Source organism: Plecotus auritus (assembly GCF_963455305.1).
Source record: "Plecotus auritus genome assembly, chromosome: 7".
Classification (NCBI taxonomy): Eukaryota; Metazoa; Chordata; class Mammalia; order Chiroptera; family Vespertilionidae; genus Plecotus; species Plecotus auritus.
This window is the reverse complement of record NC_137774.1, coordinates 121,144,579-121,271,496: the sequence shown is the minus strand read 5'-3', so window position 1 is coordinate 121,271,496 and position 126,918 is coordinate 121,144,579. Positions and strand designations below refer to the sequence as shown.

At 42.8% G+C, this 126,918-nt stretch overlaps 2 protein-coding genes and 1 long non-coding RNA gene across 5 annotated transcripts; 1 reads left to right on the top strand and 2 right to left on the bottom strand.

The window, feature by feature from the left end:
• Positions 1–10,904: 10,904 nt before the first annotated feature.
• LOC308254977 lies at positions 10,905–25,546 on the bottom strand. The gene is made up of 3 exons (XR_013961281.1): positions 25,295–25,546; positions 12,023–12,168; positions 10,905–11,802 (listed from the first exon to the last, which is right to left on the bottom strand). It is a non-coding gene; the product is annotated as an uncharacterized lncRNA (long non-coding RNA).
• Positions 24,885–83,648, top strand: RHOBTB3 (Rho related BTB domain containing 3). 2 transcript variants are annotated; one of them, XM_080681662.1, is made up of 12 exons: positions 24,885–25,286; positions 25,457–25,682; positions 30,454–30,640; positions 37,780–37,934; positions 40,939–41,050; positions 43,860–44,225; positions 51,634–51,746; positions 59,031–59,151; positions 66,149–66,322; positions 67,921–68,087; positions 73,940–74,036; positions 80,738–83,648. In XM_080681662.1, coding segments are annotated over exons 1-12 (1,836 nt in total). In that variant the 5' UTR covers positions 24,885–25,284; the 3' UTR covers positions 80,854–83,648. The 2 variants fall into 2 exon arrangements, with proteins under 2 accessions (XP_080537788.1, XP_080537789.1); XM_080681663.1 differs by having other exon boundaries at positions 25,153–25,286; positions 37,783–37,934.
• Positions 83,649–98,261: 14,613 nt separating this feature from the next.
• Positions 98,262–109,308, bottom strand: GLRX (glutaredoxin). 2 transcript variants are annotated; one of them, XM_080679612.1, is made up of 3 exons: positions 108,625–109,130; positions 102,211–102,333; positions 98,262–100,593 (listed from the first exon to the last, which is right to left on the bottom strand). In XM_080679612.1, the coding sequence occupies exons 1-2, from the start codon at positions 108,844–108,846 to the stop codon at positions 102,217–102,219; spliced, it is 339 nt and encodes a 112-aa protein (XP_080535738.1). In that variant the 5' UTR covers positions 108,847–109,130; the 3' UTR covers positions 98,262–100,593; positions 102,211–102,216. The 2 variants fall into 2 exon arrangements, with proteins under 2 accessions (XP_080535738.1, XP_080535739.1); XM_080679613.1 differs by having other exon boundaries at positions 99,391–100,588; positions 108,625–109,308.
• Between the last annotated feature and the right edge of the window lie 17,610 nt (positions 109,309–126,918).

Below are 126,918 nucleotides of genomic sequence, written 5' to 3'. Positions count from 1 at the left end.
GATCACCCCCAACTGCCCTCTCTTGCTGGCCATCTTTTGGTGGCCATCTTGTGTCCACATAAGGGAAGCCATCTTGTGTGTTGGAGTGGTCAATTTGCATATTACTCTTTTATTAGATAGGATAGAGGCCTGGTGCACGGGTGGGGGCCAGCTGGTTTTCCCTGAAGGGTGTCCCAGATCAGGGTGGGGCTTCCCTTGGGGCATGGGGCAGCCTGGGCGAAGGGCCTGTGGTGGTTTTCAGGCCGGCCATGCCCCCCGGTGACCCAAGCGGAGGCCCTGGTATCTGGGATTTATTTATCTTCTATAATTGAAACTTTGTAGCCTTGAGCGGAGCCAAGACTCCTGCTTGCTCCGTGGCCGCAGCCATTTTTGTTGGGATTTATTTATCTTCTGTAATTGAAACTTTGTAGCCTTGAGTAGAGACCTGGGCTGGCCAGAGTGTGCGGAACGCTTGGCTTCCTCCATCGCCAGGGGCAACCCAAGTCTCCTGTTCGCTCCATGGCCGCAGCCATCTTGGTTGGGTTAATTTGCATACATGCTCCTGATTGGCTGGTGGGCGTGGCTTGTGAGTGTAGTGGAATGGTGGTTAATTTGCATATTACTCTTTTATTAGATAGGATTGTTATGTTCACTCAACAGTGCTACAAATGAAAACACTAAAGGATGCATTCCACTCTTTTCATCCAACACTTTGACAGCAAGTTGATGACACTTCTTTAAAGCTCAGTCCATATGCCAATGTATCTAAACTCACCATGAGAGTACATTTATTTTTATCCAGTACCAACCAATCTTCTTAGGTATTTCTAAATTACTCTGTACAAAAACAATTCTTACATGTTTAAAATGTGATAAATTGCTCACAGTCCTAAATTGTGAAGACAACATATAATATTTATATTAATAACAATGTCGTTTATTTTAAAATAAAGTCTACCTGGTCAATAATTTAAACTGTATCTACCTGATCTGTGGGTATTTTTAAAAATTTTTACATGGAAAAGCCAGTAAAACTCAAAACTAATTATGTCTAATATGTGTTATCTTGGCAGTTAGAGGATTGGAAAAGCAAAGAACTCTTTGTTTTTTTCTCTTAAAAGGATGTAGTAAAGGCAGATTTCCTCCTAGACTTTATGTAAAGACTAGAGGCCCAGTGCAGGGATTCATGCACCAGTGGGGTCCTTCAGCCTGGCCTGTGGGGATCGGGCCAAAAGCAGCTCTCCAACATCCCCCAAGGGATCCCAGATTGTGAGAGAGCAGTTCTTGGGTGATGCACCCCGGAATCGAGCTCCCTCCTCTCTGGTTCTGGGTGCGTCACCCGAGAACCACAGCTGCCAAGTCACCACAGCTCAGTAGTTCCTGCATTGAGCATCTGCCCCCTGGTGGTCAGTGTGCATAATAGTTACTGGCCAGTTGCTTAGGCTTTTATACCAGTATCTATAGATAGGAAACAGAATGATTATGCAGACCATACTTAAGTATTACTATCTATACAAATGACAAATCATCATAAACCATTCTGTTCTGGCAACATGCAACATATTAGCATTGAGCTTCATTCCTACTAAATTAAATCAAAATTTGTAATACTCTGACGTGGGCTAGACAAGAAGGAAGCTTTTATTTAGGAAGAAAATAGTATTAGGTCAATTGCCAAGAAAATTAATATTTATAAACTAGATCCCCCTAAAGATCTGCAATTAAAATTTCATGAAAATAATAAAAACTTTCGTGCTTGGACTAAAATGTTAGTAGAAGATCCATGTAAGTAAGATCAGTGCTAAAGTAAATATTTGTAGGCTGACTAAACACCATTTTATAAAAGTGGCCATGAGATGTAGACTTTGTACAACAGTCACCTTAGAAAGCTTGACAGCCTTCCTACACTTCACGTATTGATGGTAACACACTGCAATAGTAAGGTTAGATTTCTAATTCAGTAATGTTCTAGAAAATAATAACAGTGGACTAAAGCATTTCATGGTGTTACTTTTACTGAACTAAAGTTAATGGAGTATATTTAAATTCTTAAAGGATTGTTTAGTAGCTTGTTCCATTTAAAACTATACCAGTAGTTTCATTTCATGATACCAAGGATTCTTTCAGGGGACAACTTAAGAACACAAAGTACTTGGCTTTTGGTCAACAAAGTTGGTAGAGAAAATAAATTTCTCTCTAAGAAGTAGGAAACATGACACAGCAAAGCCCAGGTATTTAAAAACAATAATGGCAGAAAATATTTTTTATGTTGTCTTCAAATTTGGAGCAGAGAATCTTAGCCTGATCTGGGGATCTACATCTAGTTTGTTCTCGTATTTAAGAATAAGTGTTGCCCTGGCTGGTTTGGCTCAGTGGTTAGAGTGTTGGCCTGTGGACTGAAAGGTCCCAGATTTGATTCTGGTCAGGGACACATGCCCGGGTTATGGGCTCAATCCCCAGTGAGGGGTGTGCAGGAGGCAGCCGATCGATGATTCTCTCATCATTGATATTTCTATCTCTCTCTCCCTCTCCCTTTCTCTCTGAAATCAATAAAAATGTATTTTTAAAAAAGAATAAGTATCTATTTTGGAAATACCTATCAAGGAATATAATGTCACAGACAGACCATTTGTTGGGTGCTAATTTGGGGAGGGAAGCCTGGATATCCCCAATTTACAGATGTTGAGAAACATTAAGTGATTTTCTGCTATCATACAGCTGCTGAGGGGCAGAAGTGGGATAAGAACCAAGTCTGTTGGGCTCAAATCCACTGCTCTCTGGCATATTCTATGTATCTATACATCGTTCCTACATATTTAAATAGAGCAGAGTCTCTACCGAGGAGCATTCAGCATTTTGCTCCTATATAACACATTTATTTCTTTAAAAGTCACAATAAAGCACCATTTCTATTAAATCAGATGCCTTTATTCAATTAAATTATGTGTTCAAATAGTTTTTTTCTCTTTTGGAAAAGGCAAGTTAAAATCCTATATAATAAAGAGGTAATATGCAAATTGACCATTATACCCTCACAAGATGGCTGCCTACGACCAGGCTGGCAGGGGGGTTAGTGAGGGACAACCAAATGACTGAACAGCAGGCTGTGTGGGGCAACCAGGCAGTGGGGAGGCCATGAGGGGCGACCAGGCTGGCGGGGGGGGGCAGTTAGGGGCAACCAGGCCAGCAGAGGGGGGCTTTGGGGGTGATCACGCTGGCAGGGGGGCAGGAAGAGGCAACCAGGCTGGCGGGGGGAGGCAGTTAGGAGCGACCAGGCAGGCAGATGAGCGATTAGGAGCCAGCAGTCCCGGATTGGAGAGGGTGCAGGCTGGGCTGAGGGACCCCCCCACACACCACCATGCATGAATTTCGTGCATTGGGCCTCTAGTTAAATATAAATAGGAAAAAACAGCAATTGTAATTAATATATATATAAACTAGAGGCCCAGTGCACGAAATTCATGCATAAATATATATACCTCTAGTTAAATATAAATATATATACCTCTAGTTAAATATAAATAGGGAAAAACAGCAATTGTAATTAATATATACATTACAATATATATATTATTGTATCTATATATTGTATATATAATTAACTACAATTGCTGTTTTTCCCTATTTATATTTAACTAGAGGTATATATATATATATATATATATATATATATATATATATATATATATATATACCAAAGGGCCAAAATCTTCACTTTCTATGAAATTCATAAATAATATATAAACATGTCAAAGGGAAAAGACTGACAAAAACAAAGGATTCCTCCATTTATTTAATGAGTATTTTTGGAATGCCTTCTACATACCCTGTACTGTACTGTATGTTAGGGATAGAATGAACGAGTATTCATTGCTTTCATTCCAATTGCTAAAAAATGGCTTATTTAGGATAATTCCATTTTACAGAAATATGTGTATACACATACACACCAAACATATAAGGAAAGACATTATCAAGTGGTTATCAATGGGTGGTCAGATTTGTTTATTTGAAACATAAAATAATGAACAAGCATTTCTTTTGAAATAAAGTTTTAAATGTTTAGACCAGGGGTTCTCAAACTATGGCCCGCGGGCCACATGCGGCCCGCCAAGGACATTTATCCAGCCCGCCGGTGCCGCTGCCTGTCCTGCTTAGCAGCCCACTCGTCCCGGGCCCACAGTGCGCATAGGAATTTGTTCATAGTTTTTTTTTAAAGCTATAGTCCGGCTCTCCAACGGTCTGAGGGATAGTGAACTGGCCCCCTGTTTAAAAAGTTTGAGGACCCCTGGTTTAGACATTAAACTGTTCAGTTATTTCACCTATTGTTGGGGGGTGGGGGTGGGTTGTAATAAAAATACATATCTCTTTTTCTCTTTTCTTATCTGATGGAGGATGGATTCCAGCAGAAATGGATTCAATCCTTTCTTTTATTAAAATACTAGAGACCCAGTGCACGAAATTCATGCACGGGGGGTGTGTCCCTCAGCCTAGCCTGCACCCTCTCCAATCTGGGACCCTTTGACTGCTGGCTCCAAACTGCTCACCTGCCTGCCTGCCTGCCTGATTGCCCCTAACCGCTTCTGCCTGCCAACCTGATCATCCCCTAACCACGCCCCTGCCAGCCTGATCGATGCCTAACTGCTCCCCTGCTGGCCCGATTGCCCCTAACTGCCCTCCCCTGCAGGCCTGGTCGCCCCCAACTGCCCTCCCCTGCAGGCCTGGTCCCCCCCCCCAACTGCCCTCCCCTGCAGGTCTGGTCCCCCCCAACTGCCCTCCCCTGCAGGTCTGGTCCCCCCCCCCCCAACTGCCCTCCCCTGCAGGTCTGGTCCCCCCCAACTGCCCTCCCCTGCAGGTCTGGTCCCCCCCAACTGCCCTCCCCTGCAGGCCTGGTCCCCCCCACAACTGCCCTCCCCTGCAGGTCTGGTCCCCCCCAACTGCCCTCCCCTGCAGGTCTGGTCCCCCCCAACTGCCCTCCCCTGCAGGCCTGGTCCCCCCCACAACTGCCCTCCCCTGCAGGGCTGATCCCCCCCCAACTGCCCTCCCCTGAAGGTCTGGTCCCCACCAACTGCCCTCCCCTGCAGGTCTGGTCCCCCCCAACTGCCCTCTTCTGCAGGCCTGGTCCCCCCCCCCCCCAACTGCCCTATCCTGCAGGCCTGGGTCCCCCCCCCTCAACTGCCCTCCCCTGCCGGCCATCTTGTGGCAGCCATCTTGTGTCCACATGGGGGCAACCATCTTTGACCACATGGGGCAGCCATCTTGTGTGTTGGAGTGATGGTCAGTTAGCATATTACTATTTTATTAAATAGGATACTTGTATTGATTTCAGAGAGGAGGGAGAGGAAGATAGAAACATTAATAACGAGAGAGAATCATTGATTTTTTTTTAATAATTCAAATCATTTTATTTTCTAAATCCAACTTTAGTACAAAAGCAGAACAGAAGTATACAGACTCACACTTACATTACAACCAAATTATGAGTTATTTGCACAGAAAAAGTTATATCTAACTGATCAGAAAAACATGCTAATATTCTTCTTTTTAAAGAAGACTGACAAGTTAATAATTTACTTGTCAGGTTCCATTAACACTGTCCTATCCTTGACTTTCATTTATGTATGTATCTTCAGATGAGCAGATGGCAATTTAATTAATTAATTAATTAATTAATTAATTTTTATTGTTTAAGGTATTACATATAGTAGAAACATCAATAACGAGAATCACTGATTGGCTGCCTCCTGCATGCCCCACACTGAGGATCAAGCATGCAACCCAGACATGTGCCATGACCGAGAATTGAACGGTGACCTCCTAGTTCACAGGTTGATGCTTAACCACTGAGCCACACCGACCAGGCCAATCCTTTCTTTTGTACTACTATATTCCTACCTCTGGATCCTGCCCCCAGGATACAATAGATACACAAATATTGACCGACAGATGTGCACAGAGAGACACAAATACATGGTCAAAAGACAGTCTTCCACACGATAGAAACACCCACGCACAGAGAAAGACACAGAGAAACAGTCTCATTAAACTTATTTTGGTGTAAGTGAAAGAGTGTGGCAGAGATTTGATGGTTCTAATCTTGGAAATAGCTTTTATTATTCTCTAATTTTTTTTTCATTTGCAACACTTGAATGCAATATTGTTTATGCTTGCATATTATACAATGTATAAATTCTCTTGGTGGAAGATAAATCTCTAACTGATCACTTCTTGGGTTTCTGTTTTTGTGGCTAATCATTTGTTCCATCTATTTGTCCTTGTACTCGACTATCTTTGAACATGTGACAGATGCATGGCTGTCACAGTTGCTAGTCTAAAATGATAACAAATAGATTTGGGGAATCAAAACAGAAACAGACTAATATGAAATAGCTGACAGAAGATAATAATTTTTTTACTTAAATTAAAAATTATTTTGGTTAGACTCATATGTATAGGATTATGTTGTTAATCTATAAGAAATAGTTTTAAATAAAATATGGGTATCCATTCATTAATAAAAAGGCAGTAGAGAGATAAAACTAGCCTTCATAAAACAGTCCATATAAATATATATTATTAAATATTTCATTCATGAATTCCATAACTCCATATAGTAGCATGTCAATGACCATTTTATAAATATATTAATGGTTTAGTCAGAATAAACAGTTTGCTGATTCTCAACTTTTTCAGTTTTACAACTATGTCCAGAGCTAACACTTAACATTTTCTTCAAAAGTCAAATAAAGGTCAGCTGGCGCCAAAACCGGTTTGGCTCAGTGGATAGAGCGTCGGCCTGCGGACTCAAGGGTCCCAGGTTAGATTCCGGTCAAGGGCATGTACCTTGGTTGCGGGCACATCCCCAGTAGGGGGCGTGCAAGAGGCAGCTGATCGATGTTTCTCTCTCATCGATGTTTCTAACTATCCCTCCTCTCCCTTCCGCTCTGTAAAAAATCAATAAAATATATTTAAAAAAAATAAAAAAATAAAGGTCAGCTGGTAATAATGTATATGAAGTCTGTTTCCCTAATACAATTTTGTAAAAAGAAAATTAATTGAGTATTTATGGAGAGCCTGCTTTGAACCCAACACTATACATGTATTTGAATGACGATAGACAAGATTGAATTTCACTGTAATCTAATAGTTATCCAATTTTTTGCCACAGTGTAAGAAGCCTTTTCATTTTAAATAATTTTTTACAGCTAATAACTGTCAAGAAAAACACAAACATTAATTGAAATCTGAAACAACACAAGAGTTAGTGAAAACCTATTTCCAGAGTACTGTATTTCTAGTGTTTGTCCATGGTTTCTATTCAAACATAATCTAAGGTTCCGATTACTCAGAAACCTTTGCAGATTTATTTTTAATATACTGAAAAATTTATCTATTTCCTTACTATTATATTTCTGTAAGGAAAATAAGGAAGGCACGGAAGGAGGAAAGGCAAATGTTTTCTGTAATGTTTGGGGGTTCACTGATTCCTGAAGCCCCTCCATTTGATTTATCCCCCTCATGGAAAAAATCCATTCCTCAGAACTCTTTTAGGTTGATTAGTACCAAATTCTTCAATGGCCCATTTGATTCCTTTAGGCTATGATGTTTTCCAACCAAGAGAGGATTCCATCCTTCCTACAGGAACTGCTCCATAGGTCAGTCTCAGAGAGGCCTCAGGCAGATCCTCTGCTTTACATTGTAAAGGTAAATTAAGTCTTCCCCCTCCCTGCTCGTTCCTTTAATCACTTAACAGATTTTCAAAACTCTAATATTCCTTTCAATAAATTTCTCCCTTTCTCAAACTTACCTAACCAGAAACTCTGAGTTTATCATAAAAACTTTCAACAATGCTTATTTTGTTTGATATCTATATCATCTAAAATACACAATATAAGATTTTGTATGTAAAGTCTATCTTCATCTATATATGAGAGGCCCAGTGCATAAATTCGTGCACCAGTGGGGTCCCTTGGCCTGGCCTGCGGGATTGGGCTGAAACCGGCTCTCCGATATCCCCCAAGGGGTCCTGGATTGTGAGAGGGCACAGGCCAGGCCTAGGGACCCCACCGGTGCACGATCGAGGTTGGGGAGGGATGCGACAGGTTGGCCAGCCTGGAGGGACTATGGGAGGACTCCAGGGCATGTCCAGCCCATCTCGCTCTGTCCCGATCAGCCGGACTCCAGCAGCAAGCTAACCTACCAGTCAGAGCATCTGCCCCCTGGTGATCAGTGCACGTCATAGTGAGCAGTTGAGAGGCCTTAGCATATCATTAGCATACTATGCTTTGATTGGTTGAACGGCCAATTGAATGACTGGACACTTAGCATATTAGGCTTTTATTATATAGGATATAAAAGCCTAAGCGACCATTCAACTGTTCGACTGGTCGCTATGACATGCACTGACCACTAGGGGGCAGACGCTCAATGCAGGAGCTTCCCCCTGGTGGTCAGTGCACTCCCACAGCGGGAGCACTGCTCAGCTGACCGACAGGTGCCAGACACCAGGCTCATGGCCCATGGACACTCCCCTTGTGCGCCCTCCCCCATCCGGACCTGTACCAGGATTGGGACCGGCATCAGGACCAACTGGGCATGAGCCTGCGGCCGCTTATCAGTCATAGGCGCGCTGGTATTGCCCTAGGAAGGGCTCACAGAGACCGCAGCGGAGCGGCAGTGAGCCTACCAAGTGGTGGCGGCAGCAGGCGCAGCGGGGCCGGGATGAGCAGGAGCGACGCGCTGCCTGGCCCAGGCTTTGGCTCCTCCCCAGCTGCCTGCCACTTCGCGCACTACTACATCCTTCAGGGGATGTTGGACTGCCAGTTTTGGCCTGATCCCCGCAGGCCATGCTGAGGGACCCCACCAGTGCACGAATCTGTGCACCGGGCCTCTAGTATTCAATAATAATAAAGTATATTGTTCACTTTTTGTTTAATATTTCTGCTTTAAAGCTAAAGAGACAACAAGCTCCTTGCTTGCAGGAACATGCCTTATCAAGTCAGTTGTACTAGTATAATATAATGGGGCAATGGAGGGTTTGGGTTTGCCATTTTGACCCTACTGTATTTGAACCCGAGGGTGTTTTGATACAAAACATTTTTAATAAAAATATTTAATATCAAAAGCAAACATAAACGAAACTTAGAATTCCACAGTTAGCTAAATTATCATTCAATAATAATAATAAAATAAAGGGTTTTTTTCAGACAAGAATCAGAAGAATTTACCAAACCTAGAGCCTATTCACTTTTATTCTTGAATGACAATTTAGCTGAAGGAAGGATGGGGGTATGATAAAGTTAATAAAAGAGATTTATTAGCACATGCATAAATCTAACCAAACATGGAACTTTAAACTTATAACAAGGACTAAGTTTAACAGTAAAAACAGAAAGCTAAAATACTGGGCACAAGAAGAGGACATGTGTGAGCAATCTGGTTGTCCCCCAGCTGAAATGTTGGCCAAATGAAAGCATTATCTGTCAGACATGGGAGTGAAAGAGGTCTCCAGATGATTCCAGCCCCAAGTCATTGGGCCACTCAACGCTGTTGCTTCACTGTGAGCCATTAGAATCTACTCTCTCTCATCTATATATATAAAAGCCTAAGTGACCTTTACAATCGAACGACCAGAACGACCAAATGACCAGAACGACTGGTCGACCAGTCACTATGACGCACACTGACCACCAGGGGGCAGACGCTCAACACAGGAGCTGCCCCCTGGTGGTCAGTGAGCTCCCACAGCCAACCTCCCATGGCCGGCCAACCTCTCCCATTCCCTCCCCCGGCCGGTCCCTCCCCCCTGGTTCCTTTCCCCGGCTGGCCAGCCTCCTGCGGTCCCTCTCCCCCACCCCTCCTCCTGGCCAGCAGGCCCCGATCGGCCCGGCCCTGATAGATCCGACCCCAACTGGGACTGGGCGAGATGGCTCCGATCGGCCCTGATCACTGGCCAGGCCTAGGGACCCCACCCTTGCACAAATTTGTGCACTGGGCCTCTAGTATTTATATATTCACCAGGGTTAGCCAGAGAAACGCTATGGTTCTGTTTCTGTGACTTACCCTGACGAATACAGTTGGTGACAAATCCAGCCCCGCTAGCCCTTGGAGAGACTTGGTAGGGATGACACCAGGAGAGGGCAATATCCTATCTTATTTTGCTCCCTCTGGCCTCCCTGTTGACAAAATACAACCAAAAGCCAGCAAGGGGAAGGAGCCTGTTGATATACAAGGTGTCCCAAAGAAATGTATACACAGTTTGAATGATTATAAAGTCAATGTTCAATAACTTACAGTTGATTTTCAAAATTTAAAAGAATCTACAGAAATGAATAATTTTTTTGTCAATGCCTGTTTTCAAACTGATGACTGCTCTGGTCCAGGCACTGCTGATAACACAAAGCAATGGAATTGCAAACATCAAGAATCATTTCATTCGGTATTGTGCACCCTCAATTTGTCAATTGTTGCTGGTTTTGTGCTGTAAACTTTATCTTTTATGTATCCCCATTAAAAAAAGTCTAGTAGCACTTCAGGATAAGTTTTCTTTGTTCAAAGCTTAGTCTGGCTTCACCCATTGTTTCAAATTAGTTAAACCTGAAAAGGAGTGAAAAATGAGTTAAAGTATGTATATATTTTTGGGGACACCCTATGGTTCATACAGCCTAGCTTCCCAGTATACTAAGCAGGGTGGAGAAGAGAAAAGAATGGGCCTGGATGGGCAAAGAAAAAGTTAAACTCATAAAGAAAAGCTGTGTAATTATTATCATAAATTCAGAATGATGGTCACCTCTAGAAGGGTGAGTAGATAATGATCCAAAAGGGACACATGGGTGAGGTGTGGGTGGGAGTAGTTTCTTAGTGGTTAAATGGGTATTTCTCTTATAAGTATTCATTAAACTATACATGTAGGTTTTGTACTTTTTGTATATTTCATAATTTAAAAGTTTAAAGAAAAAACAATGCTGAACAATAAGAACTTGTATATTTGGATTCTAAAAGTCATAATAAATTTTCAGAGGTGCATGGCTGCAGCACTTAAAACAAGTCCGTTTAAAACAAGAAAATTTGTTACAGAGAAGCATACAAGTCCTGACAAGTGAAGGAATTAAATAACTCATAACTAAAAGATCTTTTCTTTAAAAAAAAAAAAAAAGTTTGCTTCAAGCCAGATGGAGAAGAAAGAATAGTAGCCAGAGTCTTGGACATGTTTAAATGCTGACAGTAAAAACAGTAGAGAGGCCAATGCTGAAGACACAGGAGAAGGGAAGGGAGATAGATGGAGTGCAGTCCCTCCAATGTCAACAGGGATACACAGAGCACCGTCAGGGGAATTAGTCAGAGGGAAGATGAGGAACATTTATTGCACTGTGGCCGAAGGAAAGAAAAGCATGCATGTGGCTGCATATACATTTGTTGGCTTAGTAGTGGGAAACAGGGGAGTTCCCTATTTGATGCTTCCTTTTTCTGTGACAGAAAACATAAGGAAGGAGATGTCAAAGTCAGAGATGGGAAACAGTGAGGAGGCTTATACCATGCTGACATCATGGAGGACCGTGGACGTATTGGGGTAGAGAGAAAAACTGAACAGTTTATGGGGGACCATAAAGGGGTTAACGGTGAAGTTGCTAACTGACAGCAACGGATGAGGAAGGGGGCAGTACAGTCTCTCTTGGATCTCAGAACAGAAGTTCTTCAGGAGGATGGAGTGATGGTCTGGCTCTCATCCTTCGCTCCAATTGGAAGTAGAAGATGAAGTACAAAGTTTGGGCAAGGAGCAAAGCCTGGGCCAACCTAGAGGACCAGGATAAGGTAGAGCTGGGCCTGTAGTGAGAAAATCAGGAAATGGGACATGTTAGGTTAAACCAGCTATAAGGTTTTAAGGAAGAAGTTGGCCTAGAAATGTCCGGATATTGAGTAGTGGGTGGTATTGTAGCCTCGATGCCCAGGTTGGCTCTGGAAGACTCCAAGTTGTAGATCACTCCCTGATAGGAGAATCTAGTGGTAAAGAACACATGCTCACTATGCACAACTGTTTGCATACCTGTTCATCAGGTTATCAGATTCCTCTGAAGCTCTGGCTTAAGACCATATTTAGAAAGTGGCTTTGTGTTGAATGTGCCTATTGGGTGATCTTCATGGCTAATTCCTCATTGCAGGTAGGTATTAGTCTCTCCTAAAAGGCTGGACCTGCCAATCAGAAGAGAAAACTTTTAGAAAGTTGATCAAAGCATACATTGGCTTAATGAAGTTTCATTCGGAAAATAATGTCTCTATGACAATTCAGTGTTCTCATAATTCTAATTAAAGTGTTCATTATGCAAAAACATCCTTGGGATCAAAATGACTTCTACCTCAGGTGCTTAATAAATGTCTGTTGAACTGAAAAGATAATGGGCTTCCCATGTAGGCTTTCCTGCAGAGAAAAGAAAATGTAGGCCACATATCATATGTTTCTAGGCCCTTTGATAGTTCCCTTTCTCAATATCAATGAGCAAATTAGTATTCTACTTTACACACTGGCCTCTTGTGCACTGGGTTAGCACAAGCTTTGTCCCTTGAGTAAGATCAACTCTGGGCACCCAGACAAAATAAAGTTTCTGGACTTGCAAAACCAAGAAATGAGCCCTGGAAAATGTGACTTGAGTGAGGCAATGTTACCCTGAGGCCAGCCTGAGCAGCCCAGCTGGCCTCTCCCTAGGACATTTCTAGCTTGGTTGTTTAGAACAGTGACTCTATTTAAATCAATCTGACCTCCTGCAATAAAAATCTTTGAGACCATGATGAAGTTGCTACCAAACATTATTGTAATCATAGTTAACGCAAGAGGGCTGAGCAATTTCTTAGACATCACAGTGAACTAATAAAACACTGTCTGAAAATGCCTCCTAATTCTCGAGTCTAGCATGGGAGTTGCTAATAGTGTACACTGTGTGACTATTCATGGGTAGCAACCTAGGAAGGGACTGCTCCATTTTAAGGGTACAGCTAGTGAGTTCTAACCTGCTTGTAGCAAAACAACAAGGCGCTGTACACCCTGCTGTTGGGTCTGTTTTGTTTTGTTTGTATTCTATTACGCTTCATAGCTTCTTGTGGTATGCCAGGGCTGCACATTTCTGGGTGTCTCATTCTTTTTGTTTATAGAAATCATAGACGCGTCCCCCAATTCTGAAGAGGTAGACATAATGACCAGTAAAAACAGGATTTTTTTCCCCCAACTCGACAAACATTCCAATAACAATTATTGATTATTCTTTTGTTCCCGTTCACCTACAAAAAGGTAGATTACAACTAGCCAGATCTACAAAGTGTCATTTCTTGCCAGATTTCACGAGAAGAGTTTTTTCCTCCATCAGAATTTCATAAATTCTCTTTAAGTTTGCTGATTTCCATAGTAGTAAACCAAGGTATGTGAAAGAAAAGTCACAGTATAAACAAGGCCCATCATTTAATTTTACCTGTTGTCAAGCAATTTAATTCTTATCTTTATACTAAGTCAATAAGGATATACTGTGGCATAAAGGTAAAATCTGGGAAGACTTAAACAAAAAGTCCAGAGTGTCCAGTGGGCAGCTTATGCCAGCCCGGGGCGGGGGGGAGGGAAGGAGATTAGGGATGCAACATTGGGGGTTTTGCTCAAGTGTCTTTCTTTTGCAGGCTGTTTCAGAGGAGAGTTTGAGAAGCTCTGTTTGTGCTGAGATTAGTCCAGAAGCGTCTTTGCTTTGTTTCCCCTTCTTATCACTTCACTGAGAAAGCTATAAATGCTTTTTAGTGTGGACTGAATTGCCCTTGTCCTAACCCTGAAAGGAGGCTGTACCACTAGAACCGTGGTCGGCAAACTGCGGCTCATGAGCCACATGCGGCTCTTTGGCCCCTTGAGTGTGGCTCTTCCACAAAATACCACGGCCTGGGCGAGTCTATTTTGAAGACGTGGCGTTAGAAGAAGTGTAAGTTTAAAACATTTGGCTCTCAAAAGAAATTTCAATCGTTGTACTGTTGATATTTGGCTCTGTTGACTAATGAGTTTGCCGACCACTGACAGGGGTCCTCAAACTTTTTAAACAGGGGGCCAGTTCACTGTACCTCAGACCGGTGGAGGGCCAGACTATAGTTTAAAAACAAAAAGTATGAACAAATTCCTATGCGCACTGCGGGCCCGGGATGAGTCGGCTGCTAAGCAGGACAGGCAGCGGCACCCGGCGGGCGGGATAAATGTCCTCGGCAGGCCGCATGTGGCCCGCGGGCCGTAGTTTGAGGACCCCTGCCTAGAATATCTTGAGAAGCACCTGGAACAAGCCCCATTGGTTAGCAGAAACTATCAGCCATGTAGGAGGGGGGCAATCGTTGGCTGAGAAAGGGGTTTGGATCTCACTATAGTACAGAAAGAAAATGGGAGTATAGCTGAAGCGATGATAATAATTACAGAAGCCCAGGTGTTTTAATTTAAAAGTGAGGGAATATAATAAAAAATGATACTCAAGTCCCAGATTAAGATGTTAAAAAAGAATGGATTCTAAAGAGGAGGATGGATATCAGTGTCAGTAGGAATGTGACCAAGGAGACCTCTGGGGAAAGTGAGAAGCAGGGAATGAGAGAAAAAAATGTCCTTCAGATAAGCCAACATATTGAAATGCTTCAGCGAGGTGATTTGTTAGAATGCCAAAAGTACTGTTCACCAAGAAACTAACCTGCAAACCTCATATTTAATGGTATCAGTTGGGCTTTCCTCAGGCGGGGGAAAAAATACCTATAAGAAAATTTCAATTGCTATTCACTGTAAAATAGAGATTTAAACTGCAGTCAGGATTATAGACTCAGAAGTATAAAGTAAAAAGCAAGTCGAGAAAAAGAAGGATCAGAAGTACTGCGTGAGGGCAGAAGTCGGGTTAAGTGGCTTAAGACAGCTGTGGAATGAAAAAGTAGAACAGTGCAAAGCATGCTTATGAAATGCCCCAGTGGGGATGATATCCAATAGTTGGCCATGGCAGAGACACATGAACAGGACAAGTTAAAGAGTGCAAAGGATGATGGGGAAGACTTCAGAAAGATTTACCATTGTAAATGGCACAAGTTTTAGTTCGGTTAAAACTAGAGCCAGGTTATAGTAATATTTTTAAAAATCTATTTTAAAAATATATATATTTATTGATTTCAGAGAGGAAGGGGGAGGGGAGGAGAGAGAGAGAGAGAGAGAGAAACATCAATGATGAGAGAGAATCACTGATTGGCTGCCTCCTGCACATCCCACACTGGGGATCAAGCCCACAACCTGGGCATGTGCCCTGACTGGGAATCGAACCAAGACCTCCTGATTCATCGGTCAGTGCTCAACCACTGAGCCATGCCAGCTGGGCTATTTTTTAAATGTATCTGAATTCTTAAAAAAGAAGGTTTATAGGCAAGGAATTCAAATCTAATATCCTGTATTTCTGTTTGGCTACAAATGGACAACTTCACAAAATATTGTGTATAAATAAATTATATAATCAATAGTGCTTGATTAGATACTTGTATACATATTTTTCAGGGGCTAAATAACACAAAAGACATATTAAAGTCCATACAACCAGACTTCTTTGAAGTTCAACCTTTTGAGAAATGCTGGTAGAAATAGGCAGTCCTATTTCAAAGGAACATATATGTATTGGTATTTTAAGTAACATTTTAACTGAAAACAAAACAAAACAAAATGAAACAGCAGAACAGTTGTTTTAAAAACACGATTGGGCACAATGATAGAGGTGGATTGGTAACATAAATCCAATCAAACAAACATAATGAACATTTTAGACCTTTTCTGAAAGAGCGTAGGATTGCATATAAATAACATTCTGGATTCCCACTTTAGCTTCTCCAAACAGAATTGAGGATATTGCAGCCTCGTGCCTTAGAAGAAATCGACAATTTAGAAAAAAAAACTGTTGGTTACTTATCTGAGAAAAATTACCCAGGTAATAAAATGAGTAAAGTCAACTTTTCTTATGACTAACTGTATGGTTACCAACCCTGGTATATGACTTTGCTTAGGTTACTCTATATGAAGTATGTGCAAGCTCGTGTAAAAAATCATGCTAATCTTGATTTTGATGATTTTTGTGTAAATTTGCAAACATTATCACTCATAAGATTAGTTAATACAATACAAATACAGTTTTCACTTGGCTGATTTCTAGGCAAGTAGACCTGCAGTCTATCTGTTTTGCCTTCTCCTACTTCCTTTCTCACAGCCTCCCTGGCCCCCAGCAGCCAGTCCAGATACTCTGTTCTGCTTCCTGGTGGCTCAGGACTCCGCCACGGTGTCCTTTCTTCTCGGCTTGCTCTCTAGAGCACAGCCCTAGGCACCAGACCAGTAAGTCTGGAAATTAATTATTTATTTATTTTTCAATTACAGTTGACATTCAATATATTAGTTTCAGGTGTTCAGCATAGTAGTTAGACATTTATATAACCTACAAAGTGATCTGCAAACTTTTTTGACTCAGCACCCTATCAGAAATAATTTTGAGTATACCCCCAATCCTATATAATAAAAGGCTAATATGCAAATTGACCAAACAGTTGAGTGACCTGACGTGCATTGACCACCAGGGGGCAGATGCTCAACACAGGAGCTGCCCCTGGTGGTCAGTGTGCTCCCACAGGGGGAGGTGCTCAGCCAGAAGCCAGGCTCACGGCTGGCGAGCACGGAGGCTGTGGCAGGAGCCTCTCCTACCTCTGCGGCAGCGCTAAGGATGTCCAACTGAGGGCTTAGGCCGTCCCATAGGGAGTGGGCCTAAGCCGTTGGTCAGACATCCCCCAATGGTCCCGGACTGTGAGAGGGCGCAGGCCGGGCTGAGGGACCTCCCCACCGGAGTGCACGAGTTTCGTGCACTGGGCCTCTAGTATCTTTATAAATTATATGCATATGACTGCCAATATATTATGATTACAACAAAATATGCTGAAATAGAAAATTTTCAATAGTTGAGATAAAGATTAGATAAATCATTGCTTTGAAACATTTAAAAATGTATTAATAATACAAAATACATTTTTCTCTGAAATGTTATTGTTAATAAAGCTTTTAAGGAGAACAATTGAATATGCCTCATTATTTTTAAAATCTTGGTTTAACATTTTTGTGATACAGCAATGCCGATTTCTGCTTTTATGTTAGGTTTATTTAAAGGCTCTCTGAGAAGAGCTCACAAAGATATGCGGATTTATTTATTTATTTATAATATACTAGAGGCCTGGTGCATGGATTCATGCACTGGTGGGGTCCCTTGGCCTGGCCTGCAAGGATTGGGCCAAAACCGGCTCTCTGACATCTCCCAAGTGGTCCTGGATTGCGAGAGAGCGGTTCTTGGGTGATGCACCCCAGAACCGGGCACCCTCCTGTCTGGCTCTGGGTGCGTCACCCGAGAACCACAACAGCTGCCAAGTCACCACAGCTCGGCAGCTCCTGAATTGAGTGTCTGCCCCCTGTTGGTCAGTGCACATCATAGCTACCAGTCGGACGGTCTAATGGTTGCTTAGGCATATATATATATATATATATATATATATATATATATATATATATATGTATATATATATATATATATATATATATATATATATATATGTATGTATTTTTTTTTTTAGTTGATTTCAGAGAGGGAGGGAGAGGGAGAGAGACAGAAACATCAATGAGGAGAGAGAATCATTGATCAGCTGCCGCCTGCACACCCCACACTGGGGATCGAGCCAGCAACCTGGCACACGCCCTGACCTCCTGCTTCATAGGTTGATGCTCAATCACTGAGCCATGCCGACTGAGCAAGGTATGTGGATTTAAATGGTAGAACTGCTTCCTTAGCTGTTTTACTAAATCATGACATTTATTTTTCAGTCTCATCACTCATTATGCAAAGATTTCGGCTGAAATCTGATGAATACATTTCCATCTTGCCTACTATCACTCATTTGTTGCAGCAAACTAATTAGGTGTCATACATTTTTATATTGTTCACAAAGAACTTCAAATTCTATAGCAATTTTATTTGAAAAATATTTAGGTTGGTTTTAAAAATCCTATAAGATATAAGAGTTTTTATAGGCTATATTCATTATTTTCAATCACAAAAGAGGCCACATGCATTATTTTCAATAAAAGTTACGTAACAAAGGAAACAGCAATCAACATAGCATAGTGGGTATGGGCACAGATCCTGGATCCAGTTGTTTAAACTGGAATCCCAACTCCTCTACTCACTACTTGTGTAGCTGTGGGCAAGTTACTTAGCATCCTATGCCTCAATTTTCTCTCCTCTAAATTAGGATTCTAATAGAGCCTAATTCAATAGGGTCATTATGAGAATAAAATAAGCCAATATTTGTAAAGCACTTACTGTAATATCTGGCATATAGTAAGTATATTTAAGTGTATGAAGGATTATGGGAAGATTTCTTGTGCCCTATTAGAAGTGTCATAATTCAAATCACATTTGAAATCAGTTCGGTATTATTTACCAAAGTAGGACATACACCTACCCTGTGACAACATACCCGCCAAGAAACTATGTTTTAAAACAAGAGTAGTCCTAGCAGCTGTGTTTGTAATAGGCAAAACCCAGAAATAACTCACATGTCCATCTACAAGGAAATGGATAAATATTCACATCGAAGGCTATTCAGCAACAAATCACAACTACAGCAACATGGAAAAATCCTACAAATGATGATAAGCATAAGAACCCAGACACAAAAAGGGTATATCCATTGTGATGCCTCCTTTATAAAGTTCAGTGAGAAGGATAACCAAAACATTAGTTTAGTAATGCACATATAGGTACTAAGACTATAAGAAAAAATAAAGAATCAGCACAAAAGTCAGGCTTGTGATTATCGCTGAGAAAAGGAAGATAACTGAGGAAGGGCAACCAGATAAGGTGTGTGTGTGTGTGTGTGTGTGTGTGTGTGTGTGTGTGTGTGTGTGTGGTGTAGACCTTGCATGAGTGCTGATAACGCTCTATTCTCCTGACCTGGAGGATGTTTAGAAATGTTTATTTTATAATTATTTATTAACTTATGTGCATAGATATTATGCACCTTTCTTTATGTGTGTGATATTTCACAATGAGGAAATGTTTAAAACAAAAACAAAAACAAAAACCCAGCTATACAAATCTTGCTTTCACAAAACTAACCACATTGATAATATCATATATTATATGTGTTCTGGCTCCAGATTCTTTGCTAAAATAACAGTCTATGAGATATATCGTGAATGAATTTAATGTAGTTGCTCTCACTGTAACCTTAGTTTGGACTCCTTCCATTATGTAAAAATATTTTTTTAGTCTAAACAACTAATCCATCAGTGGTTACACTTATACATGTCTTGCATACAACAGTTTTTTTTGTTTTTTTTTTTAAGTCAATTGTTTTTTAAAATATCATTGAAAGATGTACTAGAGAAAGAATATCCTCTCAATATCCCTTTCCTTTAATGGCTCACCAAAAAAATGTTATTTTAAAATGTATTTTGTTATTAAAACACAATCTAATAAGTACCACTCTGAAACAGAATCTATTAAAACCATAACATGAGATATATATATTGAAACCGCCTGCACCTGCACTTTAACCTTATCATAAATTTCCCACATTGTGTAACTTGTTCCAATACCTGTGTCTTTGGGTCTTGAGCAATATTTTATATCTATAATCTTAAGGTATTTGCTGCCAAAGGAATGCAGTTGTTGTTTTTTCCATTTGTGTCCCATGTATAGTTCAGCCATTTGTATCTTCTCAAGAAGAAAACTATTTTCCCAATTGTGTGCTGCTCTTTGACTTTCCTTTTTTAAAGAAAGTTTAGAAGAGGCTTTATAGCATTTATAATTGGTGAGTTTTCTTTAAAGTATCAGCTTGAATAGTAATTTACTTTAATATCCTGTAAATATTGTTGAGTTTTATCTTCATGTCTGATGCCTAGTTTTTAAATGGTTACCTAATTGTGATCAGTTCAGCATATCGTTATCTACTAACTATACTACACACTTAGAGTGAAGTTGATGTTAGCAAAAGTAAGATACAAATTCATACCTGAACCAATGTTCTTTATAATCTCAATTATTATGGCCAACTTATTGTCAGATCTGATTAGTCATTAGTTTTTCACCTCCCAATATGGATCCCAAAGAGTCAGAAATGTCAGCTTAGCCAATTGTGTTTGCCTATTATTGCATTATTAATACTATCTCCATTGGTCCATGCTGTAACAGTTAGTTTACTTAAATATCCATAAATCCGCTTAGATACAAAAGCTGCAACATGTGGCAATATGTTTGCCCACTTACAGATCAAGTGGCGGTGCTGGCGCAAAGCCTCATCCTATCTAATAAAAGAGTAATATGCAAGTTGACCGTACCTCCGCTACACCCACAAGCCACGCCCACCAGCCATTCAGGAGCGAGTATGCAAATTAACCCAACAAATATGGCTGCGGCCACGGAGCAAGCAGGAGGCTTAGGTTTCCCAGGCAATGGAGGAAACCAAGCTTCCTGCACACCCTGGCTGGCCCAGGCCTCCGCTCAAGGCTACAAAGTTTCAATTGTAGAAGATAAATAAATCCCAACAAAAATGGCTGCAGCCACAGAGTGAGCAGGAGGCTTGGATTTCCCTGGCAATGGAGGAAGCCAAACTTCCTGGCTGGCCTTGGCCTCCGCTTAAGGCTACAAAGTTTCAATTATAGAAGATAAATAAATCCCAGATACCAGGGCCTCCGTTTGGGTCGCCGGGGGGCGTGGCTGGCCTGCAAACCAACACAGGCCCCTTGCCCATGCCCCAAGGGAACCCCCACTCTGATCCAGGACACCCTTCAGGGCAAACCAGCTGGCCCCCACCCATGCATCAGGCCTCTATCCTATCTAATAAAAGAGTAATATGCAAATTGACCATCACTGCAACACACAAGATGGCTGCCCCCATGTGGACACAAGATGGCTGCCACAAGATGGCCAGCAGGGTAGGACAGTTGGGACGGATGAGGCCTGCAGGGGAGGGCAGTTATGGGCGATCAGGCCAGCAGGGGAGGGCAGTTGGGAGGGACCAGGCCTGCAGGGGAGGGCAGTTAGGGGTGATCAGGCCTGCAGGGGAGGGCAGTTAGGCATCAGTCAGGCTGGCAGGGGAGTGGTTAGGCATCAATCAGACTGGCAGGGGAGTGGTTAGGGGGTGATCAGGCTGGCAGGCAGAAGCAGTTAGGGGCAATTAGGAAGGCAGGCAGGCGAGCAGTTGGGAGCCTGCAGTCCTGGATTGTGAGAGGGATGTTCGGCTGCCCATTTAGGCCCGATCCCGATCCCAATCGGGCCTAAACGGGCAGTCGGACATTCCTCAAGGGGTCCCAGATTGGAAAGGGTGCAGGCTGGGCTGAGGGACACATCCCTCCCCCGTGCACAAATTTCATGCACTGGGCCTCTAGTATTAAATATTAATTAGTAAAGTTTAGTTTCTTTCTCTCTTTTTGGTTTAAAACAGACACACAAACACACACATACACACACACACACGCTTGTAAATAGAAGTTCAAATACTCAATTCTGGAATTTCAGGGTCATCTTCTGCACCCCATTTTGGAGACCCTTGCTCTAGATAAGTAGTCTTCAAATTTTTAACGTTAGAAAGCACTATTTTCAATGAAAATGAACATGAAACTCTAATACTAAAAAAAATAGATGGCAATAAAACTTTGATGTGGGAGCAGTAGGGGCTCAGACCTCTCTAGGCATTTTTCTCCCCTACCTCTTCAGGTGGACTTGAAGATACCTCCATGGAAACCTAGTTTCCTTGAAACACAGTAGGAAAAATCTTATGCCAGGCTTTCTTCTGCAGACCTGCCCTTACTAACACTTGCTTCCTCTTTAGGCATTAAGGAACCAGCATGTTTTTTAAAGGCTGGCATATTAATATTCATGATCTGGGAACCAATGATAGTTCACTGAGTTACCTCCCATGTTCCTTACATTCATTTGTGGCTACCTTTAATCTGAGGATATGGACATCTATCAAAATGAATATAAAATGGTGGCATTTCACCCAACAAAATAAGAAAACATGTTGTTTGGGCTGGAGGCACTTCCTTGTGTGTAACCCAGTGAACCTGAGTTTGGAGAACATATGATCATCCAATTTGTTACACCCTGGTTAAAAAAAATTTTAATGCTACTAATGAGGGAAACTACAGATATATAAACCAAATACAAATCTATAATAATAAAAGCATAATATGCAAATCGACCAAACGGCCGAACAGCAGAACTACCGTCCGGACGACCACGCTATGACACCCACTGGTGCCAGGCCAGCCAAGGCGGGTGCGATGCGATTGGTTGGGGGCCCGGCTATTGCCCCATGATCGACCTACAGAGGGAGGCCCAGGCCATCGGCCAGTGGGGTGATTGATCAATCAGCGGGCTCCACAATCACCCCAAAGAGGGAGACCCAGGCCACTGACCAGAGGGCTGCAGTGGCTAGCCTGGGCCTCCCTCTACAGGGGCGATCTATTATGGAGCCCTGGCTGGGCCTACCTCTTTGGGGTGATCGATCACAGGGCTCCCAGACTGTGAGAGGGCGCAGGCCGGGCTGAGGGACACTCCCCCCCCACTCCCACCCCCCAGTTCATGAATTTCGTGCACCAGGCCTCTAGTTGTAAATAAAAGGGAAATAACTATAAAACTGTTTTAAGATAATTATGAAAAACAACACCATTATGATACCAGGAAATGGATCATCTTTGATAGTATATTAACCATGATAATCAGCACTAACTGCTGTAATAATTGACAACCTCACCATTTTTACTGTACATTACAGTAGTGTTAACTATATGCCCCTTGTTTACAACAGAACTGTAGAACTTTTTCATCTTGCAACTGAAACTATACTCATTAAACAACTCCCCCCTTCCCCCACCTCTCCAGTTCTTAGTGACCACTGTTTCTAAGAGTGTGACTACCTTAAGCTATCTTACCTAATAAAAGAGAAACATGCAAATTAACCATCACTCCGCTATGCCCACAGCCAATCAGAGTGAGTATGCAAATTAACCCAACAAAGATGGAGGTTAATTTGCATACGCAGGTGTGAGAGCAGTGAAGCCTGCTATGAGGGGAAGGGGGACGTGGAGGGAGCTACTGTAGTGGTGCTTCAGACACAAGCGAGGACTTGCTGGCTCTGGGCAGCCGGGGAGCTGGGACTTGCTGGCTCCCAGGCAGCCAGGGAGCGGGGACTTGCCAGCTCCCAGGCGGCCAGGGAGCAGGGACTTGCCGGCTGCCGGGCGGCTGGGAGTGAAGCCAGGGGAAGGAAGGCCTATTCTTGCACGAATATCGTGCAACGGGCCTCTAGTCTCATATAAGTGAGAAAATTCAGTATTTGGTTCTTTTGTGATTGGCTAATTTCACTTACTAAAATGCCCTAAAGATTCATTCATGTTGTAACATATGACAGAATGTCCCTGTTTTTGAGGCTGACTAATATGTCATTGTATGTACATATCACATTTTTATTTATCCATGCATCCATTATGTGTCTTTGATTTTGACCTGTGGTTGCGGGAGAGAGCTAAGAGAAAATATATTTTCTATTGACCCAAGAGAAAAGGTTTTCTTGTACTTAAATATTATAGGATGGCTTAGGTTCTGGAGACTAAAAGATAAATTATACTAAGTGCAAAGGGAAATTAGATTTTTTTTTTTTAAATCAGTGACTACAGAAAGAATGCCTCCTACCATGCCCTATCTGAGCATAAGATACTGACACTCTTTTCATGGGCGCAACAAGGGTCCATAATAAAAAGCTGTTTGCGTTCCAAAGGCCTCTTACCCTAGTCTTCTCACCGCCCTACTCAGTACCTCCTGCTTCATACCCTCAAAATAGCTCTGTTGAGAAAAGCAGCAACAAAATGTTAAAGTAGGGCGAAATAAATGAATAAAAGGATAAACAAGAACTCTTTCAACAGAGAGCACTTGTAAGAATTTTTCATGTTTATGGAGAAGCTGAGCCCAGAGTAACCTCTGGCCCTTCTTGGTATTAGTGGATTCCAGTATTCATTTGCACCGAGGTAGTGTGAGGCCCTTAAGAGACATTCATAACCTTCGCTACAGTGCGTTATCATGAAGGAATCTAAAGTAACCTTGCATTAGCATTATTTTTGCAGTTGGTCCAGGGACCATTATGAAATACATAGCCATAATGTGTGCTGGGGGGAAAATTCTCCAAGAAAACTAACATTCAGCTTGTAAACGCGTCGAACACCTCATGCATAAGTTGTTTAAAACCACGGCACTAAGAACCCCAGCACTTAAAATCCTGCAGTTTTTGGTAAAATATGCCAAACGTAGCTTGAAATTGTAAATAATCCCCCTAGAGCGATATTAGCAAATTGGTGTGTGAACAAAGAGCCCTTTCTGCACCAGCATGAATGCTGCCTTCCCCCACCGCACCCCCCAAGCGGGATTTTAGAAAAGAGCTGAAGTACGTGTTGACAAACGACAAAGCGGCAGCCGTGGTAGAACACTTTCTGTCAAGGCCACGGGAGAAACATCGGGCTGCTGGAGAGGCGGACGGGCTTGACTCCCTAGCTTCCCTAACCTCCTTTTTCCAGTCTTTAGGGAGCGGGGCCTCACCGCCCCACCCCCCTTTCCCTGGCTCTGGTTACAGCCTTTCGAGTTGAACAAACTTGCTGCGGGCGGATTGGCGATCGGGAGCTGCGGCTTGGGCGGTGCATTTATTCATTTATATTCCGCCGCCTCCCGGGCTCCGGGGCCTCCCCGGCAGCGCGTCCCCCGCGTCCGCCAGACCCCCGAGGCCGGCACGTGCTGCGCCCTCCCCGCCCGCCCAGCCGAGGGGGCGGAGGCCCAGCTTTTCTCCGAACCCCCTTCGGCCAGGAGGAGGAGCAGCAGAAGAAACAGCAGAAGCCGCAGACAGCGACAGCTGCCCGGCCGAGGGAGCGTGGCGGAGCGGGGCTGCAGCGCCAGGGCGCCCAGGGCTCCCGGGGCGGCGGTGGCGGTGGCCGGAGGTGGGGAGCGGCGCGGCCGCCCTGGATGTTCCCGGGCACTTCCTGACTGGCCAGCCCCGCGCTCTCGGCTGGCCCCGCACGCCCCCCACCCGGGTGCTCGCTGCCTGGCTGGCGGGGCCCGCTCAGCGTCGGCCGCACCGCGGTGGAGCGCGCGAGGGGGTCGCGGCCGGGGATGAGCTGATTGCGGGTAAACACGTCGCGGACAGGACCGGGAGGCCGTGGGGAGCCGCATTTTTCCGAGTCGTCGCCCAGCCCTTGGATTGGAGATCATGTACGTACGCGGCGGGCTCCTGCTATTGTCTCTCCTCCGCGCGCGTGCTGCGCCCCGGGGCAGGGGCTGGTGCCCGGCCTCCGCGCGCCGGCCCCGCACTTCCTGTTCGGACCGAGTGCTCCCGGCGCTGACCGCGCGCTCCTCTCCCTCGGCCCCTCTGTGTCCTGCAGGTCCATCCACATAGTGGCGCTGGGCAACGAGGGGGACTCCTTCCACCAGGACAACCGGCCGTCCGGGCTCATCCGCACCTACCTGGGGAGGAGCCCGCTGGTCTCTGGGGACGAGAGCAGCTTGTTGCTGAGCGCGACCAGCACCGTCGCGCGCCCAGTGTTCACCGAGTACCAGGCCAGCGCGTTTGGGAACGTCAAGCTGGTGGTCCACGACTGTCCCGTCTGGGTAAGGCGCGGCAGCTGCTCTCCGATGAGGCGGACACAGCTTTTCTTTCATTTTTTTTTCCCTCTTCCTCCTCCCCGCCTCGTCCTCCCCCCTCCCTCCCCCCGGCTTTTATGTATGTGAATGTATGTGCAGTGACCGGTAGAGTTTTCGAACATTTGAGGGGAAATGTTTGGTTCTTTGTTTGGTCGGGCAGGGAGCAGCCCGAAGAGCACTCTTAGAAGGCACGAAGCCCCGCGGGAAAGTGGAGCGCTCACACCTCGCGGCGGTGGCTGGCCCCTTGTAGACGCTGACAGTTGAATGTGCCAACCACGAGGGATGGGGTCACCAAGTTTCACCAGCAGAGAGCAATGTTTTTATGCCTGCCCTGGGAGTGATAGTGTAATATTAGTGTTCTAAAAATAAACCCTCCCTCGGAAAGCTGCACACAGGCAAAAATACATTCCACTGGGCGGGTCAGAAACAGACCTGGAAAGGAGAAAGACAGGGACTGAGAAGTCACTTCAAAGAACTCTTTTATATTACTATGTACCTTTGACATTTTTTAATTAGTGTTTTTAATTTTGATAATACGGATACTCTTGATATATTAGGCGTTTGATTTTAGTGATCCATAAATCAGAAATGATATTACTAAGATGCTTGGAATTTTTTAAAAGCTTTAAATTTTGCAATAATTGACAGCAATTGTAATGAAAGTGATAAATGCTAATTCGATTCTTGACTGTTTGATAAAGGGAGAAAGAAATCTACTCCCTGACACTTATAAATGTTTTCAGTACACAATAACATCATATTTTTTAATGTTTTCATTTAATCTTATTTGAAAATGCCTGATTCTTACTGGTATTAGAGTTATATTGCTACTAAAGAGTAGATTTTGTAAAAGAAGAAAGTTTAGTGTCTGAAAAAGGGAATACAAACTATCATTATGTGAGATTTTTACATTTAGCAAGTTTTAAAAATGGAATTTGGGGCAATAAGGAACTAATATGCCTTTCTAAGGAAATGTATAGAATGTACAAATTTCTATATTGTGGACAAAGATCACTTGTCCAAATAAATTTGTGATTAAAGGAAGTTTACATTAATAGACTAAAATAAATGAAAAACAGGCCTTTTCAATAATAGTGATGCTATTAAACTCCTAGTGATGAAAGAGATGCTGCTGATAAGAAGCATTGATAGAGAATTTATTGTTTGAAGTCCATGCAAGCAATTAAAACACTGCTTTTAACTTTGGTATTTTAGTGTGAAAGACTTTACAGTCTAAAAACTTACTGGTTCTACATGAACTTGATCAACCATTGAGTGAATAGAGGAAATAAATGTCAGGAATATAAAATAAGCTGAATTAGGATGTTAGGATTACCTTTTACATTTTTTTCTTTGAGCTGTTAACTCTTTCCTGTTTATGTTGTTAATTTAGCAAACAGCAGTACTTGTGATCCAATGAAATCTTCCAAATAGATTAAAATAAGCCCCAGTGGATTTTTGCCATTTACTGATTGTTATGTTTTATCATAAAACCACCTTTTGTTTGGTTAGACTTGGGCCCTATTTAAGGCACTGAATTGTAACCAGGTATAGTTTTCTAGGTTATAATGGTTAGCAGACATAGTAGAAAATATTTGTAGAGCTATTCTTTATAAGGTGTGTTTCTTCTCTTGGTGTTAAATAAAAGCACATCAGAGATATTAAAGTTGGTTGTATTCATCAGCTGATATTTGACATGTACTGAGTCAGAATATTAAATATAACAGAGCAGATACAGCACAGGTTTTGATATCAAAAGGACCTGATTTCAGATCCTCACATTGCTACTTAGTGCTTGTGTTCCTTGCTAAGTCACTTGTCCTCGTTGCGCCTTCCTTTCCCTATGTATAAAGTAAATATAATAATCCCTGCCCCTAGAGCTGTGCTGGAGAGTAAACGAGATGGTACAGGTAAAGATCTTGGTATAGAAACTGGCATGTAGTAGGTACTCAATAAGTGCTAGCTACTATAATAATAGTGTATTTATTACAACTTTAGTGTAGCCGTGTTCACTTATGCTAAGCCAAAGTAGTTTTCCCATATATCATTCAAGATTTAAACAAATACATCGATGCAGAAATGTTAGTACCTAGTATTGCTTTTGCAGCCCCACAATCAAGTAGAATAAAATTGTTTTTTTGCTGTAAGAATTCAGATTAGTTTTAGTTTTAAAAAGATGAGTTTGATTCTCCAAATGTGACTCCAAGCCTTGTGTTACATAACCTCCTAGAGGTAATCCTGGAACTGATTTACAAGGGGCGGGAAATTTTATTTCCTTCATATTTCTAGAACCAGTGGAGCATTTTTCTCTTTGAGAAGAAATATGGTGTTTTCTTGGAGCTAGAATGAGATAGCTGTGCTTCTCTTTTCTGGTTTTCTTCTCTAGATCTGTATCCTTACTCTGGATCCTTGCCATATAAACTTGGCATTTTAAAAATAAATGTGCTTCAGATTCGTTTTATGTAGCTCATTATTTAGTATGTCTCCCTCAAACCCACCCTTTTTTGTTGCAGTTATTTTATTTCTAGATCTTTTCCTGTTTACCAAAAATAATTCCACAAGAAGCAGTGAAGTAATGCATGCAATTTTCTTGTGCAAGGGTTGAAACTCTGATTTGTATTAAAAATAAAATGATTTATGTCTTTATATTCCCAATACCATAGTGTTAATGATGCCAAAGCCCATTTTCTCATGACATTTTCCCTTAAATGTTTCTCTCTCTAACCACTGCCCAACCCCCTTACATCTCTCCAGTAACTCTGGAATTTTGAACTATTTGGAATGCAAAGAGCAAGTTACTTTTGTTCTGTTCTCTTAGAGTTAAATGGCTGCTTACTATTGATCCCACTTATGTTTAGTTTTTGTATACCATTCTTCTAATGTCCTTTTCCATTGTTACACTTATATACCCTCTAATACTTACAGACTTTGAGTTTGAATACTGTAACAGATACAGTTGGAACTGAGTGGGTTTTGTGGTTTGGGATTTGGAAATTAGCCGGAGCTCTGCTGGGAAGCTCTCACATTTTCTTGGTCTGTTTCCCCCATCTTACACCCTCTACTAAGTGCAAGACTTTGCACTTTATATTCCTGTATTTTGCCTTTGGGTTTTTTGTTTGTTTTAACCTTCCTTTAAAAATGTGGTGTTCATCCTACTTTCAGCAGGGTATGCATACCTAAAAATTCGTAATTCTTGTTATTCTGAGTGTACTTGTAGGAAATGGGTGGGTTGGGAAGGTGCAGGGAATCGACACAGTTTTGCTGGGGCTGTGGAGGTACTGGTGAGAAGAAGCTCTCTGCCCAGGGTACTGCTGGGTAACACTTCTCTAGAATTTTCCATCATAGGGTAAGAGCCCTGATACACAGGCACAGATCTCGATTGATTGATTCAAACACTATTAAACTTGTTTTAGACTCCTGTGTCAAAATGAACACTTCTGTAATCCAGCAGTTTTTGGACCTGTTAGCCACATCTACCTGTCTATTTTATTTGTGTGTGTGTGTGTGTGTGTGTGTGTTGTGTGAGTGTGCGACTGTGTTCCAGTAAATCTTTATTCACACAAAAATAGGTGTCAGGCCATATTTTCTTAATGCAGCTTTATTACATCCATAAAATACGTAGAAAAGGCCACATGACAGGACAAATAATGATGAATAGTTAACTAGAATTTGAGAAGAAAATATTTATGCATATTTAGCAGTGGTATTAAGACACATAAAGATGTTTTATTTCTACTATTCACACAAAAACTTTGCAAAACTTAAAGCACTGAATTTTAAGGACTAGGGTCCATAATGAATTATTCTTGGCCCCAGTTCTAAATGTAAATATTAGAACTCTCGTGCAAAAGTAAATATTTCAAAACTAGAAAGACTTATCCTGAATTTTTTTTAATCCTCACTCGAGGATATGTTTTCATTGATTTTTAGAGAGAGAGGAAGTGGGGAGAGAGAGAGAGACATCAATGTGAGAGAGAAACATCCATTGATTGCCTCCAGTACATGCCCTGACTGGGGATCAAACCTGCAACCTTTTGGAGCTTGGGACAACACTCCAACCAACCAAGCTATCCCACTAGGGCCTAAATTTTTAACTTATATGAGCAAAATACATGAACTGCAAGTAGAGTTCTTACCGTGTTAGCATCTTATAATACACAGTATCTTTTTATGGAGGCACCCTTTTCCCACCATGCACATGCATGTGCACACTGTATGCATGCGGTGCTGTCCACAGTATACGTGAAAGTATATATGAATTTTGAAAATACGAATAAAATATGTGGAGCTCCACAGAATTTACAGTGCATTACAATTGAAAACACTGAATAATTCCGCAGTGTCTAATTGGGTCAAGGAAAATCCTCTGAAGCTTCCTTACTCATACTGATGCTTTGCATCTAATGTATAGTGTTATGTCTTTAAAATTATTAGATGGTAAGAATAAGGCATCATTTTAAAACCAAGTGCTTAGTTTTAAACACAAATATTGAAAGAAGTTGCTTATTTCCTTAGATTCTCAGGAATTCTCTAGATTGCCTACCACTACTTAGTTGTCTAGGCTAAATGAGTAAACAAAAAGCTGGTAGACTTCAAACATTTAAAAAATTATGTAGTTACTTTTGTAAAAGAAAATTTTTATGAATTCCAAAAGTTAAAATATAACAAAAAAAATAAACTACTGATACATGTTTGATTTGAAGATAGACTAAAGATTACTCTTTGCATTTTGGTTTAGGACATTTTTGACAGTGACTGGTACAGTTCTCGAAATCTGATTGGGGGTGCTGACATCATTGTGATCAAATACAACGTGAATGACAAGTTTTCATTCCATGAAGTGAAGGATAATTATATTCCGGTGATAAAAAGAGCATTAAATTCAGTTCCAGTAATCATTGCTGCTGTTGGTACCAGACAAAATGGTAAGTATTACATTTTCTCTTTTATAATGAGAGTGCCATATTAATTTTAAATAGAGCTGAGTTTATTAATGATTAATATAATTTTTATTAAAAAAAGCCTACATGACTGTGGGTTCAGATGCCAGCTATTATCTCTTCATCATTGGATATGATCATAGGTGTCAAAGGAAAGTATTGAAAACTGCTGTGATTACAATGCATCAAGTATCTCAGAACCAACTCAAAAATCACTTTGATTTGGTGATACCTTATATTTCTTAATAGTACTGGTATTTTCTCAGTAAAACCGTCTTTAAATTTTTAGTTTTATTCATTTATTTTTATTGAGCTATAGCAGAGTAAAGGACACGAAGTTCACTAATCTTTGAGCGCAGCGTTTTTACATTTGTGTACATCCATGCAGCCATCACACTGACTGAGATACAGAACATTTTCAGTATGTAGGAAGGCTCTCTCTCACCTCTTCCCAGTTATAATAACACCCCTCCCCAGAGGTAACCGCTCTTCTGACTTCTAAAAACATAGATTAGTTTTACCTATTCTTGAACTTCATACAAATGTAATGACTGGTGTCTGACTAATTTCAGTTAGCATAATGCTTTTGAGATTCATCTATGTTGTGCTTATCTGTAATTTGTTCTTTTTATTGCTGCATATTCCATTGTGTGAATAGCTATAATTTATTTATCCATGCTCCTTTTGATGATGCTTAGGTTTCTACCTACAATTGGGGCTGTTGAGTCATAGGGTAGGTACATGTTTAACATTAGTAGATACAAATAAAGTGGGTTTGACCCTTCCTTGACCCCACATCCCCTCTATTTCTCTATTTTTCTTCTTACTGCTGGCTATGATTCTTAAAAGTGTCTTCCCATTCATTCTTCAGTGCACTACAGTCTAATTTTGACATTTATAATTACATTGAGTTTGTTCTCACTCAGGGTTGCCAGGTTACATGCTTATTGCCAAATGTAATACATTTCAATAATAATTTGCTCTTTGAAATTATTCAAACACACCTCTTCTTTGGTTAATAAAGTTATTTGTATTTTAGTAATTGTTCTAGTTCTATCTTCTTTACTGCCCCCTCCCCCTACACACACACACACACACACCAACACATCCTGTTGCCCAGAGTTCCATCCGTTGACTTCACCTTTTCTTGCTCTTTACTCTGACCAGGAACCTGCTTATCCCTTGCCCCAGCTTGTCCTGTATCAACACTGATGATTACCCAGTCTCTTTCTCTGGCTCCAGTCTCCCGCATGACCCATAGCTCCACAGACATCTTCCTCATTCTACTGAATTCCCTGTCTTGGTGAATAATTTCAAATCTATACATTCATCCAAACTAGAATCATCCAATCCTGCTTTCTCTCCCATCCCCTATATCCAGTTGACTGAGGGGCTCTAGATTTTACATTTTAAACAAATCTCAAATTCATGTTTCCTCTCCATATTCACTGGATTTTAGATCCTACTCATTTAATTTTCTGTCATAGCAGCCTTCTTTTTGATCTCCTAAAGAGGGGCAGTTCCAGATTTTGTAGGACCTGAAACTTACACAATTTTAGAGGTTCTTTGTAAGGAAAAAGAAAAACAACTACAAAATCACAGGTACTTATATGTACAGAAGTGAAAATTTATGAAAGAGAAAAGAAACAACAGATTGTAAATCTTAAACAGCTGTCAAATACCACAAAATATTTAAACAATGTTTCTATTATTTAACAGCTTGACACTTCTTTAACTTTTCTTATATTTTGGGGGCCACATGGTCATTGATCACCTCTTTATATGATAAGCACTTTTTAATGTTTTCTATAGAGAGAAGAAAATGATAGTCAGTTTTCTTCCAGCATATTTCTTCACTGTCCACAGTGGTGCTGGGCACTATAGTTTGTGTTGTGTTCGCCTTTTAGCTTGGCATCTTTGTGTCATGGCATCAAATAAATCAGCACAGCGGGTGGCAGGAACATTCCTGAGCCTCTTCAAGCTAGCTCTAATTAATTTTTGAGTTCTTCCTTATTTTCTGGTACAAGATGTCCCAGGCTCATCTTACACTTCGCCTGCGCCAGGCCTAGAATTGGTCCTTTCTTTAAGGAGCCCTGGTTCCTGATAATAATGATATTTAGAAACCAAGATCTGGGCTCTGGGGTGTTCATTACTTTAGGTGTCAGGGCTTCTAAGCATATATATATATATATATATATATATATATGCACATATATATTTTAAATCATTGATAAGCTTCTTCTAATCTGATATTTTAATCTTATTTCCATAATTTTCTAATGTAAAGTTGTGCCTAAAATACAAGATAGGTGTATCCTCTGTGTCATATGCCCATCATACTGAACTATGTGAAGAACTTAATGTCTTTCTTTAGATCTGGGAAGGTCCAGCTTCCTGACTTCTTCAGATATCACCTTCCCTTCATTTTCTCTATTCTTTCCTTTTGGGACTCTTACGAGACTGATGTTGAAACTTCTGGATCTTGCCTCCATTTATCTTATCTTTTTTATTTCCTATCCCTTATTTCTCCCTGTCACATTATGGGAGAATTCTTGGTCTTTTTTTTTTTATTTTCTTCTCCAACTCACAAATTAGTTCTTCTGGGTCTATTGCTTTTTTTAAAATTTCAGCAGCTTTTCATATCCAAGTTCTCTAATTGGTTCTCTTTCATAATTTTTTGTTCCTGTTTTAAGGATATAACTACTTAAAAAAAACCTTCTCAATTAATTATACTTACTTTAAGATTCTGTTTTGATTGCTCTATTAAGTTTGGTTTTGAGTGGGGGCATTTTATAAGCCTTTCCATTTGATGAGATTTTATTTCATGGTATGGATGCTTCTCAAATGTTTGATAGTTCTTAATTTGCCTACGTTTGCAATTTAGATTCCCTGTTGATGCCTTCCTCCTCCTCTGCCCATCTGCTCTCTGGGGTAGGCGTGGGAGTGGAAGTACAAACAGGATCTGCAGGCCCAGCAGCTTTCACTAGGATACCCGGCTAATCGCCACTGGGTCGCCCCTGGGACTCCCTCCCTCCCCAGTCATTGAGCAGGGAGCATTCTGGATGTTGACACAGTGCAGAACTTCTTCAGCTTTCCCCTTGGGTCCTGTGCCATCAGCCTTTGGCCTTTCATGCTCTCCTAGTTTCTGGGCGAGAATCTCTCCTCTGGTTTTTGTGTTGCTGTATATACATATCTCCCTTCTTCCCTCCCTTCCTCCCCCATCCCTCCTTTTCTTCCCTACTTCCTTTCTCCCTCGTTCCTCTTACCAGCTTCTTCTCTTTGTTTTATCATTTTGTGATTCAGCAAGGAGAAGAGGTTGCACTGTGGGCCTAGCTTGTCATCTTGAAACTGGAAGTGAATGTGTTCTATTTTTTTCTCTCATGTCCAGGCCTCTGCGAATGCCACATCCTCCGATTGGAGTGCCCCCTCTGTACACCCCCATCCTACCTGCATAGCAAATTCATGTTTATCTTTTAAATCAGTGCCTCTTCTGTGCAGCCTTCCATAATCCCCCAGGCAGAGTTCATTTTCTTCTATTTCCATGGTGAATTTGTTTACCTTTATTTTAGTACTTATATTATAATTGTTTGCAGTCATGTCTATATTGGCTCAGTTGATTATGAATTTCTTTTATCTGTGTGTCCTTATATCCCTAGTATTTGATGTGGTAGGGGATTAATACATATTTGCTTAGGAATGCTTTAATCTTTTTATGAACGATAATACATGAGTGAAAAAAATAAATTTCACTGACAAGATGAAATTAACTTACCATATAAGATTTTATCACAAAGTAATTACAAAGCTAAATTTGTCTATTCAACTCAAGGACATTTATTGTCTCCCCTCCCCCTGCCAATCCCTTGTAAAACATGAAACTCCTGGTAACTCCTCTCTTGGTCTCTTTTTAGAATTAGTTTAGCAAATACAATCAATCTCATCTCTCCTTTGTTACCCATGTTTTGACAAGCTTGACTGTGTATATCTTCTTCATTGTTCTGGGCTCTGAATAAATTTTTGGCTTTTACTAAATATTGAACTAATCTTTAAAGTAGGAAAAAGATCTTCCAAACATGCCTAGGGTGTATTCATAGCCTTCAGCTCATGAAAATTGGCATCCTATCTTCTTTGTGAAGCTCTGATGTAGCCTAGTACATTGCCATGCTAGAATTCTTACAAGGATTTAAAAAAAAATGTTTTTATTGATTTTAGCGAGAGGAAGGGAGAGGGGGAGAGAAAAAAAATTGATGTGAGGGAAACATAGATCAGCTGCCTCCTGCATGCCCCCTACTGGAGATTGAGATTGCAAACCGGGCATGTGCCCTGACTAGGTATCCGACCAGTGACCTCTTGGTGTGTGGGACGACGCTCAACCAACTGAGCCACACCCATTACAAGGGTTTCTAAAAGTTTCAAGCATTGGCAACATTGTAAGAATCACCCTAAAGATTCACAAAGCCACCTCTTTGAAAGAGATGCCATTCATTTGAATTCCAGAGTTACATTGTGTTTGCTTTAAAATAATGGACATTTAGTGATAACTAAAAAGATAACATAGAAGAAGAAAAACTACAGTGTTAACTGGAAGCATAACACTCTGATTCATGAAGTCCCTTTGACCCTGAGGTAGTCTCGTAGGAGTAAGCTCCTGAAGAAGGCTCCATAGTTTAAAATTATTTTGGGTCCTCCGATTGTTTCTGAATGCTTATTTAATCCATAAATGTTTTGTTGATTTTCCTACCCAGCACATAATGCCTAGACATTTTTCCTTTTGTGTGTGTGTGAACAAAAAGAAATGTCTTTTGTGACTAAGAGGCTATATAAGAATCTATAATAAAAGCATAATATGCTAATTAGACCAGATGGCCGAACAGTGGAACAACCTTCCAGATGACCTTCTGTACAAAGCCGGGGCTGCCAGGGCTGAGGCAGCCGCCACAGCTGCAAGGGTCGAGCCCCTTGCACGAATTTCGTGCATCGGGCCTCTAGTTAGATATAAGGAGGAGCTTTTTAGTGTCACTAAGATACATACGGCTTCTCACACTGGGAAACCCTACTGAGCTGAGTTAAACCTGAAATTAGTTAAATTTTCCTTCAAATCAGATTATTTGTTAAGAAGTATTTTAAATTATGTTCACTTAATTTTCACTTGAAAACTACTGACTTTGCTTTATTTTTGTGTAGAAATAAAGTTTAATGCCTGCCCACCCCATTCCATCGACATAAGAAGAGCTTTGTAGACATAAGAAACCTTCTGTCTTCAGAAAATTAAAGGCGCTGTTTATGAACGCTTTGTAAAGAATGTGAAATACCAATGTTTTTCAAAGTAGGCTAAATTCTGTGTGAAAACTTTTATCTACTCCAAACCTAAAATGATCTTGGAAAAAGTAAATGCAGAAACTCAGAGTAGAACTTATAGCATAATTTAGAGAATCCAAGTTTAACTGTTAAATCACTGTATGTTTGGAATCCATAATTCTTTATTCAAACTAAATTTTCAGCTTATTTTTGATGTCCCTTTATTTATCAGATGGAGCAAGTAACAGTTATTTATTGTTTCCCCATTTCTAACACAAGGAGACTTGGACAGGTCACTTAACCTCTATGAGCTCCAGTTTCCTCCTCTATAAAATGAGGATGTGAGTATGTATGTGGTTTCTGAGCTCTAAAATGCTTTCAATGAAGCTAAAATTATCTGTCAGGTGTGCACACACGCATAGTTACATACATAGTATGCACATGCACTAAATATCCTTAGCATACACCCTATGTGTACATACGTGTGCTCTATCAATATGCAGCTCCTTGGTAGAAAATCTGTTGTGTAGGCTGTGGGGAGTTTCCCACATGCCCTTTCAAGGCCACTGTTCTTACTCCCCCTGTTCCTGGGCTCGTTGGCTGCTGATGCCACATAGCTGAGTCCCTTTCCAGGCATTACCCTCTGCCTATAGAAGCTGCTTTCCCAAGGTTATGGCTCCTGCACGCAGGGGTCCTCCTCTGATTGCTGGTGGACTTAGGGATACAAAGGTCCAGCTGCCTTTCCCCAAAGGGGAACCATTCTAAGGGCCATTTAAGCTCCAGAACACCCTGTAGGATCAGCTGAGGGTATTGCCGTTTGAAATTTTCCTCTGCCCAATCCTACTTCCTTCACTCCTAAGAAGAGTTGTTCCCAAGATCACCCCCCAGTAAACCACCTGCACACCAATTTCCAACTCAAAGTCGGCTTCCCAGGGAAGCCAACCTACAACAGCGTGCATTTCTAGAAATAGATTTACCCTCTTTTGACTTGGCTGCCTTTGAACAGTGACATATCTCATGTTTTGGCATGAAACAAAATGAAGCCAGCTGACAAACACAGAGTTGAACATACATTTTTAGCCTTATTAAGGATTGTACTTAATAGTAGGTTGATTTGGCACCTTCCCCGTCATAGATTTGTACATGTTACAGACATGAACCTTGGGACAGTGCACATTTTGAGTAAATACTTTTTATTCCGTCAGTATTTTATTTTTTTCAATCTTGAAGAAAAAGATAAAGAGTGATTGAATTTGGTCTCTGCTTTAGAATCTAATAATTGAAATGTCTTGAATAAGAATACACTTTATATGAAATCTACAAAGAGGAGGCAGTTTTACAACCTTGAAGATTCAGGTCAAATTGAGAATTCTATTAAAATAAAAGTTTAAGGTCTATTCAAACTTGGTGAATATATTTAAAATGTATTATAAAGAGAGAGAGAGAACCCACTGTTTTCCATGGTTTCTATGGGCAACCAAGTTGTTAAATTTGTATTGATACTTAGGATGTCAAGGTTGCGTAAAAGGAAGCAGGCCAGCCATTACTGACTCACGGTACAGTTACTGTAATATTTGGTAATATCCATAATCCTATTTTTAAATTCTTGTATTTTCTAAAATACTGTTTATTCTTCTTGCAGTTAAAGCTCGTTTATTTTAGGGACTTTTCATTGACACTTTTTATTCAGGGTCTTAGTGGATCATGGATGTACTAAATGCCCTTGAGCTGGTATGAGCATTTAATTTATTGTTTAATGTTCAGATCGTCTGTACATTTTCTGCCCGTTTAAACTCAAAGCTCTTTGTTGCTCACATTCCTCTTAGAAGAATTACCTTGCACATGCCCACTGTGCACCTCAGACAGAGGAAGCTGTGTCAGTACGACCGAAGGGATCCAACTTGCTAAAGAGCTAGGGGCTACCTACCTGGAGCTGCACAGCCTGGATGACTTCTACATTGGGAAATATTTTGGAGGAGTGGTGAGTGGAAATTCCTGTTACACAAATTAACGGCATTTGTCGGGTGTTTCTTTAGCTAGTTTCCAGAACCTCAATTCGAACTTTAGTTTTAAAGGCATGATTAGTTTTAACCTTGAGAAATAATGAGTATAAGTAGAAAAAAAAAGGTTTTGTCAGAATACAATTATAATTTTATTTTTCTCTCCAAATGAAACATCTCCTATTGTCTATGTATGATGTTTTGGAATTTTCCATTTGGTGCCACTTAAGTGTGTTTGTTTACACAAACCCATGATGTCAGCTTTAATAGTCATCTTTAAATAGCTCAACCAGCCTGGCACCCTGAACCGGTGGGCCTGGAAGGTTCTCCTTCATTTCTGTCTACTTGAAAAGAATAGTCATTCTTCTCTGTGTGAATGTTTCAGCAAGACTCTATGCACTTCGGATCTTGGTGTAGCTCAAAACTGAGGATCTACTTACAGAGCAGCTTCTCGCTGGATGTGTGGGGAGCCAGGGTTAGTTGCTCAGTGGCAGTGACATTTATTGGCTCTGCAGGCACCTTGGAGGCCAGCTTCTAGCACCCAGCACCTACCCTACCGGACTAGGGCTGCAGGGTGCCTGGGGAATGCTGTGGAGTTGTGTCATTTAAGTATGACTGATTTGAGAATTAACCTTCCCAACCCTCTAGGAAGTGGCTTCGTTGAATAGACAAATTTAGTCAGCCTTGTTAAGAGGTTGACACCAAGAAAACCCTGCATTAAGCAGTAGCACTTTGGACTTTACCCTCAGTTCCTTAGCTCCTCATCAAGTACCCTTTCCAATAGGCCAGAATATTCATTATGTAGATTTATGTTAAGACGTTGAGGTTTCCACAGATAACTATAGAAATTTCATTTGTTCTGGAGTCACTAAACTCCAGATAAGAACCAAAGCTAAAATAAGGACCAGATATAAATGGTTCTGAGTTCTACCAAATAGAATGGCTATTATTCACCCAGTAATTATAAGAAACATTAATAATAAACCACTATGGGAGATATACTCACAAAATTGATATTATCAATGACCGAGAAATTTTTATCTTATTTAATTATATTGATAAGCAATGGGTAGAAAGACTGGGAGGGGTGAAACCTAATTTTCCTGTCAAGCAGATATTATAGTGGCTTAAAAAAAATCTTAATTTGGTTTAATACCCTTACATTTTCCTGAAATACCTATGGAGTTGGGGTAAGGGGGGAGATCGTTTTGTTTCATTTGTTGGAGAAGAAGGGCTGGTTCTCTTGGTGGGGATAAGGGTACGGGGAGGTCCTTAGGCCTCCTGTTCCCCATTCAAGTTCCTGAACCTAAAACTCGCAGAGTCACTCTTCCCACCTCCCAACTTTCACTTTCTCTTCTTTCCCCTCTTCGCTCCTAATACTAGGGTTACAGCTAGGGCTGGAGGTATGAAGAGAATTGAAGATGTGGCCAAGGTTGGAAGAAAAACATGGCAGTTTCTTTTTTTCCTTAACTCAGTGTTTCCTTAACTCGTTTTTTCCTAAACTCTCTCAATGGGAATGTGGAGATAAGATCAGAGCAGTCTCTTCTCAGACTCTTGAGAAGTAAAGTACAGCTGAGACCGTGAGTGTAAGAAATGAAGACATTTGTAAGAATGTGGATGGAGATGATGATGTCAGAGTGAAAGGAGCATTTGAAATCCTGTGTTTGAGAGTCTGGGGTGAAGAGCTGTGCAGGATTACCTCAGATCAGGGCAAGGCAGGCCTGTGCCCTTGAGCTTTAGAGAGCCCCATTAGCCCTTCTCCAGGGCACCCGCCCCACAGGGCACGAGATGCTGGAGCCAGAGGGATGTGCCCTCTAGAGCTGGTAGCCCCTTCCAGACCCACAGCATCTAATATGGTAGCCACTAGCCACAAGTGGCTAATTATATTTAAATTAATTTAAAATTTTCAGTTCCTTGGGTGCACTTGTCTCATTTCAGGTGCACATTTTAATAGCTACGTGTGGCTACAGTGCTGATTAGCACAGATATTTCAGAACATTTTCATCAACACAGAATAGAGGGTTGTATTGACCATGCTCCAAAACCCAGGTCCCCAGAACTCTCTGGGTAGCTGGCCTGAGTCTGTTTCCCAGGCCTGCTCAGGACTCTTTCCTGGGTCCATCCTCATGTGGACCACAGTGCTGGTGTGTGCACCCCTGGACCTGAGAGGTGGCCGAGGGGATATTGTGTAAGAGGATTGGGGAAGGGAGAGAAGATGGAGCTTGGATGTGTAGCTTGTGTGCATACACCTCCCCAAGGCATGGAATGGAGCAGGGGCTGAGAAAAGAAGGGGTGATCTTGGGGCCCAGGAGTTAGGGCCCAACTCTCCCTGTGCTGCACGAAACTCTGAGGACTCAGAATTTAAATCCGAATTTGGCCTTCCAGGCTTTTATGATGACATATTTGTCAAAGCAGGAGGATACAGTATTTTCACATAACAGTTCGTTTCCTTGATTTTTATAGTTTAAATATTGAGGTATGTGGTATGGAGACCTGCATTTGTACTTCTGCCCCAGGCCTCACAATGTAAAGCATAGGCCTGGAGCTGGTTAAGATTTTAAATTTATAAAATAAAGGATGTATTTGTAAGGAATTTATTCAGGAAAAACAGCAGTGAGGTTCCCTAGCTAATATGAGCATACGTGACCTAGCATATCTCTTCCTGCCTTGACTTTCTCTAATGTTAATTGCCATGGTTACCAGAGAGATGGTTACTGATACACACAGTTGTATTGCTAGGCTTCCTTGACTATTCAGGAGAATAAACAGTTCCTTCTTGAATGGATAGCTTATTTATGTTTAGACAAGGCACAATCTGTTTTACCTGATACGTTTTAAAAAATAATGTTTGAAGGTGTTTGCTAAAGCTTACATGTCGATGGTCTGGGCATTTAAAACATTTGGCAAATGTGATTTGGGTACAAATAATCATGTCACATACATAGTTTTGTTGGAGCTTTAATTAAAATTTGATTCATGTTTTAGTTGGAGTATTTTATGATTCAAGCCTTAAATCAGAAGACAAGTGAAAAAATGAAGAAAAGGAAAATGAGCAACTCGTTTCATGGAATTAGACCACCTCAGCTTGAACAACCAGGTGCATTTATTAGCCAATGTCCAGATATTCTGTTGATATTTATTATAGATAATTTCACAGGTCTTAGAGCAATTGTTCTCAACTTTCAGTATGTTTAGGACTTACCTGGCATTGTGATTCAGTAAAGTTGGGATTCAGTAAAGTTAAAATCTGCCTTTTAAATAAGATTCCCAGGTGATTTGGAAGCAGGTGTTACTTGGACCATATTTTGAGAACTACTGTCTTAAAAACTTGAACCTATAGATTCTTAAACATAGTGTGTGTTGTGGTTCTAGATTGTAGTCTAATGAGAAATATACAACCAAATACAATGCATGAATCTTGATTAGCTACTGGCTCAATAAAAACATCTAAAAGCTGTTCATGGTACAGTTGAGCAAAATTTTAATATGGACTAGAAATTAGGTAATATTATGGAATTATCATTAATTTTCTTACGTATGATATTGCCATTGTGGTTAATAGAAGAATGTTATTATTCTTAGGAGATAAATGTGAAAGTATTTAAACCCAAAATATCCTGATGATTTCAACTTACTTTTAAATGAGTCAGTAGTGTGAGTGAGTGAATGTGTGTGTGTGTGTATCTAGAGATAAAGCAAAAAAATGACAAAATATTAATAATTGCAGAATTTAAGGGGAGGGTATGTGTGTGCTCATTATATACTTCAACATTTTGAATGTTTGAAAATGTTCACAATACAAGGTTGAAAGAAAATAAAATTAAAAAATTAGTAAAATTACATCAACTGTTACCAGAATTTTTTCCATAATTTTGTGATAGATGTAGTAGGATACTATTGTATAAAAAGTAGGTACATGATAAAGTATTTGTTGAGTGAGTGAATGTAAATTTAAAATCAGGAAAATATAAATTAGTATGGGGAGTCAATTCCAGGTTTCAAAAACAAATATAGAGATATTTACACCATAAATCAGATGTTTTCAAACTTTTTCATCTCCTGGCACATATAAACTAATTACTAAAATTACACCAAAAATATATTTTTTGCTGATCTAACAACAACAACAAAATAGGTGTAATTTTGATCAGTTCATACCAGATGGCTATTGTTGTGTTATCTGCTGTCATTTTTTTTGACAATCTAAGGAAAAAGAGGTCAGTGCCCCTGACTAAATTAGTCACGTATTGCATGTTATTAAAGTGCTTGCGGCACACCAGTTGAAGATCGCTGCCATAAACGATACACAGGTGGCTTTGAACTTTCTATTGTACAGGGAAAGGAGAGACATATTCTATTTAACAGTGGTTGGCAAACTGCGGCTCGCGAGCCACATGCGGCTCTTTGGCCCCTTGAGTGTGGCTCTTCCACAAAATACCACGGCCTGGGCGAGTCTATTTTGAAGAAGTGGCGTTAGAAGAAGTTTAAGTTTAAAAAATTAGGCTCTCAAAAGAAATTTCAGTCGTTGTACTGTTGCTATTTGGCTCTGTTGACTAATGAGTTTGCCGACCACTGGTCTATTACTTAGCAAACACTGAGGCCTTAAATACTTTCTGGATGAGAAGATGGGTGGGGGGTAGCCAATTATATAATGCAGATAGGTAATTTCTTAGTCCGTTTTAAGAAGAAAAAGCACACCAATTCCTCAGAGGAAGCAAAGCCATTTCATGTTATTTACCACTAAAAGAACTTGGTTCATCTTATAGAGTTTTGCTTTAGCATAAAACATTTTCATTGCCAAAGAAGTTTGAATTTCACTGATTCAGGTGATTGCAAATCCTCCAGGCATCCCTTCACAGATAACGCTTTCCTCAGCTCAGCTTTAGATAAAAGTTAGCAGAGTTTTACAATTAGGCCAGTGATGAGAGCCTGGGGTGCAGACTCTGTGTGGATATTTGAATCGATTTTAGGCTAATCTATTTTTGTTAGTGATCAAACCAGGCAATGGAAAGTTGTTTCCTCTTTTGGAAATTAGGGAGTTGAGCCAACACTCATGTGCTGAGGGGGGAAAGTTGATTCTAGGGAAGCATATTGCTTTACTGGGAGGAACAATATACTAATTTTAGGATCAACACAAAATGGTCAAGGTGGTTTTAAACAATGAAGTCTAAAACACTGAGCCCTGGCTTTGAGAAGTTGCAGTTTTAATGATTTATCTCCCCATTTCTAGTCCTAGGAGGAAAATGACTTCCCATGTCATTTTTGAGACTTATTCAATAATTTGTTTGAATTTTTGGCAGGTGACAGTAAAGAATGATGACTATCAACATACTAAAATTCAGTATTTGGAGCAGTGTTTTATTTGGGGGCACACAAATAATGAGAAATGTTATTTTATTGCTCCTTATGGCATTAATAGGTTTTTTTTGTTTGCACTATAAAAGTAGAGGATTTCTGTGTCTGAATTATGAAATTTTACAGTCCTTGGATCATTAGTTTTTATGTTTTTTATTAGGTTCAACTATATAAAATTGCGGGTTTTGTAGGTCAAAAATGGCCAAATATTGGTAATTTTGCATGATTCAGCCAAATACTATTAAAAAATATGTTTTGTTGTAAACCTGAAATGATTGGTCTGTAGACCTAGAGCAGTGGTCGGCAAACGGCGGCTTGCGAGCTACATGCGGCTTTTTGGCCCCTTGAGTGTGGCTCTTCCACAAAATACCACGGCCTGGGCGAGTCTATTTTGAAGAAGTGGCGTTAGAAGAAGTTTAAGTTTAAAACATTTGGCTCTCAAAAGAAATTTCAGTCGTTGTACTGTTGATAATTGGCTCTGTTGACTAATGAGTTTGCCGACCACTGACCTAGAGAGTAGTTTACTAGTTTTATTTTCTGTCTTGAAACAGAAAAAATGCCCGTCTTGAAGGCCGAAGCGTCGCATTATAACTCTGACTTGCATAACCTGCTGTTCTGCTGCCAGTGTGTGGACGTGGTGTTTTACAACCCAGACTTAAAGGAGGTGGTGGAGGCCCACAAGATCGTCCTCTGCGCTGTGAGCCACGTATTCATGCTGCTTTTCAATGTGAAGAGTCCTGCTGACATCCAGGATTCCAGTATCATCCGCACGGCCCAGGATCTGTTTGCTATAAACAGAGAGGCTGTGTTTCCAGGTGCTAGCCAGGATTCTCCAGGCAACCCACCACTCCGAGTCATCGTTAAAGACACACTCTTCTGTTCGTGTTTATCGGACATTCTGCGCTTCATTTATTCAGGTATCTTGTCCAGTGGTTCTGGTATATTCTCTTAGGCTATTGAAATGAAGTATGCCAGTGGTCCTCAAGAGTTTTCACATTTATCTTCTTCCTGTCATCTGGCGTGAAGATTATACATGAAATAGTATTGGCTTTATGCGCATGAATTGTTCCAAGCTTTCCATCTTCCTTACTGGTTTATTTGGCCTGGTTTTACATCGTCTTGTATAAAAAATAATCTCTTTTCATACTAAGCAAAAAATACCCTGTGTGAAAATACAAGAAGTTATTGTCCAGTTTAACTTTAAAGAAATAACATTGTCCAGGTGTATATCAAAATAAGTGTCTGCATCTTAAAACCTAGCTATATGTTCCCCTTTCTGTTTGACACTTAGATTTGGGAAGGGAATGAGGAGAGAAATTAGCAGGGTCATTGCATTCTGTTTAGGAACTAGAAATAGCACTATCAGGTAGTTTAGGCTGAGATCTGATCAACTTTGGCTATGACTGTTTTAGACTTTTTTTTTCTTACTGGGCTCTTACTTTTTTAGGATTCAGCTTATTCATTATTTTTCTCCTTATCCTTTTAAAGACCCACTAGCAACTATATTTTAAAGAATAGAAGTTTTTACCACAGTCATTTTAGCAACTGAATTGAAGGTCTCACATCTAAGTGTCCCATATGGGAATGGAAAAGAACGAATGTAAAATGACTTTTAAAGCATCTAAATATATATATTCTGAGGACTTCTTTCTTCTTTAATTTTTTTTCCAGTTAGAATCATATGCTGATGAAATATTAGGTTAAGGTCACTCCTCTCGAATGTGCCTGGAGAAACATTTATAGTCCATTTTTAGACATCAGAATTGGGAACAGATAAGAAGCTTATAAAGGTTTGCAAATAGAGAAGTATCGTTTCCTGTAGGTAAGAAAGTTTTGAGTAGCCTTCAGTTGAAATAATTGGTGCTAAAAATAAGATTTTATTTTGTTCATTGTGGCTGTAGTTATATAATTTTCAATTAAAAATTAATGGTTGGCACTGGCCTGTATAGTTCAGCAGTTAGAACATCAGCCTGGGCACCAAAGAGTCTCAGGTATGATTCCTGGTTAAGGGCATGTATCTGGGTTGCGGGTTTGTGCCCTGCCCCTGGTCAGGGTGTGTGTGTGCAGGAGGCAACTAGTTGATATCTCTCTCTCACATCAATGTTTCTCTCTCTTTCCCTCTCCCTTCCTCTCTCCCTCTCTCCCCTCTTCTTACCCTCTCTCCTTTCCTCTCTCCTTCCTTTTACTTTCTCTGAAAAAGCAATGGAAAAAATATCCTCGGGTGAGGATTAACAAAAATAAATAAGTAATGGTTGTGAAAAGTACAGTTGCAGCATGCAGATTTTAGTGGGTTAAAAATCTATCTATCTATATAAAGGCCTAAGCGGCCGTTATGACCCAACAACCAAAACGACTGGTTAACCAATTGCTATGATGCACACTGACCACCAGGGGGCAGACGCTCAACGCAGAAGCTGCCCCCTGGTGGTCAGTGCGCTCCCACAGCCAAACTCCTGGGGCTGGCTGGCAGTGTCAGCGGCAGTGTTGTTCCTTCTGTGCCTGGCCTGCAATCGTTGCTTCCTCTCCCGACCCTTTGGCCCCGGGCTGGGATTGGGAACCGGGGGTGGGTGGCAGCAAATGTGGTCCCTTTCCCAGGGGGGCCGAGGACCAGCTCCCTCCTCGGGGCTGGTGACCAACCTCCCATGTCCTATTCCTCCCCCCGGCCGGCAGGCCCCAATCGGCCTCGCCCTGATTGGCCCTGATTGTGGGCCAGGCCTAGGGACCCCACCCGTGCACGAATTTGTCCACCGGGCCTCTAGTATACATATATTGGAGTAGAATGTGGTGGTAGGTGTTAATCCATTGTTCAGTGAATATTGACTTGGAAGAGGCATAAATAATCTCTCTGACAGGGCACACTAGCACGGTGCCATTAGCATGGCAGGTTCTCTGCCAGTGGCGGTGAAACTAATGAGTAGGCTCCAGTAGTGGGGAATCAATCATATGATTAAACCAGACTAAAGACTTCATTTAGTTCTACAGATTTTTATGTTTAAACCTAGAATCTCACGGTGCATAATTTAAGACTAATTGAGTAAAAACAAAATGTTTACATGTTAAAAAAATTACTTTAATGATATGTTTAGAAAACTATGAAGGAAGTGTTGACTGTCCCTTTCAATGATTTTATTGTTGTAATAATGAATTATTCAGCAAGTTTCCCACATACTGAATACTTTTGAAGGCACATGAACACTCTGAGGTCAGTTACATCCTGTGATATTGTAGCAGTAAAATTGCTAGCTGTCTCTCCAGTGACAGACCTGCTTGTCTTCTCCTAGGGAGTAATTTTTTTAAATTGCAAAATTAATACATGCAGATAGGAGAGGGGTGGGAGGGAGGGAGAAGGGAAAAAGAAAAGTCCTCCTCATCCCCCAGTTCACTTCCCCAGAGTCAGTGACCTATTCCTGGGTTTTCACATGTTCACCCTAATGCTGTTTGAAAGAAATTACATATTGGGAAATTTGCATTAATGAAAATGTAATCTTTGGTAACTGCTGTTTTCCGGGAACCACGGGCAGTTCCCCGTGGCTGGAGCAAGAGTGGGAGGTGATGGCTGGAAGGAGATGAGGCTGGCCAGACCGGTGTTTGCTGCTCTTACAAGCGGTTCTGGAGTTGGAAGCGTGATCAGACTGGGCTTTAGAAAACTCATCTCTGGTGATGGAGGGAGGAGTGAGTAGAGCAGACAAGACAGGAGTCCAATCCCGAGGCCCCCTCACTCACGATCCACCTCCGGAAGGCCAACGTTCTGACAACAGGTGGTGGGGTTGCGGTTTGTCCATCACCTGGGCCAGTGCTTTCCAAACCTTCAAGTGCGTACAAGGTCTTGATAATGTTCAGGTTGTGACTCCGTGGACCCAGGGTGGGCACGAGGGTCTGCACTCCCAGTCTCCCAGCTGGTGACTGACCACGGCGGTTGCAACACCTCTTGGAAGAACTGGGTACAGCCGTAACCGGGGGTAAGGACCAAGAATTCACTCCAGAGACCCGGGAGAGGAGCCCAGTTCTCAGTTTTAGTGCCAACATCAAAACGGGGTCGGCTGCAAGGCTGACTGATGCAGAGCTCTTCAGAGATGGGGCCTCGGTGCCCTGTTGTAGTCCCTTCCTGAAGCTGGGACGAGTGGATGCTTGGCGGTTGGGTGGAAACGAAGGGAGCCTGGGAATAGCGAAGAGAGGGCCTCGGGCCATGGGCCAGGAGAGCTTGCTGATCTGCAGGCCCTTGACCAGTTCAGCGCTCTGGCTTCTTAGTCTGACACTGAGCTGTTGCATTTCTGCTCTGATCTCTCCTGTAAGTCACGGCCCAGCAAGAGGTGGTGTCAGGTCTGAGCAGGGCCATAGGCCCTTGACCTGGGGCTGTAGGGAAACCCCGATGCTTCAGTAGGTACCTGTGCATTATTCTCTAATTATTTACAAAGTGTAACCTCAGAGTCAAGCAAAAGTTATATTATCTGAGTTATGTTTTAACAGATATGAAGGCTGTATTTCCATAGTAAAGACAATTTTTTAAAAATGCAGAAAATTTAAGGAGAAAAAACATCAGATTCCCACTATCAAATGCCTAGAAATTTATTTATGTTTTGTTTTGACTTGGTTTCTGTTTTATTTTAATATATTTTTCTATCAAATCAAACAAAAAATTTAAACCTCCTTTTTTTTTTTTTTTTTTAGAGACTTCAGTAAGGAGGCCAGGTTCGTGAGCTATTTTTTTTTTTTTTTCTTGTTGTTTGTTAAACATTTAAAAACTTTTGAACAGTGCACAGGTTCTAAGACCCAGTTATGTAATGGTTTCCTCACAGAAGCCTACCCACAGTTATGTTAGTAGGAGCTGTTTGTACTCACATTAGCTGGGTTGGCAAAGCAGAGGTAGAAGTCCATGACGTGGCACACTCGGGAATATTTGCCCTGAGCAAACGTGGCTGAAAACCCATATAAAATCTACCTCTTAGCTTTATTTTTAACGAACCAAATTACAAAGAATATCTTAATTTTTAAAAAATAACCCCCCTTTTTTATCTTTAGGAATTTGAAATGTTATATACAGAACAATTGGGTCCTATATTTAGGAAGGGCCTGTGTAATGGTCGGGTTAACACATTACACCTATGAGGTTTCGGTTTATTTTTCTATTCAAATTTCTGAGTAGATACCGTAAAAGGATGTGTGTTCTGTCCATGTTAATTTTCCATTGGACAATAGCTAACACTGCATGATGTGTAAGTGCTTACTGACTAACACTAAAGAAGGAGTGATCTGAACAGCGAGGGCAGCAGTTTCCTGGTCTTCATGGAGCAATCCTTAAATGGCATACAACTGTAACATTCTTACAGTCTTACTATGCCCCTCGATACAGTCTTTATGCTTGCAAATTCCTGAGTCACATGATCTCAGATGGTTATGAATTGAAATATTTGTAAGAGCCTCAAGAATTTAGCTTTGAACTCTTCCTGCCACAGATGGCCCTTAGAATTTCACATCACTTATTGAAATGCCGTCAGGGTAAATGAATGTGTGGAAGCACATTTTCTTCTTCAGTTTGCATAGTATTCTTCAGCACTTGGAATTATTCTGCGGCACGCTCTTTTCTGCACTGCATAAAAATGCAGCTTCGGACACACAGATATGCCATGCTCTCTAAGAGTCTAAATAAAGTAAATAAATGCTCTGAGAAGTTAAGTAAAGGAAATTCCAGCCAGTTATGCAAGACAAGTAAGTTCTAGAGATCTGTGCATACAACATCATGCCCATTGTTAACATACTCTATTGAACACTTAAAATTCTGGGAAGGGGATAGAGTTCATGTTAAATAGTTTTACCATAGTTAAAAAAAAATAAATAAAAAAGAACAAATCCCAGTCTTAAGGATTATTGCTTTATTAGGACCTAAAAGTGTCAAAGATGATTAGTTAGCATTTCTAATTATTAAAAGAGTGCCCTTATGAACTAGTCTTCGTTCTGGTTTAGGTTATTGGATCATTCTGTGTATGTTCTTAAACAGATCCGTGGCCTGTGGGGATTTACCTGCCACTAATCCCATCTATTTAGATTTGATGATTGCTTTCTTTCACATAATCTTCTGACTAGAGATATTGTATAGGTGTTCTTTAGTTAATATAATTTTACTTTTAAGAGACAATGTCTGTGCTCTCCTTTAATAGCATGAGTGTAAACAATCACAGGTACCTGCACTTACTGTTTGCTGCATACCACTAACCCTAGGTTTTGGCAATGGGTCAAATGTCTAAGGGAAGTACACATTAGATTAAACTGGGAGGCTTTTAAAATCAATGTCTGGGACCCAGCACCAGAAATTTTAATTCAGTTGGTCTGAGGCTGAGACCTTCTCCAATAGTATTTTATAAATGATCTATTTTATAAAAGACACATGATTGGTTGCCTACCACATGCGCCCCTACTAGGAACTGGGGAACCTGCAACCGAAGTACGCGCCCTTGACCAGGAATCAAACCTGAGAGCCTTCGGTCCACGCCGACGCTCTAGCACTGAGCAAGTGACCAGGGGTTTGTAAAAGATATTTAGGTAAATGTAATGCATAGCAAAACTTGAGAATCACTGGCGTAGAATAAATTTTATTGACCTGGCATCCCTTGGCTTCTAAAGGGTTCTTCTACTTCTGACATTTTATATAGACTTTAATGTCTATCTGTGCATGTGCAATTTCTGGAGACAATGCAAAGAATTTATCAGATTGTGAAAAGAGTATGTGTGACCTTGACGTTAAAAATCATTAGTGCAGGAAGAGGAAAACAAAAACTATAGATTTGTTCTGGACTGCACACCTTTGGGAATTTGAGGTGGATGGGGAGCTAACAGTGAAGTCAGAAAAAGAGCAATTTAAGGTAGGAAGTAGGATGGCGTGCTGGAGCCAGCTGGCACCGGCTTGTGAGAACCGATGGCATTTATTCCCAATTCTGTGTTCTAGATGTCACGTTGGTAGCTTGAATATGGCCTTGCTGAGAGTATTTTCACCACAGAAATAGCACACACCTCAAATCAGGGCAATCCTTCCCCTTCCCCATCCCACCAAGGTACTCTGTAGTCATCATAAAGGCCAGGGGAGGAGAAGTTTAAAGATGTGCAAGAGTACCAAGTGCTGCAGGCTCTTCTGTCCGAAGCCTGAGAGCTGCTGGATTGTCAGTCCGGCTCTTCAGATTAGCTTTGGATCTCACTGGGACAAACTGGCTGCCATTGCCTGACCTCATGGTTCTGTACATGTTTATTATGTGCCCTCTGCAGTCCCCAGTATCTATGAAGGCATCTGGCAAAGTTCTGGATACATAAAGGGAAACGTCGGAAGAGATAGATTGAGAGCATATAGAATAGGACCCCAAGTTACTTGCTTAAAGTCACACCAGTAATTAATGGCAGAGATAGAACTAGAAACTGGGTCCCCCAACTATGCCAACTCCCACACCACATCTTTTTAAATTCCATTTTTAGGAGGTAGGACTTCCTATAAACCATGGAGTGGGTGAGGATAATCTCCCAGAATATCATGGTCAGAATTGAAACATATCAGCATTGAATAATGGGATAGATCGGATGGGAAAGGCCCCTAGGGAGCAGGGAGGCTGCCCTAGGCCAGGTGAGAGAAGTGCTTGGGGAAAAGGTGAACTTACGCTGACCATACAGTAGGAATTTCTCAAAACATTGAGGGGAAAGGGCTGACAGAGTGGGAGACAGAAGTGAAGTGAGCCCAGGAAGAGAGAATTTGGAAGTGGATCAGGGTGAGGATAGAGGAGTGAAGGAACCAGGTGGGGCGATTTTGCTCCAGTGCCACGGTCGTGTGGCTCCTCAGAAAATTATCTAGCTCCCCCTCTTCTGGTTGGTCTGTAGCGGTGGCTGTGGAACATATCTTAATGTGACCCTGACAATGCATGAGACCTGAATGCATTCTGCCCGTTCCTCTGCCTGGGGACAATCACTGCTCTCCATGATCCTATGATCCTTAGGAAAGACCAGGCCTGCCTTCTTGCCCAGGGCAAGTAAATAAATTGGGTGTTGGACCACTTGTGATGGTAACTCATCTCCTGGCCATTGCTGTTATCACCAGCTGACCACCGACTACAGAAAGGTGGCAGCTCTCCGACGAGGAAGACTAGGTTTTGAATAACTAAGGGGAAGGCAAACTGATTTTTTTTTTAAATGTGAGAGTTGTTTAAAAGTTTTGGTGTAATTACAAGGATATATATTTGGTAAAGGAAAATTAGAATACTAAAAAAGAGGGAACATTGATATCTAATAAGATATTTATTTTTCTTCCCGCTTTAACAGAAAAAGTCAATATGCATGTTCATTTGTTTATAGGTGCTTTCAAATGGGAAGAATTGGAAGAAGATATCAGGAAGAAGTTGAAAGATTCTGGGGATGTTTCAAATGTAATTGAGAAAGTTAAATGCATTTTAAAAACACCAGGAAAGGTAGGTTAGTTTTTTGTAAGTTTATTTTTACTTTCTCTGAATTGTAAGTGATATAATGAATATGATACTATACTTTACAAATGTTTTCCTTAAGTATATTTTTGCCTTTTAAATATTTTAAATGTAAACACATTATTTCTCACCGTCTCACATTTTAATTCATGTAAGAATTAAAATATGTGTAAGTCATTTCTTGAAAATGCCGACTTGTGGATTCCATCCTCTGAAACATTCCCCTGATGCTCCGGAATGTTTAGAAACAAGGCCTTTCTCAAGAGTTCTGAGAAATCTCTTAGAGCAAGTGAGCAGTTAAAGGTTTATTTTTCATCTAATACAGGTTCAAAAGTATAAGTTAGATTCATAGGTTATAAAAAGGCAGACTTTCCGTACAGCCAGATGCTGTGCACGTTAAACCTCTAGTCATCGAGACTGTGCAGAGTCTGCAAGGCTTTAAAAGTAAATTTGTTACATTTTAGAACAGCTGCATTACACAGTTTAGCCAGTGTATTCTTATTTCAGATTCTGTGATAAACAAATTGGCTGCAGTAGATAAAAAGGTAAGTAATGTGCAATGCCTAGCAGAATATAGGTTTATATTAAATGTAAGAACCATTATTTCTTTAATTTTTAAAAAATAAATCTTTATTGTTCAGATTATTACAGTTGTTCCTCTTTTTTCCCCCATAGCTCCCCTCCACCCGGTTCCCACCCCACCCTCTGCCCTTACCACCCCCTCTGTCCTCATTCATAGGTGTACGATTTTTGTCCAGTCTCTTCCCTCACCCTCGACACCCCCTTCCCCCTGAGAATTGTCTGTCCACTCCCTTTCTATGCCCCTGGTTCTATTATATTCACCAGTTGATTCTGTTTATCAGATTTTTTATTCACTTGATTTTTAGATTCACTTGTTGATAGATATGTATTTGTTGTCACTTTGTTGTTCATAATTTTTATCTTTACCTTTTTCTTCTTCTTCCTCTTCTTAAAGAATACCCTTCAGCATTTCATATAATACTGGTTTGGCAGTGATGAACTCCTTTAGCTTTTTCTTATCTGGGAAGCTCTTTATCTGCCCTTCAATTCTAAATGACAGCTTTGCTGGGTAGGGTAATCTTGGTTGTAGGTTCTTGCTATTCATCACTTTGAGTATTTCTTGCCACTCCCTTCTGGCCTGCATAATATCTGTTGAGAAATCAGCTGACAGTCGTATGGGTACTCCCTTGCAGGTAAGTAACTGTTTTTCTCTTGCTGCTTTTAATATTCTCTCTTTGTCTTTTGCCCTTGGCATTTTAATTATGATGTGTCTTGGTGTGGTCCTCTTTGGATTCCGTTTGTTTGGGGTTCTCTGTGCTTCCTGGTAGAGGAAGTTTTCTGTCATTATTTCTTCAAATAGGTTTTCAGTATCTTGCTCTCTCTCTTCTTCTGGCACCCCCATAATTCTGATGTTGGTACGCTTGAAGTTGTCCCAGCGGCTCCTTACACTATCTTCAAATTTTTGGATTCTTTTTTCTTTTTGCTTTTCCGGTTGGGTGTTTTTTGCTTCTTTGTATTTTAAATCTTTGACTTGATTCTTGGGAACCTCTAGTCTGCTGTTGGTTCTCTGTATATTATTTTTTATTTCAGTCAGTGTATGCTTAATTTCTAGTTGGTCCTTTTTCCTATCCTCGATGGTCTCACTAAATTTATTGGCCTTTTCTAGAAGATTCTTAAGTAACCTTATAACCGTGGTTTTGAACTCTATATCCAGTAGTTTGCTTTCCTCCATTTCTTTCATTTGTGACCTATTTCTTTGTCTTTGCATTTTGGCTGCTTCCCTGTGTTGATAAGAGTGGCTTTGTGTGCTAGGTGTCCTATAGGGCCCAGTGGCTCAGCCTCCCTAATTACCTGAGGTAGACACTCTTGGTGCACCCCTTTGTGGGCTGTGTGCACAGTCTTGTTGTAGTTAAGCCTTGATTGTTGTTGGTATCACTGGGAGGAATTGACGTCCAGGCCAAATGGCTGTGAGGATCGGTTGTGTCTACAATGGGAGAACTACTGTGCTGGAGACACCCTTATGGGGCAAGACTTGCTTCAGTGGGGCTTGGGTGCTCACTGAGTCTGCTCCCTGAGTGTGTCTCTTATGGATGTGAAGAGTTGTAGTCTGGATGGTCTCACTCTGACCACTGGTTACACTGGCTCTTGGATCTCCAAGGAGGTGCAAAGTCAGCCATTGCCTGAGGCCACCCAGCAGGAGCTACAGAGACATCTGCAGATTCCTCCTCTTTGTTTGGGGTTTGGAGGTGCCCAGATGAGGCCCAGCTGTGAAGCAATGCAAGCTGCTGTCCAGCCTTGGGCCTTCTTTTGGAGGCTCTGGGGCTCTCTGACCCAGCTGCAGTTTGTTATGTTTTAGATAGCAAAGGGCCAGGCCATATGCAAAAGCCTCTGCACACAGCTTGTGTGGGGTTGTAAATTGGGTGGGGCAGGGTCTCAGGGAATCACCAGGGCCGTGCAAGCAGCAATGGCTGACCATCAGCCCTGCTCCAAAGATGTCCCCGGATCTCTGGTCTCTGTGTCCCGTGGCACTGTGCAGGAACAATGATCACCGCAAGCGCCTCTGAGAGAAAACCACCCTCGTGTTCCGGCCCAATGCCAGACAGTCCAGTTTCTCCCCATATGAGTCTGGGTCCCCAGAGTCTCGCCCGGAATTGGAGTTCAGAGGAGTTGGGAGCTTGTATCTCCCTCCTGATTGAGAAAGACAACAGCGTACTCAGTTGGCAGCCCCTTTCCACGCGCGCTTCTCCGTACCTTCACACTTCCACACCTCTGCACCTCCTACCGAACTCAATGTGCTTTTCTCTTTCCTTCTAGTTGCAGAATTTCCACTCAGCCAGCCTTCCCGTGGTTCTGGATGATATCTGTTTTGTCTTTTAGTTGTAGTTTTTTTTTTTTTTAAATAAATCTTTATTCAGATTATTACAATTGTTTCTCCTTTTTCCCCCCATAGCTCCCCTCCACCCGGTTCCCACCCCACCTTCTGCCCTTACCTCCCCCCCACTGTCTTCATCCATGGGTGTATGATTTTTGTCCAGTCTCTTCCTGAACCCCCCCATACCCCTTTCCCCCTGAGAAATATCAGTCCACTCCCTTTCTATGCCCCTGATTCTATTATATTCACCAGATTATTCTGTTCCTCAGGTTTTTAATTCACTTGATTTTTAGGTTCACTTGTTGATAGATATGTATTTGTTGTTCATAATTTTTATCTTTACTTTTTTCTTCTTCCTCTTCTTTAAAGATACCTTTCAGCATTTCATATAATTCTGGTTTGGTGGTGATGAACTCCTTTTGCTTTTTCTTATCTGTGAAGCTCTTTATCTGCCCTTCAATTCTGAATGATAGCTTTGCTGGGTAGAATAATCTTGGTTGTAGGTTCTTGCTATTCATCACTTTGAAAATTTCTTGCCACTCCCGTCTGGCCTGCATAGTTTCTGTTGAGAAATCAGCTGACAATCGTATGGGTGCTCCCTTGTAGGTAATTAACTGTTTTTCTCTTGTTGCTTTTAAGATTCTCTCTTTGTCTTTTGCTCTTGGCATTTTAATTATGATGTGTCTTGGTGTAGTCCTCTTTGGATTCCTTTTGTTTGGGGTTCTGTGTGCTTCCTGGACTTGTAAGTCTATTTCTTTCACCAGGTGGGGGAAGTTTTCAGTCATTATTTCTTCAAATAGGTTTTCAGTATCTTGCTCTCTCTCTTCTTCTGGCTCCCCCATAATTCTGATGTTGGTACGCTTGAAGTTGTCCCAGAGTCTTCTTACACTATCTTCAACTTTTTGGATTTTTTTTTCTTTTTGCTTTTTTGGTTGAGTGTTTTTTGCTTCTTTGTATTTCAATTCTTTGACTTGATTCTTGTGTTCCTCTAGTCTGTTGTTGGGTCTCTGTATAATATTTTTTATTTCAGTCAGTGTATGTTTAATTTCTAGTTGGTCCTTTTTCATATCTTTGAGGGTCTCGTTATATTTATTGGCCTTTTCTAGGATATTCTTGAAAAGCCTTATAACCGTGGTTTTGAATTCTATATCCAGTCGTTTGTTTTCCTCCATTTCTTTCATTTGTGATCTGTTTCTTTGACGCCGCATTTTCACTGCTTCCCTGTGTTGATAGCGTGGCTTTGTGTGCTAGGTTTCCTATATGGCCCAGTGGGTTGGCCTCCCCAGTTAATCTGAGGTGGATACTCTTGGTGCACCCCTTTGTGGACTGTGTGTACAGCCTTGTTGTAGTTAAGTCTTGATTGTTGTTGGTATCACTGGGAGGAATTGACCTCCAGGCCAGTTGGCTGTAAGGATCAGCTGTGTCTGTGCTGGGAGAAGTTCGGTGCTGGAGACAGCCTTATAGGATTAGACTTGCCAAATTGCAATAGCCTCTGTGCTCAGCTTGGATTGGGTGGAGTCTCAGGGCGGAGCAGATAGTCTTGGCTTCCAGTCAGCCTTGCCCTTGCGCGCGTGCGCGCCTGCAGACCTCTGCCTTCCCCGGCTCCCGAGGCTCCGCCAGAGAGTCCAGATTCCCCCCACAAGAGTGTGGGTCCCCAGGGGCTCGCCTGGAACTGGGGTTCAGTGCAGTCAGAACTGGGGCTCAGTGCAGTCAGGAGCTTCTGACTCCCTTCCACTAGGGAAAGCCTGTGGCAACCTCCGCAGCCTTTGTGCGCACTGGCACGCGCGCGCCTTCAGACCTCTGCATTCCCCGGCTCCCGACCCTTCGCCCGAGAGTCCAGATTCCCCCCGTAAGAGTGTGGGTCCCCAGGGGCTCGCCTGGAACTGGGGTTCAGTGCAGTCAGAACTGGGGTTCAGTGCAGTCAGGAGCTTCCGACTCCCTTCCACTAGGGAAAGCCTGTGGCAACCTCCGCAGCCTTTGTGCGCACTGACATGCGCGCCTCCAGACCCCTGCCCGCCGAGGCTTCGCCGGGTCTCCCCCGGGGTCTCCGAGTCTCCGGGTGCCTTTCTCTCTACCTGACAGTCCAGACTCCCCCTGTATGAACCTGGGTCCACGGGGTTTCGCCCAGGACTGGGGTTCAGTGCAGTCAGAACTGGGGTTCAGTGCGGTCGGGGGCTTCCTTCCCCCTTCCGCCAGAGAAAGTCAGCCAGGCTCTCAGCCGCCCTTCCTCTCTGCGCCCACGTGTCTCCGTACCTCAGCTCTTTGCAGCTCCTTCTCCATGAGATTTCCTCTTTCCTTCTAGTTGTAGAATTTCCACTCAGCCAGCTTTCCTGTGGTTCTGGATGGTGTCCGTTCTGTCTTTTAGTTGTAGTTTTGAAATTGTTGTGCGAGGCAGCAAGTTTAGGTGTTTACCTATGCCGCCATCTTGGTTCCTCTTTAATTTTTTATACAGATGACCTTGTCAGTTCTACAATCTAAGTTATTAACATTTTTTAATCCTCACCCAAGGATATGTTTTTAATGCTTTTGTAGAAATGTGCACATAATCCTGCATTCATTTTTCAAAAGTTTTCTAGGTTATCTAGTTTATGGACCATTGAAAATGTACATCCAAACTTCTGCCCTGTCATTCAAAGCAAAGGAATGTTCATGATATACAAACTCATACCCTTTATATGTGAGTGGTAAGGACAGAAGTGTTGTCATTTGTTCTAAGCAAAGCCTTCCTTGGGTTTGTGTCTGAACACAGTCATTCCTTTGAGTACTAAGAATAAAATGAACTCTTGTTGGGGAAAGGGATGAGGCTATATGAGTCCATGATTAGGAACTAAATCGCCTCATGGGCATGGGAGGAAAGAAGAGGTCTTCTGTGCTTTCTTCCTGTGCTTTCCAGGGGTAAGGGTCTCTCATTCTTTGAGAATGACACAGGGACTGGGAATCAGGGAAGGTACATTTAATTGTGCTGCCACGAATTACCTCTGTGGCTTTGTGCACGTCCTCTCAGGGCTCTCTATAAAATGAGAGGTAAGCGGGTGGTTTCTGAGGGTCCTGCTAGCTCCCCAATTCTGTGATGCTTTCACTGTTGCTCTCTTTCATGTGTGACACCACCTGAAGGCTCTCCATCGGCCCCTTCAGTGTTTTTGAACTCTATAGTGTGAAGGTGCATTGTATGTAGAATCGGCATGCTCTCTGTAGGACCAGCATTGGTATGGTCCTGTTTTGCTTTCCTGTCTTGCTCACAGATAACATTCTGGAGTGTTTTCTTTCTCCTTGTGAGGAAGGATAATATTTTTTCCCCTCCTCACCAAATATTTTAAAGTCTCACTCTAGTAGCTTCATCTGGAGTGGGAAGCCGGTGACATTTATTCTTAATACTAAAATTGTACACCCAATTATTTTTTTAGTGATAAATCTTTCTGTATACCCCAGTTAGGCAAGCAGAGGCCAGAGTGAGGTTGTGAGATTCATCAGAGGAAATGGGTGGAGGGTGAGGGAAGATGGCAAGAAAGGATAAACAAAGCGCCAAAATCCCCGAGTTGCGAGCCGAGGAAGGCTGGGGACCACTAGGTCAGACGGGCCCTGTTACTGGAGGCCCAGGGCCGGAGTGAGGGTGTGGGAGGACAGATGGCACAGTCCTGGGAGAAGTCCTGGGGCCCTAGATTGGAGACCTTAGAATTATAAAATTCTTCACTCTTGGGTATTTTCATAGAGATCTAGAATAGAACATGGTGTGATCAGGGGGAAATAGGTATTTTTTTTTTAAATATATTTTATTGATTTTTTTACAGAGAGGAAGGGAGAGGGATAGAGAATGGAAACATTGATGAGAGAGAAACATCGATCAGCTGCCTCCTGCACACTCCCTGCTGGGGATGTGCTCGCAACCCAGGTACATGCCCTTGACCAGAATCGAACCTGGGACCCTTGAGTCCGCAGGCCGATGCTCTATCCACTGAGCCACACCGGTCAGGGCGGTATTTTTTTTTCTTAATCACAAATTGAATTTTGTGTATGTACTTTCTTAATTAGTGAACAGATGAGCAAGTTGTATGTGTAAACATGTTTTTCTGGGCAGTCGTGTGAGGTTGGATTGCTGTTGTCTGTTTCCCAGGTCATAGACCCCCAGGGACTCAGGACCCCACAGCTCCCCAGCCGTACAGTTGACTTTTCACTTAGCCAGTTCATTTCACTGCCGTGAATGCTGCACAGTGCAGTGTTGCTCTTTGGCAGGTAGAAGATACAGTTAAAACTGTGATGAAAGAGGCCACAGGTACTCATTTAACACTGAGCACCGTTTTCCAGATTCTCTGATTAAACCATATATGTCATCAGAGCTTTTTGTATAACATTTACTCTTGTATTTTTGTTTTTCCTTACAGATTAATTGCCTGAGGAATTGCAAAACCTATCAAGCCAGAAAACCTCTGTGGTTTTATAACACTTCCCTTAAGTTTTTCCTTAATAAACCAATGCTTGCTGATGTTGTCTTCGAAATACAAGGTATGCTTCGGTTTTTACCAAGCTGATTGTTCATTTTTATTCCCTGTTTTCATACCTTTCTGTTTCAGCTTTGAATATTTAGGGTGTAGGAATGACTTTTCTCTATTGCAGGATATAGATTAACACTGCCTGAATTTCAACAAAATATTCTAGGGTAATGAAGGATTTTATTAAAATAAGAAAAGAAATTTATATTTTTCTTAGATTTTTTTTCCCTTTACCATATGTTTCATTAACTTTTAGGGGCCAGCAAGGTGTTTAATATGAAATAAAATATTTTTGTTTGTGTATTTCTTTAAGATCCTAGTTTTTTAATCATCTGAAACCAGCCCCCTTAAAATTATATTACTTCCAGTTTCTCTTATTCAGCTCTCTTAGTTTTTATTTGAGCAAAAGGAACAGCCATGGGTTGAGGGTCATGCCTGGCTTACATCAGACGTCTGTAGAAAAGGGCTACGTTTATTCCTCCCAGCACTCTGAGAATTTTCACCAGAACTGAGAGCTGCGTTTTATCTCTATAGGAAAATAATGCTACTTAATTTTAATTACGATGAGCTGCTTTTAAGCCCATTATTGATGATCCATTTGGATAATTTCGTCGCTTTAGTAGATTAAGAGCATAATCTTGAAAAGGAATTGTCAGATACCTTCAATTATGCAAGGCTAGAAAGAGTTGTTTTTAGATGAAATAAGAACTTCAAACTTGTATGCATATATGCATAATCCATGGACACAGACAATGGAGTGGTGGAGGCCTGGGGAGGGAGGGAGTGTGAGGGCAGGCTATAAAGAGTCAATTGGGGAAAAAGGAGAACATATGTAATACTTTCAACAATAAAGATTTTAAATAAAAATAAAAAAAGAAAGAAGAAAGAAAAAAAAAAGAACTTCAGGTGGGCTATTACTAAGATGAAGATATAATTTTGTTTTATGGTAGAAATGTATGGCAGCCAACAGTCATTTACTTTTTAAAAATGTTCCCCAGAAAGATCCGTTTTACTTTTCAATTTGGCCACCTACCAAGACTAGCAGTGAATTGGAAACTTTCCCAAGTGCCTTCTGAGAAGCTACGTTGGCACTGTCTGCAATGTGAGCGTGGGACACTGAAAATGGGACAATAAGAGTCACCTTGAAATACATAAAAAATGATTTTGGGGAAAAAGAAAGCTTACAGGAGACCAGATTTGCTTCCTTACACAAGAGTCATTAACACCTGTTTAATATTTGCACAGGAGACGTTGACACCAAACATTATGTCAGTGTAACCTACTGAAAAGGTTCTCAAAAGGAATATGAAACACATGAAAATATGTTCTATTAAAAGAAAAGAAATAAGCGGTGACATGGAGAACCCTTTCTCCTCATACTTGCTTGTGTTTCTTCCACAATTCCACCTCTGGACCCTTCCGCAGGCACCTGCTACGCCCACCTGTGCAGAGCCTGGGTCGAAGGGCTGGTTGTGTGGGTGCTTGTGCTGGTGCAGCTGCAGGGGCTCCTAGCCTCTCCAGCTCCAACGCCTAGGCCTCCCAGGGAGTCGGGAGCAGAGAGAAGCAGGAATGGGTGGGTGCAGGGTGTCGCGGCAGTTTCTCTGACATCATCTGGAGGAAAGGCAAGCCTCCCTTCTGAAGAGTGTGGCAGGGAGCTTGCAGGGGTGGAGGGCAGTAGTGCTGTCTCCCAGAGGAGGCCGAGCCCTCGTGCTGGAGCCCTAGCTCCGGCCTTGGCTTTGCATTCCAACCGGTGTGTGTGTCCTCAGACAAGTCACTCAACACTTAAGGCCTTAAGTCTTCTCATTTGCAAAGGGAAGAAGGTAAACCATATAGATTCTAAAAAGGTCCTTTTCAGTGTTGAGCTTGATGAAGTGGTAGTGGCAGGGACTAGAAGACCTGGCTTGGATATTGCTTGGGTGCATATCTATAATAATAAAAGGGTAATATGCTGATTAGACCAGACATCCTTCCTGACGAAGCCAGGGGTGGTGGGAAGCCAGCCCAGGTCCCAGGTGCCTGCAGGCAGCAAGAGGGGGGAAGCCCAGGTCCTGGGTGCCGGAGGGAAGCTGGTGCCGGCAGCCGGGGGAAGGAAGGCCTACTCTTGCACAAATTTTCATGCATTCGGCCTCTAGTTTACTATATAATAGATTTGGCTGTGTTACTTTACATTTATGATCCTTTATTGCCTATAAAATGGGGATACTAATTTCCACCTGGTAGCATGGTCACAGGCATTGAGACAGTGTGTGTAAAGGTGTGGATAGAGGCCTGCCGGGTAGACCCCTCCCTCCCCCGGCACTGGCAGCCAACTCTGACGGATTGATGTGCTGGTTCTTCTTGAACCCAGGCCCTCAGCAAATCCTTCTTTTAAAATGTTCTAAGCCATCATCAGCAACTGGCTGGAGATGACATGGGATATAAAACCTATTTACTATCCCTGTAATAGATAGTAATCAAAAAAATACTACCACCCCCAATTTGTTGTGTGGGTTTGTATCTTTTTCCATGAAATAATTTTTAAAGAAGTCACCTGGCAGTTCTAAAACTAGTCTTGGTAAACATTTAGACCTGATATGGAAAGATACGAGTTTCCCTTTGACATTGGAAGCTGTGTCTCATGAAAAATACTTTTACATTCTGTCCCTGTTAAGTAGTACATATTCTAAATCTCCCTTGGAGTAGGCAAGTTTACTATTTTTAGAATAAAACAAAAACATTTCTAACATTTTTATTTTTAAAACTTGGCAAGTGATATGAAGAAGTATTAAAAATGTAGCATTTTATTTTAGTATATAATAAAAACAAAGACCTTTGATAATCTATGCTAAATTATTAGAAAACTTGGTCTTTTAAATTTTGTTTCACTCTTAAAACTCTTTTCCTTAAAAAAAGTTTCTTAAAACTATAACAGCAATTAGATACTAGAGGAAAGACACTTTTGGCCTTGACATTTTCAAAGAACATATTTATCTTTTAACCAGAAAATTTATGTCTTTTTTCCTCCCTGAGTAATTCTTCAGCTCTAATCTGCTGTTTAGTATATAAACACAGCATTATGTTTTTCATCAAGTTTTGTGCAGTGTTTATATATTTATATAATTTATATACAATGTTTAGAAATGTGGCTCTACTGAGGTACTGATATTACAGTTTCACGATAGAACAGTTTATAACACCAAAACAGTAGTTTGAAAAGGTGAGAAAGAGAAGTTGATCTTTCCTTAACTGGAGGTATAATGGTTTTCTAAACTAAATTCCAAGCTTGAAATTGGCTTGAAAATGCTTTAAGGTATTGAGCCTTTTGTTGCTGATTTTGTAATCACATCATCAATGGAAATTTTCTGTTAAAATTCCAAGATTACTTATCAAATTCCTTCCCCATCTACTATCCACTTGGTATTTTTGGCCAATCCTTTTTTTCTTTTTTCATTTTCAAAATCCAACAACTTTTATTGTTTAAAGTATTACATGTCTCCTTTTTTTCCCCCAATTAACCCCCCCTCCCACACCTGAGGGCAAGCCCCCACCACCCTAGTGTCTGTGTCCATTGGTCATGCTAATACACATGCATACCAGTCCTTTGGTTGATCTCTAACCCCCCCTCCCCTGCCTTCTCCCCGAGATTGGATAGTCTGCTCGGTGCCACCTTGTCTCTGGATCCATTTTTGTTCCTCAGTTTATGTTGTTCATTATATCCCACATATGAGTGAGACCTTGTGATATTTATCTTTCCCTGACTGGCTTATTTCACTTAGCATAATGCTCTCCAGGTCCATCCATGCTGTTGTAAATGGTAAAAGTTCCTTCTTTTTTATAGCAGCATAGTATTCCATTGTGTAGATGTACCACAGTTTTTTAATCCACTCATCTGCTGATGGGCACTTAAGTGGTTTCCAAATCTTAGCTATGGTGAATTGTGCTGCTATGAACATAGGGGTGCATATATCCTTTCTGATTGGTGTTTCTGGTTTCTTGGGATATATTCCTAGAAGTGGGATCACTGGGTCAAATGGGAGTTCCATTTTTAACTTTTTGAGGAAACTACTGTTTTCCACAGTGGCTACAGCAGTCTGCATTCCCTCCAGCAGTGCACGATGGTTCCTTTTTCTCCGCATCCTTGCTAGCACTTGTCATTTGTATTTCACAGACCTAGAACAAACTCTCCAAAAATTCATCTGGAATAAAAAAAGACCCCAAATAGCCACAGCTATCCTGAGAAAGAAGACCAAAGTTGGAGGGATCACAATACCAGATATCAAGCTGTATTACCAAGCCATGGTTTTCAAAACTGCCTGGTACTGGCACAAGAATAGACATATAGACGAATGGAACAGAATAGAGAACCCAGAAATAGACCCAAGTCATTATGCTCAATTAATATTTGACAAAGGAGGCAAGAGCATACAATGGAGTCAAGACAGTCTCTTCAATAAATGGTGCTGGGTTAGATACATGCAAAAAAATGAAACTAGATCACCAACTTACACCATACACAAAAACAAACTCAAAATGGTTAAAGGACTTAAATGTAAGGCGGGAAACCATAAATATCTTAAAAGACTCCATAGTCAGCAAAATATCAGACATAATGTTGTAGCAATACCTTTACCGATATAGCTCCTAGGGCAATGGAAACTAAGGAGAAAATAAACAAATGGGACTACATCAAAATAAAAAGCTTCTGCACAGCAAAAGAAACCATCAACAAAACAACAAGAATGCCCGCTGCATGGGAGAACATATTTGCCAATGCTATTTCAGACAAGGGTTTAATCTCCAAAATTTACAGGGAACTCATACAACTTAACAAAAGGAAGATAAACAACCCAATTAAAAAAAATGGGCAAAGGACCTAAGTAGACACTTTTTGAAAGAGGACATACAGAAGGCTGAGAGACATATGAAAACCTGCTCAAAGTCACTAATCATCCGAGAGATGCAAATCAAAACAACAGTGAGGTACCATCTCACACCTGTCAGATTGGCCAATCTTAAATTCTTCTGCTTAACCCAAATGAAAGGGTATCTGATTTGTGTAAGCCATGCTTCAAATTTTCTTTTCTTTTTACATAGTAACCTATTTAAGATTTTAAAACCTTAAGATTACAAGTCAAATTGTATTACCTGTTTGAATTCTTTGTTATTGCTATGTATAAATGTATCTAGCAGGCACTGAGTATGGAGACTGGTCATTCCATAGATGGATGCTAATATTGAGAGCAGGTGGCCTAAAGGCAAAGAGGCAGGGATTAAAAGGGCCGAGAGGGTAGGATGTCTGCTAGCAGGTGTGTGTGACCTGGTAGGAGTGCTTGCTTGCTATGGCCCCTTCTTCCTGTCCCGTGGGAGCTGTGCCTGGCAAATCACAGTGCTGAGCAGTGAGCTCAGAACTGGCGATGTTGGGACTTGCTTGCAAATCCTGAGGGATTATTGGCTTTGGAGAAAGCCACTGGGCTTAGATGGAACTCTTTCCTGAGCCAAAAGATGTTGTGCTTGCATTTACAGAGAGCGAAGAATCCAGTGATTGCAAATATTTTAGAGCAGAATATATGCTCCTGAGGAGAATGAGGTCTGAAGGATGCATCGTGAAGACTCTTGGTCATAGCAGGGTGGTTTGGCTCATAGTTACGTTCCGGAAGGTGACAACCTTGTCACTCATACTGGCTGTGGTATCTTCCACCTAAAAGCTTGGCTTCTCCTAAGCTGGGCAGCTTTGTCTTTCTCATCTTTGTATCTTCGTACTTAGCACGGCCATTAGCAGGTGATGGGTGCTCGATAATGATCTGTTGAACTGATCTAGAGTAACCTGAGGGCTGGCTGTGGATCCAGGGCTCCCCATTGTGCTGGGAGTGGTGAGAGCTGCTTCTCCACCCACAAGCCCAGGGTTATGTGTCCCTCTGGAGCTTTGTGTGGTCTGGAGAAGTGGCTTTTACAAGAGAGTCAGTGTAGTTTAATGAGCTTCAGTGAGAGGCATGGGCTGAGGGGCCTTTAAAATTTTTAAGTAGCTCTGTCTCTCCCAGAAGTAGGCATCGTTCATTTAGGAAAGAGAGGTTCCCTTGGGAGGCAATATGCTGGGGAGACAGCAGGGAACTAGGCCATCCCCTTGCAAACTTTCCGTAAGATCTGAAATGCTCCCCTTGGCTTCACGGAGCATTCTTGTGATGTATGGACTGCTTAGGCCAAGGATGGCTTATTTCCTTTTTCTGATAAGGGAAGTCTGGCCAGGACTGACCTGTGACTTGGCCAAGAAAAGAATGGCATTGTTTTCTTGGGAGGCACATGGACAAGGGTGGCGGTGGTATTTCAGGCCAATTGGAGAAGATAAAAAATAGATGTTTCATTATAAACACACTAGAGGCCTGGTGCACAAAATTCATGCACTGAGGGGCGGGGGGAGTCCCTCAGCCCGGATTGCGAGAGGGTGCAGGCCATGCCGAGGGACCCCACTGGTGCATGATTGGGGCCGGGGAGGGACACAGGAGGTTGGCTAGCTGGGGAGGGACCGTAGGAGGGCTCTAGTGCGTGTCTGGCCCTCTCGCCCAGTCCCGACTGGCTAGACCTCAGCAGCAAGCTAACCTACTGGTGGGAGTGCCTGCCCCCTGGTGGTCAGTGCACACCATAGTGAGCAGTTGAGTGGCCTTAGCATATCATTATCATATTACACTTTGATTGGTTGAATGTCCGACTGAACACTTAGCATATTAGGCTTTTGTTATATAAGATGAAGCAAAATATTTCATTTCAGTGTTTCTATCTTCATGAAGTATAAACTAAGTAACAAATAATCGCCTGACATGCAAATTGTTGGTTTCAAAGGCAACTTTTGAAAGCTTTATGTTTCCATGAAAAATTAAGTCTCTGCATTAATACTGGCTACCACCCCCAAATTTGGTTTCCATATATCAGCTTAGCTGTACCGAATGCAATACCATTCTAATCACAAGGAAAGTTGCTAGAATAATAACTCTGCAAGCTTATCTTACTTAATTTTGTTTCCCTTTTGAACCGTGCAGGTATGACGGTGCCAGCCCACAGGGCCATCCTGGTGGCTCGGTGTGAGGTGATGGCAGCCATGTTCAATGGCAATTATATGGAAGCAAAGAGTGTTCTGATTCCAGTCTATGGGGTTTCCAAAGAGACGTTCTTGTCATTCTTAGAGTACTTATACACGGACTCCTGTTGCCCAGGTGAGCAGTATAAATGTTAGGTAATATCTGACAATTCCCTCTTTTAGAAATGTCAGCCATTTAAATAAATTGCTTTCTGTGAAATCTGTTTTCACTTAAGGCTTATCAGAGGTGACACCATGGAAAGTGCTAAGCAGGTGGAGGTAGTGTTGGGACAACAATGACTTTTCAGTCAATTCAAGTGGAAGGGCAGTGATTGGGTACCTCTTATGGCCTCTGAGTCGGATGTAAGTTCAGGTGTCCCAGCCAGCACCAACAGCATGGTGGCCACCGTGGGCACCCTAGACATGGAGGTGTCTTGATTTTTAGATTTGGAAGATATCCTGTGTTTGTTATTGTTTATGTTTATTGATACTGGCAAACATGTATATTAAACAAAAACTTGACCAGATTTGAAATAATAAGAAAATTTGGTTTCTCCATCATCTCCTCACTAGAGTAATTGATGCTTTGATTTTTTAGGTTTTATCCTGTTAATTAGAAAACATGCTCAGAGAAGCACTAATGACTATAGGACAAAGCACTTTACAAATCAGTAAAAGGTGTAGGGGAACATGAGTCAAAAATGAATAATCTAAAGTTAAGGTAGACACTGGGATATTTACATGGGAACTATTCATTATGTTAAATATCATGCACAGCATTCTTGGTTCCTAACTGTAAAAGCATGTAAGGCATTTAAGGAGGGATAAGAGAATTACATAAAAATCAGATTTACAAGGAAGTGTTAACAACAACCAGGGTAATGGCCAGGGTTGGGGGAGGAGGCTGTAGGTGTTCTTGTTTGTGGACACAGATTTTCAGTTTGGAATGATGTCAGAGTCGTGGAGATGGGTAGTGGTGATGGTTGCACAGCAATGTGAATGGACTTAATACCAATGAAGTGCACACTTAAAAATGGCTGATGGTAGGGAGGGGGGGATTGGAGGAAGGTGGTCAGTAAATAAGTTCTAGAAGTGTACAACATGACTGTAGCTAACACTGCTGCATGATAATATAGGCAAATTGTTAAGATTGTAGATCCCAAGTTTTCTCATCACAAGGAGAACATTTTTTTCCTTTATTTTTTATTGTATATATATATGAGATGATGGATATTATATAAACCTTACTGTGGTATTCATTTCACAGTATATGTCAATCAAACCATCGTGCTGTACCCCTTAAGCAGTGATGTATGTCAATTATTTCTCTGTAAAACTGGAAGAATGCTTAATGGTAAATTTTATGTTTATTTTACCACAATTAAAACAAAACAAACAAACCTGGAACTAAAGCCAGAAGGAGAAAAATTGCAAGAATTTAGGTTAGGGAGCAGAAGGAATTATTCCATAGCTCTGGACTTGATTATTAAGGGCAGTTATAGAATCTCCCTCTCTGGATAATTAAAAAACAAAAACGACACATAGATTCTCTTCCAAGTATGAAGGCTTAAATTAATTCTTTTTTTAAATGGAGTTTAGAATGCTGACTTCTTCAAGGTTTTCTCGGGCACTCTATTCTGCATTGAATGATAGAGTCAGCATTTTCTGTTTGTCTTAGACCATAAAATAAATGGTTTTATTGTCCATTTTCTTTTATTTCCCTCCTTGCATCAGCTGGCATTTTCCAGGCCATGTGTCTCCTGATCTGTGCTGAGATGTACCAGGTGTCCAGACTGCAGCACATCTGTGAGCTGTTCATCATTACCCAACTGCAGAGCATGCCCAGCAGGGAGCTGGCATCCATGAACCTCGATATAGTTGACCTGCTCAAGAAAGCCAAGGTAACTGGCCCTGTGTATCTGCTTATTTGAATTTTTAAAAATCTTCTAAAGAGATACGTTAGTACCTGTCCTAGTTTGGAAGTTTGTGAGGCTCAAGTGCCCTCACAACAGTTTCTGCGGGCAGGTAATTTTGGAGGTAGGGTTTCTGAGCAATTCCTTTCTAAGGAGGTAGAATTTGCTGATGGGGAACTTTTCAACTGAGTGGTGGCCATTATTAGAGTCATTTGAGTGTGGTGCACTATTGTGTCATATAGGCATTATAGGAAATAGAATTTATATTGAGTTTCCCCCAAATGATCATATCTTAGGGTTCCTGAAAGGAAAATGACAGGATTGGTCCCTACAAACTGATAGGATGATTAAGCTGAACTCATTTATCTGTTCATCCATTCATTCACTTTATGAACCTGTTTTGAAGTTTCATTTGTTTGTAGGAAGTATAGGTATACTGCTTAATCTTTTCAAACCTCCTTTTGTTGATATGTCTCATGGTATCGGGAATATATTTAGTAAAAATGTTTGAGTTGAGAACCACTGCAGTACACCTACTCTCTCCTGAGAATTTCTTGCCTCTTCTAAGCTCAGGACCCTTTTGTTTTTAATAATTGTATTGCTGCACATTCTAGGGAACAGGTAGATTTTACACAGTCAACTTACTGTGACTAATTGCAGTTCCACAGACCCTAGAATAGGAACCTGACAAAGGACCAGGCTAGGTCTGTAAATAAACTATGTCTGCTTTCTTGAACTCTGCTTCTGGAACTCTCACCTGTTGTCCCAGTCAGACGTTTACCATCTCCTTATTCCCACTCTCTTTTAATATGTTGTTGGTTTTCTTTTATTGGTATCAGCCAGGAAGGGAGAGGGAGAGAGAGATAGAAACATCAATGATGAGAGAGAATCGTCAATCGGCTGCCTCCTGCATGTACCCCACCGGGGATCAAGCCCGCAACCTGGGCATGTGTCCTGACCAGGAATCGAACCAGGACCTCCTGGTGCACAGGTTGACGCTCAACCACTGAGCCACGCTGGCTGGGCTCCCACTCTCTCTCTTTTATCCCTGGGAGCAAGCAGTTTATGCAGATGGGTCGTCCAGCCCTTGGCTCTTCTACCATTTCACCCCCTTCCTGAGACAGTTTCAGGGCCTGCAGCAGTCATACACACAGTGATGAGTACTGACCTTGCAGTAAACTGAAACTTAAAGGTCTTTTTCACAGGAACATATTCACTCCATCATTACCGACTATCAAAACTTTGTAAAATGTTATCTGGCATACATCATATTGGCTATTCCTATCAACTTTGCCATCCAGAATTAGAAAAATATGATGAATTTGTCTTCATCCAAGTTGCTGAAATAGAGCCACATAATGCGGAAAAGGACAGACTCTGAGACAGCTAAACGTGTGCTCAGGTGAATTTGTTAATCAACATGTATTTCTAGGCGTAGAGTGGAATTCATTCAAAGCATCCAGGTCTTCCTTACTCTCTCTTTAACTATTTTGGAGTTCTTTTCTTTCATAATCAAGTCATAAGATCATACATAGTTAATGTTAGAGATAAAAACAAATATAAAAAAAACAGAGGCCCGGTGCATGAAATTCGTGCATGGTGGGGGGGCCGTCCCTCAGCCCAGCCTGCACCCTTTCCAATCTGGGATCCCTCTAACAATCCAGGACTGCTGGCTCCCAACTGCTCGCCTGCCTGCCTTCCTGATTGCCCCTAACCGCTTCTGCCTGCCAGCCTGATCACCCCCTAACCACTTCCCTGCCAGCCTGATTGATGCCTAACTGCTCCCCTGCCAGCCTGTTTGTCCCTAACTTCCCTCCCCTGCAGACCTGGTCACCCCTAACTGCCCTCCCCTGCAGGCCTGGTCACCCCTAACTGCCCTCCCCTGCAGACCTGGTCACCCCTAACTGCCCTCCTCTGCCAGCTTGGTCACCCCTAACTGCCCTCCCCTGCAGGCTTGATCGCCCACAACTGCCCTCCCTTGCAGGCCTGGTCCCTCCCAACTGCCCTCCCCTGCTGGCCTGATCGCCCCCAACTGCCCTACCTTGCAGGCCTGGTCCCTCCCAACTGCCCTCCCCTGCTGGCCATCTTGTGGCAGCCATCTTGTGTGTTGAAGTGATGGTCAATTTGCATATTACTCTTTTATTAGATAGGATAGAGGCCTGGTGCACAGATGGGGGCCAGCTGGTTTGCCCTGAAGGGTGTCCTGGATCAGGGTGGGGGTTCCCTTGGGGTGTGGGATGGCCTGGGCCAGGGGCCTGTGGTGGTTTGCAGGCCGGCCACGCCCCCCGGCGACCCAAGCGGAAGCCCTGGTATCTGGGGTTTATTTATCTTCTACAATTGAAACTTTGTAGCCTGGAGCAGAGCCAAGCCTCCTGCTCGCTCCGTGGCTGCTGCCATTTTTGTTGGGATTTATTGATCTTCTATAATTGAAACTTTGTAGCCTAGAGTGGAGGCCTAGGCTGGCCAGGGTGTGCAGAAAGCTTGGCTTCCTCCATCGCCGGGGAAACCCAAGCCTCCCTCCTGCTCTCTCCGTGGCCGCAGCCATATTGGTTGGGTTAATTTGCATACTCGCTCCTGATTGGCTGGTGGGTGTGGCTTGTGGGTGTAACAGAGTGATGGTTAATTTGTATATTACTCTTTTATTAGATAGGATTGAGTAACCCTGATCGCTCTTCTTTGTAATATATTTACAGTGAGCTTGGGACAAATAGCTACCCTCTAGATTTAATTTAAAAATGCATTTTTATTCTGTCTAGTATTTTCACAATCTCAGTTCATTTTTGATGTATCATTTTCAGAATATTCTAACAAGTCTGTCATGCTTTAAAAAACTGGATATGAGCTTCTCTTTCCTTTTCTTGTAGTATCCTTTTTATTATTAATTTGAGAGAGAGAAAAAAACATCAATTTGTTGTTCCACTTATTTATGCATTCATTGATTGATTTTTGTATGTGCCCTGACCAGGGATTGAACCTGCAACCTTGGCATATTGGGATGATGCTCTAACCACCTGAGCTACCTGGCCTGGGCCTCTTGTAATATCCTTTTAAGTAGATAGTTTATACATAAGAGAATTTCCAGTATGATTGCATTGATTTCCTTTAAGTGTCCCCTCCCTCCCAAATACACACACACATACACAAACACACATACACACACCTCACCAGCATCATTTATGATTGCATTGTCATAAATTCTTCCTGACCTATTTCCCCCAACTGTGTGGTTTCTGATTATGTGATTATACTTATTTTTCTCTTGAATTTTAAAATTCTGAAATAATTCTTTTTAAATTTTACTGTTTCTGATAATGTTTCTATTTGCTAAGATTATGCCTACATTTATCAGTTTTCCTCTATTCTATTCCTGATGGTCCCTAATTTGGAATTATGGGTCCCAGATAACAGGATAATTTTCTCCCTAAGTTCTCTTTGAAGTTTCTAGTTTGAGATTCTACTTCACTGGCCAGTTCATCCTGTAGTCAGAATTTAGTTAACCTTTTCCTCATTGTTTCTCTGACTTCTAGGAGGTGAAATTGTTTAAGCAGATTTAGACTTCTAGTAGCTCTCTGAGTAATTGAAATTTCTAATCCTTTCATCATCTCTGCCAGCTGTGTACTGTGTGTCAGGAAAGCATCATATAACTTTAATATAGATGAGCAGTTTTGGTATTTTCTCATTTTCACTTCCACTTGTCCCTAAACTCTCTCTATTCTTTACCTTGTTTCCACTTTTTAGGTCCATATATTTCCATCAAGTTGAACTCTTAACATATAATACAGGCTTCTTTCCCTTAATCGACCAGTTCCTTCGATTGAGGTAGAGATTTCCTTATCTCTACTCCACTTTTAACCCTTTCTAGCCAAACTTTGTGATTCCTGTGAAGTCCTATTTACTCTCATATTAAAGTTTTAAACTCAACTTCTTTATAATCTGTGCGTTAATATTTGGCTGCTTCGGGCCACCAGTTTTGTTTCTGCCCTTTTCCTGGTGAGTTTCTAGGTACTTTCTGCACCATTATTATTCTTTACAGAGCTGTTAAATGCTACAGCATTTGGTTTACAGGTTTTTTTTAAATGCCTATTCTTTTTTATTCTTTTGTTTATTTAAGTTTAAACCTATTTTCTCAGTTCGGCATACAGTTTTGCCCACAAATAGTTTATAGCATTCCATCTCTTGCCAAGAGCCCACAATTATGATATCTTAAATTTTGGTCAAAAATAAAATTCTGCATCGGAATTATGTTTATGTAGGCAGCTATTTATTTCTGTGATCTCCCTTCTCTTTCAAAGTCACAGCCATCAGCAATGTTCTGAACTCTGTGGGTAGGTTAGTTGCTCTGGTTAATCATCTAATAGTGTTGGTGGCTTCTGTTAAAATAGCTACATGTTCTTGCTCTATTCCCTTCAAATCATTCATATTCATCTGCTAAAATACAAGGTGAGAAAAAGATTGTTAAAATCTGATGTGGGATTAGATGAACTGTAAAGTTTCATACAACTCAAAAATTCTGTTGTTTAATAAGAATCAGAGAGACCTATGAATTGGAATGTTAAAACATATTTCCACATTATAACTTTTTAAAAGAGCAATACTTGAGTTTCTTAAGATTTGAGATTACAAATCTTTCTTCAATTTAGTATTACTGGTTTTTTACGTATTTTTGATTGTCCTTAACAGAGCTATATATAGCCTAAAAGTGGAAACAACCTAAATGTCCATCAACAAATGAAAGAATAAATGAAGTGTGGTATGTACATACAATAGAGTATTATTCATCCTTAAAAAGAATGAAATTTTAATATATGCTACAACATGGATGAACCTGGAGGACATTATGCTAATTAAAATAAACCAGACAGAAAAAGGACAAATACTGTATAATTCAACTTATATGAGGTACTTGGAATAGTCAGATTCATAAAGGTTAAATAAAATAGTGATTACCAGGGACTGGGGCTAAGGGGAAAGAGGACTTAATATTTAATGGGTAAAAAGTTTCAGTTTAGGATAATAAAAAGTTCTGAAAATAGATAGTGGTGATGGTTGCACTTAAAAATGGTAACTTATATATAATTTACTGTAATAATAATAAAAAGAACTACACTCATATATCCAAGTTTCCTGCCACCAAGTTACCACACTCTGAATTGAGTGGTTACATACATCAGTGAGTGTCACTGGATTGGCACCAAGGTGATGATGTCATGGCCAAGTTGCTCAGAGTTCCCCCTCCATTAGCTATTGAAACAGAATGAGAAATATGCTGGGAATCCTGTTCAGTGAACAGTACATCTGAGTTAAAAGCAACTATTCAAACTAACCTTCTCATAGAAATACTTACACAGTGCCACCATAACCTTTGGTTGATGACACTTCCTCCTCTAAATAATTTTTAGTTTGCTCCTCAGATGAATTTCTTTAGAGACGGCCAAGTGTATACCTTTGCTGGCTATAATCTTGCACAGATACAAGTGCAGTTAGTGAAGGCCATGACCTTAGATTGAAAGCTTAAACTAAATCTTCAAGAACCTCAGATAGCCTTTGTGTACCACGGATGCAACCATACATCTGCTTAAAGATATTCAGCCACTGCAGCAGCAGTAACTTGATATATATTTGATTTGGTTTCTTCATTGATGTAATTTTATTATTATTTGTTATTAATGCTCCCTTTTTGTTCCGGCTGTCAGAGCAGACTGAAGGCTGCATCATATATACAGACACATTAAACATGGATTGGGGCTCTCCATGGGCTCTCCAGACCATGCTCTGTTATCTCATCATCGTGTTGAAGGTCATTATTTACAATACTGTTTCACTTTCCATTTCTCTTGCAGTTTCACCACTCTGATTGCCTTTCAACCTGGCTACTTCATTTCATAGCCACTAACTACCTCATCTTCAGTCAAAAGCCTGAATTTCAGGATCTTTCAGGTAGATTGCAATTATTGTGTTGAAAGAAAATTTTATGTTCTTTGTTCTTAGATTTGAAATGTAATTTATAGGAGTAGTAGTTTTTAAAAATTAAAAAATCAGTGTAATACATTGCTTTTAAATACACAGTGTGGTCATTGAGGACACTTTATGTAAGTAGCTTGACCTGTGTTACACAAAAGTTTTCTAATGATTGTTTTATAGCTCCCATCATTTTTAAATGCATTTTTTCCCTGAAATGTAGCGATAAAGTGGCTTCTGGTGGCATTTGGTTTTAATAAACAGGATCTTGGTTTTAACCACCCAAGTCAGAAGCAAAATTTAAACAGTACTGTCTGAAAAACATTTCTTAATATAAGAATTGTATCTGATGTGTATTGTTTATAATATACTAGTGGCCTGGTGCACGAAATTCATGCACGGGGCGGGGGGGCGTTGTCCCTCAGTCCAGCCTGCACCCTCTCCAATCTGGGACTCCTCAGGGGATGTCCGACTGCCAGTTTGTGGGATTGGGCCTAAACTGGCAGTCAGACATCCCTCTTGCAATCCAGGACCGCTAGCTCCTAATCGCTCACCTGCCTGCCTGCCTGATCACCCCTAACCACTGTGCATCGCCCCTAACTGTCCCCCTATCCCCCACCAGCCTGCTCATCCCCAACTACTCCCTCCCCCGCCAGCCTGATCACCCCCAACTGCCCCTCCCGCCAGCCTGATCACCCCCAACTGCCCTCCCCTCCTGGCCTGATCGCCCCTAACCTCCTCTGCCTCAGCCCTGCCACCATGGCTTTGTCCGAAAGAATGTCCGGAAGGTCTCCTGGTCTAATTAAAGAATGTCCGGAAGGTCTCCCGGTCTAATTAGCATATTACCCTTTTATTAGTATAGATAGTTCTGTTGTACTAATACCTATGTCTATTAAGTTTATCTATATAGGAGTTCACTGTATTACTTGGGAGTAGCAATTTTTTATTGATCAAAGAGTGTTGCAAAACTTAATGTGCAGAGAAAGTATGTGTAGTGGGATTTTTAAGATAAATTATAAAAATTAAAATCAATCAAAGGTTGAGCTTCTCAGTGTTACATAAGAGGAAAGAAAATGAAAATAGACTAGTTATCAGAGTAGATGATTACTTAGATACAGTGGTTTGCTCACTCACGTTATTACCTAGAATAGATTCAAGGAATAATCAGATTAAGAGGGAAAGGAAATTAAAGATCACCTAATCAAGTAGTCTCAAACTCTAAACAGAGAACTCTCCTTGGAGATGCTTGAAGGTCTTCTGAGGTGGGATGGAGAGTGGGGAGTGAGAGAGGGAAGAGGAGGGAGCCAAGAGAAATAGAGGGGAAGACAAGGCTACATTTGTGCTTCTTGGATATTTTCCTCCCACCTTCAACCAGAGTAATTCCACTTTTATCTGCTTTATATCTTAGCCTTCCACATAAAATCTTACTTGTATAAGAGAATCTGCTGCTAAAACAAAGTGGAAGTGCCTGGTTTCATTCAGCTACTTGTTCAGTTAAGGAAACCAAGAAATAGTTTTTGGCAGCCGCCTTGACAGACATTCATAGCCAGACAACAAACATTGAATGGCTAGTGGAAGCCTCTTTATGTAGAATTCAACTCTTAGTGTGTAGAGTAACAAATCAAAGCAGCACAGCACAAAACATCTACTTTGTGCAAGAAAGAAACAAAAAGTACATTCTGCTTGCTGTTCGTATAGACATTCTTATACAGTTATTTGTTCAGAAGTCAATTAAAATGAATGAACATTTTGATTTTAGAACTACCTTCATTATGTACCTCAGGTCACCTTCACTTGTAAACAAAAAATAAGGTTTATTTTCCACTTACTATATTGTATAAATGCATGGTACACATGGAGAATGCTATTACAACCTAGGAGAAAGATGCTCTGCAAACCCTTTGAGTTATTAATTTTTATTGTATTACTTATACAATTACCTATAAAGGATATATGACCTCCTGGCATAGTGAGAAGCAGGGCCCGAGGGTGTAGTTTGAAAAGGCAGGGTAAGAAGAGGAAGCTGATTTTCTGTGTTCCTTTGATGGGAATGAAAGGGTGTCACGAGTGTTCTGAATCCGTGGTGCCGGCTTATGTCCACGGCCTGCCGTGACCCTCCTGTTGAGCAGGAAAACCCCTGTGGATAAGGGAGAATTTATAGTCTAAATAGATGGTCACAAACTGGTAGTCTGTTTGGACCACATAGTTTTTTTGTTTGTTGATTTTAAATTGAGTGTCAACATTTAAAAATTGTAACATGTTATATTAAAAAAAAAATCTAAATTTTTGGCTCCTTTTGAAAAGTTGAAGATCTGGCTACTCTGGCCCATCTTCCCACACAACAACCACCTGGAACTAAGCAGTAGCTGCCATGTCTTCCAGAGTGTCACAGTCAGCTCTCCTCCGTATTGCTTTACACCTGGCCCACTTCACAGGGTCACTTTAAGTTCAAAAGGGTTCTTGTCACAATCTCTTCAGAGCTTTTTTAAAGAACTACCTATTTTAGTTTGAAAAATTATCACATTATTACTGGAATTCTGCAAATTGTTTTAACTGAGAATTTTTCTTATTTAGGGGTGTTTAGAAATTGAAAGGTGAGACTGGAAAAGAGCTCTTGTCAATTCTAGCACTAATGCATCAGCACTCAGATAGCTCATTAAATATTAGACATTTTATAGACTGGACTCATGAAAACAAACAGCGGTGCATAAGAATATGTTACCATTGGCATTTATGGAGCCATTATTCTCACAGCTAGTTTAATTTAGCTGAACATTGTATTATGTATTTTACTAGACACCCGACGCATGAAATTTGTGTAAGAGTAGGCCTTCGTAGCCGCGGCTGCCTTGATCCTCTCTCACAGCCATGGGCAGCTGCCTCGATCCAGGGGCTGTCGGAAGGATGTCTGGTCTAATTAGCATATTACACTTTTATTATTATAGATACTGTGGAGGTTTTTTGTCTTGTTTATTGTTGTTGGCCAGAGCTCATCTGTAATAACATTTTTTCTGTTATTTTATCTTAACTAAGGGAGTAGTTTTATGTCACCTTTGCTTCTTAGTAAAACATAGGACTAATTTTCCTGCGTAGCTAGACCATTTCTCTTTATTCAGGTCTCTCAGCCTGGATCAGGACCTTGTTAATCCAAATTATAATAGTTGAGGTCAAACAGTAGATGGAGAAGTGGAAACTGATTTTGCAGGAGGAAACCTGAGTTCCCACAGAAGGGAATACTGATAAGAAACAAGCTTACTCACCCAGCAAAATGCCAAAAAACTTAGAAATTTGAGGTACCAGGTATTAGAAAGCGGAATAAGGCTTGGGGCTGAAAGCAGTAGACTTACTTTCATGTTGATTAAGAAGCTTTTGCCATACAGAGTACCACCCAGGCAGGTAACTACTTCTCCTTCATCATCACTGGAGATGGCAGGTTCATTCCTGAAGAAATTAAACAAACAAAAAAAAAGGGATAAAATCATGAACTTTTGTTATAGTGGAGATGGGCAAGGAGCTGGACTGAAAACATGTGAGTTATGGGAAAGTTGCACATTTTGTAGTAAAGCTCCAGCCTCCTTCCAATACCCAGATTCTAGAATTCTGGAAGCCAGGTATTGGCTACCCTGACTCCCCTAGTCTGGACAGGAAATTGAAGCATCCTTCTCTAGCCTCATTTGGGAATTCTTTCAATGAACCCAACATTAATCTGTTCAGTTGTGCTTCAGTGTATTCCACCAGTTAGCAAGTCCCACCCATGCCCTAAAGATTTCCAAACAGCTTTCTAGTATCTTACTCTTCAATATAAAGAGACTAGAGGCCCGGTGCACGAAATTCATGCACTTGCGGGGGTGGGGGGGAGTCCCTCAGCCCGGCCCGCGCCCTCTCGCAGTCCAAGAGCCCTCGGGGGATGTCCAACTGACGGCTTAGACACACTCCCCATGGGCCTAAGCCATCAGTCAGACATCCTTAGCGCTGTGTGGAAGCGGAAGAGGCTCCCAACACCGCCACTGCGCTTGCCAGCCATGAGCCTGGCTCAGGGCTTCTGGCTGAGCAGTGCTCCCCCTGTGGGAGCGCACTGACCACAAGGGGGCAGCTCCTGCGTTGAGCATCTGCCCCCTAGTGGTCAGTGCGCATCATAGCGACTGGTCGTTCCACCATTCGGTCGATTTGCATATTAGCCTTTTATTATATAGGGTAACTGAGGATTAACAGATATTTGAAGCAATGTCCAACCTGAAAGATAGATACCCAAACCAAGACACAATGAATAAAAACGAGAGAAGAGAATGGGAAAAACCTACAGTCTTTCTACCTGTGTTACTTTCCTGTGAGTCTTTATCCCGTGTGGTCTTTACTACTCACACAAAACACTTCACTTTTGACACTTCTGATCAACAAATGTGTGGGGTTTTACCCCACACCAAGCAGTTCTTCACACCACCAGCTATGACCTGGTGATAGTGAGATTGCCAGATCCCACAGGTTAGGGGCTCAGTTCCATAAGACCATCCCCACCCCACTTCAGACACCACTTCAAGTCCAGTATTTCTGAGCAACTGGTATAGATCAGAGGTTCCAATGACCCCCTCCATGGGTTCAGTTAACTTGCTAGATTGGCTCACACAAGGCAGGGATGCACTTACTTAAGTTTACCAGTTTATTAAAGGATACAGATGAATAGCTAGATGAAGAGATACATAGGGTGAGGTCTGGGGGGCGGGGGAGTTCCCGAGTGCAGGAGCTCATGTCCAGTGGAATTAGAGTATATCACCCTCCCGGCACTTGGATGTGTTTACCAACCTGGAAGCTCCCTGAACCTCGTACTTTTGGGATTTTTATGGACACTTCATTTATGTAGGCATGATTGGTCATCAACTCCATTTTCAGTCCTTTTCCTTCTTAAGAGAATGGTGGGGGTCGAGAAGGGGGGATGCTGAAAGTCCAAACTTCTTTTTTTTTAAATATATTTTTATTGATTTCAAAGAGGAAGGGAGAGAGAGATAGAAACATCAGTGATGAGAGAGAATCATTGATCCCCTACTGGGGATCAGGCCTGCAACCCGGGCATGTGCCCTTGATTGGAATCGAACCCAGGGCCTTTCAATCTGCAGACCGATGCTCTATCCACTGAGCCATATCAGCTAGGGCCAAACCTCTAATGTCTTTTCGATGACCAGCCCTCATCAGGAGCCCACCCAGAATTGCCTAATTAGAATAAAAGACGATAATACCACCCAGGAAATTACAAGGGTTTCAGGAGCCTCTGTGTCAAGAACTGGGTACGGAGACCAATATATTTTCTATTATCTCACAAGAAGGAACTTAGAGGAATAAAGAGACACAAGAGCACAAGGAGTAGAAGAAAACAAACAAACAAAAACCTTTAAAATTAATATCCTCAAAGCATAAGAGATAGACAGCCATAAAAAGCAGGGATAGAATGTTACAGTTGTAAAGACAGGGAGTAGAATGGTGGTTTCCGGGGGCAGGGGGGGCAGCGATAAAGAGTTGTTTAATGGGCACAGTTTCAGTTTTGCAAGATGAAGCATTCTGGAGCTTGGTTGCACGACAACATGGATGTATTTTAACACCACTTATCATACACTGTGCACTTAAAAATGGTCGAGATGGTTCATTTTATTTTACGTGTATTTTACCACAATTTTCAAAAAAGCAATACAAGAATAGGAAATCATTTCTGGACATTACAAATATGATAGCAAAAAAACAACAAGTGAATAAAATAGTCGAAAGTAATGATATCTCCCAGAAAGAAGGACAAAAAGATCAGAAAGAAAGGTTTAAAAAAAAAATGGAGGCTTAATCCAGGAAGTGAAATACCTGAATAATAGAAGTTAATACAGATAATACTAGTAAAAAACAGTGGGGAAGAAATTATCAAGAAATAATACAAGGAGTTATCCCAGGAGTGAAGGCCTTGAGACAGCAGATTGAAAAGATCTGCTAAGTGCTGTCTCCAGCATTCTGAGCCAAGTTGTCAACCTAGAACTCTGTAGCAAACCAGATTATGAATTGTGTGTGAGGAGATGAAAGACATTTCATCACAAGCAAGGTCTCAAAAATACTTCTTATGTGCCTGCCCTTTTCAGGAAGCTAAGAAAGGTTCTGCTTCAGCCAAACTAGAGAATCGACCAAGGGAAGGACCTGGAGTCAGGAGTGTCTGGACCAACATGAAAGCATGAAGCAGGCCTAGGAAGCAATAGGGTACAAGTTCGGGAGGAAAGGGTCTCCAGGCAACACCCCCAGCCCTGCAGGGATGGATGGGCTACCTGATCACTCTGGCTTGGTGGGAGATAGAATTGAGGGGACTTTAAAAGCGTTTGGAAGGTGGTGTTAATTACAAAAGAAAAATAAACAATTACATGAAAAAAAAAAAAAGTCCATTTTCATCTCCAGGAAAAAACAAGTCATATATATATTATATATATATATATATGAAAACATTATCAAATATGACTTAATGAAGTGATGGAAAGATGTATGCTGATGACTGATTTAACCAAAATTGTATTTAATGATTTTGGAAGGCTTGAGGGAAGAGTAAGGAGTATATAGAAGAGCTTGGATGTCATCCATTCAACAGGAAGCCAATAATTCATACCTAAACTCGATCCCAAATAAAATATATTCAATTAACATTTTTTTTCTAAAAATTTTAGTGGAAGAACGCAGTTTTGTTGAAAAGCACAGATGGCCATCGAATCTGTACTTGAAGCAGCTTGCGGAATACAGGAAGTATATTCACTCCCGGAAGTGTCGTTGCTTAGTCATGTAACCTGGCGCTTTTATGTACACACACTTTTAAAATTACTATCATTATGAAGAATGGGATACCTCTGGGTACCAGTAAAATTCTTGTGATCGAAACATGGGCGTTAAAATATATATATGGGTGTGGGCGGAAAAAAGTCACCATACAGCTTAATGTGTTTACTAGCTCTCCTTGAAAAAACTGTGATTGTGATCTTAAAAGGGAACAAAATATACCACAGGCTAAATCTAAGGCTTCACATAGTGTATAAAGCTGTTGTGCAAGCTACTTATTCCCTTTAAGATGACCTGTTGCTTTGGCGATATTAATACCTTTCCCAGTTAAGAAATGTTAAAATGTTTAGAAATCGTGTAGGATTAATACAGAAATTTCATCATTAATGGCTTTGTTAAAATTAGGGGCATGTAAAGACCCAGTGTGACTATTTCTATAATGAAAAATCTAGGGGACGACTGATCAATCAGAGACTCTAGGAATCGAATTTTGCCTGACCTTTTGAATGTGAAATGACACCTGTTTTCACATCAGTGTTTGAACCATCATGAAAAAAAAAATCTGTTTTTTATCTGAACAGCCCAACTGAGCCACCTTGTCTCTGCCCTGGGATTCAGATTAGGCAGGAAACCTAAGGCAGGATGATTGTATGGCCAGGGAACTGTGTGGTCGTATAGGGTCAGAGCTTAGGAGGGCCCCTGCTTGGTTCCATCTTAAAATTCATAGTAATGTTTGAAGAAGGGCCCTGCATTTTCACTTTGTGCTGGGCCTCCAAAATTATGTCTGTCTTGGAGTGGGATATGTACTGTGTTTTCTTGCTCAGACATCATTGCTCCTGAAAGCAGAAAAGAGGCTCTGATATCGAGGGAAGAGAAGGAGGCTTTCTGGAGGGAAGAGGGCATGTGGGGGTTCTGGGAGCTTTGGGGAAATGTGTTCCTCCCAGGGCCTCTGGGCCACCTGGACTAGCGAGTGAGAGATGCGTTGCGTTGTGTGTCTTTAAGACACTCACAGTTCTGGCTCTGTGCCAGCCGAACCAGTGCTTCGTTGATCATTCTGTAGGACCAGGATATTGGTAAAGCCAACTGACCAGCGTGACTTTTATACGTATTTATGAAGATGCTCATAGAAAAACGTGCTTTTTAGAGAATTTGTTATCGAAGGCTCAAGATGTTTTTGTGTTGGTGTATTTACTAAGATTAGGGTGTCAGTGGCTTGAATTATGTGAATTCTTTTGAGGATCGCAAAGCTATTGGATGAGGAGTAGCATGAGTTTTGTCCTTCAAGATCACCCAGTTAAGTTAAAAGAAAGGATATAAATGAAATGCTTGTTCCATGTAAAGAAAATGGTACTAGGATAGAGGACAGAATTCTAGTTTCTCATGTGTTTCAATGTCAACAGAAATAATTACACAAGCAGAGAGAAAACCAGATTACTGTGTTATTGTTGGCATCATTTTCATCTGTAACGCAATTCAGTATTGGATATATAATTTTCAATTACTTTAGAATACATATAGTTTCCCAAATGTTCAAAGGTTTGCTTAAACAGTTTGATACTATAGTATTAGAATCACATGCAGTTAGTCCTTGGATGTATACCAACACTGTCAGAGAAGAAAAATAAAAATTCTCTACATATTTCTCCCAAGAAACCTGATTTTAAATGAATCGTGTTGATGAAGATTACTGGAATGCATTTTATGTCTTTTGAATTTTAATCACTTGAGCTAATCAACTATTGGCAAATCCCAGCGGGCATGCACTAGCATGGTAAAGAATAGACACTGTAGTGGATTTCCAGAAATTCATTCACTTTTAAGAACTTTTAAAATGCAGGGACAGCATTTTATTCTTCATAAGCATATTCTTACCCCTATATGAATTAGAGCACTTACAATTCTAAATCAGTAACTTTTAATCTAGGTAATTGAAACATAAAAGTTCTAAAGCAAAATATATTCTTGCAAATACTATTTAACATTTAAATGGACTACATATAGGTTTTAGGTCGTTTGACTGGAGCTGAGTGTGGAAGTTGATTCTCTGTTGGTGTTCAGCATGTAGTTTTTATTATAAAAGTTCTTTACCACCTGTGTGAGCGACTCAAACACGCAAATGTCATGGCTCTTCAGAGCTGCTCAGAATAGTAATCAAATTAGTTTTTAAATCTAGATTAAAATCTTTCAATTCACTCAGTTTAAAATAACAAGACATTTTAAAATACTCTTCAGCTATCTTGGAGAAATGAGTACTCTTTTGGTTTTGGTTTTAATTGAAGGATTATTTCTAGATGAATGTGTGCTCTGTGTTCATCTCTGCTTCAATATATTACCAATCATTTTAATTAGAGAAGATACTGTATGGTAGAGCTAGGCCTTCTCTTTCTGGGCCAGCTTTTCACCTTATGTAACCCTTTGTATACTTCCGGCTACTCTGTGTCATATTGTGGAAAAGCAGGCTTGTAATATAGAAGTTTCAGCAACATAACTGAAATTCATTTAGTCCAAGCCAGCATGGTGGCTTCGTATTGGGCAGTAGCAGAAAGCTGAAGATTTGGATAAATTTGACTTTCAAGACAGATAAACTTTTCAACTATTATTTTTAAAACACTACACTACACTGATACAGTTAATTATACAAAAAAAAAGTCTTCAAGAGTATTTTATTTTATTTAAAGCATCTGTTTAATTAAATCTTTAATAATTTTGCAAAGAAGGATATGTGTGTATTTTAATATGGCCTGATCTGAATTTATATGTTTTTAGCTTTAGTATTTAACATTTTGTAACAAATAAACCTTTTTTAAAAAATAAGTTTACCACAGTGTTCTATCGTTATTTTATCTTGGATGTTGAAATGCTGGAGTGAATTTGGGAATACTGCCTTGTGTTTATCAAGTATAATTATGTTTCACAAAAAATTTCCATTATGTGTAAAACTTTTAGAATATTGCTGATATTGTAGATGATTCATATGCGTGTGATGAAAGACATTTATGGTATAACTTCTATAGAAAATTATATTTGAATGTTTGCTCTGCATAATGGACTTAAGAATTTGGAACTTTTACCCTGGCCAGGTAGCTCAGCTAGTTAGAGCGTAGTCCTGATATGCCAAGGTTGCAGGTTCTATCCCCATCAAGGCACATACAAGAATCAGCTAATGATAAGTGGAACAACAAATTGATGTTTATATATATATATCTCTTTTTCTTTCTCTCTCCTTTTCTCACTCTAAAATCAATCAATACATAAAAATTTAAAAACCTATTTAAAAGTTATTTTAAAATATATTTTCATTGATTTTAGAGAGGAAGGGAGAAGGAGAGAGAGAGAAAGATCACTGCTGAGAAAGAATCATTGAGTGGCTGCCTCCTGCATGCCCCGCATTGGGGATCAAGCCGCAACCCTTACTGGTCAACCACTGATCCATGCTATCTGGGCTATTTAAAGGTTAAAAAAAAAAATAGAAGAAGAATTTGGAACTTCTCAGAGCTGAGGAGCCCAGATTAGAGCAGGAGAGAGACCAGGAAGCCTAACACGTGGGTAGATTATGCACTATATATTACAACCTCTCCCCAGGGGGTTCCCAAATAGTCAGAAAAGGCTACTGTGTCCATAAAGTCCTCCACAGTTGCTTTGGAATAGTTTCCTGACACAAATTTGACCTGGGAACACACTCTCCTAGAAGACACCTGTTGCCTGTGGAAGAACCTTCACAGTCCTCATTGCCTTTCATAACCTATCCCATCTTTTCTACTTTGACATTCGGAACTGTTCATCCAGATTATCTATATACTTGCACACCTCGTACACTTCCTATGGCTTGGTTTGGATTCCCATTCCCTGTCTACTTTGCAAACTCCTGCATATCCTGTAAAGCCCAGCTTAAAAATCATATCTCTTTTGCTTTCTATGACTCTCCCAGGAAGAATTAGTTGCTTGTACATGTGTCTTTATTAGCTCTTTTTTTTTTTTTTTTTAAATTATTTTAGAGAGGAAGGGAGAGGGGGAGAGAGAGAGAAACATCAATGATGAAAGAGAATCACTGATCAGCTGCCTCCAGCACGCCCCCTATTGGGGATCGAGCCCACAACCCGGTCATGTGCCCTTGACCGGAATCAAACCCAGGACCCTTCAGTCTGCAGGCCGATGCTCTCCACTTAGCAAAACCAGCTAGGGCTTTCTTAGCTCTTTGTGGTACTTATTGCATATTAGGTGTTGGTGGTCTCTACTGGGCAAGAACTTGAGAGCAGGGACCATGTCTTGATTTTCTTTGTGAACCCCTCTCCTATCTTCCACTAAGCACAGGGACTGACTCAGGCTGTGTGTTAAATAAATGGCACTGAAAAGGCCAGATTGCCTCAGCTGGAATAGTCAAAACTTGCAAATGCAAACGAAAAATATGCTCAACTTGAAGCTCTGTGTGCCCTGTCTCAGGAGTAGCCTGAGTTAATAGTCATGGGACCTGGGGTGACCAGGGCAGCTGGTTGGCTGGAGAGTTGATGAACATAGAATGGAAGAGTGATTAAGTGTTGGGCCATTGAGGGGGGCGGTGCAGAACATGTACAAAATGATCCTTGGGGACACCTCTGCCTGGGAGTCTCTATTGGAGATTGACAACAAGATGCATTTGGGGGCGCAGAAGAGTTCTTATTGGACATAATGAGGCAGAAATGGCTTCCAGTGTTAAACATAGTGTTTGACTTCTTGCAAACAATTCCATAACTGCATGCAGATGATCTCCCTGGCATGCAGCAGGCTATGTCCTCAAAACCTTAGTTGTCTGGCCTACTGTGACAGCTAAATGCTCAACAATGAGCTAATGATCAGCATTAGTATGAGACTGACTGACTTTCTCTTTTACATGTTCAAAGCAAAGAGCTCTCTTATTTGCTCCCATTTAGGAAAACAGCATGCAATTTAGTGGACACAGTATATTATTTTTAAAATGAAGTGGGAAGGAGATGGGATCTCATGCCTTGTTCCTTTGTGGGAAACCTGGCCTGAAAGATCCTCAGGGGAGTACTGTAACTCAAAAACAAACCAAAACATTTTCCCTAAAGGCAACGTAGGCCCTCATCTATGACTTAGTGCCTGTCTTGTTTACGATGACAGATTTTGCTACTATCTCAGAATACACTATTTTTTTTTTTGCCTGAAAATGGTCTACCTTTTCATTTTCTGCTTTTTAAAAAAAGACTCAGCTGCCCTTAAGAATTGGAAGCAATATTGAAGCACAGTCATAAATAACTAACTTTTAAGCCAAGGGGCCTATAGGACAAATGTTTGGTTAAACCAGTTTTGTGAGCTCTTACCACAGACAGCAGGAAATTACTGATTAGCCACTGCCCCTCACACAGGTCTGCCTCAGGCTTCTGAGCGCTTTTCCTTTCCTCCTCCTGATTGGAGTATCTTGCTTATCCTTCACTTTTAGTAACTTTAAGGCTGTAGGAAAATAACTACAATTCCCCCAGTTTTCATAAAATTTATGTAGATGATTTCTATTTTCATAGAAATTTCATGTCTGAGTCTGTCCCCATGGTCACCTAGGTGACAACACATGGTTGTTCTTGGGTCTTCTGTCCCCTTGGTTGGAGGAGGAGTGGGGGAGGTTGTCTCACTTTACAGAGACTTCCTCTGAAGAGCAAATTGCCTCCAAGTGAATTAAGACATATCAAAACCCCGAGAGGCCACAAATAGAACCCCTGGTGATGCTAGGAGGGCGGATTCCAATGCTGCAATGCCCAAGGGAGGTTCAAATGCTTTGCTTGGCCAGATGGAAGTAAAAGTTAGGACATTTCCTTGGCAAGAATTCAAATGTAAAGACCATTTAAATAAAGTAAATAGATACTGTCAAGAATTGCCTGGGCATTTTCCTAAGCTATACACCACCACCACCAACAAAACTTTCTATTTTACAACCCTCACTAGTTTTAATGAATATGGTAAGAAAGGCTGATCTTGTATGGGACTTAGTAGACGCCAGGGGTTCCTAAACTGCTATAGGGTACCAGTCTGGACATACTGGTTGCTTGTATCTTGTGTGGATGTGTATTCTGGCATGATTTCCAAAACATAATAGTTGCTTAAGAGACGTCTGCTAAATGTAACAGCACACAGTTGACAAGAGTTGCTAGTCTCCAAGATGACAGTGTTGACTGTGATGGCCCATTTCTGCTTAGGGCCCAGGGTGTTTAGCCCTGTGAAGAGGGACGGAGGACACTCACAGCAGGAGGGACTTCAAGGGCAGGGTCTTCAGGGAGGGGCAAGTGTGGGAGGGCAGGAGATCCAGGTGAGATACCCCACCAGTAACTTCGAGAGACTTGGGACCCGGGTCATGCAAGCAGAGGTGAGATGAAGTGAAATTTGTTATTACTGTTGGTATGAACTCCATTGGCGGGTGAGGCCTGGGGAAATTGAGGTATTATTTACTATTTCAACATTATCACTTATTGCACTGTTACTAATGCCAGACACGATTCATGTATTATTTCCTTTAGAAGAGACAGTAGAGTGCAGGAGAGTAGTCTGGTGGGGTGACTAAACACAAGGGTGATGAAACCAGACTGCCCGGTTTGAATCTGATCCCAGCTCTGCCTGTCACGTGTGACCTCGGACACATGAAGTGGCCTCTCTCTGGACGTTTTTTGCTCATTTGTAAAATGGAGCTACTGGATGTAGCAATCTCATTGCTTCATTGGGAGGAATAAAGGGGGTGATACTTATACTCTGACACTATTAGTATTAGCATTAATTAGTATTATCAGATAGTTCCAGCAGCCCCATGAGCCAGGTTGCTGTCAGTATCTCCATTCTAAAGTGAGCAGTGAGTAAAAGCCCAAGGCCATGTAGTTAGTAAATGACAGAACCGGGAAGAACCCAAACCTGATTCCAAAACCCAAGTGCTCTACCAACCAGCAAACAGCCCCCATAAGTATGCCAAGAAAAGTGTAACTCCATCCAGCTAAGGCTGGAGTGGCAGCTCCCTTTGAAGGTGCTGCAACACTGCTGGCTCTGTGGGAAGAGCAAACTGGACATGTCCTGGGAGATACACCATTTGAGCTTCCTTGCAAGGATAACTCCAAGGTCAAGGAGTTAGCAAGGTCGTCACTGCTCCCCTACCTCCATCCCCTTCCCTTAACTCCCTTCTCAGGAAACTGTTCCAAGGTCTAATCTGATCACCATTCTCCAAATGATAGGACTGGTTAACATGCCACCTTTGTGGTTAATGTTTGAAATAAATAACCCAAGGCTGGTGACGAAACAAATAGCGTATCCTGGTATGAAATGGTCAGAGAGAAGGGCAGCTTTCTTAATTAATTTTAATTCTCATAGTAAGAACTCAAACCAGAGAAATTTGCATAGCCACAGGCACACATCTAGGAAATAGGGTTTGAATTCAGTCCATGTTGCTTTTAAACTGTAGAAATCTACCCTTGGAGCAGCAATTTCATGTTCCTGGAGCAACGGTGCAGCTCAGATGAACGTTCTTCATTGAATTGTATAACTGAAATGGGTGAGTTATGTGAGCCATAGACTACACCAAAATAAAGTTTTTTAAAAAAGAAAGAGAGAAAGGTCAGTTCCCAGGGGAGGGGTTATGGATTCAATTACTTGATCAGACCTAACCATGACGACTTTGGAAACTCACGATGCACACTAGCATGTTGGAGACTCTGAAACGTTCCCAGGTAAAGCTGGCAGCCTGATGGGCCTGGCAGAGCCTTCATAAGCCTCGTGGGTGTCTCTGGGTGAATTCAACAAGCTTAGCACCTGTCCAGGCTGCTGCTGCTGCTGCTCTGCTGCTAACACCCAGGACAAACCAAACATTCAGTTCTACTAACATGTCGCAGATGCTGATTTAGTACATCTGGAAGGTCCAAGGAGTAGAACAGAGTTCAGGGCCTGGTTCTGCTTACCTGCTTATGATCTTATGTGACTCATCCCCACATCCTCCTCTGGTGGGGTGACTAAACACAAGGGTGCCCTCAGGGAGGCTGTTTCCCCAACATCATCCATTGTTGTCCCTTTCCCATATCTCAGCAAAAGGAGAGAGGTCAAAGTTTATATGCATGTGGAGTTTGTTGAGGCCAAGAGCATACTTTTTTTTTTTTTAATATATAATTTATTTTTTTAGAGCAGCTTTAAATTCACAGCAAAGTCAGCAGAAGGTTCAGAGATTTCCCATATAGCCCTTGCTCCCACTTTTGCACAGCCTCTCCCATTATCAGCATCCCCCACCAGAGTGCTACATAGGTTACAATTGATACACATGCATTGACATTGTAATCACGCAAAGTCCACAGTTTACCTCAGCGTTCACTCTTGGTGGTGTACAGCTGCAACCTTGCTATAATTGCTCATTAGTTGCTGAAGGGTTTTTTTCCTCAGTCTTTGGATTTTTTACATAGATGATTGTGTCATCTGTGAACAAAGAAAGTTTTAGTTCTTCCTTCCCAGTCTGTATATCTTTTGTTTCCTTTTCTTGTCTTACTGAATTAGCTAGAACTTCCAGTGAAATGTTGAAAAGGAATGGTGAGAGGGGACATTCTGGCCTTGTACCTTGTACCTGATCTTAGTGAGGAAGCTTCCAGTTTCTTACCATTAAGTATGATATTAGCTGTGAGTTTTTTTGTAGATGTCCTTTACCAAGTTGAGGAAGTATCCCTCTATTGTTAGTTTACTGAGAGTTTTTGCCATGAATGAGTGTTGGATTTTATCAAATACTTTTTCTGATATGATCATGTGATTCCTTTTGGTAGCCTGTTTTTGTTTGTTTGTTTTTTACTAATAAATCTTCATTGTTCAGATTATTACAGTTGTTCCTCTTCCCCTCCCCGCCCCCCCCCCGCATAGCTCCCCTCCACCTGGTTCCCACCCCACCCTCTGCCCTTACTCCCCCCCCCATTGTCCTCATCCATAGGTGTACGATTTTTGTCCAGTCTCCCTATACCCCTTTCCCCGAGAATTGTCAGTCCTCTCCCTTTCTATGCTCCTGATCCTATTATATTCACCAGTTTATTCTGTTCATCAGACTTTTTTTCACTTGATTTTTAGATTCTCTTGTTGATAGATATGTATTTGTTGTCACTTTGTTGTTCATAGTTTTTGTCTTTACATTTTTCTTCTTCCTCTTCTTAAAGAATACCCTTCAGCATTTTGTATAATACTGGTTTGGTGGTGATGAACTCCTTTAGCTTTTTCTTATCTGTGAAGCTCTTTATCTGACCTTCAATTCTGGATGATAGCTTTGCTGGGTAGAGTAATCTTGGTTGTAGGTTCTTGCTATTCATCACTTTGAATATTTCTTGCCACTCCTTTTTGGCCTGCATAGTTTCTGTTGAGAAATCAGCTGACAATCATATGGGTGCTCCCTTGTAGGTAACTAACTGTTTTTTCTCTTGCTGCTTTTAATATTCTCTCTTTGTCTTTTGCTCTTGGCATTTTAATTATGATGTGTCTTGGTGTGGTCCTCTTTAAATTCCTTTTGTTTGGGGTTCTGTGGGCTTCCTGGACTTGTAAGTCTATTTCTTTCACCAGGTGGGGGAAGTTTTCTGTCATTATTTCTTCAAATAGGTTTTCAATATCTTGCTCTCTCTTTTCTTCTGGCACCCCCATAATTCTGATGTTGGTACACTTGAAGTTGTCCCAGAAGCTCCTTACACTATCTTCATATTTTTGGATTCTTTTTGCTTTTCTGGTTGGGTGTTTTTTGCTTCTTCGTATTTCAAATCTTTGACTTGATTCTTGGGGTCCTCTAGTCTCCTGTTGGATCTCTGTATGTTATTCTTTATTTCAGTCAGTGTGTGCTTAATTTCTAGTTGGTCCTTCTTCATATCCTCGATGGTCTCACTAGATTTATCAGCCTTTTCTAGAAAATTCTTGAGTAACCTTATAACTGTGGTTTTGAACTCTATATCCTGTCGTTTGCTTTCCTCCATTTCTTTCATTTGTGATCTGTTTCTTTGTCTTTGCATTTTGGCTGCTTCCCTGTGTTGATAGCGTGGCTTTGTGTGCTAGGTGTCCTATAGGGCCCAGTGGCTCAGCATCCCCAGTTACCTGAGGTTAGACACTCTTGGTGCACCCCTTTGTGGGCTATGTGCACAGTCTTGTTGTACTTAAGATTTGATTATTGTTGGTATCACTGGGAAGAATTGACCTCCAGGCCAATTGGCTGTGAGGATCAGTTGTGTCTATGATGGGAGAACCTCTGTGCTGGAGACACCCTTATGGGGCAAGACTTGCTTCAGTGGGGCTTTGGGGCTCACTGAATCTGCCCGGAGTGTATCCCTTATGGATCTGAAGAGTTGTAGTCTGGATGGTCTCTCTCTGACCACTGGGTACATTGGCTCTTGGATCTCCAAGGAGAGAGGCCACCCAGCAGGAGCTACAGAGAGATCTGTAGATTCTTTCTTTTTGGGGTTTGGAGGTGCCCAGATGAGGCCCAGCTGTGAAGTAATGCAAGCTGCTGTCGAGCCTTGGGTCTTCTTTTGGAGGCTCTGGGGCTCTCTGACCCAGCTGCAGTTTGTTAGGTTTCAGATTGCAAAGGGCCAGGCCATTCATATGCAAAAGCCTCTGCACACAGCTTGGGTGGGGCAGGGTCTCAGGGAATCACCAGGGTGGAGCAAACAGCAATGGCTGACCATCAGCCCTGCCTGAAAGAGGTCCTGTGTCTCTGTGTCCCACGTCATCGTGCAGGAACAATGATTGCTGCAAACACCTCTGAGAGAAAGCCGCCCTCGAGTTCTGCCCAATGCCAGATAGTCCAGTTTCTCCCCATATGAGTCTGGGTCCCCAGAGTCTCGCCCGGAACTGGAGTTCAGAGCAGTTGGGAGCTTGTGTCTCCCTCCCTATTGAGAAAGACAACAGCGTACTCAGTTGGCAGCCCTTTCCATGCGCACTCCTCCGTACCTCTGCACTTTACTCCTGCACCTCCACTTCTCCTCCAAGTCTCAGTGTGCTTTTCTCTTTCCTTCTAGTTGTAGAATTTCCACTCAGCCAGCCTTCCTGTGGTTCTAGATCAGGGTGGGCAAACTTTTTGACTCGAGGGCCACAATGGGTTCTTAAACTGGACCGGAGGGCCAGAACAAAAGCATGGATGGAGTGTTTGTGTGAACTAATATAAATTCAAAGTAAAGGAGCAGAGGGGAGAGCAGGAGAACCAGATAGAACAGCTGGATTTGGCCCGCGGGCCGTAGTTTGCCCACGGCTGTTCTAGATGATACCCGTTTTGTCTTTTAGTTGTATTTTTGAAGTGTTTGTGCGAAGCAGCAAGTTCAGGTGTTTACCTATGCTGCCATCTTGGTTTCTCTCTCAGTTAGCCTGTTAATGTGAATGGTTGTAATTAATTGATTTTCATGTGTTGAATCAGTCCTGAAAATCGGAGCTAAATCTACTTGGTCGAAGTATATAATTCCTTGTATGTGTTGTTGGATTTGATTTGCTAATCTTTTGTTGAGAACTTTGGCATCTGTATTCATGAGAGATATTGGTCTGTAGGTTTCTTACAACATCTTCTCTGGTTTCAGTATAGGATAATGCTGATCTCATAGAATGAATTAGGAAGTATTCCCCCTGTTTCTATCCTCTGAAAAAGATAGTAGAAAATTGTCATAATTTCTTCCTTAAATGTTTGCTAGAATTCACCAATGAATCTATCTGGGCCTGATATTTTCTGTTTGGGGAGGTTATTAATTATTTATTCAATTTCTTTAATAAGTTTAGGCCTATTCAAATTGTCTATTTCTTCTTGAGTTTTGGGAAATCGTATCTTTTAAGAAATTGGTCCATTTCAGCAAGGTCATCAAATTTGTGGGCACAGAGTTGTTCAATGTTCCTTTATTATCCTTTTCATGTCCATGGATCGACAAGGATGTATCTCTCTCATTTTTGGTATTAGCAATTTGTGTCCCTCCTCTTTTTTTAGCCTGGTTAGAGACCTGTTGATTTCACTGATCTTTTCAAAGAACTAGCTTTTGGTTTTATTTTTTTTCTACCCATTTCCTGTTTTCAATTTTATTGGTTTATGTTCTACTTTTTATTATTTCTTTTTTTCTACTTAATTTGGATTTAATTTGCTCTTCTCTTTATAGTTCCCTAAGCTAGAAGCTTAGATGACTGATTTTAGATCTTTTTTTAATATCCGCACTCAGTGATATAAAATTTCCTCTAAGCACTGCTTTTGCTACATCCCACACATTTTGTTAAGTTCTCTTTTCATTTTCATTTAGATCAAAAATTTCTTTTGAGATTTCTTATTTGACTTGTGTGTTTTGGAAGTGTTGTTGTTTAATCCTCATGTATTTTAAGATTTTCCAGGTATCTTTCTGTTATTGATTTCTAGCTTAATTCCATTGTAGTCTGAAAGCAGATATTGTATGATTTCTATTCTTTTAAATTTGTATGAATTCTATTCTCTTAAATTTGTTATGGCCCAGTATATGGTTTATCCTGGTGGGTAGTCCATATGAGCTTGGGAAGAATGTGTATTCTGCTATTGTTTGATATAGTCTATATAGTCTATAATGTTACATCCCATTGATTGAAGGTTCTGTTGAGTTCAATATGTGCTTATTGATTTGCTGCCTGTTGGATCTGTCCATTTCTCATAGAGGGGTGTTGAAGTCTCCAACTATCATAGTGAATTTATCTATTGTTCTTTGAAGTTTTATCAGGTTTTGCCTCATGCATTTTGGTGCTCTTTTATTAGGCACATACATGTTAAGGATTGCTATGTCTTCTTGGAGAATTTATTCCCTCATTTTTATGTGGCACACCTCTCTATCCTTGGTAACTTTCCTTGCCTTGAAGTCTGCTCTGCCTAAAATCAGTATAGCTATTCCTGCTTTCTTTTGATTAGTGTTAGCATGATGTATCTTTCTTCATTTACTTATTTTTAATTTATATGTATCTTTATATTTAAAGTGAATTTCTTGTAGACAACGTATAGTTGAGTCTTGTTTTTTGATCCACTCTGACAATCTCTCTTAATGGGTGTGTTTAGACATTCTAAGTGATTATTCATATACTTGGATTAATATCTACCATATTTGCTGCTGCTTTCTATTTTTGCCCTTATTCATTATTCCTATTTTTGTCTTAATTCTTTTTCTCCCTTTTGTGGTTATAATTGAGAATTTTATGTGATTCCATTTTTTTCTCCTTTCATAGCATGTTATTTTTTAACTCTTTTTTTGTTTAGTAGTTGTCCTAGAGTTTGTAGTATACACTTACAATTAATACAATTCCACTTTCAAATAACAATACATTGCTTCACAGGTAGTGTGAGTACCTTATAATAACAAAATTATCCTAGTTCTTGTATGATTGTCCGTGTATGATTGCTGTCACTAATCGCATGCATTCTAGATGTTAGAGGACAACTTTGTGGCCACAGCTTCAAGCTGAGCTAATTTGACCTTCCCAGGAGTTATTGGTCCTCCATTCCCCAAATGGATCCTCTGGGAATGGAGGACCCATTTGACACCTCTGGGTAGAACCCGGGGAAGATTGTGTTAAAGAGCATCCATACCCATTCCTCAGGGTGACCTGGAAGATTCCTAAGGAAAGACAGTGCAACATTCTACCTTAAAAACAACCTGTAATTTGCCCTGACCGGTTTGGCTCAGTGGATAGAGCGTCGGCCTGCGGACTGAAGGGTCCCGGGTTCGATTCCGGTCAAGGGCATGTACTTTGTTTGCGGGCACATCCCCAGTAGGAGGTGTGCAGGAGGCAGCTGATGGATGTTTCTCTCTCATCGATGTTTCTAACTCTCTATCCCTCTCCCTTCCTCTCTGTAAAAAATCAATAAAATATATTAAACAAACAAACAAACAAACAAACAAAAACAACCTGTAATTTTAAGTGTGAAGTAGTGCAAGTTTCACAAGACACACAAAAGAAAAGGCAGTAGCTCTGCTCCCTCCAGAGGAAGCTCGGCTGTAGGGGCTGCCCCGAGGCGGCAGCCCTGCTGGCTGGGAGGGAGAAGCCCGTCTGGGCAGGAACAGCCATTGGGAATGAAACCCCCGGTGTGCTAGGGGCAGCCCAGAGAGGTTACACAAAGTTCTGCGCTTTCGCTTTCGTTGGCTCTCCTAATACCCTTCCTGCCCCTTCTTTCTTCAGTCCTGCATGGCTCGCCAGAAAAGTCACCTGGACACAGGAAATACAAGTCTCTGCATAGATAAAAGCCCATGTTTAAATACCACTTGTGCTTAGAGGGACCAGGCCAGAATGCTCTTCCACTAATTAGGAAGATTAAATTCTGCCCCTTCCAATGTTCAATAAGAAAATAGCCCTGTTAATTTAAGAAAGGAATTTTATTTCAAACATATCAGGAGTCCAGTTCTTTCAAATATTTCCAGAACCACTAACAATTTCTATGGTGCAGTGAATGAGGGAGCATGGCTTTCTCTTACACCCAGATGTCAAGATAGTGGCCAGCAACACTCACTGCTCTCAGCCACCTGGGCCCATTTAGTACCCATGGCTGTGTCTCTCCTTAAGGGCCATCTTTGGACAGCCTTAAATTGGGGGCCAGGCTGAAAGCAGCAGACGGTAGGCAGTTACTAAAATGAGACATGCACAGGGGAGTGAGTCACTTGTTTTTTTAATGTAAGCAGGAGTAGAGCTTTGGTTATGCATTTTTTGCCTGGTTATTCTTGTTGCTTTCCTCTGCCAACCTCTTATGCCAGTTTCTCAGGTCTCTTTGGATTATAGTCTTCTCTATCCCTGTATTTCACATGGATTACTTTGCAAGGAGCCGACAGAAAACAGAAGATTCTGGGAGAGTCTGTACACTGACTGGGGGCTGCCAAAATTCCCCCCGACTCCCTGGTTTGGCAGCCAAACAGAAGGAAGCCCCAACCCTCTAGCCAAGGAGCAGGAGAAACTGAAGGGCTTGAAACACGTCCAGGCACTAAGAGTTGGGGGATCTGCACCTGACTGTTCATTCATTCATTTATTAATTTATTCAAACACCGAACAGATATTTATCAAGTGCCTACTATGTGCAGGTAGTCTTCTGCATGCTGTAGATATCGCAGTAAATAAACAGACACAAATTCCTGGCCTCAAGGGGCCTCCATTTGAGGGGTAAAGACACACAGTAAACAAAATAAGTAAAGTATTCAGTATATTTGGTGATAAATAAGAGAAAAATAAGCAAGAGGCATGGGGAATTCCAGTGATGTTTTTAAATTGAGTCATGTGGAAGGCCTTGCGTAGAAAGTAACATTTCAACAAAGGCTCTGGGTGAAGCCCACCAATTGACAAGCCCAAGCCACACATACAGATCTTCCAACCAGTGTTTTGTGTGCCATTCTTAAATATTTACAGACAACCAGATCTCGAGTGTTCAGTGCAGAACATTGGGAGGCCTTCAAATGTAAAGCAGACATAGAAAATAGGGACTCAGAGAGAAGAGGGCGAACCCAGGAATCAGAAGACAGCTTTTTAAAAAACTTCAACTATAATTAATATCTTTTGAGAGAGAAAATAAGTGATTGCATCTATAAAACACAAATAAGAAAAAAGGAAATAGCAGAATGAGAACTCGTGGAAAGAAGAAAAAAATCATAATTGGAAACAAAAAGATCACAATAACACCAGAGAGATAAGGTACTACATTCATGAAACAAAAACAATTCTATAAAAAGGGAACATTTGGATAATATTGAAGAGCTATTGGAAATTAAAAACATGATATCAGAAATTAAAAACTCAATAGAAAAATGAGAAGATAAGGGTTAACCCATCAGGAAAAAAAGATAAAGTTAGAAAGAAAAGAAAACAAAAATTAAATTAGGGACAAGTCCACGAAAGCCAGAATCTGGTTACTGGGAGTTCCAGAAAAAGAACACAGGGGAAATGGAGGGGAGGAAAGTATCCACAAAGTAAGCCAATAGCATTTCCAGTGGGCCCTCCAAGCCTCCGAGCAGCCCCCATAATGCATGAAAGTAGACCCTCACCAAGGCACATCCCTGTGGTAGTTCAGAGCACAGAGCTCAAAGGAAAGATACTAAGCTTCTCGAGTATAAAATAAAATAACTAAATAGGTCATCCACAAAGGATTAAGAATCAGAATGGCTTTGGACTTCTTAACAGCAATGCTGAAAGCAAAAGACAATGAGCAGTGTCTTCAAACTTCTGGAGGAAAATAATTTCCAACTAGGAGCCGTCAAACCAGCATCAAATGTTTTCAGACAAGCAAGGTTTCAAAAAGTTTACTTGCCATTCCCTCTCTCTTAAACCTATGGTGGATATATGGTCCCCTGAAATGAAAAAGACTAAAAAAGAGAAAGACGTGATCTGCTCATTTGCCCCTAATTTCTTAAGGAGTATAACTGCCTGAGTGTTAGCCAGACTAGGGGCTCCCCATCAGGGACACCGCTGCCTGGCCTTCCCTGCAGCGAAGTGCAGCCATGGGCTAAGTTCTGGGGGATGGGATGTGAGTAGAGGTGCACACACCCCCTGGGGTGATGTGACTGGAGTAAGCCACCTGCCCACCCCTGGGCTGCTATGAGAAGTAGGCTTCTAGCATAATTGTATGTTTGTGTTACAGCAGTTTAGCCATTACAAATAGATATGGGGTGTGGGAAACAGGAGTTGACTCAGGAGAGAGGGAAATGGAATTCCTGGGATGACCGAGAAGGGCGTAGACCCCAGGAAGAGAGCGGTGGCTTGGCTGCCCTGCGAAGAGGGTCCGGGATGATTAGAGCAGTGTCAACACACTGAGGGCTCTCCTGTTATGTGTGTTTTTAAACTTGAGGACAGAATGCCCAAATGAGCCTGAAGCAGATCCTGATCTGCACTTTGCTTGCCTTGTGCTGATGACAGTTCTGTTCACACTGCACACGAGCCAGCTGAGGGGGCGTGGGAGCGGCCCCCACCCCAGAAGAGGCACCTGCTCTGACCTGCTCCTGAAAGCTGGAGGTGGCCATGGAAGCAAAGAGTGCAGAGCAGCCCACTTCCATTGGCCATCTATTCCCTGCTCACACCATAGCCTCCCCATCCGGGTGCCCGGTGTTCCCAGGGGCTCACTCAGGACCACCCCTCTGGTCAATTCCAGGGAAGCTGAGCCTCTGTTCAGCTTCTCTCCTCCCAGGGTCATTCATCTGATTGTTATGATATTGCCCTTTTCTTGCACAGTTACGTTGGTGTTTGCTGTTGCTTTTCTTTTTTTTAAAAAAATCTTTGTTGAAAGTATTACATATGTCCCCCCTTTTCCCTCATTGACCTCTTCTAGCTACCCCCACCCCACCCCAGGCCTTCACCATGCTATTGTTGTCTGTGTCCATGGGTAATGCATAAATGCAAACAAGTTCATTGGTTGATCTCTTCCCACCCACCCTCCCCCGCCTTCCTTCTGAGGTTAGACAGTCTGTTCCATACTTCTATGTCTCTGGATCTCTTTTTGTTCATCAGTTTATTTTGTTCATTCGATTACACATATGAGTGATATCATGTGATACTTATTTTATCTGTGCTTTTCAAAACTAAAATGTATTGCTTAGGGGTATTGGAAGGAGTAAAACCATAAAGAGAAGCATCAGAATGAGTACAACAGACACGACCTAGACTGCTCTGTGGAGAAAGGCAAGGATTCACTGGGAAGGGCACATGGCCTCTCAGGTACTTTGTCAGTACTTTATAAACACTGTTATATGGTTACTCCATTTCTTAACTCAGAAGGTAGATACCCAGGTGTTAATTTAAATAGGACTCGGCCTGCTTACACTCTAATATATGTTTAATACATTTTACGATATTTAAAAATAGGATTAAATACCCATGGAACTGATAAATGTGTGGCAAGGACTAGGGTTTGGGAGGGGTACAGGAGGAAAGACTTTGGTATCGTTTGACATGGTAAACCACATGCTTTGATAACATAGAACTTCTGTGTTAGGAACTGGGCATGCAACAGTGTTAGAGTCCAGGCTCTTGCCTTTGAGTACAGTATTTCTAAATCTGGCAGGAGACCAGTACAGATGATCAACTACCATACAACCTGGGGAGAGTTGTCAAGTACCCAAATGCACAGTGCTTTAGGATTATAGAAAAGGGAATAATAGCTGCTTCTAGTAAAAAAAAAAAAGCAGTGAGAAGAGATGGTATGTACAGGGGAGATCATCTGTAAATGAGTCTTGAAGGAGGAATTTGAAAGTAGAGCAGAAGAGAAGAAACACAATGAGCAAGGATGCAGAAGGGTGAAAGCAAGTGCAGGTGAGTGGTCTGGAGTGGATCAAGGGCTGTGCAGGCTGCACACTGCACACCCTCCAGGGGGTGGCATTCATAGTTGCGCAGTGAGTAACCCACACAATATGCACCTCCCACCACAGTCTGGTTGAAGGAAGTGGCCAGGGCCCATAAGGGAAGGGAGAGGAAGCCAAAAGTACAAGGACATTTGGTGAGAAATTGAAATATGGAATGTGAAATGGAAAAAAAAATTATTGAACCCTAAACATTATTCAATAGGCGAGTGTTGACATATTCAAATTATTTGTCATTTCAATATGACTTTTAAAAATCACATCAACCATTTGTTCTCAGTGAATAGCATGTACCTTTATTTATAATGGCAGGGGACAAACATGAATAAGGCTTCAAATTGATGTGTTCACATTAATATCATTCATTAAGGACTTGAGAACATAGAAGAGAATTGGACAAAAAAAGTCAGTCATCTGTGACTGCTTTTCTATTGCCAAAATTATATTAACCTTTCACCCTAGAGACTGCAAAAGGAAGTTAAGTTAATCTTGTAATTCTAGAACAAACTTCATAATGAGGGATTCTTAAGTTTTCATAGAGTCTGGGATAAAAGGTGATAAAATCATTTAAGACAGTGTTTCTCAAATAGAGCTACTTTCACAGACATTCTTGGGAGAGGGGAGCTGCAAGATTTTTATGATAATGTTTTAAATTTAACTTTTGTTCATCATCTAAAATTCATACACATTTGTGCAGGATCATCTCACAAAACAGTGATCATCTCACAAAACAGTGTTGCCACATGATCACAGCATCTGCACGTGTACCTCTGAGCCCTGTAAACCCAGTAAAGACCCACTGTGCTTAACGTTTCATGTGGCACTTCTCAAATCAGCCCTCAGACCCTTCCCAGAATTGTTGAGCATTTCCTATGACCTCTGTGAGTTGTCAAGGTTAAGAACACGAGTTCAGAGCAGTGATTCTCAAGATAGGATGGGGAGACACATGGAGTTTGGAAAGCACATTCAAAATACCTATTGACTTCCAAAATACAAACTATAAATTCAAACTCCACAAACTAATTTTTGGGCAGTAGCATAAAATTAACTATCAATTCATCCTAGGGAGCCTGGGATAAACTGGTTGGGAAACACTGGCTTAGAGATAGGAGTCCTGGCACACGAACAACAGTAAGAACCACGTGTAAAAGAGAAAGAACTTTTTTGGGTCAATGAGGGAATCCTGAGCCATAACTTGTCACGGTCTATTGAAACCCAAGGGCCAATCCGGAAGAAACCCAAGATGTCCATCCACCATCTCAGACCTGTGGTTTGTGGCACGTGGGTCCACTTTCAATAGAGTTGAAATAAGAAAAGCCTGTTTTTGCTGAGAACGCTCCCATTTTTTGGTTTAGATATTTCAGAAGATTAAGTAATCAGTTGCTGGGTAAAGTTCGCCCCAGATCCATCCACCAGAAGTGCTGCCACCGTTCACAATGCCATCCAGCTCTCAAGGGAGACATCAGCCTGGGTCTGCTCTGCCAGGAAAAAAAATACAAAGAATTACATTTTCTTGCAAAGGTGAATTCCCCTCAGTTCTCTTTCATCACCAGAGCTCGCACTCCTGTTATTTATACACAATCCGTTACAGGTGGCCTTGAAAGCATCTGTCAGCAAAATACTGAGAGCATATCATGCTGAAGGGCAAAGCAAATAAAGAGGCCTTATGAATATGGGAACCTAATAGTTGGGGAAATGGTATTTCCCATATTCCCAGGAAAGTCATTTGTTTTCTTCCATTCTTAATCTAAGCCTACAATGCTAAAAAAAAAAGGTGTTCTAGAATAGAAAACATTTGGCACCCCAACTAATTGAATTTTGAGAGCTTTAGTACATGGGGTTTGGCTGGAAAGCTAACACAGACAGACATAGTATTCACCTGCTGTGATGATGTCATAGAATTGTCTAGAAAATTTATAATAGTGATTTTTATTTCAAAGGATTCATTTGTATTTTTTCAGAACTCTTTTTGTTGTGGTTATTCTGAGTAACCACCACAAAGTATATATACTCATTGCTCAAGGCTACGTTATTAATTACTGGGCAGTAAATACCCCTCAAAGAACATTTTGGTTTAAGAACCATTAATGTCTCCTTTGACTAAAAAACCACCACCAAGTGTGTGTCTGAGTCTGTGGAACTGGACTAGCTAGAGGCTAGTGAGCACTAAGGGGAGCTGAGGAAGAAGGGGGCCATCAGACCCCAAAAGTATCCTGGTTCCTTTCTGAGGGGTTCATTCACCAAGAATACCCTTTAGGCCAGCAGTCGCCAGCCTTTCAGACCTCATGGACCAGCAGTAGTCTGCGGACCACCGGTTGGCGACCGCTGCTTTAGGCTACCATTTTAGAGAACTTCATTTTGGTGTTTGGGAAGCCCTTTAATTGAAATTGAGTTGCAGTGTGAACACAGGTGAGGCAAACATTACCTTCATTTCACATTGCAGTTATAATCTGAATTGCTTACCATGGCCTGTGAGTCTGGCCCCTGCCCACATTTGTTACTACTCTCCCTTCTCACTGCACTGTACTGTCTGCTCTTCCTTGCTTTCTCATTCTTGAATTTTCTATACTGATCACCTCAGGGCCTTTGCACTTGCTATTTCCTCTGTCGAAAAGCTCTCCTGCTTCATCTTTACTTGACTGTCACAAGATCTCAACTCAACCGGCCCCTCTCAGAAAAACCTTCCCTCACCATATTAGCTAAATTTGCTCCCCCACCCCTGCCATGTTCTATCACATTAGTCTATTCATTTGTTTCAGGAATTATTTACTTATTTTTAATCTGTCCACCTCTCTAGAATATAAGGTTCATGTTATCTTTTTGTTCATCACTATATTCCCAGTGCCTTGTATAGTGTCTGGCACATAGTAAATGCTCAATAAATATTTGTGAAATGAAGGTTGAGTGAAAGGATGTCTCCCATTGGCACAATCCCTTTGTAAAAAGGGAATTTAATAAATGACATTACAGTTCCTCAGATCACTCCAAACCATCCCTTTCCTAGCCTTCCTAGATTATGATAAAACATGGCAGTAGAATTCCACCATCTCCTACCTAGTCCATCATCCCGGTCCAGCATCCTACCTGTCACTCACCTGTAATTACGGCTGTAGAGCTCCCATTTCTATTAGCCGCACCATCAGTTCCCCACTTCTATCCATCTCTACTAGATCACTGCATCCACCTATACACTGTGTCCCGATAAAGATTCGAGGTACCTAAAAAAGCAAACAAGCCAGGACATTTAAGGAACTTAATTATTAGCTTAGTGAGAATGACATGTTACCCTCCAAATACTTCCCACAATCCAAGCTTTTCAAATCACTTTACAATCTCCTCATGTATACTCCTACAGAACAAAATTTTATTCTAAGGATAAAATTATCCATTAAAGAATGTTTTTAAGCCACATATCTTTCAGATTGAATATTCTGTGCATGAGATTGTCTTATTTGTCAATGATTTAAAATTTTCACTCTACCAGGTATAACCCAACGGCGTGGCTCAGTGGTTGAGTGTTGACCTACGAACCAGGAGGGTCATGGTTTGATTCCAGGTCAGGGCATATGTCCTGGTTGCAGGCTCGATCCCCAGTGTAGGGCATGCAGGAGGCAGCAGATCAATGATTCTCTCTCATCATTGATGTTTCTATCTCTCCCTCTCCCTTCCTCTCTTAAAGCAATAAAAAAAATATTTTTTAAAAAATGAAATAAAATTTTCACTCTACAGAAACACATTTCTGATTGGCTACAGCTAAACCACCACCCTGATTGAATTCTGGTGTCTGTGCAGCTGGGACCACTGTGAGCCCTTAATGTGAGCCAGGGCAAGCAGGAAGGAGTTTGTTTCTAAATACAGCTGGCAAAGTATTTGCATTAGGTCTTTGCCACTGATTTTTAGATCCACCATTTGTTAGTCAGCTCTCTCCTTTGTGAGCTCTGTCCTCAGCTGGGAAAGACATGGTGGTGTCGAGTCTCCTTCAATTCCTGGCCCATCCTAGGATATGTAAGTGCTGCTGTCCTGGGAGCCATGGCCATTGCTCTGCTTTAGTTTCACACCTGCAACGGTGTGTCACATAAGGCAAGCCAGACTGATGCAGCCATTACGCCTGATGCGTTCATTCATCTCCAGTCACATGCAGGCTCCCTCTCTGCTGCTAGGAGCAGGCACACTCCAGAATTCCAGAGGGCTTTGGGGATCCTGAAGGAGGAAGAAGTCCTCTTACTGTGGCCTGGACAACTTCCAGGCCAAGGGCCCCGCTACAGAGAGGCTGCCTGGCCGCGAAGCAGCCAGCACTGCATCGGCCACCTGCGTGCTGGTCCTCTTCCTGAGCCAGGAGAGGTGAAAGACAAGAAGCGGTAAGAATATTTTCAAAGCTTTTTCGGCTTTCCTCGGAAGCCATAGTAATTCAAGCAAACCTTCTAAAAAGTGAGAGAGATGAGAAAAGGGGCTGAATTACTTCAGGTAAGTCCTTACATTATTTTTATTAAGAAGGGATCTGGCCCAGCCAATGTGGTTCAATAGTTGAGTGTCAACCTATGAACCAAGAGGTTACAGTTCGATACCCAACATGCAGATGGCAGCCAAGCAATGATTCTCTCTCATCATTGATGTTTGCAGCTCTCTCCCCCTCTCCTTTCCTCTCTGAAATCAATAAAAAAAATTACAGTAAAATTTTTTTTTTGAGGAAAACAAAAAGGGGGGCTGGGGAGTCTGAGTGGAAGTGGGCTTTAAAAATTAAGTCCAACTGTTTAAAAAGAAGTCCAGATATTTCCTGTGCCCCGAGAGTGGGCAAGCGCACTCAGGGCTGCGTTCCAGAGAGAAAGCCCGGTGCTGCCTGCTCCACCTGCAGCACAGCCTGGGCGGGGCTTTGCAGGTGGACAGAGTCATCCAGGCACCATTGCTTTTCTGAGGCTGAAAGAAGAATAGCAGCAGACAGTTGAGGTCAGAAGCCTAAGTGTTCCCCTGGGTCCTGGCCATTACTTCAGAGAAAATAAAGCTTCCCCCACAAATTGTTGGGGCCTTTTGGCTTCTGTCTCCCCAGGAAAACTCGGCTGTAGTCAGCTGTAACGTAAATAGAGCAGATTCCTAATGTAGTTCTAATATATTGCAGAACTCCCGTGGAAGGCAGTGCCTAATGAAATAAAGACCACTGATTTTTATATTAGAGTATTTTGTATAAGGGAGAGATGTAGGCATTCTAGAATTTCTATCTTTGCAAAAAGAAGTCAGCAGTTGTCAGCACTCCTACAGCTTGCCACATGTCCACCTGTGAGTGGGGTGTTGGCCAGAAGGGTGTGAGCTAAGTCAGTAGGGGTCCTGAGGAACCAGGAGTCCTCTTTTCAGACAATGGGAGGTGCAACTGACCTGCCAGCAGGCCTGTGGAAACACAGATTTCTACACCGCCTCCCCCCCTCCCAATTTCTGATACAGGAGATCTGAGGTGGGGCCCAGGAATTTGCTTTCTCGGTAAGTTCCCAGGTGATGCTGCTGCTGCTGCTCCAGGGATCGTGTTTGCAACAACTGGTTGACACTGAGCATCTGTTCCTTCCTCCCAGGGTAACTGAGACTTCAAAACCCCACAGGCCTCCAGCAGCCTCCAGATGTCCAAGACAAGCCTGAAACACAATCAGCTGTCTCCAGGGTAGAGCTCTGTGTCCACCCTCTGGCAAGGGAGCTGGTGGGCCCGAGAGCCAAAAGGCCCCCTTGCTCTTACACCCACCCTCTAGTGTCCGCAGCCCACCAGGTATGAGAACCTCCAAAGGGAGCTGAATTACAGGCTGCACCCACCAGTGTGTGTGTGGGGGGGGGGGGCGGGGGGGGGTTGGGGGGGGGTGTCTGGTGGCAAAACAGGAAACTTGATTCAGCTGAGGAAGGAAGAGGCACCCTCAGTGCCTGCCTCTCCTGGCCCCATCCCCCTTTTCTGGGGAACTTGAGTCTGTTACTGTCAAGAAGGAGAAAGACAGCTCCTACTATAAGCAAGCTTGGTATGAGGAGTAAGTGTCTCCAGCTCCCAGCCTCAGCTAGGAGGCATTGTCTGTGCTGTAAGGTTACTCGGATGTGGCCAAAGTCACTCACCTTCTAGGCTATCCTTGGTACAAGCCACCATCATGCCTCATCTGAATTAGAGCTGAAGCCTCCAGATGTCTCCATTTCAACCTCCAGCCTGGCCCTCCTCCAGTCTCTCCCTCACAGCCACCAGAGTGGTTCTTCCAAAACTAAGGCAGATCCGGGCACCCCTCTGCTCATCTCACACCACTAGCCATGGTCATTACTACCTGCCAGACCTCAGCTCCTCCCACTGCCTTGCCAGCTTCCAGTGCTCCAGCCACACAGGCCTCCCTATCAGGCTCACTTCTGGCCTAGGCAGGACCTTTGCATTTGCTATTCCCCCGCCTAAAACACTCTCACTCCTAAATTTCTGTGAGCCTTGCTCCCTCACCTTCTTTAGAGATCTAGTCAAACAGCGAGGCCCCGACGGCTCCATTTAAAACTTTTCCTTACTGCTCTCTGCCTCCTTACCTTTCCTGCTTACCACTTACCACCTATCACCTTCCAACATACTATTTTATTTATTGTATTTACTACAGTGTAAGTTCCACACAGGCCGAGTTTTTGTTTGTTGTTCTGTGCATGGAGGTGTTTCCAATGGGCAGAAAAGTACCTCGTATGTAATGGGTGCTTTAAAATATTTGTTGTGTCCAGCAAAATTATCCTTCAGAAGTGAAGGAGAAACAAAGACTCTCTCACACAAATGAAAAATTGAGGGAATTTGTTGACAGTAGACCTGCCTTGCAAGAAATGTTTAAAGAAGTTCTTCAGAGAGAAGGAAAATGATAGAGGTCAAAAACTTGAATCTACATGAAGAAGAGTTTCAGAGAAGGACTAAAGGAAGGCACTGATCCAGGAGATGGGGCTGTAGCAAAACCAAAATGTTTTCTCCAGGTGCATGCCTGGTTGAAGGCATACACTTCTGGACTCAAGTCCTGCTGGGCGCTTCCTGTATGCACAACACCCAGGGCCAGTACAGGGTCAGATAGCAACTGCTTCCAAGATTTCAGTCTCTCCCAGCATAGACCCATCACTGTTGGGGATCAGAAAGCACACAACTCTAAGGGATTTGCTCTTCCCCTCGGAGGAAGCTGTGAAAAACTGTTCTAATTGAAAAACAAATGTAAAAGACCACTAGGAGGAAAACCATTGCATTACAAAGAAATGAAGAAAGTATTGTCTAGTGCTGTGGTCGGCAAACTGCGGCTTGCAAGCCACATGCGGCTCTTTGGCCCCTTGAGTGTGGCTCTTCCCCAAAATACCACAGCCTGGGCGAGTCTATTTTGAAGAAGTGGCGTTAGAAGAAGTTTAAAAAATTTGGCTCTCAAAAGAAATTTCAATCGTTGTACTGTTGATATTTGGCTCTGTTGACTAATGAGTTTGCCGACCACTGGCTCTAGCGCAGGGGTCCTCAAACTTTTTAAACAGGGGGCCAGTTCACTGTCCTCAGATGGTTGGAGGGCCGGACTATAGTTTAAAAAAAAAAAAACTATGAACAAATTCCTATGCGCACTGTGGGCCAGGGACGAGTCGGCTGCTAAGCAGGACAGGCAGCGGCACCCGGCGGGCCGGATAAATGTCCTCGGCGGGCCGCCTGTGGCCCGCGGGCCGTAGTTTGAGGACGCCTGCCTAGTGCATGCATGAAGAGGTTTGTTTCTCCTGTAAAGAACCGGTGCTGCCCAGCGGAAAGCCGTAGCTCCCAAAACTTGTTGCAAATTGGAATTACCTGGGGATCTTTTCTTTGGAGAGAAAATAAAACTTTCCCCCAGCTTTTATGACGTGCAGTTGACCAATTGCATATATTAAGGTACGAAATATCATGGTTTGCTTATGCAGACACTACAATGATTACCACAATTAACACACCCATCACCTCACACGGTTAACATTTTTGTGTGTGTGTGAGGTGAGAACAAGATCTCTTTGCAAATTTCAAGCATACATACAGTATTAACTATTGTCACCCTGCTGAACATTAGATCCCTAGAACTTACTCATAACTAAAAGTTTGTACCCTTTGACCTAGGGATCTTTAAAACTACTGAGGCCTGACACGGTGATTTCATTGGTTTGGGATATGATTTGGGCATGGGGGGTTTATTTTTTATTAAAGCTTCTCAGGTGATTCTAATGTGAGGCAACATTTGGGAGCCACTGGCCAAGAGGGACCCAGCACAGAGAAGGCCTTGGCAGTATTTGCCTGACTCTTTCCTCTCGTAGGCCAGCAGCCTAGACTGCTGCGGGGGAGGGGGGGGGGCGCGAGGGGGAGGGGTGTAAGGGAGAGGGGGGAGTGGGGGGGGGAGTGGGGGGGGGGGAGCCAAGCAGCAAGTCTCTGCTCCAGGACCTTCCAGAGAAGGGAGTCCTCAGCCCACAGCTGGGGCCCTGGAAGCAAGGGGGGAACCCAGGTCGCCTCCCTCTGCACCAGAGCGCTGGTTCCTCACTGGAGAGGCAGGAAGAAAGCCTCCGTATTTTCACCGAGAGCCCGGAGAAAACCCGGTAAGCCAAACTCTCGTGGAACTAGGATATGTGCTTCTGCAACCCTGTGCCCTAGAATGTGCGTCTGGAAAGGGAATTGGGTGAACTGGTGGGACACCCCAGCCAGCACCAGGACTGATACAGGCAGCCTGGTTGGGTGGGCACCCCACAAGAAGGCTTTTCAGACAGAGGACAGCAATTCTTAGAGGGTCCCTCGGTCCATTCATAGCAAAGGAAATGTAGAGGTGGCTGCGCTAGCCTTGCAGTGAGGAGGTCCTTGGCCACAGAGGTAGTGACCTGCCCAGGATCACACAGCAAGCCACTGAGAGAGCCAGGCCGGAACTCTGGCCTCTGGACTTCCTCCGATGAGAGGCCTGAAAACACCCCATAATGTAGAACAAGGGGCAAATAATAAGCCATTTTTATTTATTAGATTTTTTTTTCCAGCGGGAGGACTTAGATGAGGGAGAATGAGCAAATTAGGTTAACGTTACAGAGAGCCTAGACTAGAGACAAGACTGCAGGGCAGCAGATCCCACTTGGCCACGTGAGAACAGAAGGGCACACAAGACCTTCATGTGGACAACAGAAACGTACAGATCACACTTGGCCCCTTCACCCCGCCATCCACCCCAGCCCTGCAAGCTGGAAACTCTTCACAGCATGCTTAAAACAAAGCCTCCGCTCAGTCCCCACACTCAGGACAGCTGCTGGACCCACGGACCCTGGCCCAGCACACTCGGCCCTTGGCTGCAGTCCCGCCGCCCATTCAAGGGAGCAGTGTCTTCCCCCACCACCACCCACCCCCCCCTCCCCCGCCCGCCTGGACCCTTAAGTGACTGACGGAGCCCTAGCGGTGTCCTAGAGGAAAGCACAGGCGTACCCTTTCAGGGCCCTAATGAGAAAAAGGAATTGGGTGTTCTTTCCCTCCTCTACCCCGCCCCCCCGCGCCCCGACCTTTTAGAACAAAACCCCAGACTCACCGTTCTGGCTCCTGTGAGGTGTTGCAAGTAATCCTGGACCTTCTCTGTGTTCCTGGTGACTGTGATATCCACAAATACCAACGACTCCTTTTTGAAGGGGTACTGGCAGAGGAGCTCCTCGGTCCGCCTGCAGAAGGAGCAGGTGGGCTTCATGAACACCACCATCCTCCCAGGCTTGAGGTGGCTGTCCACAAACTCCTGGGCTGTGCAGGTGGGCTGCATCCTGGGGGGAGCCTCCAGGGCAGGTACTGCTCAGGAGTAAGAACGGAGGCCCAGTCAGCTGGCCCTCATTTAAAGGAACCTCCCTGGAGGAGGAGTTTGCCCCATGAGCCTAGCGTGCTTGATTTTTAAAGGGACAGCCCCAAAGTCATTACACCCTGAGGTGATTCACCGGCTAGTGAATCCAAGGAATGCATATTTGCATTTCGTCAGGAGCTGGGCTCGGGGTGTCATTGTCTCGGAGCTTTCAGGGGCGCCTGTTCTTCGGCAGGAAGCAGGGCCAGAACACTCCCATAACACAGACCAGCCCCAGAGAGGCGTCTGAGCCGGCAGCGACCTCCTCCTGTAAAATCTTTGTTTGCCCTCCGGGAGAGATGGTTTTAAAAACGAGTGTGCAAACAGAATCATTCAAGAAATAGGACGCATTGAAATCTCCTTACAGGAAGTGAAACTAAAATTGTGACTGGTCTTGAAGTTGCTTCCAGGGCTGTTTTCTTAGCCCGCACAGGGTGTTTTTTGTTGTTGTTGTTGCTGTGTTTCAATGGAATGTTTCAATGTAGTGTTTCAATGGAATGATTTTACAACATTTAAAAATCTGGGGATTTCATAAAAGAATCTGGTCTTGTTCTCTGAAAAGTCAGGTCTGACGAAACAGCTGGTATTCCTTTGTGGCAGCAGCTGGGGCCGAGTAGCTGTTGTTCACATTGGGCAGGATGATGCTCTGCCCTGGGGTGCCCATGCTCCCCTGTAGGCGGGCCAAAGGCTGCTGGCCCAGGTCAGTTCTGACCCCTTCTGTGTTCGGTAAGTTCCATAAGCCAACCAAAGAATAGCCATCTCCTTTCAAAGTGACTCATCCTTTTCCACTGGAAGTTTTGAGGCAGAATAGTTAGATGTTAGAATTTTTTTTTTTTTTTTGGACAAGTGGGAAAAGGGAAACTGAGGCATATGATTAGAGACAAGCTAAGCAATTTACAGCTGAGCTAGTAAATCATAGATCGTATCTTCTTATTTTCCCTAACCAAGGATGCTGGGAACAAACAGTTTACACCTCTCCTCCCTAACCAGTGAGTAAATAGCTTAAATCACGCTGGTCAGGGAGATAGAAAACAGAGACCCCATTAGTGTCATTAGTGCCAAACCCCAGGACAGATTAAGTCAGGGAAATAAATAACAACAACAAAAACAGTCAGACTAAAACAAATCCCACATAGAGGCAAAGCTGACCAGAAAATGACCCTAGTCCCTCTACACACTCCTTTTGGTACATTAACATATTCAAAAACATGCCTAGAAAGCTGATGAATATGCTGCTGAAACCTTCCCACCTGCAAGAGAGAGAAAAGCCCTCAAGACAAAGGATGTCAGCTGGGGCGTCTCTCTGGAGCAGGGCCAGGTGTGAACTTTTTATTTTCTTTCTCCTAAATTCTCACTGTCCCCAGCTTTAAGAAATACACTCTTAAATCCACCTGGACTCGTGTTGTGGAATCTTTCCTGCCAGCTGGCCCAGTCCCCATCCAGTAACAGTTTTACACTAAAAACTGGAGTATCTTCAGAGAGGTGTGGCGGGTCAGACCTGGACTTCTCCACGGACTGCCCTGTCTGTGGAATCCCAAGCCTAGTGTGATTTCTCAAGGGAAGAAAAGTGACTCCTGCAAGCTGCTCTAATTATTACTAAAATTAACTGGCAAATGCCCGTTCCGAGTCGCAGAGAGGGCGCTAGGAAGTGAGATCTCTGCCAACAAAACGAATGTGTGGGGTGAGTAGGCCCAGGGCACTTGTTGGCCAGGGCTTGGGACTTCTCAACCCTTAGCTTCATCTGCCTCCTGCATAAGCTCTTGGGAGAGTCTGGGTCATCTCTCTTCTTTTTCTTCCTTCAGCGTGGACTCCTGTGGCCAATCCCTCCCTGAGGCCAGGGTCTCTTCAGGACCCTCGGAGCTGTCTCCTCCTGCTTGCCCGGCCACGGTCATCAGCACACCTTGTATCTGGCTGCCCCTCCCAGCCTTGCTCTCCTCAGTGTCTGAGTTCATTTCTCCCTCTCTGTTGAATCCTGTTCCTCAGCATGTGACTACTCAAGTCTCTCTCTTGTTAAAAACCACAAACACCACCTATCTCATTTGGCCCTGCTTTCCTCCTGCCTCCATTCTTTTTTCTTAACAGACACATTTCATGACGTTGGCTATTGTGTTTGCTTTCTGGCCTTTCCTCACTTCCCACTCGCTCCTCAACTCAGTGCAATCTGACATCCTTTTCATCCTTCCTGCTGAGATCCCTTTGGCCAGCATCCATCATGCTAAATCACCTTGTAGTCAAGTGTGCTGACTCAGACGAACTCAGAAGTGTAGGTAGGTGTGGAGTTTTGGGTAAACTGGCGGAGTGAAACTCCAGAGTGTTTGCACAGGGTTCCCTGAGGGTTTGGGTACCTGGGACAGAGGCTGGGGTGTGGATGGCCACAGGACACCGCTGAGGGCGACAGGACACCGCTGAAGAAGGCCTTTTCATGAGGGACTCTGTGAGACATGGAACACAAACAGATGGCAAAGACGGGGTGGGGGGGAGTGTCTGCTCCGTTTCTGAGAAAATGCTGTGGCTTCCACTGAGTGGAGATTTTAGAGCATAGGCTGCCCTGCTGTATTGGCGTAGCGAGGGTTGATGGCTGTGGCCCATCAAAGACATGTTGGTGCATCAGGATCCAGCCCACGAGCTGACTCCTCTCGGAAGGACCCCTGAATACATATGTCTTTTCCTCATTGGATGGGGTGCCCCTCAGCTGAGCTCACACAGCATGCTGTGCCCGACTCATTCCATGCCATTGCTCTTTTTTATTCCTTTTCTTTCACCTACATGGAGCTCCTTGAGGGCAGGGAAAGGGCTTTCATCCCTGTATTACCAGAGGCCAGATACACACTGGTCCTTATCCATCCACCCATGCATCCATCCCCCAAACACTTACTAATCCATCATTCTGGGCCAAACACAAAGATCAATCAATCACACGCTGTCCAGTCATTAGGAAATTATAGTCTGGGGGCGGGGGGGTGGGGCATAGACATGGACAATGGACACGTGGTATGGAGTATTCTAGGTGGTATAACAAAGTATGTATGGGCACTAGGGCGACCAAAAGAGAGTGGTTGCTTCTGTCTGGAAGGTGGTTAGGGAAAGGGGGACAAAGGCGAGCTAGACTGAATCTTGAGAGGTGACATGTTTGTGAGTCTAAAAGGCAGGTGCGGGGGGGGGGCCTGCAGGCAGAGGAGCAGGAACAGCAGGAATGACATAGCAGTGGTGTTGAGTGTAGCTGTGTGTGGATAGAGCATGGGAGGCTGAGGTCGGAAGAGTGGGGAGAAACAGCTGGAGAGCAGGCAGAGGATGGGCGTCCTTTACCAAGCTAAAGGGTGGGGACTTTACACATAGGAGTGAGGAGCCATCGCAGGTATATTTAAAGCATGAGCAGATTTGCAGTTAAATGTTAGGTGAACTAAGGATTTTCTAGCGTGATCGCGGCCATTTCATCCTGTTAGGTAGGCTGCTATAAGTGAATGAGCCGCGTTGCCAGCAACCTTCAGACGTATGAAGATGCTGGCCGGTGGCTATGTCTATTTTCAGTCTGGTCTTGTTTGAGGCTCTCTCTCTGGACCTCTCTAGATTTGACCAGGACGACGAACCCAACTCTAACTGTAGATTCTAACACTGGATTCAACCACAGAGGACTTCTGACTGTGACTCCAGGTGTAGTACCTCTGGTCAGACTGTTTCCTCACCTCTCTCCTCTAAGTGGGAGAGCTCGATGCAGAACGCATTGACACTGACAGCTACCACTTACTCTGCACCCACCGAGTGCCAGGTCAGTGCCAGGAGCCTTACACACATCCTCTCCCCTCCTCGCAGCATCTTTGAATGGCAGATACTTTAGGTCCCAAACTGACTAGAGGAATAAGGAGAGAGAGTCCCTGATTTGAAGGACCTGAAATTCAAACAAGGTCAGGTGTGGAGGCTGCTTTCCAGTGAGCTCCACCATATATCTGGAAGGTCTTTCTTGTTGCCTCCTTTCCTAGGGTCCAGACTCAGTTTTGATGTGGTGTGTCACCCACTAATGCTGGTGACCTGAGAGGCCCCGGGTCCCTCTTGCTGTCACATAAGTTCAAGACTGTGTCATGGAGCTCTCTAGGTGTTTCACACGCAGATCTTATTCTTGCTATTGGCTCATGGGAAGGAATAACCCCTATTCCTCTTCTCTCCTTCACCTAATCACATCAGGCAAACCAAACTAAGCCCTTTATTTAGTTTGAATTTATTAGGAATCTCTTATTGGGGGCATCAAAAAGAAAGTGGCATATGTTCTATTTCCCAACCCTCGGTGCCAAGGTAGAACATCTCACAGGGCATCAGACCAGTCTCCTTTGGGATGGGCGTGGTTGGGGTAGATGGAGGGTTAAGGATTCCCCTGAGGCTGCGATTGGATTTCCTCAGTGGGGTCCTGTGGTGTTTCGAGGGAAAGCACATAGACCTACATGTCAGAGCATCATGTGAACAAGCATCATATAATACCCGTTTTTGTTGCTCCAGCCTCTAACCATACTTACTGATTCAAATATCTTAGGTAGAAAGTAACTGGTGGTGATTAGGGGGTTTGCTTTTCCTGGCTGTCGGGAGGCTGGAGGTGGGAATAGGCTCAGTGGCCCAGGGCTCGGGGCGAGTGTCTCTGAGATTCTCCGTCTTCCCTCAGGATTGCAGGCTGGCTGCAACTGCTCTGAGCATCCGTCCTCACACACTGTGTTGTAAGGTAGTAAGTGGGCAGGGGCTGGCACAAGCAGGGCATTCCTCCTTCTATGCTTTTTCCTGGCAGACTTCCCTGATATTTCCTGGGCTGTACCTGGTTCACATGCTCACCCTGAGGTCAGGGTCTCCCTTCCCGAAGCATATGGATATGTGCTTGATCCCTGGATTCTCTGGACCAGCAAGACGAGACAGCACACTTGTTATCATTGGTGAACCTACATTGACACACCATCACCCAAAGTCCACAGTTTACTTTAGGGCTCTCTCTCAATGGAGACCATTCTATGGGTTTGAACAAATGTGTGATGGCATGTACCACAGTGCACAGTAGCTGCCCTCAGAATCCTCTGTGTTCTACTTACTCATCTCTCCCTCCCAGGAAGAGGTTTCAATTTCCCAGGGTATACATTCTTTAGTGCATTTTTATCATGTACATGTATGCGTTTTACATTTAATTGTTTACTTATTTGAAGTAGTGACTGGGCCGCAAGGAGGTGGAGAAAACCAGTGCAGAGTGGCCTCTAAAGGGCTTTGGCAGGAGAAGGGGCCGCGATAGGCTGAGAAAAAGTCTGTGGTGTGAGGGAGCTTGAGCACTTTTTATTTGCAAGAGTAGCAACCATTTGAAGGAGGAAAACACAAGTGGGAGCGAGGATGCTTGATGGAACGAGGTCACAGAGAGCCGAGGGTGGGGGACAGAGAGTGGGTCAGGCATGGTGTGGACCTTGGCAAGGAGGAGGGGAACATCTTCAGAGGGAGGGTCGGGGTGGTGGGGACACGTTGAGAGGGGCTTCTGGGGCTGAGGAGGACAAGCCAAGAGACAGGGGACTCTAGACTCTGACTCATGGCTGTAACAGCCACACGTGGGCGCCAGGCTAGAGAGGAGGCAGGTGAAGCAGCAGAAGATGAAAGAGAAGGGGGAGAGGTTTATGTCAAAATTAAGGTGAAAAACTGGCTCAGTGGTTGGTACTAAAAAAAGGATAATGAAAACAGTTACGCTTGATGAACGGCAGTGCAGGCTTTTTTAAAATATATATATATATATATTTTTTTATTGATTTCAGAGAGGAAGGGAGAGAGACACCGACACCATCAATGATGAGAGAGAATCATGGATTGGCCACCTCCTGCATGCCCCAGAATGGGATCAAGTCTGCAACCTGGGCATGTGCCCTTAACCAGAATCGAACCTGGGACCCTTCAGTCCGCAGGCTGACACTCTACCCACTGAGCCAAACCGGCTAGGGCGCAGTGCAGGCTCTTAAGCAAGCCCTTGGTGGCTGCTTGGCTGCAAGACTACGCATGAGCAGCAGGGTCAGGGTGCTGAAGAAAGCACTAACGGTTAAAAAACATAAAGCTGCCTCAGGCCTTTCTTGGGAAACGCAACTTTAGCTAAAATGACCCTGCACCTAAGCAAGGAGTGTGTGACCAGGGAGGCGGGACTAGAGCCACCCCCCCCCCCCCCCCCGGGCCAATGAGTTACCACGAGTCGGAACAGGACACTAACCCTTCTGGATCCTCAGGCGTGCAGCGTGCCTCATGCAGAAGTGGGAGCCACATTTATGCACAGCTGGTTGTGAAAAGAATTCCTCACACGTGAGCTGAGATGCTCGAAGGAAGTGATTCACTCAGGGACAGAACGGCTTTAATGGGAAAGGACAGCTCATCCCACCCAGAGACAGCCACTGGGCACGTGTGTGTGTGTATGCAGCTGGCATTTGGAATGACTTGTCCAAAGTGCTTGAGGTAAAACGGGAAGAAGCTAAAACTGGGAAATAAAGATCTGAGCTGACAGTAACAACTGAACACCATCACCAGCAGGGTTAAGGGATGAATCAAGAGGAGACACCACACTCTTAGCCCGTGAATTTTCCCTCCATTTCTTTGTGTCCAGCATCCTTTACCTGCATAACAGCTCTCACGTTCCATGATTCCTCCAGAATATGAGGTTCAATTATAGATGCGAAGTGTACTTGTAACAAAAATCTTCTTCAATGGGCTTCTGGTTAATAAATTTTGGATATCCAAAGGATGAAAGAGGATGTGGTTATTAATGATAACAAGAGAGAGAAGAATGTGCTGAGTTTTCTAGGGTCTAAAAAAAAAAAGTGTATGCCCAGCTGGCATGGCTCAGTGGTTGAGCATCAACCCATGAATCAGGAGGTCCCGGCTCGATTTCCCGATTCCCCGTCAGGGCACATGCCCGAGCTGCAGGCTCAATCCCCAGTAGGGGACGTGCAGGACGCAGCCAATCAATGTTTCTCATCAGTGATGTTCTCTCTCTCTCTCTCTCTCTCTCTCTCTCTCTCTCTCTCTCTCTCTCTCCTTCTCCCTTCCTCTCTCTAAAATCAATAAAAACATTTAAAAAAACACCTGCCTGGGCCCCACCCTGGACCCACTGAATCGGAACTCCTGGGATGCACACTCCCGCCGAAGACCTTAGGAAGACCCACCCCAATATGTTCTCTCTGTTCTTGCCCAGAGCAGGACATTCCCTTTGTGCTCAGACTCACCTGCCAAACCTGGGGAAGCTTACTGATCCCAAGAGGCGCCTTTTCACGGTGACATTAAGCCCACAAAACGGGCTCAGGTCCCTGGGTAAGCAGGGCCCTTGCCTCTCTTTGTTTTTTTGTTTTTTTTTCTTTTTTCTCTCTCTTTTCTTAAAATATATTTTTATCGATTTAAGAGAGAAAGAGAGAGAGAGAGACAGACAGAAACACCACTGATGAGAGAGCCTCATTGGTCAGCTGCTTCCTGCACACCCCCTACTGGGGATCAAGCCCCAACCCAGGCATGTGCCCTTGACTGGAATTGAACCTGCGACCTTTCAGTCCACAGGCCAATGCTCTATCCACTGAGCCAAACCGGCTAGGGCCCTTGCCTCTCTTTGAAAGTCTCCCTATTTATTTATGGAACATATTTCCCCTTATAAAGGACAAAGATTTGTTGAGGGGTGTGTGTACCAGAACAGTGGGTTGCTAGCTCCTGTGTGGAGTTTATTGTGGTGCCGGAAACTTCCCCCATACAGGAAAGAGGAAAGGCCTTTGTGTTCTGAGTTCTGGATCCCCTTGTCCGGGATGGGGAAGGGGCCAGCGTTGTGCTATTTTGCACTTTAGAATGGAAACATTAATTGAAATGTAAGGAGGAGCTGGAGAGAGGAGGCGGTGGGAAGTGAGTTTTGAGGGGAAGAAGGCAATGTCCAGGTTCCAATGGCAGAGAAAGGGTGACAGATCTTGAGTAGTGGGGTTCTGTGTGCCTCTCATTACCCAGCACCCCAAGCTGGGCCACACCTGGGGTGAAGTGAGTGAAGGAGGCGAGGGAGACCTGGGGGTGAGCACTGAGGACCGGGGAGCCCTGGGCCTGGCTAGCCGGTCAGACGTGGAGGCTCCCGGAGGAGCCTGCAGGGGAAGCCAGGCCCCGGCTGTGAGCGGGAGATGGGATGATGACTGGGATGCACCCACGGCCCTGCCCAGTGGGCCTGGATCCTGGAAACTGCAGAATTCTTCATGCCTCGAAGGAGGCACTGGGGCCGGTGGCTGGGGACGGGGCCAGATTGCATTTTCTTTGGAGACACTAAGAAGTGTGGTCGTTCCTCTGCTCTCGGGTAGTGGAGTGATTCCCACCACACACCGAGATTTGTTGGTGGACGTTGAGGAAGGGAGTGTCCACCTGGTGGCTTTAAGGGCGGGGGTGGTATTGTGTGGAGAAAGGAGAACACATGGAAAGAGACAGCAGAGCTGAAGGTGTGACGGGGGAAGGCCAGCAGAGGAGCTTCTAGAAGCAGATGTTAAGGGATTTGGGGACCAGAAATCCCTGGGCTTTCTGTGGGTGAGGACGGGAAGCCCTCCTCTGCCTCCCGCGGACATCCTCAGTGCGCTCACTTGTTCCCGATTGCTGTGGTGGGGGTGGCTTCTCCTCCCCTGCTCCCTCATTAGAAATGTTTTCGGAGTGACTCTGGGTCATTGTTACAAAAGATGATATATGTACTACAAAGATGTGCTTCCTCTTACTCCTGACCCCTCAAGTTCCTCTCTCCACAAGCAACCATGATTACCTGGTTCTTATTTATGGAGATGGTTGTTTATGCATTTTTTCCCTAAACAGTAGAATATCTGCCCACCGTCATGCCCTCGCCTGCTCAGGTAACAATTGGCCGAGAGTGCCTGTACCTCCAACTCATCTTTGCCGACGCTACTTAGTGTTCCATGTTACGCGTGTCCGTGGCATGTTGAACCAGCGTCCTCTTGTTGGAGTTTGGGTCGTTTCTGTCTGGCAGCACTGCTACCAGGCCTGTCCTTGTGGTGTGAGCGTGCTCTTGCCCCGGGAGCCATGGGGGAGGGGCAGAGCTAGCTGGAGGGGACTCAGGAACTTGAGGTCAGAGACCGACACATATAAACTCCCAGGAAGTTGTTAACGCTGGGGCCCAGGAAGTGGAAATCTGGGGCAATCCTAGAGATCTCTCAGCTGACGGTCCAGTTTCTCCGTCCTCAGCATCCCAGAAATACCCTCCAGCCTCCCCTAATGTGCTTGCAGCAGGGCCTCCTGGAGGGGAGCTCACCGTTCTTGGCCTTCCATAAACTTCGACGGGACATATCTTACTCTCTGTGAACAAAAATGTGGCATCTGTTTCTCTGTTGTTGTTTTTTCCCCTCATCTTCCAGTGCAGAACTTCGGGCCTTACGAAGACCTTCCAGTTATTTCTGGGAATAACCAAAGGGTGTTTTGCATGAACTTCATGGTCCTTCCAGAGACTGCATGCGGTCCCTGACACTTTCACCTTCCTCCTCACTCTGGCTCCATCTCTTTGGGCCCTGCTGCTGTTTTGCCGGGCTGAGCGGTGCACCTCACCTTTAACCCCACCTGAGCTCTGTGCTGTGTGCCCTGTTCCACGAGAGTGTGCTGGTTTCCTGCCATGTCCCATGCTCCTCACCCACGCAAGAGCAGAAACGTTCAAGTGTGGGTGTTGGCTTCTTCGTCCAGGACTGGGTCGGTGTTCAGGGATTATGAAACCAAGCTCATCATTTCCTCGTGACCTGAAAAGCAAATGAAAATTCCTTTGGGAGGCGTGCGTGGGTGACTGATGTATAGATTTCTGCTGAGTTTCCTAATAGTTGAGTACTATTAGGAAACTCTGCAGTAGGGCCATGCCACCTGATAGCAACTTGATGGAGTGTAGGACCTCATTCTGACACACAGCAATGCACCTGGCTGTTGTTACTCACCTTTGATAATGTCACCCCTTGTACAAGAATAAATTGGTTAGGGAGGAAGGCTTATGTAAAAGAAAGGAGAAAGAGAATTACATAGTTCCTATCTTTGTTTCTTTCTTCCCCAGTGGAGTTCTGTAGTAACAGCAGGAACCCTAAGATTTACACTGAGTGGCCAGATTATTATGATCTCTGAACACATAATAATCTGGCCACTCAGTGTATATCCTATATAATAAAAGGCTAATATGCAAATTATCCCTTCGACCAGGAGTTCGACCAGTAGGCAGGCCGGCCAACCACCCATGTCCCCTCCCCCTGGCCAGGCTGGCCGGACCCCACCCATGCACGAATTCATGCACCAGGCCTCTAATATATATATATATATACACACACTGAATGGCCAGATTATTATGCGTTCAGAGATCATAATAATCTGGCCACTCAGTGTATTTCATTCATTCGCAGCTGAGAGGAAGGTGGAGGGTCAGGGGGGTGAGGGTGGGAGGGGCCTCAGGAGGTACTGCTGGGCTCCCAGGTGGGGTACGAGCAGGACTGATGTTCTGCTGGTATTCGCATCAGGCTGTAAGGACCAGCATTGTTCTGAATGGCTGGGATCCATGCCATCTGAGGTGTTGGATGTTTTAAATATGTTTGGGTGTATTCTACAAATTATAGTCAATATTACACAATCATTTTATATATGGAAGATAAAAATGAGTTTCTTTGGTAATTCAAACTACAGGAGGCGAAGCTCGGCAAAATGGAGAAACGCAAAAGGCAGAATGGGAGAGAAGAAACCACTGGGACCAAACCAGGGTTCGGATGGTGGTGGTAAGAATTTTGCTCTTATCAGAGGGCACGTGGATGAAATAAAGTTGAGAACACTCACTACCTAACATAGAGGTGGTTCCGGTTAGGTACCACTGGGGGTAACACATGAAGAAAACCCCATGGTAGCCCCTTCTGTGTATGTTGGTTGGAGACGTGCGTTGCCAGACATTTTGAAATCCCTCCGCTCTGTGGCCGTCAGGGGTGCCCATGGCCTGCCTGTGTCTTTGGGGGCCCGTGTCTGGTGCACCTTGTGTGTTGCTATCATTCTGTGCCTCCAGGCTCCCAAGCTGGAAGCAGAGGCCACGGAGGATGCTGGGTAGTAAGTAGTTCAAAGCACGGCTTGGGTGTCAGGCAGGCCTGGTTCTAGTCCGCGGTCACTGGTGACTGGCTGTGTGACACCAGCCAGTGACTTCATCTCTCCGGCCCCCAGTTTCCTCGTTGGTGGGTGGTATTTGGTATTGGAACCTCCCTCCGAGGAGAGGTGGAGATGACATGAGCTAACACACTGAGGCATTTCCCATGGTGCCTGCCCCCACGTGGGCGCTCTGTGACTGGTGGCTGGTGCTGCCCATTCACAGTGGTGGGATGGAGGTTTGGGGAGTCTCACCTCATGCCTGAGAGGAGATGGAAATGTCATGGGTCCAGGAACCCCTGTGTCTAGGAACCTGAAAAGGGAAATGATCAGGAATAATGACCATAAGAGAACTGTAAGATTTCCAAATCTTTGAAATTTTTCCAATCCTCAGTGTATCTCCAGTTTTAATTAGAAGGAAAATCTTCCTCCTTGTTTTCAAGAGTTTCAAAGGTAGCTGGGAAGACATGTCCTAGGCCTGGCGAGTTAGGAAAAGAGGAACAGGAAAAATACTGGTACCTTGGGGCCTGCAGGAAAGTAGCTGGCAACCACCCAAAGCTCAAAATATGGCCCTGAGCACGTGACCAGCCTTACATCAGTGGTACTTCCTAACACGGTGGCTCCTGGAAGCCAGTTTACCCAGTAACACCACCAATGGGCTCCGTCCAAGTGTGTGGCTTACCGCAAATAAACATTAGTTTAATGAACACACAGCTGAATGGGAAGGCCAGCTCCCTAGTAGTTCCTGTAACTTAGCTGCTCTCCAGCCCACCGAAGACGTCAGGTGTGCGTTATCCGGTCAGCACAGAGAGAGCCATTGCTGGGCAGACAGGGGATTCCACAGCGGTGGTTTTTGCTGTCTCAACAGCCCTTCTTCGAGCAACAGAACCAATCTTTTCCTTTTGGGAGCCACTCCTCCCCTACTCTCAGCCCTTGCTTTGGGTTCCATCTTTGAAGGCTCGGTTCTAGCAGGATGTGACCTCTGGTAAGTTCTCAACCCCCAGTGTCAGGGGCGGGCATGTGGCACAGGCTGAGCAATCAGAACCACATCGATCTATTAAAGGAGGAGCATATGCTACATCCCAATTCAATGAGATGCTACTCCCAACACCTGGCGCTACAGGGACCCAGGGGTTCTCTTCCTGGAGGGCGTTGAGTTGGTTTGCCTGCAACTGTTGGAATTTTGCTTTCCTTTCAGGAGAGACTCAGTGAGGATGTAGTCAATCAGAATGAAGTGGAGGCAAGAGAGGGAGGGAGAGAGGCCTGCTGACACCATACGCAACACCTGCCTCTGACTGAGCGGGAGACAGCCTGCACTTCTCCGTTGCCGGGGCTGCTGAATTCTCCTGTTTGCTCAAGAGGTGAGCTTCTTTCACCTCCATACAGCAAGACACTGAGGGGACACCCTGTTTCCCTCTCACCAGCAGAGTAGAAAAGCAGCAGGGTCCTTTCCCGCATGGCTGGGTTTATACATTTTCTGCTGCTTTTTAAGAGTTCATCTCTTCTTGCCGATCCTTGGTTTTCCCAGCTCATCTGACTTGAGCTCCTGAAGCTAGTCTGAAAGTAATTCCACATTATGTAAAATAAGGAGGAAACAGACGTTGGTGAGAAAGAGTATAAATGTTGTACAGTGAGAATGAATTTGGGGCCAAGTTCTGTGGGTACGGGCAGTGGTCGGCAAACTGTGGCTCGCGAGTTGCGGTTTGCTGCTCTGTTGACTAATGAGTTTGTCAACCACTGACCTAGACTCTCGATTCCAAAAATTACATGCTGTTGTTGTTCCTTGTGATTAAGCCTCTATCCCAGTGGTTGGCAAACTCTTCAACAGAGCGGCAAACTGCGGCTCGCGAGCTGCATGTGGCTCGCTAGCTGCAGTTTGCCAACCACTGGGTATGGGTTTGGGTATGGGTTTAGTAAGTGTTAAATAGGTGTGAGGATTCATGTCTGTGTCTCTGGTGAGAGAAAATGTCTTTCTTAATTGAACCTGGGAGGCAAACATAAACTCTTTAGTTTCACGTGGTTTGACAAGCATGCTGTGCTAACCTGTGGGTGCAATGAGATGTGGTTCTTTCTTGTTCCCGTGTGGACACACTGCTCTCCCTTCTTCAGCATATCCAGACGGTCCCCCACTGAGTGTGGCTTTGGGAAGGTCCCTAGTGTGCTTCTATGTTCTCATCTGTAAAATGAGCAGTTTGGACTAGATCAGTGGTTCCAACTTAAAAAATAAAAATGAAAAAGCAAAGCATCAGGATTCCTTGTTCAAACATAGCTTGTGCAGAAACCCACCAAACTGGAGTTATTTGGGCTGAAATCGGGGTGGAAGGCTGGCCTCCTCCCTGCTTAGCCTCCAGGGTGGCTCCTGAGGTAGCTCCCCAAACCCTTAGGACTCCAAGGGACCATTTTAAACATCCTGCCCAGATGTTCCCCAAGGCCCTTCCCAGCTCCAGATGTTACAGTTCTGTTATTCTAAGTGCCACCTCTTTCATGAAACCTGTCTACTACCCTGGCCCACATGGATTGCTTCTTTTTCTGTACGTTGTAGCATTTGTGAGCATATCACATGCCCACCATGTTTGCAAACTGACTTAGATATGCATTTGTCTTCCTTTGAAGCTGGCACATCCATGTATTTCTTTGGGGAAGTGGCTCCAAACTTACTTGGGAAACTTAAAGTAATTAAAAGGACTCTAGGAAATGGGAGAGAAACTTTGTTCAGAGACTGGAAAAGTCTGGATCTCTGCATCTGGCAGCAAGTCGCCCGTGCTGACAAAGGCTGAGCTGCTACCCCAGAACACAGACCAGGCAGGGCCAGCTCAGACCGATGTCCCACTCTGGTCCTTCCCCGCAGACCTTTTCCTAGTGCACATGTTGCCAGGCCGTGGTGACTGGACAATCATGGAAGGTATCTGTGTGAACTGGATCATGACCTCATCTTTCAGCATCACTGGGCCAGCCCCTGGATTCGGAGATTAAGTTACTATTAAAAGCCTCACCAAGAGGAAAAGACTGGGCCTGTCCCTAGCCCCCACTTGTGTTGGTCATTTTCTTACCTCTGTAGAGTTCTACTTCCCTGAATAGAAGTGCTTTGCCACTGTCATGCTCACTCCAGGGTTCTGTGTAAACTTTGGTGGTTTTAGAGACATACTTCTTGTGGTGAGATTTTATTCAAGACTGACCTTGATCCAGTGGGGTCTGACCTAGGATGCTATGCTACAAGCAGGCTCCTAAGGCTCAGGTAGAGATATCATGGTTGGAGCACCACCTAGCGGCAGCAAAGAAGAGTGCGTGTGATGAATGTCAGGAATCTTTCCAAAGGGTGACCAGTAAGATAAAAAGCACTCAGGTATCTTGAATCTCCAAAAGCAATTCCATTGAAAATAAAGCAAAATTATATGAAACATAATTTTTAGTCCCTTCTTAATGATTCTAAAGACATGCCAGTGTCATCATAATGAGCACTAGTTATTATTACAGGGTACTACAACTGTAGGAGATTGGAAAAAAATCTGTAAGAAACTTTCTATCCCATTTTTAAAAAATTTGGTACATCCAGAAATATATACCATGTAACCATTAAGAGGAAAGAGGTTTAGGTATATAACTGGCTGAAAGAAGATATAGAATAGTATCATAGAATGCTATAATTTATGTGAGAAAAACATTAGAAAATATCTATCTGTGATTATATATCTATCGATGTGATTTACAGTATATAACTACATGCTTGTTTTGTTACTTGGATGAGTACCTAATAAGCTAATAATTATGGTGGCGTTTGGGGCCTAGGGAAAGAAAACTACCATATACATACACACATACACACATACATACATAAATACATATATATGTACATACACATGAAACTTATTACTTCTTAATACCCTGTGGTTGCTTTTATACCCTTTGGGTTCTGACAAGGAATGTGTTATCTATTCAAACAAAAATTATAAATATAGATAAAGTGCTTAATAGTACTTATCAATGAGTAGCAGCCATTATTATTATTTGTACTAGAGGTAGTCACAATGGTCATAATATTTTCATTTTTATCTTCTTTCTAGAAAAGCTGAGTGCAGAAAACACTACCCCCCAAGCTAACACTTTAAAAACTCCGACTCTTCCCTGTCAGTGAACTTCTACTTAGAGAATTTCTTCACTAGCTGATGTTCCATTATCTGGCAAATCAATGGCTTTTTATTTCTATCTGACTGTCTATCCACCCACTCATCCATCCATTTATCCATCATCCATCCATCTCTTCACTTATTAGCTCTGGTGGTCTTTGTTTTATTTGTTGACGGGCACAAATCAATGAGTATATGTAGAGCACTGATATGTGATAGCTATTATTATCTTACACTCACTGGCATCTTGTGTGCATTATAAGAACAACATGTCACTGAAAGTTTTAAATTATATCTCTATAAAAGTATACATACATGGCAATATATGGACTTCAGATGATAGAGTTTCTAACCCCAGCTTGTAAGAGTGGTGTGGTGTTAGGAACATCTCATTTGGCACATAGAGGAATGGCTGGGAGGATTCTGAGCCTTCCAGTGGGAAAGAGGTTGATATATTCAAGTCTAAGTTCAGGATCAGACACTTTGAAATTTGAAAGACTATTCATTTTGATTCTCTCTAATTTATGGACTTTTGGAAATTATAAGTCTCTAAGCAAACAGGGTTAAAAAGTCGTTTGTTGGTCTATGAGTGTCTGCGAGGCTTGTTTCAAAAGCTCACGGCCTTGGTCTCGCACTGAAAACTCTCAGCACAGCACACAGAGTGGGCCCTTGTTCCCAACCATATTGAGGACACTTCACAGTAGGTGATACAGAACAAGGCCCTTTTGTTTCCTAGACCTGCTGCTGGGTGTAACCTGAAGCTCTGGTCCTATGCCTGCTCACCTGGTCAACCAGGGCTACACTGGCAGCAGCCGCTCCAGGCTTTCCTGGGTGAGCTGAGCCCACAGCTGATATTCACTCCCTTTCTACTTGCCCGGGAAATCATAGTACATGTTTCAACTGAGCAATTCAGAAAGGTCCTGGGCGATTTTGAATTAGCCGCCAAGTGCCGCAGAAACTTTAAACAGACATGGATGGGGTTGGTGAGCTCGGGACCCTAGCAGTCACCGCCCCGTGGTCAGAGCACCTGCTCCTGCAGGTCGGGTGAGAGACTGCCGGGCGGGCGCGCTGCACCACAAAGGTGGTGGGCGGGTCACTCAGATAGAGCCAGCCTCCAGGCCAGCACAAGCTGGGGACCAGCTCTGCTTCCCATGGGACTTATTTCTTCGCCAACTATACTTTAGTTGAAATTAATTATTCACTTGGAATCTCTACTTCTTGCCAACTGTCCAGCTGGCATGGCTGCAGCTCCTTCCCCAAACCAACACTGAACGAACTAGAGAATCAAGAGGGAAACGCGGATCCTAAAAATTAACTACAAACCACAACCTCCCCGCCCCCCCCCCCCCCTGCCCGCATGGTGCTTCTCCTTCAGGTTAATGGCTTGCACGCTCACATCGCTGCCATGAAAATGTTTGAATGGTCTTTCGGCTCAGAGTCTCTCCCTCCTCTGATGAGTCTAAGGCAGTGGTCGGCAAACTGTGGCTTGCAAGCCACATGAGGCTCGCGAGCCGCGGTTTGCCGCTCTGTTGACTAATGAGTTTGCCGACTACTGGTCTAGTCAATTTCCAGTGCCTCCATCTGTGCTGCTCCGGGGCCTGTGGGTGGCTCCAGGAGTGGGACACAGGCCTTGCTCCCTGCTGCGGGGCTGAGGCACAGAGGGACAATTAGTCCTGAGGCGTGCAGACCTCTTGCTAGTGTTACACCTTTTTGTTAACCTCTCCTTCTCTCATTCTCTCTCTTACACACACACACACACACACACACACACACACACACACACACACAGCCATTGCCCCCAAGGTATCCCCATAGTTCAGGGGACTAGTTCTAGTCCTGACACTGAGAAGGCCCTGTCCTAGGGCTTCGGCCTGGTCACCAGTCCAGACTCCATCATCCCTCACCAGCCTTTCCCCTGATGTTGCTGCTAGCCTGGTGGCCTCCTGTGAGGCTGCTGCTACCCACCGAGATGCTCTAATAACATTGAACCTCCAAAGGGAAGGGTCAGGGACTCGGTCTGCACACCTGCGGGATAGCCAGGTTTTAGATGTGTGCTGCTGGGCAGCCCTGGTGACTTCCCTCCCCCAGGTCCTGTTTCAGCCCGTGTTACGTCCAATCTTCCGCAGGAGGAACCTGGAAATAGCTGCCCTGGAACAAAGATCGTTTTTGTCAAGGGCTCATTGTGACATTTCAGTGGCCATTTCTCTTGTTCATTTTTTTTTTTTCTTTACCAAACAATCCATTATGTGGAGTATCATTTTATGTATTTGTGGTCATTTTCAAAGTTAATTTTTAGGAACAGAACTATTTTTTCCAAAAAAAAAAAAAAGTAAAGAGGATCACAGTATTAAAAATATTAGAGTAGAACTCTTTTTGGCCGAAGAGTCTGGGGGATGATAGCCCTGCACTCTCCTCCTCCTCCAGCTCCCCACACAGAGCCCTGCTCTCTGGAGACACCGTGTGAAGAGTATGCAGGTCGAGCATCGAGTGTAGGATCTAGAAAGAGAAACCTGACTGTGTGATTCAGCCAGGGCTCCTTGCTACAGGCAGAAAAGGAATTTATTAACACAGAGAAGGTAGCTCACGACACCTCTGGGAGGAAGAGCGGCCAGATTTGCAGGCAGGAACATTGGCCCCAAATCACAACACAGTGAAGATACTGCTGTGGCTGGGCACCAAACCACGGTTCACCCCACGGACACCACGGAGACTGGACATGGGACCCTGCTGCTGGAGCTGGGGCCCCGAGGCTTTGGAAGGATCCGTGTTGTTGAGGTTCCTGGGC

Excerpts from the sequence above, each read along its gene's own strand:
- GLRX (XM_080679613.1), bottom strand. The coding sequence starts at position 108,846 with ATGCAGCCCACCTGCACAGCCCAGGAGTTTGTGGACAGCCACCTCAAG. Across the intron at positions 102,334-108,624 it reads ACCTCACAGGAGCCAGAACG|GTACCTCGAATCTTTATCGG; the intron begins GTGAGTCTGGGG and ends TTGCTTTTTTAG.
- RHOBTB3 (XM_080681662.1), top strand. Across the intron at positions 30,641-37,779 it reads TGTTGGTACCAGACAAAATG|AAGAATTACCTTGCACATGC; the intron begins GTAAGTATTACA and ends CATTCCTCTTAG. Across the intron at positions 68,088-73,939 it reads ACCTGCTCAAGAAAGCCAAG|TTTCACCACTCTGATTGCCT; the intron begins GTAACTGGCCCT and ends TTTCTCTTGCAG.